Raw genomic sequence first — 134,381 nt, 5'->3', positions numbered from 1 at the left:
GTCAAATTAGGATCCCCCAACTTTAAAATAACGGATGTACTCCATCACCATCATCTGTGATAGTCAGGGTACTGTGTCCTTTTAAAAACAGAATTCTCAGCAATGTTTTAAAAGAGAGGGAATGGAAATGTATGGTTCAAAAGGACCATGTAATGTGGACATTGTATTTTAGGTTATAGTTTTATACACATACATGCACACACTCATGCACATACATGTGCAAATGCATGCTCATGCAAGAATAGACTATCTCTCAGTGTCTTGCCTGTATGGTAGCTTTATAAACACACAGTTATTTCTACTTCAATAGCCCCTTTGTAGGCATGATACTCTGTGAATTCTGTCTGGTGCAATCCTGGCGTTTTCTATTAGAGGTTCTTGAACACGGTTTTTTATTTCCTTGACCATTGCGTTGTAGCACCCAGCTTGTTAAGCTGTTGGTTGCCACCCTGTGTGGGCTTCTGTACCTGAATGTCAGGGTTTATGCAGCAAATACAAATGGTTTCCATGCTCATGACAAATTCATTGTGTGACCTCAGTGGAGCTTTAGTTCTGAACATGCGACTGTGCACCGAGTATACAGACATGTTACGCAATGCTGATGGATGGATGGCGCATGAGCACTGGCTTAGAGAAGATTAATGAATTTCAGCATTTTTAATTCACATGGAAAATTTTCTGCTCTTGTTGGTTATGGAAAGCAAAGGTTATTGATATTTTCTTATCATCCTTCCTGAGTATGTAACATCAAATCAGTACATCTTTGGATTGTATTGTGTTAGAATGCTTCTTTCTTTTTTTTTTTTTATTTGAAGAATATTTCTTTATTGATGGCCGCATCAGTTTACAATGAGAGGAATCAGGTGACTTTAGAATTTGCTGCTTAGAAGTAGGTCAGTTCATCATCTTCGGTTTTGTTAGTCTGGTAACCAGTAAGTTCCAAATTGTTCTTTCCAGAAAGATCCTTGAAGACTTTTATGTGGGTGAAACAACCACCCCCTACATCCACCTTAATGAAGTAATTGACTCCAGCGACAACTTGAGTTTTATACACAACGGCTTCAAATTCTTCATATTTATCATTGGTCTCCTCTTTGAGCTGTGCTTTGACCTGGTCGGCAATCTCCTGGACTTCTGCTGTGGCAGGTCTGGCCTCCATCAAGCCTCCGGGTATCATTCTGATCACGAGTTGCTTCTTTGCTGGGCAGAATGCTGAGAAGAAATGATCTGGCAAGCAGGGAGACTTAGAATTTTAAAGGTATCCATAATCTCCTCCTATCAAATGTATAATCATCACAGTATCTGAGGGAATGGGGAAATGAGTGTGGCCTCGGGCAAGCCTTATTGCAACCCTTAGAGGAAATGCTGAGTGAAGAGAATGTTTCATTTTAAAATTGCTCTGTAGTACAGCTTGAGGTCAGAGATGGTGGTCCCCCCAGAAGTTCTTTTATTATTGAGGATTGTTTTTGCTATCCTGAGTTTTTTGTTTTTCCATGTGAAGTTGAGAATGGTTCTTTCCATGTCTGTGTTGGAATTTTTATGGGGATTGCATTGAATCTGTAGATTGCTTTTGGTAGGATAGTCATTTTTATGGTGCTAATCCATGAGCGTGGGAGATCTTTCCATTTTTTGAGGTCTTCTTCAACTTCTTTCTTCAGACAATTGAAGTTCTTGTTATACAGTTCTTTCACTTGTTTGGTTGGAGTTACACCAAGATACTTTATATTATTTGTGACTATTGTGAAGGTGTTGTTTCTCTATTTCCCTTTTCATCTCGCTTATCATTTGTATAAAGGAAGGCTACTGATTTGTCTGAGTTAATTCTATATCCAGCCACTTTCCTGAAGTTGTTTTTCAGCTGTAGATGTTCTCTGGAAGAATTTTTGTTGTTGCTTATGTACACTATCACATCATCTGCAAATAGTGATACCTTTACTTCTTCCTTTCCAAGTTGTATCCCCTGGATCTCCTTTTGTTGTCTAACTGCTCTGGCTGGGACTTCGAGTACTATATTGAATAAATAGGGAGAGAGTGGGCAGCCTTGTCTTGTCCCTGATCTTAGTGGGATTGCTTCAAAGTTTCTCTCCATTTAATTTGATATTGGTTGTTAGTTTGCTGTAAATTGCTTTTATTATGTTGAGGTATGTGCCTTAAATTTCTGATCTCTCCAAGACTTTTAGCATGAAGAGGTGTTGGATTTTGTCAAATGCTTTTTCAGCATCTAATAAGATGATCATGTGATTTTTTCTTTGACTTTGTTTATATAGTGGATTACGTTGATGGATTTTCATATATTGAACCATCCCTGCATCCCTAAGATGAATGATGGTTTTAGTGTATTCTTGGATTCAGTTTGTGAAAATTTTATTGAGTATTTTTGCATCAATATTCATGAGTGAAATTGGCCTTAAGTTCTCTTTCTTTGTTGAGTCTTTGTGTGGTTTAGGTATCAGAGTAACTGTGGCTTCATAGAATGAATTAGGTAGTGTTTCTTCTGTTTCTATTTTGTGGAAAAGTTTAAGAAGTATTGTTATTAGCTCTTCCTTGAAGGTCTGGTAGAATTCTGCACTAAAACCATCCAGCCCTGGCATTTTTTTGGTTGGGAGGCAATAGTGATAAAAACTGTATGGTACTGGTACAGAGACAGACAGGTTGATCAATGGAGTAGAATTAAGAACCAGAAATAAACCCATGCACCTATGAACACTTGATCTTTGATGACAAAGCCAAAACCATACAGTGGAAAAAAGAAAGCATCTTCGACAAATGGTCTTGGTTCACCTGGTGGTCAACATATAGAAGAGTGATCCATTCATATCTCCCTGTACAAAGTTCAAGTCCAAGTGGATCAAGGACCTTAACTTAAAACCAGATACACTGAATCTAGTACAAGGGAAAGTGGGGAAAATTCTTGAACACATTGGCACAGGAGAAAATTTCCTGAACAGAACACCAATGGCTCAGGTTCTAAGACCAACAATTGACAAATGGGACCTCATGAAACTACAAAGCTTCTGTAAGGCAAAGGACACTATTGATAGGTCAAAATGGCAACCTACAGATAGAGGAAAGATCTTCACTAACCCTACATCCAATAGAAGGCTAATATCCAAAATATACAAAGAACTCAGGAAGTTAGACTCCCAGAAACCAAATAACTCAATTAAAAGTAGGGTATAGAGCTAAACAGAATTCTCAACAGAGGAATCTTGAATGGCCAATAAGCCATCTATCTCACACAAATCAGAATGGCTAAGATCAAAAACTCAAGCAACAGTATATGCTGTCAAGGATGTGGAAAAGAGAAACACTCCTCCATTGTTGGTGGGATTGAAAACTGGTACAACCACTCTGGAAATCAATCTGGCAGTTCCTCAGAAAGTTGGAAATAGCTTTACCTGAGGACCCAGCTATATCACTCCTGGGAATATACCCAAAAGATATTACACCATACCACAATGACATGTGCTCCACTATGTTCATAGCAGCCTTACTAATAATAGCCAGAAGCTGGAAACAACTCATATGTCCCTCAACTGAAGAATGGATACAGAAATTGTGGTTCGTTTATACAATGGCATACTATTCAGCTATTAAAAAATGAGGACATCATGAATTTAGCAGGCAAATGGGTGGAACTAGAAAATATCACCCTGAGTGAGTAACCCAGACCCAAAAGGACATGCATGATATGTACTCACTGATAAGTGGATATTATAAAGTACAGAATATCAATGATACACCCCACAGACCATAGGCCTAACTGAGGATGCTTCAATCCCACTTAGAAGGGGGAATAAAATAATCATAGGATGCAGAGGGAATGAGGGACCTGGGTGGGTAGGGACCTGGGAGGGGAAAGAGGGAACAAGATCAGGTATGGAGTAGGGGACAATAGAGAAGCCCAGAGGGCCAGGAGGATGAATGGAAATATGCAGCCTGTGGGGGTGGGAGATGGGGGGGGACCCTCTAGAAAGTACCAGAGACCTGGGATATGAGAGACTCTCAGGACTAAGTGGGGGTTACCTTAACCAAAATGCCCAATACTGGGGAAAGGGAACTTGAAGAATCCACCTCCAGTAGATAGAAAGGTCAAGTGAAGGGACAGGGTTACCAACCCACAGTCAAAATTTCTGACCCAGAGCTGTTCTTGTCTAAAGGAAATGCAGGGACAAAAATGGAGCAGAGACTGAAAGAAAGGCCTCCCAGTGACCAGTCCAACTTGGGATCCATCACATGCACACACACCAAATCCTGACACTATTACTGAGGCCATATTGTGTGTGCAGACAGGAGCCTAAGCATGACTGTCCTCTGAGAGGCTCTACCAGCAGCTGCCTGAGACAAAAACAGATACCTACAGCTAACCATTGGATTAAGGTTGGGGACCCATATGGAAGAGGTCGAGGAAGGACTGAAGGATCTGAAGGGAACTGCAACCCCGTAGAAAGAACAACAGTGACAGCTAGCATAGACCCCTCAGAGTTCCCAGAGACTAAGCCCAAAGCCAAAGAGTATAGCAGAGGACTTTCTTGTCTGGCCTCAGTGGGAGAGGATGAGCTTAATTCTGTGGAAACTTAATGCCCCAGGGAAGAGGGATATTGGTGGGGGTGAGATGGGGGTAGGTGGGCTGGTGGGGGAGCACCTTCTCAGAGGTGAGGGGGATGGGGTGAAGAACTCAGGGAGGGGGGACCAGGAAGAGGGGCAACTTTTAGAATGTAAATAAATAAAATAATTTAATAAAAAAATAAAATCACTCTGTGGGTTGCTGATAGTTTCTTTTTCCCTTTCTTTCTTTCTTTCTTTCTTTCTTTCTTTCTTTCTTTCTTTCTTTCTTTCTTTCTTTCTTTCTTTCTTTCTTTTTTTTTTTTTTTCCCCGAGACAGGGTTTCTCTGTATAGCCCTGGCTGTCCTGGAACTCACTTTGTAGACCAGGCTGGCCTCGAACTCAGAAATCTGCCTCCCTCTGCTTCCCAAGTGCCGGGATTAAAGGCACGCGCCACGCCCGGTGGTGATAGTTTCATAAAAAATCATTAAATTAATTCTGGTTTGGGATTAGGACAGCATTTCTAATAGTTTATGAAGTGACACAAACTAGTATCTGTCTACTGGATTGACTAAAAGCTACTCTAAATAATTAGGTTCTTTGAATGACTAGAATATACCCAGTCATGAATAAAAGTTTTAACTATATATTTAAAAAAAAGAAATGTATTTTAAAAGTTAGTATACATATCATTTTACTCTTTACTAAAGGCTAAAGCAAATTTGCCTATTTATTTACCTATCTAACCTGGAGTTGCATAAAAATTTCTCAAGCAAAGACGTTTCAAGTGGAAAAGGTTTACAAAGCACTCTTCTAACAGACACTCTCTGAGTCAGAAGGGATCACAGGAAAAGATGGAGTGGTTAAGATGCTGGCTTCAAGGTAAGGAGTCATGGGTGGCGTGAAGCCTAGAGGACACTGTGTATGAATGGCAACCTCTCTGGATCAAATCTGCATTGCCCTCAGTCATGAGCTAGAGAGACAGGCAGACACAGGGCTGGAAAGCATAGGATGAGGGTTTTTCATTTGTTGGTGAGGTGTCAAGCATTGATAATAGCCAAGGCTGAGTATCCCTTTGACAATAGAGCTAGTAAAACAGGAGGGATGGGATGTGCAACCTACAGCCTCCTGTGACCTGCTTGCTTTCCTCCCTCCTGACTCACCATCCATTAGGGGCTAAAGACAGATGTCTTCCTGTCTTGGAGGCTGGACTCTTGTCTTCCAGTGCCATCCCCACTGTTCAGAGAATGTCCCATGGCCTACACACTTTCATGGGATTTCTTCTGTCTAGCAGGTCATTTGCTTCTTTCAGTAACCTCAATCTCCCTAGCTTTCCCAGAGCTGACTGCCAAGGCATCTGTGAAGGTGAAAAAAGATTGCAGAATCCATCAGGGCAGGGATGCAGCCTGGAAGAACCACAGCTCTTTAAAACGCAAGCACTCGGGGCAGGAAATGATGTTTTCTTCTTGCAGAAGAAAAGATAAGTCTGTCTGTGTTTTCACAAGGTTCTTAAGCTTGTGATTCCCCAGTACCTAGTGATACTGATGGACCTTTTGATCCCTGAACTATAAAGTTTCCATCTCCCCATTTGTGACTGATAAACATCTTGCGAGGAGAGGTTCCTTGCTTCTTCAAGCTGTCACCCAACTAGAGTTAACACCCATTGATGGTTCCTGTCTGAATCAACTATTACTGTAGTGGCTGCCAAGAAGCGATGTCTTAATTCCACCAGTTTCTCTGCACTTAGCACATGTATTTTATAGCAAAGCATTTTTTTTTCTTTATATCAGCAGAGATATAGAGATCCCATTTGATCCGTTGGATAAGCGTGTTGCCGTCCAAAGTGATGATTGTGTCTAATGTTGAGGACATAAAAGACAAATCCCAAATGAGAGACATCCTATAAAAGAAATGGTATTCTTCAAAATACCAAGACAGTCTTGAGCCGTAACAGATTGAAAGAGACGGTAGAACTATGACTGTTGTCCTCCATACGTGGATCTGGAAGGGATCCGAGACAAGGGTTCCGTAAAAAAAAAAAATTCTATAAAGAAAAATGGGACAATTGGAAAAGAAACCTAGTACGCCAACTGAATAAGATCTGCAGACTAGTTAATAGTAGCATGTGAGGCCCATGTCCTGATTTCCCCAGTTGAGTTGAGGTTGTGTGTGAGCATACCCTCGTCTCTGGGACATGAACCTCTGGAAATGTCCAACCACAACTCACCATTTGTTCCCCAACCTCCTCTGCAACAGTTCAAGGTGGGGGGAATCAAAATCAGCAGAGTAAAATGTTAATGTTTGGGGAACCTACTGGCAGGGTGCACGGAAATATTTTGTACATTTTTAGAAAACATTTATGTAAGCCTGAAATTATTTTGGAAATATGTTAAAATTCATGAGCTCCCAGAATTTCCCTGAGGCCTCAAGCGTTTCATCTTGAATACCAAACCCGACCTGCATTTTAGCCATCCTCCTGTAACCAACTGGGCTCTATTCAGCTCTTCCCTTGCTGCCCAGTCTTTTGAGACTTTTCCTTAGGAAAAAGTGCCCCCTTGCATCTCCCTGCCGTCTTCTTAGGCAGAGAGGGCAAGTGGCCTGAATGGGCACTGTTGCCGGGGCGTGCAACAAAGGAAAATAGGACAACTGAAAAACAAACCAAACCAAACCTGGTAGGGCAAATGAAGTCTAAACTCACCGTGCTGAAGGAGAACTGCAAAGACAGTCTGACAACTTCTAAGACTTGCCTTCTAATACACCCAGCCTTGGTTTGTCACGAGTTTCCATGAAAACCCAGCAAAGAAGGAAGTAAGTTGTTTTCCACGTCCCTGCCGACTTTTACCTAAGCTTGACTTCGAATCAGGGACTCCTGTTGATATAACGGGCTAGTTTGGATTAATTTTGGAAGACATAGCCAGGACAGATGTTGAAAGCCACGTTTGTGGACCATCTCTTACCACACTTAAATTTGGGATTCTTACCCAAATCCCTTCTCTCTAGAGAACTATAATCTGTGGCTCCAGAGACTGCAGGGACTAAGGTAGCCCAAGCTCCAAACGGCCATCTGGATCAAAGCCAAGCCACTTGGAGTTTTCACTGAGCATGCTCAATGGAGCCCTTACTCATCAGCAAACATCTCCACTCAGCACAATGGCGACCAGAGCACCAGACATGGCAGGTGGCTGCTTCATATTCAGCAGAAGAAGCAGGTGTGAAAATAAAGTCTGAGCGTCCCCAGCTGAATTGTGTACCACTGTCACTGAGTCGCACAGGAGTTGTCTTCACTAATTAACAGAGGCAGGTGTTACAGTTCTCTCTTCCCCTCCCCCCCACCTATCTCTTTTTCAAAGGCAGTTACATTCTCTATCCCTTTCCCTCTCTCTCTCTCCCCTTGCCTCCTCCTTCATTTTTGTTTTTTTTGTTTTTGTTTGTTTTGTTTTCGGGACAGAATTTCTCTGGGTAGCCCTGGCTGTCCTGCAGCTCTCTCTGTAGACCAGGCTGGCCTTGAACTCACAAAGATCTGCCTGCCTCTGACTCCTGAGTGCTGGGACTAAAGACATTGTGCCACCATGCCAGGCAAAGTTTAGCTCTTATAGAAGAATTAGGTCTGTCTCAGGTACATCCTGCCTCTAAGAAAGTTGGTCCCTGCACCCATGCTGGGCTTTTGACAGTGTAGGGCCAGCCTGCTCTCAAGCCAGAAAATGCCCACTGTAATCTGCACATCACTCCTGGTGTCATCTGAGGGAAGGATGTCCCTCTGAGAGGGAAGGCAAGGTAACTGGAGACCATTGTGTGTGCGTCCCACAAAAACCGTGTTGGTTTGTTTGCCTTTTAAACGACATTGATTGTGATGTAGTGCTTCTGAGAGTTAGTGCAGACCATAAGGAGGAACTGTCAAGGGAAGGCCACTGCCACATTAATCTGATATTGTAGGTTGTACCCAGTGATGTAGAAAGATTTCTGATGGTGAGAGCTATTGACATTTTAATAGGTACCCGAAAAGCCCATTAATATAGGTGATGTGCATGTTCCTAGGCTAGAATCAGGAAGGACTGCAAAGCTTGTTAGTGCTACAGGCCAGAGCTCTCAGCACTAGGCAGGTAGTAGTTCTTTTCTTCCTGGGTGCTCAGGAGCATCGAGATGAGGTGGTGAGCAGGTAGCAGCCACATACTGGATGCAGATTGCTTTTTATTCCCCCCTAAACTTCATCAGTCACCAGCCTGTGACCCTGTGGATATTAATCTCTGTTGGCCTAAGATTCACTATGGTAACATGGAGATTGTGATAGTACTTAGCTGTGGGGGAGAATTTTACAGAGTCAATACAGGCAAAGCACACAGAAGACTGGCCCAAAGCAGGGGTTCTAGAATTATTGGCTCAAAGATATTGTTATACATGTAAGCCTCCTTGAAGGCTATTCATCATGATCTTGCTTCTTGATTAAAGGATGTCAAATCTGATACATGAGATCAGACCACTATATGGTGGCTCCTTGTTATACATATAACCAGATACCCTTTCACCATTAAGAAGACCCCCCTCTCCGTGTTAGCTTCCTAGAGTTCTTAAAAATTGCATATTTTAGTTTATAAAGCAGAGACAATAACAGCTAGGTATCTCTCTCCCTCTCGTATACGTATATGTGTATATGTTTATATATCCTATATTATTAATCCCATTGCATTGATGAGAGAATTGTCAGAGAGGTAAAGTGACTGCTCGAAGTCACACAGCAAGTCATACTTTGTATACAATCCAGGGTTTCCAGCTCTACAGCCCAGACTTTTATGTGCAATGCCAGAGAACCTGGGTGAAGAGAGGAGGATGAGGATGAGGATGAGGAGGAGGAGGAGGAGGAGGAGGAGCAGGAGGAGGAGGAGGAGGAGGAGGAGCAGGAGGAGGAGGAGGAGGAGGAGGAGGAGGAGGAGCAGGAGGAGGAGGAGGAGGAGGAGGAGGAGGAGGAGGAGGAGGAGGAGGAGGAGGAGGAGGGAGAACAGAAGAAAGGGAGGGGAGAGACCCATCACTGGTATCTTCTAAGTGCACCGGTAGGTGTGGAATGTCAGCAATTCATCCTGTTGATGAAAGAGATGACACTTTAAGCCTGTCTGCCCAATTCTAAACCACCATCTCACAGCTTTTGAACCACAGAGTTGTGTAGCCATTTCCTTAAAGAGAGCCTGGAGAGTGGGTTCCTTTGGGAAATGAGCACCAAAGACCCTGAAGTTCTGGAATTCTGATGCCTGAGCCATGTCCTTTGTTTTTAGACATGGAGACTAGAGTCAGGTAGAGGTGAGGGCAAAGAAAAGGGAAACAACTTTAGTATTGCCATGGTAACTCAAGAGCATCTCTAGAGTTCATCTTTCCTGCAAAGGCCTCTTGGTCAGGAAAGAGAATCATCTCCTTTCCCACTGTTCTTTCAAGATATAATTACTGAGGTCAGGTGGTGGTGGTGCATGCCTTTAATCCTGGCCACTCAGCAGTGAGAGTCAGGCAGATCTCTGTGAGTTCAAGGCCAGCCTGGTCTGTACAGAGAGTTCTGGGACATCCTGGGCTACAGAGGGAGACCCTGTCTCAAAGAAAAGAAAAATAGAAATCACTATTGTATGCTCAAAGGTGCTTGCTGAATGGAGGATGGTTAATGGAGCTGGGGAGCCTCCTGGCACTGTAAGCTACTCTCGTTCTCTTTTCTATGTTCCATGTCTGGTTCTGTCCTAGCCTTCACATTTCAATTAAGATGTCACTTTCTTGGGGACGTCCCTGGCAATGCCACTTGCGCCTCTCAGCCATCCTCTGTCCCACCTCTCTGCTTCCTTCTTGACCTCTGTCCTGTTAACTCCCGTCCAGCTCCGATAGGCTTTGATGGTATTCCTGGCACAGTTAACTAACGAGCGCATGCGCTTTCTGAGCTATACAGTGTGCCAGAGACATTTGATTGCTGTTACTTGGCACCAAAGAGGAGGAGTTGCTATTAAAATCATCAGCCAGCTGGAAGCTTGTCCTGTCAGACCCATTTGCAAATCAGAATGGACATTTCATAAGCTTTGCCAACCCTGTAAAGCTGCAAGTCCCTAGGGCAGAAAACACCAGTGAAACTATTAGTCATAGATGCTACAGTATAGCTACATTCAGGGCTACAGGCAGCTGCCCTAAACATTAACGCTCCATCAGATGAGGTGGTGATGGGACAGAGATAACTGGGAAAGACTGGCGAGGGCGATGGTGTAAAACTCATCTCAGGATAACTGTCCTATTTATTACAGAGAGCCTCATGTATTCACCAGCTTATCTGAGAGGTAAAACAAGGTTGCCTGCTGCTTCCTAACTGTGACCTTAGATGAACGAATGGTTTATTCCCTTCAGTTGTTTGATCTGTGAAGAGGGAGTGTGGTACTTAACTCATGGGATGGTTCTGAGGATTAGATGAGAGAGTGCATGCGGATAATAATGACAGCATTACAGAGTGCTTTCTGTGCGCTGGGCACAGTGCTAATGACATTAGGCCCATTACCTTACTTAATCCCCACCAGGCCGTTCAAGGACAGCACTCTACACTTGCATTTTATAGCTGTCTCCTTAGGCTTCCTGTGGGTTTATTTGTGTGGGTCTCCCAAATGCCAACAAATAGCTTTGACAATCTCCTTGTGTGGCCTAGGAGTCTTTATTTTCATGGGAAGGCCCTTAGGATGCCTCTGGCATGCAGCACCTGAATGCTCCATGGCCATCAAACCCCGGTGTCACAGCGGCTCCTACTAAGTCCGTCCATCAAGCTAGCCTTGGTTCCAAGGTGTCCACACAAACTGCACACTGTGCAAAAAAGAAGCCTCTGCAAATGCCCCTTGCTTTCTTCCTGAGTCCTGGCTGACATCCTCTCTGTCCTTAGCACGCTGCAGTTCTTGTCCATCAGCAGTGACCCTGTTTGCATAATCAGCTTGCATCTGAGGGAGCTGCCTTTGAACTTTGTGTAAACACCGGCACGGAACACTGGAAGATGCCACCTCTGTGAACCATCTTATCTCCAGAGATCAAAATAGGATTACTTTGGAAATCATAGCTCCCGTGTTCTGGGAATCTGCTTTATGTCGTTTAGCGCAAGGACAGGCAAACCCAGAATAATATCATGGAGAGGAAGATTTGGGAAATGCAAAATGACCCTTGTGCTTTGATGTCCGGTCTGCTTCATGTGCTCCGCTGTGGTTGGTTGCTCTGGTGGAGGCGGAGCTTTGTTTCCAGGATTACTCTGCACAGAACCCTCTCAGTTAACTTTCTCTCAGCCTGGACTCCTTAGAGAAGGCAGCTAGTGCTCACTGGTATTCCACCACTGCCACATCTCATTCCTGCCTCGTGGACAACATCTTTGCTTTTTGTTTTTCCTTTCTAGGAAGGCTTGACTTGCTCAGCTGCACTGACCTTTGGTCTCTCCTTTCCAACCTCAATCACATTAGAAGTACGCTTATAGCTGCCATTGAAGAAAAGGGAGGCCATGATTAAGACAGAGGCTTGGGTTTAGAGTTACAGATTACGGTTCTTGTGGCCTTGAACAAGTCATTTGAGCTCTGAGCCTTAATTCCTCTCTCAACAATGGTATATCAAAGCGACACCTCTTATCAGGTAGGGTAGGTTTAAAGGGAATTCATGAAACACATAAAGCCCCTTGGTACGTCATAGGAGCTAAGCGAATGACATCATCAAATTCCCTCATTAGAAGCTATTTTTGTTTGTTTGGTTTTTTTGTTTTTTAATTTCTATTCCACATCCACTTGATTTTGTGACCTTGCACAAGGAACCACATCACTCTGAGCCTCAGTGTTCTGATCTGCAGTTTGGGACCAAAATAGTTGTTCTCTGCATACCTCACAGGGTTCTTATGGGAATCTGTCATTGTCACCGTCATCATGGAACTCAGCAGCCTCATCTTTGTCATCATTTGCCTCGTCTTAGCGGTACCACCACCAGGACCCTTTTCATTTCAGATTCCAACAAGCCATTTTGGTTTCCATAGTTGGCTACTGAGAGGTGCTAGGCAAAGGCTCAGGAAGGAAGTGCCAAAAAAAATCCCATCTTCAAACAGTCTGGGCATGGCCTCAACTTAGAAGCAACAAACAGCTGTTCTTGGAAGAGTCCTTGAAAAATCGCCATATCCAGGATCATGTCAAAACTAGACATGTCAGTTCATCTGTTCCCAGCAGCAAATCAAAACCCTGGGATCCCAGTGGCAGAAGCCAGGTGGGGTTGCAAGTCCTCAGAATGTTTACAGCACAGTGCTCCCGAGGTCACTTGACTGTTTACTGAGCATCGCTACTGGGAGAGCTGAGAGTTCCATAGAGCCCATGGATGGAAACATTACTAGGCAAAGAGAAGCGTGAGATTTCTGGACCGCGGTTGGGAGGGATCGAGTAGGGGAGAGGCACATAATGGGACCTCAGTAGTATTGGCAATTATTTAAAAAGCTGTGTGCTAGATATAGTTGTTTTATGATCTCATATAAGTATAACACTGTTTAAATATATTTCATATATATATATTTCATATATATATAACATTTAATAATTAAAAGGGGAAGTATCAAAAGAAGCCCCCAATCTAGAAACATCAAGAAATCTCACACCGTCAGGGACGTCTGTATTTTTGCCTCCTGTTAATTAGTGTGTCCCGATCACTTCTTCTAAAGCCTGCTCCAAAGTGACTGATGGACACCCTTGCTGTCTGCCATACTGTTTCCAGCTCCCACTTTCCTGGTGTTTGATTTGAAGGGATACCCTGAATCCCACCTCTGCTGTTTTCTATTTGTTGAAGTGTAGATCAGTGTACTGAGGGCCTCCTGGGAACATTTTGTTTCTGCTCTGGTCTAGGACATAACTCTGGCAGACAGCTTGATCATTTACGATTGCTCTATTTTAAGCAAAATGTCCTTGTGTGATTTATTCCCAATGACACCAACCTGCAGCAAGAATCTTCAGCTCGAACTGGTCCAGTGCGTCCTCCTAAACACATACCCTAAACAGCTGCCTTTCATAGACACTCTAGAAGCTGCTAGATCTGTGAATATTCTCTTCTCTCATCAAAAGGGAAGACCAGAATCTTTCCTTCCAAGGCATAAACAAGGGAAGCATCTATGTGGTCTTGGTGGGGGAACAGTGAGGGCATATTTGCTAACTTCTTGTCCCAGCTTCTCATTTCCCAGGGAAGGAGTCCAGAGGTGTGTGGCAGGCCTGTGACCGTCAGGGTTGAAGGGATACAGGTAGATTTCTGGTGAGCTCTTTGAGACAAATGATTTCTACTCCTGCCAATACCATGTGTGAACAGGAGCTGGAAAGCATCCAAGCATTGTTTATGCCCAAGGAGGGAAGTGTTAGCCAGAGGAGGCAGGGTCAGGGCAGAGGTTTTCTTCACTCAGTCAGCTCCTTCTCTGAGCCAGGATACGGTTAGGAAGAATCCAGGGCTTTCTGGCCATGTTCTCTGCTTTTGAGTGACCTCTTTGGCCCTGTTCTGCATCATAGGGCAACAGTCAGACTTTCAGTAACCAGGACATAGGCACTAGCCAATCAGAAGGAAGAAGGGCTTTTTGGTGGCAAGCCATGTATTTAGCAAGCTGCTGGGTGATGGAGTGGAGGAGAAGATTTGGGGTAAAATCTGGGTGTGGGATGTGACGAAGCTGCAGAAAGCTTTGAGTGTTTGTAACTCACTTATTAGTACAGAGTGATTTCAATAGCATAAGAACTAGTGTGGCCATGTTCCTGCTGAATGTCATTTCTGTTCTGCCCTTGACAGAGGGAGATGAAAGCCTCCTGCTTTATGTGCCTCTGAGATACTTGGAGGAGCTTGTTAAAAACTTAAGAGTGCTTGGTTTTCACCTAAAGATCACCAAATATGACTCCCAAGGTTCCAGATTAAGACCACTATACTAGACTTGAGAATCCCAGGGCAACTAATCTTCAGTAATTTAGCCTGAACTTTGGAGGGGTTTATGACTTGAGAGAAGGAGTCCAGGGGGGGGGGGGGGAGAAACTGTGCCTAAAGCAAGCATAGATCATGTGCATGGTTGGAGTGGCCCTGTGGGATTGACCAGCTGACAGATCCCTGGCTATTTTGTTGAAGCTGCCTCAATCCTGACCCAGCTATGTTAGGCAGCCAGAGCACCAGGTAGTAGACCTGGTGTAGATGGACATTCTGACGTTTCAAGAGCTGCTGAGACTCAGAGTCATTGGGTCTGTCTCATGACTCACCAAGGTCGACACTACTTCAAATTTTTCTTCTCCAGGAGATGCTCTTTGGAGATGGGTGACAGGTGAGGATGAGGGTGAGTAATGTAAGAGAGGACGATGAGCTCTGATGGGGGGTCTTGGTGCTTAGATCCTCTTCTCGGTGTGGTCCTCAGTTGGTTGTGTCTGTCATCTCTTAGCTGTCCTCCCTTTTCCTCTAAACAAATCCTGCCATTAACCCCTTCGGTGCTAGCCTGAAGCAACGGGGCACCTTCCAGGGCCTGTGAGTCTTAGCTGGGAGGTTTGTATGTAAGAGGAGAGCATTTTTTTTTTTTTTTTTTTAATTTCAGACTTGGAGTGTTGGGTTCCTGGAATATTCTACTAAGGAGTAGATTTGTCAATGGAACTTGGCTTGATTGCTACATTTATGGCTAATGAAAGCCAAAGCTTTCTGTCTACTTGGAAGCCTGTTTCTCGTTGCTCATTCTTTCTGACGGTTGCTTTTCCTTCAGGACTCAGACTGTGTTCTGACCTCAGAGACCAGGGTGTGTGGATTTCCTTTTAACTCCACAGTGCTGGACAGACCTCAAATTTAAAAATTCCTAGTCGAGATTTTAAAGTTCATTTTTTGTTTTGTTTTGAGATAGGGTGTCACTAGGTAGCCTTGGTTGGCCTGGAACTTGTTATACAGGCCAAGTTAGTCTTGAACTCATATAAAGATCCTCCTGCCTTTGCGTTCCCAAGTACTGGGATTAAAGGCCACCATGTCCAGCAAAACAAAACAAAACAAAACAAAACAAAACAAAACAAAACAAAACAACCAAGTCAGGCATTTTAGTTATTCATTAAGCATTGAGTTGTTTTATTATCTCGGGTAATCCTCACAATAGTCCACTGAGACTGGTTCTGTTACCCTATTTATGCAAAGTGATACCTTCCTGGTTGAGTAAGATAGCCTTCCTAGAAACTGAGAAATAAGGACCTGAACTATCCAGCAGAGCCTACTGGCCTTCTTTGCATTGGGAGCCAAAGCTGTGCTATGTTGCCTTCTGGCAACTGGGACTCATTCACTGTTCTGAAGTCCCGGGAGGTCTTTCTTCTGGGTTTGTACACTACAGTCTCCAGCTGGGCTACGTCACCAGGTAGCTTGGGTTCCCACGCTTGCCTCAGCCAGTTTGTGGCCAGTTTTAAGCTTCCGTTTCCTTGGCTCTCTAATGGGAACAGTCATAGTTGCCCTACACAGTTTTGCAGGAAGTGCATCAGAGGATGAGTGTGCTGTTCTCATTGCTGTGTCTGGCTAGCACGGAGGTAAACGCCGGACACATGTTGGTAGAATAAAGGAACAGAAGGTGCTTGTGAAATCAACTTTTACTTAGAAATAGCAGCTCATCCCGTTCAAGCACTCACAAAGCTCTACAAGATACAGGATGCTCTGGGAAGCATTCAGTTCTGGGAATGGATGGAAGGTTTGGTGCTATGGAGGTGGCCATCCTTGGAACTATGCTTATTTCTTTGGGAGGTTATCATTTCATAGGCATGCCCCTCTGTTGTCCTCTAAACAACCTGTTTGATAGCCACAAACATTAAAAAAAAAATAACTGGACCTCCTGCCGTGGAAGAATGGGCTAAACATTTAGTTGGCTCATTATGGTGTATGTCTGCCATACTGGGTATAGAGTGGGCTGCTATTCTTAATGAGAATGGTTTTCTGGGGTAAAGGTGAGGCATAGCTACTCATACTTGGACAAATCATAGTGTCCTGCTGTCCTTGTGAGTGTCTTACTTCTCCATCTTAATGGCTGTCCTGACTTCAAGAAGGCAGAGATGTGCATGCTGATTTCATGGCATACACATGAACCACTATCTCACACAAGCGCAGGAACAACATACTACTTGTAGACGCCACCACTTCAAAAACTCTGACACATGTATCGTATTCCTTGGCTGGATTATGGTTTCATTTTATTCTATTAATGTCTGGAAAAGCCTACAGATAATTCCGTTTGCCAAGTGTGTGGGTGGGTAAGAGATGTATGTTCACAATCCAGAGACCTGCAAGAACTGCCTGTAGGAAACGTCTAATTAGACCTGTCTTTTTTTTTTTTTTTAAGTGGCACCCAGCCTTAGTAGCAAACGGCATTTATGCATTAAAGTGTCCACATAGATGGACATGTGATGAATGTTAAGTCACAACAATTACATTTAATGAGAGCTAATGGGCTGTCTTAGATCGTGGCCCTGGTTTGCAGAGCTGTCTGGTTCGCAGAGCTGCCTCCCACCTCTCCCTCACCCTGTTCACAAGGCACCCTGGCTGGACCTGCTCCTTCCAGCCCATCTGGATGGAGTCATCTAGTTTTGACCCTTTCTCCACGGCAGAATCTGGTCCTTTTCCCACCTTCTGTCAGTGTAAACATTGCTTCAACCAGACCTGTTTATATTCTTTCCTGAGAACTCTACTCTTCCCGCCTTTCAGCTCCTTCTTGTCCATATTTGTTTCATGCACCATTCCTCCTCTGTTCCTCCTATCTCCCTTTTCTTCTCTGTCCACTTTCTTTGGTAACAGTTCTCTAAGAAGCACCCTCCTCTGCCCTCCCCTCCATTGTCCCATAAGGGAAACTAGTTCCCTTCCCCACATGACTAGGAACCAAGGAGAACAAAATATACTGGGTTACAGGCAGAATAGAGATCTAAACCCGCTGCCTGGTCAAGTGCCCTCCAAGCACACTTTGTTTTGAGAAGAAGGATGAAAAGTCTATAATACCATACACATCCTTTATCTGTCTCTCCGTGCTCCCTGCTTATCTACTGTGAAGAAATATATGGGAAGAATCGGGCCAAGAAGCTTAATGCATGATCATCTTTGAGCATTTGGTAGTCAGCATCAGGCTCTCTGGCTTTGGAGTCAGCAAACTCAGAAAGTCACTCTCTTCCGTTTCAGTGGGTTCTCAGAATGTTCAAAATGGACCATCTCATATCCTTCCCTCAAACTCTCCCTTTGCAGCTGTTGTTGTGACTCTGTGGAGTGAAGATGATATGGCCTTAGCAGATGGCAGAGATTGTTCTAGTGTGGTGAGAAGAAAGGGGGATGACGATGAGGTCAAAGAGGCCCTGAGAGCAATTTCACTACTGCCACACACTGGCTGTTTTTTAGGCTACAAAGATGTTCTATATTGAGCGCATAGGAAGAGAGGCAAAATCCTGAATCCTGGAGGCACAGGTATGGATGCTTTTCTTATTCTTTGGCTTAAGCAGTGGGGTTGGCCGTAGTAAACCACTAAGTTTAGAAACATGCTGGTTGGTTGTGCTGCATGCTTTTAATCCCAGTACTAGGGAGGCAAAGGCAGGCAGATCTCTAAGTTCAAGACCAGCCTCGTCTACAGAGTGAGTTCTAGGACAGTCAGGGCTAAAAAGAAAGAGAAGGCCAACCTGGAATTCCTGCCTTCCCATTCCTGTGGACTAAAAAGGGACATTAAGGAGACTCAACCTTCAAAGAACAGTAGTATGTCTGTAGTGGAGGCAGGCTGTATTTATATGCAATTCACCTCTTTTGTGTCTAAGAAAAGCCACCCGAAGAATCATTTGCTGGGAAACAAGGTCTGTGTGGCTGAAGCAGTGGACAATAAGGGCATGGTCTTGCCAAAGGCTGACTTTCTCCGAAGGTCTGTTTGTTGCCCGGAGTGGCAGCCACTTCGGTGGGCAAATAGAATGGTCATCTCTCCTCCCGAGGAGACTGCTTCATGCTGGGACCCCTTCAAGGTGGCTGGATGGTCGTGCTTTCCAGAGGTGGGACTGGAGGCAGAGTGTTTGGTGGGCGGAGGGCTGTAATTCTGAAATCTCACGGTTTTGACTTGCTGTAAAATAGAAAGAGCAAAGAACCATGGGTAAGATGTGTGCAACCCTTTGATGATAGGATTTGTGTGGTCTCTCTACAGTTGTCTCCATTCAAAACACCTCATTGATGCGGAATTTGTTCAGCAAATACTTGTGTCTACTCAGCATGATGTAATATCCCCTGTCAGGTGCTGTTGATCTGAGAGTGAACAAACCTAGACTGCCCAACTGGAAATACATGTTCACCATTTTCCTCTCCCCTCTGTTTTTCCTTAAACAAAAACGTTTCCTCTCCCTTCTGTTTTTCTATGTCATGTCATGGCTCTTCCTCATGAGCTCGACTACTGACCCTACTTGGAGGGCCTCCATAATTGCCTGAGAAATGCTCATCACACACCTTGGTTCTTAGACACCTGCTGATGCCAGGTAGCCTTTCGAATGTTGACTGAGTTCCCTACACATTAAACAACATAAGACAAACATGCAGACCAGCATTTCTTGTGTCTCTTTAAAAGATGGAAGATTCAGAGCTAGGTGTGGTAGGTAGCAGAGACATTTGGAGGCTGAAGCAGGGGACTTGCCAGTTTGAGGCCAGCTTGAACTATAGAGTGAAAAAAAAATCTATCTCAAAACCAAAATAAAACCTAAAAACAAACATCAGAAAGAATCTAAGAGCTGGAACTCTGGGCCTATACCAATTCTGGCAACACCGGGCTGGGCTGAGGAATTGCTCTTTTTTTATTAGACCGTGTCTCCAGCTTGTGTTAGGCTCCACCTCACTTTGCTTCCTCTGGTGCCTCCTAGGTGGTTCTATATCCTGCTTGGCAATTGCAGGTGTTTGTTTTAGCTGGTCACTGTTCCAGGGCTTTAATAAAGTGTCCTTTATGTGTTACTGCCTGCGAATTGCTTCTTTGTCCCATCACATTTTATCTTTTTTTTTTTTCTAATTTATTTTTTTTTGGTTTTGGTTTTGTCTCCATGTGTCCCCATACTTTCTGATTCTCACTGTTTCCTGTGGGATCTTGGGACTTGCTAAATGACTTCAGAGTTTGGGGGCTGTGTCTGATGATTGGGGTACTGGTACTGGACATCTGGGGCATGGAATCCTTTAGATCACATGAACACCAGAAGCTGGAAGAAGCCCTCCCAGTCCCTCTGTCAGACACCACGATCTTTTCCAAATGAATTTCCTTAGAAGCGTAGCGGGAAATCCTGGGCTTTCTTACAGGATGCAGATGTCAGCTGTGTGGCTTTGGGCAATGCTGCCTAACTCCCCAAGCCTCTGTTTCCTTATCTAAATGAGGATGAAAATACTATCTACCTCAGAGGGTTGTTATCAGGGTTTAATGAGATGGAACACATGGAGCACTGTGCATGGTGTCTGCTAGCATCGTTAGTATTTAGTAAAGGCTTAACAAATAGGAGGAAGGGCCATCCCGTCCATCTCGTAGGGAATGGGCAATGGTGGGTTGGTGGTGATGGTGGTGAAGGTGCTAGTGTGGGAGGTGATTGATGGATGTGGTGATGCTCAATAAGCTGAAGGCGTGTGGTGAATGTCACTTGATTCCTTTAACGTCACCTTCTCCTTTTCATCACCTCTCTTGCTTCGAGGACCTTATGAAGATCCATGCCTTCTAGTGGAAAAATGTCCAGACTAGATGTTAACAGATCTGATGATGGATGCCACAGAGGTCAAGTTAGCTGTTAAAATAATCATTCGATAGGACGTTGATGTCACCTAAATTCTCCTCTGCTTTAGTTGTTCCTGCCATCTGGTGAAGAAGTATGTGTCAAGCCCTGTGTCAGCACGATACACATCACACGTCTTACATCACTTAGTCTCATCTTCAAGTCTCTGTATGGCCATTATAATTATTTACTCAACATTGTTTTGATCTATTTTTATTTTATGTATATAGGTGTGCTTTGTTTGCACATCTGTATGTGCACCACGTGTGTGCCTGCAGAGGTCAGAAGAGGGCATCAAATCTCTTAGGACTGGAGTGGTGGTGATTATGAGTTACCATGAAGGTACTAGGGACCTAACCAGGTCCTCTATAAGGACGGGAAGTACTCTTAACTGCTGAGTCATCTCTCTATCCCTATATTATTATTTCTGTGGATTGGGCAAAGAAGTAAAAGATGGGTAAGTAAACAAAGCCTCAGAACAGCGAAGCATTTTGTCAAAGCCACCTAAGCAGAGTAGCAATTCAAATGGAGCCACGGTTTCTCTAGGCTGTCTCTGACTCTCAAAAGGAGTGTATATAAAGGGATGGGGGAACATGTCTAGCAAGGAGAAGGCATGCTTTGTGTTAGTGGGATGGGAGTGTGCTGTGTGTGAGGATTTTATTGGAGGCTGCCAGTGTGGTCGCCAATGTCCACCAACATGATAGTCTCGTGGCGTGCAGAGCTGGGAGGCTAAAGGGTCAGGCTCTCAATGTTACTCTGTACCCAGTGTCAGTCATTCCCAATGTCACTCATCCCCAGAGTCAGTGTCAGTCATCCCCAGTGTCAGTGTCAGCCATTCCCAGTGTCAGTCATTCCCAGTGTCAGCCATTCCCAGTGCCAGTCACTCCCAGTGTCACTCCATTCCTACCTTTTCAGTGCCATTCTTTGAATTTTCTGGTTTCACGAGGATGGAGGGTGGCGCAGATGCAGGCGGCTTGGGTGGCGGTTCACTCTTGATGGGCGTTTCTTTGCCTTCCATGATGATGGAATTGCCTGCTGAGTGGATCCTGGTCTTGCTACCTCTGTTGATGCAGGTCAGGGCAGGCTCCCCAGTGTAAATAGATTTAGACCCCATCTCCACCATTATCGGTGTCGGGGAAGGGGTCATCCCCTGTGGCGGATAAAACTGGAACCTCTGAGGCCGGATCACCATGGTAGGACTGCACCTGAGGGAGCCCACCATGAAAGTGGGGATCCCAGATTGAACTGGTCTCTGCAGGGATCCATCTGGGGGATGACAGAGCAGGTATCAGCAATAGGGTAGATGACATCATTTTGCATGTAGGTTGCAATGTGTCCTGATATTCCAGGATAGATAAACGCTTTCCTAGTGTGACTGTGCTCGCTCTCTCCTGGGGTCTCTCAAAGGTGACCTATTCTTTATCTGGTGTCATTTGGGGAATGCTGGCAAGGGGGGAACAGTCTAGCTGAATGCTGTGTGAGGTGTCTGGAAGTATATTGCTTCAATTTACATTCCCTTCTCTTCTCTTCTCTGGCCCCCTTCCCTCCCCACTCTTCTCATTTTCTCTTTTTCTAGTCTTTAAAGATGGCTAGAGAAACAGATACAAAGTTTCACAGTGAGAAGCAGACACAGTGGCAGACAGACCAGAGAGGAAAAAGAACAACAGAGAAGGAAAGCTAAGCAGAGTAGACTGTGGTCTGCTTGCTGCAGAAATTGCTAGTAGACACGCTAAGCAAGTGCCTTAAGACAGCAGCTGAGAACACCACCTGTGTTATTGTCCATGTTTATTTCCTGCTCAGTGAAGGTTCAGAACCACAGCAGAGTGCAGATTGCATCTTACAAGACACACAAACTTCCTGACAGCTCCCGAAGTCACCGATGTTTACCGGCTATCATTATTATGTGAAGGACAACACAGTGTGCCTGTCCTAGCAACGCAAAGTCTGACAGTGTGGGTCTGTGCCTCACTGAGACAGTCCTTCCTCCAAGTCCTCCCCAAGAGGCTCGAAGGAGAAAGTCCCATCCCTTAGACATCAGTCCTATAGGTGATCAAGGGTATGCGACCGTCCTTGTCTTTGGGGGAAAGATTGGGAGTTCCTCTTGAGAGGCATTGTGGGACATCTCTCAAAGGGCTCCAAGTATTTAGTGGACCACATATCATCCTTGATGGTCTTTCCTGACACCTCTTGGACACATGTGTGAATGAAAGTCATTTGTGTCTAGCACAGAGGGCCCCAGCCAAGTCTATACTCCCTATTGTGGCTGTAAACTTCCACTGAGCAGGAAGTCAGTGTGGACAATAAGCCCAGGTGTGTCTCAGCTGCTTGCTGCAAGCCTGTTGCCATGCACTGAGTGCTGCTTGCTGCAAGCCTGTTGCCATGCACTGAGTGCTGCTTGCTGTAAGCCTGTTGCCATGCGCTGAGTCTGGCCTTTGCATTGATACATTCCCTTTTTCAGTGACAGCCCCGTGAGTGACATGGGCCTTTGGGGAGACTGACAGCTTGACCTGTGTCACCTTGGAAAAAGGGAGAAAGGAAAGCTTTTGGAACTAGGGAAGACAAAACAACAGCAGGCCAATGTGTCCTTAGCTCCGGTGGATAGGTGGGAAATTCGGCTTCTTGCCTGTTTATCTGTTTAGTTTCCTATTTTCAAAAGATTTAATGCTCTCTTATTCCATAGGCATGTAACACAAGCAGTCAAAGGTCCAGGCCAATCAAGACTCACACAGCAATACAGAAGGAGTCTATTAAAAACTGTGAGCTGTCATTAGTGGAATGCAAGTCTCTGCATGGCCAAGGGATCTAGGCCGAGGGAACATCGCAACCCTAAACCAGCTAGTTCATGATGTACATGGGCCTGTTTTGTTGTAGTAGTAACAAAGTGATTTATTTACTAATAACTAGTGTTACTTTAACAATAAAACATATATATATATATATATATATATTTTTTTTTGTTGTTGTTGTTTTGTTTTTTTTCGAGACAAGGTTTCTCTGTGTAGCCCTGGCTGTCCTGGAACTCACTTTGTAGACCAGGCTGGCCTCAAACTCAGAAATCCACCTGCCTCTGCCTCAGGAGTGCTAGAATTAAAGGCGTGCACCACCACGCCTGGCTAAAACATATTTTTAAAAAAGCCATGTTCTTGAGAGCTCATTATGTGGTAGATGTGGTATTGTTATGTTAAATTTGTCCGTTGGTTAAATCTGATGGGATATTATGTTAATGCTATGTAACATAGGGATGGTGATAAGGTGAGTTTTATTATTTCCATTTTAGAAGTGGGGAAAATAAAGAGAGTGTTAACTTGCACAAGGCTGTTAGAGTGAATTCTAGGGGGTGGGGTGGGACAGCAGGAAAGAAAGGGCTGAAGACCGAGGCAGGAGAGTACATTTAAAAGGCTATGCAATTTGTGAGATGCAAAGACTGGGGTATGGGAAAGTGAAGACACTTGCTTTCTTTTGAATATGTATATGTATGTGTGTGTGTGTGTGTGTATATATATATATATATATATATATATATATATATATATATACACACATACATATATATGACATTATTCTCATGTGTCACACTGTCCCTTGTGCCACTCTTATGTCTGCAATGCTGCATCTCACATTCAGTCATTTGTTGAGTTTGTAGGAGAGACTGCAGGCAGGGTCAGTTTGATGGAGGGACATCCTACTTTTGGATTGTGACAGGAAGGAATCCTTGATATCTTGTACAATGAGGCTTCAAGATTTTTTTTTTTGAATCCCCACAGAGGAAATGTCATGCAGTTTAGTATACTAAGATACTAATAACAGCACGGTATTAATGGTAGCTCTATACAACTGCCGTGCAGTCAGTGTGGATGCTATACAGGGGAGAAAGGAAGTCACAGGGCAGTGCTGAGAGAAACCATCAGGTACCGCTACTAATCTTGAAAACTTTGGACATCGTGGGTCCAGGATGTGAGCCTTGCTTTTGTATAACCTTTGCAAGAAGAACCTCTCTGCATGCATTACACAAACAACATAGTAGAAAACGGGCTTTTAGTACTGTCCCTAGCATCCCATCTTTGACCTCCCAGTTCCTGCCTGTGTAGGGGTGTCCCTAGAACACCATTTGAGGAGCACTGAGCAGTAATATCAACCTTTGACTGATTTTGAATAAAAATCAGGATCCCCTTGGCTATCATCCAATTACAAACTGGCCCTCAGCTTGGTGTCACCCCATTCACCATATATGTTTAAGTGGTCCTGGACAGTGGCCTTCGGGTAGTCTGGGCTACACTCAATAAAAGCGCTTGTCCCTTGAGACTTATCCTTTGCAGAGGCTCAGCCCAGAGTGAACGCATTGTTCTAGTGACACACTTGCAGCGTGTCCCAGTTGGAAGCCCCATTGTCAGCCCTAGGCCCGTACATACCTCTCCGTCAGTACTTACTTTTTCTCATGCTGCTCCGCACTTTCCTAAGAGACCCTTGTCCAGAAGACCCTGGGCCAGGTGTGCTCCTCGAAGGGTTAACTACGGCAGTGGGCACAAAGACAGATTTGAAGGGTCCACTTTGCCGGGGATCACCTTCTGCAAAGCTACCCTGGGAGGACACAGAGGAGGTGGATAACGCCCATGTGGTGCAGACAGTGGGGCTCCGGGAATCAGGAAAACTAGATGTCTTTCTAGCTGTTGAACTATTTTTTAAAAAAGAGAAGAAATGGAGAAAGAAAATGTTCAGTCAAGAGTCCTCTTGTCTTTTTTTTTTTAAAGTCAGCTTCCTCAAATGAATGTAGCCTTCTCAACTATCTACCCCCACTCTTTTTTTTTTAATTAGGTATTTTCCTCGTTTACATTTCCAATGCTATCCCAAAAGTCCCCCATACCCACCCCCACAATCCCCTACCCACCCACTCCCCCTTTTTGGCCCTGGTGTTCCCCTGTACTGGGGCATATAAAGTTTGCAAGTCCAATGGGCCTCTCTTTGCAGTGATGGCCAACTAGGCCATCTTTTGATACATATGCAGCTAAAGACAAGAGCTCCCGGGTACTGGTTAGTTCATATTGTTGTTCCACCTATAGGGTTGCAGTTCCCTTTAGCTCCTTGGGTAATTTCTCTAGCTCCTCCATTGGGGGCCGTGTGACCCATCCAATAGCTGACTGTGATCATCCACTTCTGTGTTTGCTAGGCCCCGGCATAGTCTCACAAGAGACAGCTATATCTGGGTCCTTTCAGCAAAATCTTGCTAGTGTATGCAATTGTGTCAGCATTTGGAAGCTGATTATGGGATGGATCCCTGCATATGGCAATCACTAGATGGTCCATCCTTTCATCACAGCTCCAAACTTTGTCTCTGTAACTCCTTCTATGGGTGTTTTGTTCCCATTTCTAAGAAAGGGTAAAGTGTCCACACTTTGGTCTTCGTTCTTCTTGAATTTCATGCGTTTGGCAAGTTGTATCTTATATCTTCGGTATCCTAAGTTTCTGGGCTAATATCCACTTATCAGTGAGTACATATTGTGCGAGTTCCTTTGTCATTGGGTTACTTCACTCAGGATGATACCCTCCAGGTCCATCCATTTGCCTAGGAATTTCATAAATTCATTTTTTTAATAGCTGAGTAGTATTCCATTGTGTAAATGTACCACATTTTCTGTATCCATTCCTCTGTTGAGGGGCATCTGAGTTCTTTCCAGCTTCTGGCTATTATAAACAAGGCTGCTATGAACATAGTGGAGCATGTGTTCTTCTTACGGGTTGGAACATCTTCTGGATATATGCCCAGGAGAGGTATTGCGGGATCCTCCGGTAGTACTATGTCCAATTTTCTGAGGAACCACCAGACTGATTTCCAGAGTTCTACCCCCACTCTTTCACCCTCAGACCTGGCTAAATTGATCCCACCTCCCTGCATCTTAATAACAATTTGGGTCCGGACAACAAGGAAGGGCTCACGAGGTCTTGGTAGAACTTGCACACCCGGACTTCATTCTTTTATATGGCCCTAATATCCCTTCATTCCACACTCCTTCAGCCTGAGTTCACTGTTCTTGCTTATTTTATCGAGTCTTTGTTTATCTAGTAGCTTTCTCACTAGATGTTGAACACTCTGAAGATGAAGATTTCTAAGGCTTATTTTATAGCCTCTGTGTTCTGTATGGACTGCTGTTTAATGTGTTTGTCCACTGACTGCCACAATGCTTTCAGAACTCCCTTCTAGTCATTTTGGCTAACACATGCTGAGTACTTACACTGGCCAGGTACTTCACCTATATTAGTGTGAGTTTTTCATAACAGTTTTCTGGGGTAGTACCAATATGGCCATGGCTTTAGAAACATAGAGATTAAACAGACTATTTTGGACTGGAGAGAGAGCTCAGTAGGTAATGTGCTTTGTGTGAAACCAGGAGGGTCCATCATCCATGTACAAAAACGCCAGCAGTGCTGGTTATCATGTATCCCAGTTCAGGGAGGTAGAGACAGGCAGAGCTTCCTGGCTAGCCAGCCCAGCCTAATTGTTGAATTCTAAGTCCCAGTGAAAAACCCTGGCTTAAAAGACACGGTGGGTGATTCCAAAGGAATGACACTTGAAGTTGACCTCTGGCCTTCACATCTACTTACACATAAATGTCACACACACACACACACACACACACACACACACACACACCCAGAGAGAGAGAGAGAGACAGAGAGACAGAGACAGAGACAGAGACAGAGACAGAGACAGAGACAGAGACAGAGATGGTACTTGTCTAAGCAATTACCAGACTGGAGGTTTGAAACCAGGTCTAAGCCAGCCTCTGCCCTACTTCTGAACTATATTAGCTCCAGGGCTAGTTAGAGAAGCAGAGAAAACTTTTTTTTTCTGCCTGAAATAAACTAAGGTGGCTGGTTGGTAGCCCTGAAGTGACTTCGTAAGATGCTGTCACTTCAGTCTTGGGCTGTGATATCATGAACAAGATGAAGGTTTTATGAAGAGCAAGCTCGTGGACACTACTTCCAGTCTGAGACCCAGTGGAGTGCATGGCAGTAGCTGCTACTTAACATCCCTTTCTCTCCTCTTACTGGTCCAGACCTGGCATCCTGTCTCCTATGTGCAGCGTACCAACCACCCCATCACTCTGTTGATGAAATAGCCTCTGATAATACCACAGACAAAGAACTCCACCAAGGCCTTGGTGTACAGAACCCTCCGGGTGTCCTGCTGCCCAGTGTCCTCCACGGTTTATTTTTTACGCTGTTTCTCCTTGTTCTTCTGTCTTCTTTTCCACTAGTCAGCTCATTATAGACCACAGTGTATACTATACTAATGAGCCAGTGCTGTGCGAAGGTAGGCTAGCTATTGTTTAACTGTGGCCAATGCTATGCACAGGCTGCCACATGTTCTAAGAGCTGATGCCTGCTTCAAGGGACGTTCGATGCAGAGCTGTCAACCTGCTCTGGTGTCCATGGACTGGTCAATGAAGAATGAAGTAGTTCATCAAGACTATATTCTAGAGCTGTGGCCCTGGACACTGAGGAAGCTCTCTAGAAACTAGCTAACACCCTAGAGTGCAGCTGACTAACTTTTGAACAAGAGGCTACTAGGAGTTGCTTGCTTCAAAGCGCATAAGCAATAGGCAAGATTAGTTCCCAAATCATTTCCCAGCAGAAGCCACAGAAGCAAGGACAGAATGTAGCTAATTAGGCTCAAGTCAGTCTTATTCCACTGGTCCTTTCTCTGAGTGACAGTTTATGGCACTAGCTACAAGTTCATCACTGGGCTTGATTCCAGGAACTCCTGACTTGTGATTTTCCCACCCAGTGCTGACTCCCTCTATGTCTTTTGGCAAAAAGCTTACCACTTACCTAGCGTTTTCTTCCAACATCAAAGCACTTTGCTAACATGTATTAATTAATCCCCAGGAAACCCCAGACTTGAAGACATTATGATCCTTGCTTTCCAGAGGAGACTAGAAGACATTCTGGGTTTAAGTGGGAGGAGTGGATATTCTGGTTTGCTCTGCTAACAGGTCCCTGTGTCCTTTTCTCTCTGTAATATTAGCGCTTATCCTATTTTCAAAGAGAGCACTTCACACAGCAGTTCTACTGGGCTTGCCACAGAAGCAGCCTTCTCTGAAGGAGGAAGGTTGATCCTTGGCCAACTTTGTAGTGTCTGTGTGGAGAATGAAAGGCCAGGAAGTGATGGCCCCTTGTCCCTTTCCTCCACCCATAAGGCCCAAGACAGGCATATGTGTCTATGAAGGCTACAGTAAAGAACCATTCTGCATAATTACATAGAAGGGGATTTATTGGGAGGACAGGAGCCAGGTGGAAAGGACCTGAGAGCAGGATTTGAGTGGGCATTTAAAGATTCAGTTGGGGACCTGATGTCAGAGTATTGGTGTTATTTGCTGGTCTCACCATAATAATCTTCAGCTTTTCTGTATCCTTTTTCTCCCTGGCTCCAGTTTAGTCAGAAGTAGGTCTGCAAGATTGGTCAAGCTAAACTGCCACGGTGGCAAATACCTGTAATCCCAGAACTTGGAAGATGGAAGGAGGAGGAGAAGTGTCTTAGGGTTTCTACTGCTGTGAAGAGATGCCATGACCACAGCAACTCTTATAAAGAAAAACATTTGATTGGGGCTGGCTTACAGCTCCAGAGATTTAGTTCATTATCGTCGTGGCAGAAAGCATGGCAGTACAGAAGCAGACACTGTGCTGGAGAAGAAGCTGAGAGTTTTACATCTGGATCCTCAGGCAGCAGGAACAGAGAGAGATACTGGGCCTGGCTTTAGCATTTGAAACCTCAAAGCCCACCCTCAGTGACACACTTCCTCCAATAAGGTCACACCTATTCCAAAAAGGTAGACCTACTCCAACAAGGCCACACCCACTCCATTAAGGCCACACCCACTCCAACAAGGCTACACCTTCTAATAGTGCCATTCTCTATGAGCCTATAGGGGACCATTATCATTCCAATACCACAATACAACTCAAGGTGAGCTTCATCTATACAACAACAAGACCAGTATAGGCTACACGAGACCCTGTCTCATGCACCAACAACTCCCAAGAAAAGAGAACTAATTGTGGTTGGAATGGGAAAGTTGAAGATCACCACCTACTGAAACCACACTGGAAAAAGAGTCAAGTGGATGCTGGTGCTGTTAAGAAGGGGTTTGGATGCTGGACAGATGGATGCATGACAACTGCTTTGTAAACCTGAGGCTGCTTATGTCTTCAGGGTCTGGAAGGAGAAGAGACATCATGGAAGCAAAGGTTTAGCTGTGGTTAATAGGAGCTAGATATGTTGGTAGCTGGAGTATATATTTTGTCAGTACAAGTAGATAAAATATCCCACTTATTGAATCTTAAATAGAAACGTTGTGATTTTATTTATTTATTTTTTTGAGGCAGTCTTGCTATGTAGCCCTGACTGGCTTGATATTCACTATATAGCCTAGCCTTGTCCCAAACTCTTGCCAATCCTCTTATCATAGCTTTCCGGAGTGTTAGGATTACAGGCATATGTCACAATGCCCAGCTCTGGTCAGTTCTTATCTATAGTTAATCCCTAAAACTCTATCTCAGTTTGTAGGACACGATGCTATAAGAGCAAAGGTGTCAGAGCCTGGGGGGCATCTTCCATCTCTGAGCCATGGCTGTTAGCATTATACATCAAAGGAGTTAAAGGCACCACAGAGCCAGCATTGTAACTAGGAAACAGACAAGGGAGGCAGAAAGAGCAGAAAGGAGCCTCACATGAGTTGTCTAACCCACTAGTCTCTCATGTAGTAACCTGATAATAATAGTAGAGACAAGGCTGACAATGGACAGCATTTTCCAGTCCTGAGAAACGGGAGGACGAAACTTAAAATGATGGATGTGTGGATATGAGTAAGGGCCAGCCATATCCGGCTGGATAAGTTTGGCATGTATAATCCACCTCTAAGGTGAGTGGCAATGGGAGCTTTCTTTGTATGAGAAATAGCAAGGAAGCAACACTTGGATCCTCTCTAACCCAACAGCATTTTGGGACAGAGGGGCTTGTTCTTGACAATGCCACTTCCCCATGAGAAAACTATGCCCAGCTTTAGCACCTCAGAATCTGCTAATGTTCCAATTTCTGTGGACTTAGAGATGGGGATCAGCTCACTGTCGGTCTGTGGTGCTAGAACCCCACCACTGTCTGGCACACAGCCATTTCAGAGGGGTGAGCGCAGATAATGCATGGCCTGCTTGAGGACACTGGGTGCCTACCCAAGAAAAGACCAAGGAGAGACAATAGAAGAAGGAACATTGGGAAGCTAGAATCCCCCACACACAACACGACCACACATCCTGATTGTCCCAGGAAACGGAGAGCTCTCCTTAGTTTATACTTCCTCAAAGTAGTCATGTATGGATAGTAAATATATGACCACTTTCAGTCATATTAGTACTTTGATGAGCCATCCTGGACTTTGGGCTAACCCTGGTGTATAAGCAGAGATGGTGGCAGTCAGCATGGACCCTGGGCCACTTAGATCAGAGCCCATAGAAGAAAGTGTTCCCAGGTCCAGATCAGTGTAGGCATCTTTCCCTGTCCATCACTGACCCTTCATGGTTACTCTACATTCTTTTTAATACTTTCCAGCTTTGGTTCATCTTATCAAACTCTGCCATCCATGGCAACTGTTGCAATGACCTTACCCTCTAGATCTGTCTCTCCTCTTATTCTTTGGAGACTTTTGCTTCTGGCTCCCTATTTGTCTCCTGACCTCTCATCATACCAAAATGATGTCATCTAATCTCATGGCTTTAGAAAGCATCACACCACCAGGGTTCTCTCTTCAATGCTTGACACGTCTGCTCAGTGGCTCACCAGCACCTTTCCTTGTGTTACTAACAGGCACCTCACAATCTGCTGTGAAGAAAGCGTTTCCTTGCCCACAGCCCAAGCCCATCTGCCAATGTTTTCATCATTGGCATCCTAACAAAGCAGACACTCTATGGGTTTACCAGAGGAAAAACCTCACATTCACCTTAAATCTTCTATCCCTTCGCACCTAATAGTTAATGTCAGAAAACCCCTGATGCTTCTAGCTTTAAGGTAATTGTAGAATCTACGGCTTTCAATTACCACTCCATATGCTGTCAACATGATGACTTACCCTCACAGTAGGGCTGGTATGGTATTCTCTTAGCTAGATTTTCTAGCTCTGCCCTTTCTTCTCTAGAGTTTATTCTCAACCCAGCAAACAGTGAGATTATGGTTAAACATAGGTTAGATCATATTGCTCTTCTGCTCAAAAACCTCTGCTGTGGAGCTAAAACCAAACCTTTCATTATGACGTAAGAATTCTAGATGAGTTGGCCCCACTTACCATTCTGATCTCATCTTCTATTGGCCTACCCATCATCTGCTCTAACCCAGTCTAGTTGGTTTTCATGTCAGGTACATTCCTACCCCAGGCCCTTTGAACTTGCTGTTCTTGTGGCCTGGAATGTGCTTCTCTCCACAATCATCTTGGCTTACTCTAACATTTCCCCGATTCTCCCTTCTTCTTAGTAAGGCCAAATCTTTACACACAGATATAGGTGCATGTGTGTGTGTGTGTGTGTGTGTGTGTGTGTGTGTGTGTGTATGTGTGTGTATGTTATTTACTAACATTTTCCCAAGTGCAGGAAAGGTATGATATCTGACATATAGTGAACATTAAGAGACTGGAGAGATAACTGAGTAGTTGTTGCTCTTGCAGGGGCCCAGAGTTCGGTTCCTAGCACCCATATGGTGGTTCACAGCCATCTGTAACTCCAGCTCCAGGAGACCTAATGCTGTCTTCTGAGGGCATCAGACCTGCACACAGTGCACATACATACACATGCAGGCAAAACATACATAGAAACTAAATCTAGAAAAAAAAGTCAATAACTGTTTAAAGAGACCAAAGAGTCAGTTACACACAGTTTGTTACTCTTCCAACAAATTCTAGGGATCTTACATTGAAAGGAATGGTTATGATGTCATATTCCAACTTCTGTCATTCATATATATATGTATATGTATATATATATATATACATATATATATATACATATATATATATATATATACACACATATATACATCTTCCCTTTCTTTCTTGAGGCACTTGAGGACCTCATTTTTGCCTTCTTAAATAGGGACCTTTTACCTGGCCAGCCAGTTGTATAAAGGTAATTCTATGTTAGGAAATGTAGCCGTATTTGAACCCAAGTCATCTCTGCTGCCCGTCCTGGCCTCTGGCTCCTGGCACACACGTCACTCCCATCCTTTGTTTCCCACAGGTTAAAGCAGCCTATGCCATCAGTTTCTCCAGAGCTACAGTTCCTTCTTTTCTCACCATTTTTGTTGCCCTCCTCTGGACACAGGTCTGCCAAAGTGTCTCATAGAGTCTGCCACTCTTGGGGTTTTTGACCCTCTGACATGTCACAAAGACAGGGTTTGGCATGTGACAAGGGCCTCATTGCCTCATGGCTGGGCAGGTGGTGATGGAGGTAGGAGGAGTGGCAATAGATTTGAGCTCTGTGTGAATGTATGGGCACAGTATGAAGAGGCAGGGCAAACTGCCGGTCAGTGGCATTGATTAGGTATGTCACTGGGAGAGCTGAGAGGGAAGGGCTCCTTCAGGTAACTGGTATTTCACTTGGGCATGGCTGGACAAGCATGGGGTTGATTCTATGGAAATTCTGTCTCACACTCAAGTGTTCTGAGAACCTTTCTAAGGTTCCTCCGGGGAGGCATCTGGTCACATTTTCCAATTAGTCTCATCGATGGTATTGTTTTGGTGTCAGATGTGATGTGGGAAATGTGGGCCTTGGCAGTAGAAAGCCTCAAACACAGTCCTAAGCAAGTCATTTCACTGCGCATCAGTGACTTCCTGTGGAGAATAATACATGCCAGGCTCTTCAGCATGGCCAGGGTATTAAATGAGGCGAAGCTGGGCACTGTGGGTCACACCTGTGGTCCTAGCACCTGGGACTCTGAGGCAGAAGGTCCGTGGCTTTGAGGCCAACTTGGCTAAGTTCCAGCCCAGCTTATAAATACACGGTGAGACCTCTGGAAAAAGAAGTTATAAATATTTTGTGTGTAAGTTAATGGAATGTGAAGGCAAAAGTTATTACTTGGCTTGTACTCTGAAAAAGACACGGGGTCTGCCATTATCATTTCAACACACAGAAGGGCCCTGGAGACGTACCTGAAGACTGGGATGACATAGTCGCTTGGAAAGATGCCAGTTCGTCCAGTGAGTAAGGAGAGGCCCTTCAGCCAGCCATCCTGGTACTTGCCCAGAACCCTGATGCCTTCTCCCTTCTGCAGGTCCAGCTCTTCGGGTCTATGGGCTGAGTAAGTGTGTAGGGCTACAAACCTAGAAACACAAGGATCTGGTGAAGGAAGCAGAACATGCCTGAGGAGATCCCTGAGCAGATGAAGGACTAAGGGGAGGCCAGTCCCTGTAGCTCACCTGCCAGCACCTAGCAACACAGATCACTAAAAATGGAAACTTAACCATGGAAGGCGGACAGAAGTGGAATGGCCTGGCTGGAAGGCCAGGGGAGGAAACAGGCTTTGTCTCTCCACTCCATGTAGCTGGAAATCACAGATAGGCCAACTTGGGCACTGTGACAATGGGGAACTGGCCTCTATCAGAGAAATGGCTTGAAAGTCAGGATCAGTGGCAGAGGTATGTGACAGTCTACCTAGTGCTTTCCCAGTACTGTCTGTTGTGGGTCCAAAGACAGAAAGGCTCAGGACACCAGGGTCTGCACAGAAACTGAAACACTCTTTGGGCTGAGAGTAGGGTTTGTTTGACTTCGGGGAACAGCCTGGGAGACAGCTAGCTGCTGTAAAGTGCACATTAGGAAGTAGGAGGAAGGGTGATCATCATTAGTATTTTTTAACATAAAGGTAGGTGGAGGGGAATTGGTTTGTGTCATGCAAAAATGAGTGAGAAGAAAGATGCTATTCTAAAGTTCACCCAGGAATCAGGTGGGTGGCATTCAGGTGTGAGTCACCGTGGTAGTGCGGACAACAGGGAACAGTGAGGCTCAGCTGTGAGAACAGCTGCCTCGTGAAAGGCATTGAAGGAAGAACTTAATTGCTGTGCTGGATTTGGGGTCACCTCAGCCCAGCATGTCCAAGCTTTTGACTCTTGTGACATGAGGTCGTCATCTTCAAAATTTATGCCCCAGAACTGGATAATTGAGCTTATGAAAAAATAACAAAAGCAAAATAGATCTGGTAATGTTTTAAGTTAGCTTATGATTTTGTGTTGGGTTGAATTCTTAGCTATGTTTGGTCTCTCGTGGCATGTAGGCTGCAGGTTGGACATGCCTAGTAGTCCTCTGAGATTTTAAGGACTGTGAGATACTCCTAAACTCTTTATCAAATGGTTCTTATTTGCAAGTGTTTTTCTTACCCCAACGTTGAATCTATTTTTAAACTGACTATAGCAAGTCAATATTCACTTATGACTCAATATTTTAAACCTGAAGTGAGACAATAGAGATCACTCCATACCCAATCTCCTAGCAATGTTGGGAATTCTATCTGTGTTTTTCTCATTCATGCTCTCAACCATTGGTGGAAAGAAGGAAGGGGTGGTGTTGGCTGTTCGGATGCTATGGGCTGGGCATGGAGACTAGGTGGCAGAGAAGAGACGGGTTGGCTCTGAGCTTTTTACTCACATGTTATTTGAAAGGTGTTGCTGGGAGCTGGGCACACTGACCATGGCTGTGGAATGTCCCGGGGAGGCAGGTGCAGGCTGAGAACTGCTGACCTGTACAGGCAGAGGAGACAGCCAAGCAGAACCAGTGAGCACCACAAGCTAGGTGCATGAACAAGACACAGAGAAGCTTGACACAGTTGAAAACCAACACCGTGTCCAGCCCCACCCCACCCCACCATTTCTCTGGTATGTGGTTTTGGGTAGAGTGAGGTGGAGCAGATATCGTATGGCCTGTCCAGGTAGTATACCAGGGCTGGGTTCCCAAAGGCATGTAGCAGCAGAGTATGGCAGGCTGTCAACGGGGAGCCAACAGCACTGTGAGCTTCTCCTCCTGTCCCACCCCATCTAGGTCTTATCTATGTGGGAAAACCTGTACAGGGAAAATAGTGAGACAACTAACAGGGACTCAGAACTTAGCTCCCTCACACACTTCATAAGTGCTTTGTAAGTTTTAACACATTCAGTTCTTATCAAAGGTAGCTTATTAATGAAAGGGGACACTTTGGGGGACAAGAGTTACTTAAGTAGAATAAACACAGTTTAAAATTAAGTCTAAGATATGAGTCCACCTGCTCATTAACTACTAGTATTAAAACACATACATCTATTGGACGGAACACAGGGCCCCCAATGGAGGAGCTAGAGAAAGTACCCAAGATGCTGAAGGGGTCTGCAACCCTATAGGAGGAACAACAATATGAACTAACCAGTACCCCAGAGCTCATGTCTCTAGCTGCATATGTTGCAGAAGATGGCCTAGTCGGCCATCATTGGGAAGAGAGACCCCTTGGTCTTGCAAACTTTATATGCCCCAGTACAGGGGAACGCCAGGGCCAAGAAGAGGGAGTGGGTGGGTAGGGGAGCAGGATGGGGGAAGGGTATAGGGAACTTTCGGGATAGCATTTGAAATGTAAATAAAGAAAATATCTAATAAAAAATAAAATACCTACCTACCTACCTACATACATACATACATACATACATACGCACACACACATACGTCTTAGCAGGGTATTCAGGGACAGCTGATAAGTACTGTTCCTTTTTGGCTCACTACACACCACACACCAGTCTCTGTTTGTCCACCCATCTGTCCGTCAGTCCCTCTATCCATCCCTTTCCTGTTAAAGGGTACACAGGTCTATTTGGATAGGTTAAGCCAGGCAAGAACAAAGCACATCCCCTGTGCTTCATGTCTCAGCTCCATTTGGAGCTATTTACTCTTCTTTTTAGATTGTGTGTGTGTGTGTGTGTGTGTGTACTAAAGGAGCATGTGGGAATCCTTGAGAGGGTGGTTGGGGATCCACCACAAGAACATCGAAGGTTCTTAACCGCTGAGCTAGCTACCTAGTGCAGTCATTGTCTTAATTGAGGTTCCTTCCTCTCAGATGACTTTAGCTTGTGTCAAGTTGACAAAACTATCCAGCACAACTGACCCCTTGTCAACTTGACATATAAGCACATCACTGACAAGCCACAACTTTTGCTTTTTAATCTTCACCCCCAAGATGAGACGTTAATATCACTATCACAACATAAAACATTTTATAAACCTAAAAATTCCCACAGTCTTTACAAATTCAAATACTAGATTCATTCTATTTAAAACATTCAAAGTCTTTTCTAAAGCCTAAAATCCCTTTCAAACTTTAGTCTCTCAGGTGCAGGATACTGTAAAATCAAAAATAAACACACTCTTACTTTGAGAGGGACATACCAAGATACAGGCACAATTGATCAAAGCAATGTCCAGTATGGACTCCTCCTAAAACCTTGAGTCACTTCTCTAGCTCCAGCCTCTGTATCACACACAGCCTCTGTATCACACACAGCCTCTGTATCACACACAGCCTCTGTATCACACACAGCCTCTGTATCACACACAGCGTCTGTATCACACACAGCGTCTGTATCACACACAGCCTCTGTATCACACACAGCCTCTGTATCACACACAGCCTCTGTATCACACACAGCCTCTGTATCACACACAGCGTCTGTATCACACACAGCGTCTGTATCACACACAGCCTCTGTATCACACACAGCTTGTCTTCTAAGCTTGGGCAGGATCTACTTCCTACTGCTGCTGTCCCAGCAGTGGTTGTCCCATGGCAGTGGCATCTCCAAAATGCTGGGGTCTTCTGCTGCAAAGCATGGTACCAAGCCTCAGCTTTTTTGTATGGCCCTTTCAATCCTGGGCTGACAACTGCTGCGGAGGCTGCATCTTCACCAATGGCTTCTCCTGGCTTCTCGCAGCACCAAGACTCAGCTGCTTTCCATGAACCTTTCATGCCTTCAAAATAGTACCACCTGAGTGACTCTCGCACTACCAAGTTTGGTTACCGGCTTTCGGTACAACCATGGACACTGCTGGAATATAGCTTCTATGTGTTCACTTTCAGGAAGCACCTCCCAGAAGAATCTCCCTCGTGATGCTGATGTTTTCTTAACCACCACCAATTTCCCAGCTTCAGCTGACCAGCATCAATTACCCCAGTAACACAAAGATGACTCAGTGTTTCTGCTCTCTTGTTAATTAGGGCCAATTCTTCAACCCCAGATAAGCAGAACCAACTACAGGTCATCACCAAAATGGCTCCGGTAGAATCTTTGCTTCCCTTTGGAACTTCACAAACCAGGCTTCCATCGTCTGCACTGCTCTCAACATTCTTGTCTTCTGATCTCTGACAAAGCAGCCCACTGAACTCTCCTACTAAACGAAACCACACCTTGAACTACTCTTCCCAATACGTTCAAGTATGAGTCTGTGGGGGCCATTCTCATTCAAACCACCTTTCTCTACTCCGGCTCTCATATTTGCAGTGTGATTTCTTTGGCCATGCTGTTTGTCATTTACTTCTCACGTCTTTCTTCTGTTTTCTATAAAAAAAATCTAAATCATAAATAATCATGTGCATAGCAAGTGTCTATATAACTTTATGCATCACTTACCTAATAGTATAAGTGATGTGTGTATTCATACCACTCAACTCAGAGTACAGACAGGAATAGGATATTGTGCAGCTCTCTGCATCTTCCTCAACAACCAACCACATGGCTTCCCCTTCCTCTAGAGCAACAAAATAGCAACAAAGTAATTTTATGGTTGGGGGTTGTGGTGGTTTAAATATGCTTAGCCCATGGAAAGTGGCACTCTTAGGAGGTATAGCCTTGTTGGAATAGGTGTGGCCTTCTTGGAGGAAGTGTGCCACTGTATAGGTGGACCCTGGAGGGCTCCAATGCTCAAGCTTCACCCAGTGTGGAAATGAGAGCCTCCTCCCGGCTGCCTTCTGATTAAAATGTAGAACTCTCTGCTCCTCCAGCACCAAGTCTGCCTGCACGATGCCATGCTTCTTGCTATGATGATAACGGACTGAACCGCTGAAACTGTAAGCCAGCTCCAATTAAATGTTGTCCTTATAAGAGTTGCCTTGGTCATGGCGTCTCTTCATAGCAATGAAACCCCACAACATAAGGAACTGTATTAAAGGGTCGTAGCATTAGGAATGTTGAGAACCAGTGCTCTAAAATCAGCGCTACTCATCCCAGGGTTTTTTGTGTAGTTTCTCCCACTCTAGCATACATCCTTACACAGGCTTCTCTGTTTTGTCTGCTATGAGCATCATTAGAAAGCACATGGGGCCAGAGAGATGACTCAATGGTTAAGAGCTCTGACTGCTCTTCCAGAGGTCCTGAGTTCAAATCCCACAACCACATGGAGGCACATAGCTATCTGTAATGGGATCTGATTGAAGAGAGTGACAGTGTACTCCCATATAGATTATAAATAAATAAATCTTGAAAAGAAAGCACATACAATAAGTGTATCCTGTGACATGGAGGTTTTCTGGGTATTTGTGGTTCCTGTCTCCGATTTCATGGCAGGAGTATAGGAGTATCGCTTATCTGTCATTTGGGTGGCTTTTAGTTTGGGGCTGTTATAAACAGTGTTGGTATGAACGTTCCTGTACATGTCCCCTGTGCCCATGTACAAGAGTTTCTCCAGGATATACACCCAGGAACAGAATTGATGGGCCATAGGGTAGGAGCCTGTTCAGTTTTATTAGGTAATAACGAATTGTTTCCCAGTGTGGCTGTAACAATTTACAAGTCTGCCAGCAACAAATGACAAGTCCTGTTATTTTAGAGTCTTGCCAGCATGAGGTAACACACTCTTTAATACCTGCTCATGTGGTGGTATGAAACGCAGACTCATTGTGGCTTTACATTCATGTCTGTGGATGCCAATGGCTTTATTCTTTTTCCCTGTTTTTAAACGTTTACTGACTATTCTTAATACATGAAATGCCGGTTTCAGATCCTTTGTCATCCCAAAGTTCTTGGGTTATTTATTATTATTTTTCATTAAGTTGTGGAATTCTATTATCTTTAGATATAAATTCCTTGTAGCTTATATATTTGTTTTATTCTGTGGGATCTTTTGATGGACAAAATTCATTATATAATATATTCGCACACAGCACTTTTGAAAACTCTTAGCTAAAATGTCTTTTAATCTCAAGGTCGTGAGGTGTGTGCTTCTATGTTGCCTTTTGAAAGTTTTATAGTTTCACCTTTCATATATACGTTCTTTAGTCCACGTGGAATTGATTTTTGACGAGGGAGGAATCCAATTTCATCCTTTCCCCACACAGATACCCAATTAGCCCAGCGTTGTAGCTCACTCTTCCCTTGTGACCTGCGGAGTTGTTTGCCATAAATCACATCTTCACACTGTCTGTTTCCAGGCTTTCTAGCGTGTTCCACTGGTTTAAAAGAGGCTGAAGCTGAGTCCGAGCGACTGCGCGGGTTTTATAACTTAAGATGAGTGCTCTCTCCGAGCAAACCCCGCCTCCTCACTTTAGAAGTCATTTGGCCCCTGGCTTTTTCATGTTGCGTTTGGGTTGTTACTTTTTGTGTTTCATGAAAACAGATTCTAGACATTGGGGATACATTCTGGGGAGAATAACAACGTTAAGATATTGAAATGTGGGTGTGGTAAGATCAGAGGAGTACGACTGAAGGCCCGTTCCTGCCTTTCAGCTCACCTCCTATCCCCTGTTCCCAGCTGCGTAGCTGTTCTTCCCTTCACCTATTTGCCGTAAATTACATCTCCACACTTCCTTGTTTGCAGGGTTTCTAGCATATTACATTGGCTTAAAAGAAACTGGAGCTTCTCTCCCTCCCTTCCTTCCTTATTTAATTTTCTGAGATGTCATACTTCCCTGTAGTTCTGGATGGTGGGGAACTTGCTACGTGAGCATGCCAATCACCTGTTTCAGCCGCCTTGGCGGTAACACCCGTGGGCCACCACACATGGACCAGACGCCATTTAAAGAGAGATACTGAGTTTTCCTGTCTAAAAGCCTGACACACATCACCGTCTATTTTGTCTTTTTTTGATCTTAAGAACTGCAAAAAACTTGATACAATAATGCCGGTCTGTAATCCCAGTTTTAGGAAAGCAGAATCAAGAGAATCTGAAGTTCAAGGTCACATTCTGCAACATACCACGTTCAAGGTCAAACTGGGCTACGGGAGAGCCAGTCTCAAATAAAAAGAAATTAATTCCACTATAAAGCCTGTAACTTTATACTTAGGAGGCTGAGGCAGGAGGGATGCCATCTGAGAGCAACCTGGATTACATGGTGAGTTCCAAGTTAGCCTGAGGTAAAGATTGAGACACTGAAAACAAAATAAAATAAAATGAAAAGCAAAAGGAAATTACTTTCTCTGTTTTCTTTTTGGTATGTAGATATGCAGCTGTGTTTACAAATACATTTAAGACTAGTAACCTTGATAAGAGCATACCTAGTCTCAGTGTATTATTCTGTGTTCTTTTGAGTTTTCCGTATAGAAAATAATATAATATTCATTTAATGATTATTTTCTTTAAATATCCAACCTTTACTTCTTGCTTAGTCTGTTGGCCAGGCCTCTTGGCAGGGCTAATCAGAAATATGGCAGGGTCTTGTTCTAACTTTCAAGGGCCCAACATTTCACCATTAAGTAAGATGTTTGCTGTAGATTTTACATAGATCCCTCTCACTGAATTAAGGATTTTATTCCTAGCTTGGTACATTTTCTAGTGTATAAATATAGAATTCTATCAAATATTTCCATATATATTATTTTTTCCATGCTATGTTTTTCTCTATATTCTTTATATAGGCTTTTTTTTTTCCCTTAAAGTAGTTAACATGATATATTAGTGGAATTACTTTTCTTTTTCACTTTGTTATTTTAATTTTATATGTACGGCAGTTTTGCCTGCGTGCCTGTGCACCATCCGCATACAGTTCCCTCCGGGGTCAGGAGAAAGCATCAGGTCTTCTGGAGCTGCAGTTACAGACAGATGTTAGTCACCATGTAGCTGCTGGGAATTGAACTCAGATCCTCTGTAAGAGCCATTACACCCTGTGTTTTTATTTTTTGTTTATACTATAACGAATATCCAAGGCTCCATGAAATACAGGGAGCATATTCTTTCTTTTCATGTTTGGAAGATTTAAACACGATCTCTTCAAAGTTATAGATGAACGTAAATATATACCTCCTTAGGTTGTTTGTTTTGTTTTGTTTTTGTGTGTGTGTGTTTTTTAAAAAAATTCAATTATCTTCCTTCCTGTCCATCTTTCTTTCTTTCCTCTTTGAAAGGATCTGGCTATGTAGTCCCGGCTGGCCTCAAACTCAGGATCACATTCTTGTTTTCCACAGTGTGGGTGCTGTAGGCATGTACCATTCCTTTTGTCTTCATTCACTGTCCTCAATGGTTATATTCTCCTAAAAGGTGTCCAGGATGCACACCTTACACAGGAATGCCCTCACATACATATACACACTCCTCCCAAAACACACACATACACACACATACTCACTCAAATACACAACCACATACACATTCACACAACTCACACACGCACTTACACACACACACACACACACACACACACACACATACACACACAAAGGAGAAGTGAGGGAAAGGAGGAGGCAGGCAAGAGGGCTTTCTCAGAAGGACTAAACTTGAAAAGATTTATCTATAAGGCCGAGGAGTCAATCACAGTACATCAAATTCCTTTAAGAAAGACCTGATTATTTCTAGGCAGCTGACCATCTGACTGGAAACATGTATGTAGGAATCTTTCCTTGATGCTAGGGTGGGCTATTCTCATTCACCTTGAACTTCTAAGGATGGTGGGGTCCAGTGCTTCTCTATAGCTGTGGTTTGAATTGGTATATTCAGAAAAAGCCCCTCCCCCCAAAAATCTACTTACAGTGTTATGATTTATAGTCTAACCACATTTCAGTAAGCAAAGTTCCTGCCGTGTCTGTTTTGAGCCCCCCCAGTAGTATTTTTTTTCGCCAAATATTATTGCTAAGGATCTGTGAGACCATGAGGATTTATGACAGGGTCATTATTCTCATGTATAGGGTAGACTATATGCTACTATGCCATCTGTCTGCAGCAGGATCTTGTCTTTACATTTTCCAGACAGACCAATCCCAAGGTGTGATATGTCAGAACATCTAGTGAGTCCCATGATTCACCCACCCCTGACCCAAACAAAAATACCCTCTGTTCTGAGAAAGTGCCTTTTGTGTTAGAAAGAATGGCGCTGAATTATGTTTCTCCAGCAGAGAGTTGGATGGGCCAAACTGGTCAAGCGACGACAACATTTTTGTTTTCTAAGAAAGTGGTTCTGCTAGTTGAGATTTCTACCAGCTAAGGATATGGAGACTGAAGTGGCCACCTCCCCTCCTATGGCCAGGATGGACCTCCAGTGGATGGAGGACGACATCAACCAACCCACAAAACCTTCAAGCCAAAATTTGTCCTGTCTACAAGATGAGCAGAGATAAAGATTGAGGAAACAGCCAACCAATGATTGCCCCAGTTGAGACCCATCCCATGTGAGAGAGCCAACCCCTGACACTATTAATGATTCTCTGCTATTCTTGCAGATAGGAGCCTAGCATAACTGTCTCCTGAGAGGCTCCATCCAACAAAAGATGGAAACAGATCCAGAGACACATAGCCAAACATCAGGCAGAGCTTGGGGAATCTTGTGGAAGAGTGAGAGATAGGATTGAGTGAGTCAGAGGGATCAAGGACACAAAAAGACTACAGACTCAAATAGCCTGGGCCCATGGGGGCTCACAGAGACTGAACCATCAACCAGAGAACATGCAAGGGCTGGGCTTATACCCTCTATACATTGGTAGCAGATATACTGCTTGATCTTCATATGGGTCCTTTAACGATTGGAGTGAGGACTATCCCTGACTCTGTTGCCTGCCACTGGATTGAAATGGTTGGGCTTCAATGGGCGTGTGCTTAGTCCTACTGGAACTCGATGTCTCAGGGCTGGGTGATCCCCAATGGAGGCTTCCCTTTCCCCTCAGAAAAGGGTATGGGGTAATGGGAGGAAGGATTTGTAAGGGTGGAACCTGAGGAGATGGGCGATGATGTTGAGATGTAAAATAAACAAACAAACAAATAATAAAAACAAAATGATCAGAAAAAAAAAAAAGAAAGTGGTTCTGAATTCAGATCCCTAGGGAATGGGACTTTTCTGTTCCTCTTTTACCATGTAATCCCAGGCAAGTGGACCTGTTTGTCCCTGAATTCTTCCATCTGACTTAGGTGTACTGTAATAGGTTTTTCTGTGATGACTTGTCAAGAGTTCATAAGTCTTAGAGCCTCACTTCAGGAGAGATAATTGGGGAGGCAAACCAAAGTTAGCTAAAAAGAAAAGTTAATTGAAAAAAATTGTTTTGGAAGAATTCAGAGAGCCTAGACATCCTTTGACAATACTGTGTCCATCTTTGTGATCTTTACAAAATTTACCATTTACATTTTATCTATTGACTCAGGAGAAAAACAGAACAAAACAACAACCCACTTCTCTAAAGTTATTAGAAGAACAAGGGAGATAATTTTTTTTTTTTAAGGAAGAAAAGAAATCAAGTCTGGTAGTGCATGCCTATAATCCAGGAGGTGAGGCAGGAGGATTGTGATTTTTGACACATCCCTGTACTACATAGCAAGACATCTTCCTTCACCCTGACCCCATCCCTAAAAAAGGCCAGAGTAGGAAAAACCGCCTACAACTTCCTACATTATCAAGTCCCTGCTCCCTTGGGGAGAATTGAGTTCCCTCAATAAAAATAAGCCTGAAGGTGTCTGATACCTTCTTGGTGGCAGGATAGCTTTCTTCTTTGAACTATTTTAAGGGAGACCATTAGAAAAACACCACATACTCAGGCTGAGGCCTTGGTTGGTCATGAAATCTTTCTCTTGAGATTAATAGCATGAATCCAAGGCCCATCAACAGCCTGGCACCCTCCCTAGAGGCAAGCCTGGGGTGCACATACAGAAGGACTTTTAGCATTTTCTCCAAAGCTGCCTCTTTCGGAGAGCACGAGGCTGGTTTTGTGCAACTATAAAGTTCAGGAAAAGCCCATTCTCCACGTTTCTAACTGGATTTAAGCAGCTGGAATTGGCTGTCCCACAAGCCCACAGTCTCTGCCTCAATGGCCCAGCCTGTGGCAACTCTGCAGGTAAATTTCTGCTGTCTTTTTCTGTCACTGAGATTACTATATAATCTCAGAGCCCAAGGCTCTTTGGACAATGGCTATCACTCACCTTCCAGAGTTCTTCTGTAACTGATGGGTATAAAGAGAGCCGGAAACATTTCAGACAATCTGTTTCCAAATGTGAAAGTTCTAACCTCAATGTGCTAAAAAGGCATGAGAATGTGGTTCTGCTTAAAGAGGAGGGAATCTAGAGAAGAGACATGTAGCTTTGCTGTCTGTACACCAGCTTTTAGAGCATCCCTGAGTAGCCCACAAATGTTCACTGAGTTCTTCCAAAAAGACTGCTGTCTAAACCATCTGGGTCTAGCTAGTTTCTCTTACACAGTTACTTTGTCTATCAGTGTTAAGGATTTGGCAACACCAGGTAATTGAGGTGCATTATGAGTTAGGTGACGTCACTTTTTTTTTCTTTTGTTTTCTTTTTTTTCTGGATATTCCCTGACTAGGTTTCTTTTTCCAGTGGATCATTTCCCACAAACACAGGTATGATCAATGGTGACCCTGGTCTGGCACTCAAGGATTCAGACAGACAGGCATTTGATAATATAGGGCATCACTTGGGCACGTCTGATCCCTTCTAGTCAGCAAGTCCTCTGAGTTTCTGAGTTCTAGGTGAGGTCATCTGTGAATGAAAAGGGTTTGAAAAGAAAGGACCAGTTCCCTTGTTTTGAGGGGTGTGTAATCTCGCTGAGATAAAATGGGAGGAACCAAAATAGATTTCTGAGACTGCATCTGCCACCAGAGTTCATGTTCATAGAGGCTACACATTCCTAATTTATTTTCTCATGTAATCTTTTTTTTTGTTTTGTTTTGTTTTGTTTTTCGAGACAGGGTTTCTCTGTATAGCCCTGGCTGCCCTGGAACTCACTTTGTAGACCAGGCTGGCCTTGAACTCAGAATCTGCCTGCCTCTGCCTCTTGAGTGCTGGGATCAAAGGCATGTGCCACCACGCCCGATTCATGTAATCTTTATAGTAAGTCAAAAGACCAAATGCTATTTATGTGTGTGTGTGTGTGTGTGTGCATATATTCATGTTTGTGTGGTTGCCCCTGGGTGTGCATACATGTTCATGGGGAAGCCTGAGGTTAAACTTGGATGTTATATGTCAGAAACCATCCCTGGCCTCCCTTTTAGATAGATTCTCTGTGATATGAATCTGATCCAATAGGCTAAGCTGGCTGGCTAGGGACCCATTTGTCTCTGCTCCTCTGGTATTCCAAACTAAACATTACTGTATCTTCCTCATTCCTATTTTGCTGACAGGATTGCTAAGCAGACACATATTACAATAATTTGCCTAGGGCCACAAGGCCAGGTAGTTGGCAGAGGTGGGATCTGGACTTGAACAGTCTGATACAGAGCCCATTCCTTCAGCCCCACTTGCGATGTCTAAGACGGCACTTGTATTTTGGAGGTAAGATCAGGTGCCAGTGACAGGACCAGAGGGTTCTGGGAGGACAGGCAACAGTGAGTAAGGGTTAGCACCACAAGCAACTCATCAGCTCTCTGTTCCTTATTTGTGAGGCTGAGCCAGGACAGGTTTGCCTAGTTTCTGAGGGACCAACAGAGTCATCTGAGAAACTTCCCAGCCATCTCTCACCTGTAAGTTTTATGAGTGGATTTCACAAGGCAGAGGGAACAGAGCAGAGCCCGAGGGAGAGTGGCGGCAACATTTGAGTTGGTTCATACTCAATGCTCACTGGTCAAAGTGGCCAGGTTAGATGGTCATCCCTGCCTAATAGTCAAACATTATCTTTAAGAGTTGTGGCTGAGGGCCTTTGGCTTTTATTAATTATATGAGTTTTGGAAAACCCAAAGCCCCTGACTTTATTATTTTTTAAAGGGTTTATTATTTATGTCTATTTATATTTGTATGTGGGTGCATGTGTGTGTGTGTGTGTGTGTGTGTGTGTGTGTGTGTGCAGGTCCCCATGAAGGCCAAAAGAGGATGTTCGATGCCCTGGAGCTGGAGTTACAGATGCTCGTGAGCCATACAATGTGGATACTGGGACTAAGCTCAGGTCCTCTGCAGAAAATAGTCTTAACCTCAGAGCTGTATCTCTAGCCCCAACCTCTGATTTTAGAGACTCAGTATGTGAGGGCTGGAATAGACAGTAAGGTCAATTTGATCCCCAAGCCTCAAAGAGTGCAAGTGTCATGCTGATGGTCCCTGGCAGAGTTTAACATCAGTCAGGCAAGGCAGGGGGAGGGACCATGTCCCAGGAGCTGGTTGCAGTAGGTGCTAAACTTGCTTTCCAGGCTCTTTCACTTATATTCCTAACATACCCTTGGGGGCTTTCCCTGTGCTCGCCTCTGCTCTCCTGGTGCCCAAACTCTACAGAGCACGGGCAGCACAACAAATGAGTAAACGGGACCAAGGCTAGCTGCTTTCTCTAAAGGAACTGGAGATGGAGAGTGAATGAGAACTGTTTCTGATGGTCGTTTCCCTTTTGACTGTTTTATTCTCTGGCTAGAATGAACTTGGCTATGAAGTTCATCTACGTGTAACGCATTGCTCCCCCACTCCCCTTGTACCTAGAATGTTTATTCTTGTGGTGTTCCTTACCTTTTGGAGTCCATTCCATTCACTTATGCCCATGGTGTTAGGAGCAATTCTTTCTATATATGGGAGGCTAGACTCTAGGAAGCATGGCGGCCTGGCCTGAGGCCCAGGGTTACAGATGACTTTGCCTGTCTGGGGACAGAGCCCAAATAGAAAGCATCAAAGTACGGGCACACCATGCTCAAGGGAGGGGCTAGATTAAGCTCAAAACTGCTGGCAAGGCATGAGCCAGGAAGGCAAAAATGATGAGATGGGCAGAATGCAGCACCAACACCCTTTATCTCCTGTGTGTGGCCCACAAAGCCTATATTCACTTGGCTTTCATCCACCCTAGCTAGAGACTACTCTCCTTCATTGCCTTCTTTTTTAAAAAATTTATTTATTTATTTATTTATTAGCTATTTTCTTCATTTACATTTCCAGTGCTATCCCAAAAGTCCCCCATACCCTCCCCTGCCACTCCCCTACCCACCCACTCCCACTTCTTGGCCCTGGCATTCTGCTGACATTGCCCTCTTTCTTAATCAAGTCCTCGTCCATGCAAGGATTTCCTCATTCGCCTGCATCTTCTCTTGTCCAATCTCTCCATCACTTAGGTGTCCATTCATCCTGCCTCTTCCTTGTGTTCAGTGGCTCTCATACACACATGGCCAATGGATACATTCAAGAGGCTCCACTCCTTTGTCTCTTTGTCTATTCAACTCACATTACTAAATGTCTTGCCCTGCCAGGCTTGACTGGACTTACCCTTGGAATGGTGGAAGGTACAAGTTGCCCTGGCCTTGTAGAGTTCAAAGCAGTAAGAGAGCACTTAGGCAGGCTCTCAAACAAAGTGGGTAGTAAGAGAGATCTCTGGCATGTGGAGTCAGCCTGTGCGTGTTGGGGTATTGACTGTTTCTTCCTCCCTATGGGGTTCAAAGTGACCAGACACGCATGTTCCCAAAGCCTTACAAAAGGAGAGAGATCAAGGGCTGGGCCCATGTTCCCAAAGCCTTACAAAAGGAGAGAGATCAAGGGCTGGGGCCAATCAACTTTTTTTCTGTAAAGGATCAGAGGGCAGATATTTTAGGCTTTTCATTTAGTTTCAGTCAAAATCACCCAACTCTGTCATTGTGGTGTGAAATTGGCCACGGATAATAAACCACAGAGTAAGCCTACCTGTGTGACAATAAACTTTACTTTTTGAGCATTGAAAATGAGATTATGCTTGCCTGTTATGGAGTAGTATTCTTTTGATCTCCTCTGCACCCTAGTTCCAAACCAGAGAGCAGGCAGTACTTGTCTCGTAAGCTGCAGGTTGTCAGTATTATTTTAGGTCAAAGAAATAAATGAACGGAAGATGATTTCCAGGTGCAACAGTGATGTGGTCAGTCTTTCCCTGGGGACCCTGTCTTTCATGTTGGTAGCTGGAAAGTATCTAATACCAGGCTCAGGAATGAAAGGCAGGAAGCCTCCAGTTATATTCTGTCGCTTGAGCCAAGGCAGGTGAGTGATTAAACTCTAGACTGTGCTCTGGTGTACACCTGCTCACATCTGTCCAGGGACTGCTTCTTGACTATACATCCAAGCGTGGCATGTCACCAGGCCTCAGTCACTTGTACCCAGATAAAGAAATGACTGACACATGGCAGACCACCATGTTTGTGAATAGAAGCTTAGTGACAGCAAGAATTCTTAGTTAGTCTGGCGTAGAGAGAGCCAAAGGCTGTGAGAAAAGAAGCAGAAACATAGGGAAGCACTTGAGCTGAGCAAGTGGCTCCTTTCTGTCCCTGGCTTCTCTGGTGTCGGTGCCCTACCTAGGAGTCAGGATGAGAAAGATGTCTTGGAAACAGATACACTGGCGTTTGCAACATTATTTGCTATGTCAGCAGATTTTATTGTGCACCAAGCTGTCCATTTTCCCACTAGTTGCTTGATTGTTCAGGGTGGGGTATGAGAAAAGAGGAAGAAGGGTGGATTATTTTCTCTCATATACATGGACTTGGAAATACAATAAGCATTTTTTTTAAATGAAAGAAAAATGCCCCATTTTTTTCTGGGAAAATTCTCTATTGTTTTCTTTTCTTAGAATATTCTTACTCACTGAAAGTAAAACTGCTAAGTTGTTAACAAGGGGCTGTGATGGAGAACAAGTTTATTGTTTTCTATGGAAACAATAGAAAGTCACACCCATCTTTTCCCTCCATGGAAATGCCACCCTTGAAGAAGGCCCTTTCAGAGTACCTTGTTTGCTAACCAAACTTGGATGTACCCCTAACTCAGTACAGCCTCCCCAAAATGACAAAGAAAATGATTGTAGCCTTACAGAATCTTAGATTACAGACTTGTCACATGGCACATGTGATTCATTTCCTATGTCTGGGCATGACAGACATTACTAAGCAATCCCATAATTTTTATCACTATGCCTGTTTACTTCCCAAGAATTGTTTTTAAACCATTTCTGTGGACAGCTGAGATTCCCACTTCTGCTGCTGGTGTAGGGAAAGACTTGGAAGATAGCCAGCCCTGGGTTGAATAACCCTGAGCTAATTATGGGTTATCCAATGAAGGGTCTCTCAGTTCCTTCATTTAAAATGGAAGCGGTGCTGTTGATTAGCAATACCCTGGGGCTGGGGTGGTATTTGGGAACATGGTGCTGAATCTGTTGTAAATGGCCTTTCCTTTCCTTTGGGTTGAGCTGAAGTGGAATGTGAACCCATCTTAGTGACTCAATCTTTCAATTCTTTCAGCTTCTTTCAGGCCTGGGGTAGCCTACTTGCCCACTTCCAGGGATAGGACAGTGACAAACCTACTTGTCCCACCTTTGAAAAATGTCTCATTTCTCCAAAGTCTCCTATGGTCTCTCAGTGTGACTTTGGGATGCACGGCTTGCTGGGGTATTCAGATGAAGGACACTATCTCCACACAGGCCTTGCCTATTGTTTATATCACATTCGTTACACATCTGGTTTATACTCTACACATCAGTGGCTCTCAGCTAGGGAGACTTTGTCCAGGAGATGTCTAACAATATCTAAAGAGAGTTTTTTTTTTTATTTGCCATAGGAGAGTGACCAGGTTCGCAGAGAGGTGTGTGCATCTCAGGTCCCTGTGGATGAGCCCTGAGTTCAGCCTCAGAGTTCAAGAAGCTGTTAAAATGCTGAGGTGCAGGCGGGGCCACTCCCTCTTTCACGCAGACAGGGTTGGGTCTCCTTAGTGGTTCACCAGCCAGGATTAATTGGGCAAAGGTGATGATGCAAAGTTTAACCACTCGTTGGAGAAATGCTAAATCAAGGAAGCAAGAGAGGCTAATTACCAAACCTGCGTTAGTCACCAGAAACCAGGCTTTCTCTAGAGTACCTTGGGGGAGCTGGGGCAGGGCCGGGGATGGTAGCATACAGAAGCAACCATGTACCAGGAGCCCTGCCCCAGCTCCCTGTCAGAGACTAGGCTGCCGAGCAGAGATGGCTGCAGCTCCTGGCTTGCCTTCTTCGTTTACCTGTTTGACTGTTATTGGCCTCCAGGTCTCTGTCTGCACCCTGTTTCTCCTAGGCAACCTTCTTGCCTCCCAGACCACGTGGACCCTTCTCAGATTTTCTTCATGCCTTACCTTAAGCCTTATAGCACTTTGCATGCTTTTAACTAGGAAATCAATATTCAGGACTTTAGTTTGTGTCTACCTTGCAACCTGGGAGCTTCCCTAAGTGCAGTGACCAACTGCCTTGTTTGCTGAGTGTCTGGCTCAAGTGTTTTGGGCATAGTGGATACCTAACAAGTCTTTATTGACTGCTCCACTGACAATGTTAAAATAAAAAACAAAACCAAAAAGCAAAACAGGGCTCATTCTTGGCTTAGGACACTTATCATGTGAGGACAGGACTCCTAGAAAGAGCTAAAAGCTCTCTCTCTCTCTCTCTCTCTCTCTCTCTCTCTGTGTGTGTGTGTGTATATGTGTGTAGAGAATAGTGGACAGGGAACCGGCCGTACCTCAGCCTACATCTCCCTTTTGCAAAGTCTTTTCTCCTATGTGTATATATATATATATATATATATATTTTTTTTTTTTTTTACTTTCTTTGCATGGATTTACTTGGGATTATTGCTGAGAGTCTGACTAGCGAGCGGAATTGTCCCAGGGGACACACGGATAGAATACCAACTTAGACTCCTGCACTTTTAGAATTATCACTGCCTGTCAAGGAAGCACAGGGGCTTTTGGAAGCCCTCACACTCCAACTCCAGCCAGTCATTCCTCTGAATGACTCACTCCCAGCAAGGCTGGTCTGTACAGGTCGGCGCTGGGGCAGGAGTAGAGAGGATGCTTATAGCTTCCTGGTTTGAGCTAATATAAACGACAGAGGGGACATCCACTGGATCAGTTTCCCCTGCTACATCCAGGCCATTATCTCCTGCACTGAGGCTCTGAGAGAGAAAATATCTTTCTGTACAGGAAGAGGTAGCGAATCCCTGCTTAGATTCTAACGATCCCAAAGCCTGCAGCTTTGCACAGCTCTTTGCTAAGTTCTTCATCTCAGGGAAGAAACCTTTCTGACCCTTACCTCTCTGAGGCTGAGAACACTGCAGTCCCTGGAACAGAAGCAGGTGTGACTGCCTATGAAGCTGCGTGGGAGCAGAAGAGAGGAGGCTCCCAGCAATGGCTGTCCTAAACGAGATAACAGTGGCAGCTCCTCCCTCGGGTCTGTCTTCGGAATGTGTGGTCAAGTAGTTCAGCCATTATTCTCTGTCAGGAAAATGTCACCAGTCTCCTTAGCAGATGAGGAAACAGACCAGGACGGGCTGGACACCTGGAGGGCCACACACTGAACGGGATCTCATGTGACTGGTGTTGCATTCATCATGTTTCTTGTGCAGACAATCACCACTGCCACCTGGGACCATGCCAGGCACCAGATTTTACACATGAAGACTCTTATTTCTCTTTTAAATTGCAACTCAGTGTCTATTTGGTGAGTTGGGGAGGCCTGAGTCTGACAAGGACCACTTCCTGCCAGTTTTCTTACATGTAAAACAAGATTAAGCCCCACCCATGCCCAAGTAAGCGCCTTCCACCCACCCCGATTCGGTTTTGCTAGCAGTTGTCAGGGATCTCTTGAGTCTTACAAATGACAATAGTTACAGCTTGTCCAGCCACTGAAGATGTTTGCAAGAGACTCTTCATGGAAAGACTTAGCCCATTTTTGCAAATGAGAACACTGATGCCCTTTAGTTAGTAGATGGGAAAGCCATGATAAGAAGCTCTGAGTCAAATACCTCTACTTTTAATTCCTTATCTGACTTTCTGCAAAAGAGAAATTGAAAACCAAACCAGAATACAATGGGAACGAGTGCCCAGGTTCCTCTAGGGCTTTCTGTATGCAGTGTCCAATAGTCCATGGGATATGGGAGCTTTCTCACTGTTTGTTCCTGCATCCTGTATCCTTTGATTTATGTCCTTTTTTGCTTCTGAGCACAGTAACACAATTCTAGTATGCAAACCCACATTTGGGAACGAGAAGGTCATCACTCATCCCCACATCAACCTTGAAGCCATTTCGTCTCCAGATTGCACAAGCTCAGGCCTCCTTCTCCTGGTCTTGGCCCAAACATGGAAACTAGACCTTGGGGAGGGCTCAGGAGTGAACACAGGGCCAAGAAACCTGGGACACTTGGGCCGGCCTGAGGGCAATGATAAGGATGTAAACAAGGAGATTGGCATAGACAGGCAGGGCAATGATAGTCCAGCTGGCAACAGCCAGTGGAAAAAAAGGGTTAGCAGTTCAGTTATGGCAAACATGCCAGGCTGGACATCGGTGAGAAATGAGTCCTGTTTTTGAGCTAGAGAACGCTCAGAAACAAACTGGGGAGAGGGATAGAGACCAAGGAGTCCCTGATTCATGAGCTTCTGACACGCAGGTGTGGGATCTGGTGTGTAGCCCAGAGAAAGGTCTCTGTGTGGTATCTGACATACAAGGTGCTCTCGAAAGCAGAAGTCAATACTACAGAAATGCTGCAGTTTAAAAAGAAATCCAGCATAATGGATCTGGAATGTCACCAAGAATGAAATGATGTTTAAATCATGAGGAAGAAAGACTGATGGGGAGTTTGGGAACCGATGGAGCAGGCTGGTGGCATCTCCACTTGAAGTCATTCTAATGCAAAAGGAGATGCAGTCAAATATTTTGAACCTCTTGATGTATTGTGATGAGTATTTAAGTTTTGACAAGAGTGTCAAGTTAACAAAATGGGGATGTGATGCCCTTTTCAAGAGATGCTGCTGGGACAACTAGCTATCAACATGCATAAGAATGAATTGGAACCCCAATCTCAGAACATATACAGAACCCAAGTGCAGTTGGGTCCTAGACACAAAAGTAAAAGATAACATTGTAAACACCATGAGGTTAAATATTAAATTTTGGTTAGGAAATAATTTCCTAGCATAGACAAATTAGACATCATTGTAATGAAAACATTTTGTATTTTTAATGATATTATGGAGAAAGTGGAAAAACAACCTACAGATTGGGAAAATTTTGCAAATCATATATCTGTTTTTTTGTAGAATATGTAAAGAACTCTTTTATAACTCAATTAAAAGAAGACAAATAACCCAATTAAAATATGAACAACACACAAACAAATATTCCAAAGAATACTCATTCAGTAAACTTATGAACAGATTCCCAATGTCATTAATTATAAGAAATGCAGATTAAAACTACACTCAGACACAATGGTATGTACCTATAATTTCAGGACTTGGGAGGTTGAGGCAGGAGGGTAACAGGTTCAAGGCCAACCTGGGTCACACCTTGAGATCCTGCCTCCAAACCAAAAACAAAAACCTGGAAACCCAAACATACACAATGCAGTGCTGTATTTCACATATGCCAGAATGGCAATTGTCCATGAGACACACAGTAAACACATGTTGGTAAAACCTGGAAAACTTGTAATCGTTCTACTGTAGTGGTGTAAATGTAAAATGTCCATTCAGTTTGGAAAGTAGTTGTGAACTTTGCAAACAGAGTTCGGTGAAAGAGAACCACTACACGAACGATCATAAGTATGGAAAAATGTACCTAGACAAAATCTTGCATGTAAATGCTCCTAGCAATATTATTCATAATAGACAAATAGAAACTACCCAAATGCCTACCAGCTGATAAATGGGTAAACTAAATCTGATGGCATTTCCATACACTGGAATATTATTTGGCTATAAAAAGGAATAAAGCACTAATACAGGCTGCTTATGTGGAGAAACTTGGAAGCACAGACAGTATGAAACATTGTCATAAAACAAACAAAAACCAAAGACCACTGTGAAAAGGCAACTGTCACTATCCAGAATTTTTTGAATTTAAGAGGACAAAAGACTTGTACAGTGCAAGGGATGAGGAGGCCAGTGGGTGCATAGAGTAAGAGAAAATCAGGGAATGTAGTAAGCCAATGAATGCAAAGTGCTCGCTCTATCTGCATCTCATTTGAGGAGAATGTTTATAAGGCAAATGTAGAAACAAACATGGGGTCTTGAAAATAGAAAGGACAATTTTGTTTGCTGTTTGCTAATATTATGATAGTGCTAAAATGTTTTAAAAGACACAGTTACTATAATAGATAATTTGACCTGATGTTGGTCTTCCATTTATTCCATGGAGGAATGGGGTGGGGGAATAAACTTTCCCAAGAGTGTGTTCATTATAATATTCTTTTAATTTTTATATAGACTTGGAATATAGTGTTCATGATCTGGCTACAAGTCACATTCCAGCAGCCCTGGCTCGTTACATAGTTGTAAACATACAAGGACACTAATCCATGATCATCCAGAAGGTAGAGTTAATCTGGATGCAGTAGTACTCATAATCCCAGCACTTGGGAGACAGATGCAGGAGAATCAGGATTTCAGTGTCATCTTAGGTTACATAATAAATTTGAAACTAGCTTGGGGTTTTGTCTGAACACATACCACCTGCACGCATGCTACATTTGAAATTCAAAAATCATGGGAAAGATTGGACAATAATATAGCAACTAATTACTGAGAAAATTTGACTTCAAAAATTAAAATAAACAATAAAACTGAGAATGAAATCCTTATTTTCATATTTACCAGCTTTTGAGTGTGGATTGGTTGAGTGAGAATCGTGAAATGAATGAAACTTATATTGGGTAGATATCAACTTAGGAATATTAGTGTTATTCATCTCTGTACATTGTCTTAGATAGTGAGTTTAGCTAAGAATCTCAAACATAAATTTGCAGAGAGAGAGAGAGAGAGAGGAGAGGAGAGGAGAGGAGAGGAGAGGAGAGGAGAGGAGAGGAGAGGAGAGGAGAGGAGAGGAGAGGAGAGGAGAGGAGAGAAGAGAAGAGAAGAGAAGAGAAGAGAAGAGAAGAGAAGAGAAGAGAAGAGAAGAGAAGAGAAGAGAAGAGAAGAAACAGATAGACAGGCAGAGTCAGACCAAGGGGGGAAATTCTCTTAATACTCAGTAAAAAACCATCTTCCATGCAGACCTGAGCATCATGTTAGGCTAAGAGTCCCTAGTGAAAGATGGGACACCCATATAATGGATCCAGACTTACAATAGTTCTAGAAACTACATCACAATATTCTAGACACAGGGCTAAAAGGAGATGTGCCTTAGTAGATCTCAGAATTCTCCAAGATACATGCTAGCTCATTTTTTCTAGCAATGCAGGGAAGTTGCCTAGACTTGCTGCTGTCACTCAGACATAGTCGGGAAGGGAAATTACACTCCTCACACTAAGTTGCCTTTGCCCTCTCTGTTTTTTCTACATTGCCTAGGTAATAAAAACAAGAGGGCTTCAAATATTCTACAGTGACATACGTGAGCAAAACAATATCTCCAACCCTGAGAAACTCTCCACCTATTGAGCAATGTAATAAGATATATGCACACTGTCTTTATATATTGATGTTCTAACATGTTGCTTATAACAACATGTTATACAAGTGTATAAACAGTGTGTAGTTAATACAGAAGAGACACTAATCTTTGCAAAGGACGACTGGCAAGAACTTCCTTGAAGAAACATTATCTATTTAGGGCTTAAGGGATGGGTACTGCTGAAACAGGTGAGTAAGGCAGAAATACATTCCACGGGGAATTGCATTATTTAGCCAACAGAAAATTTGTTCATCGTCCAGAATAACTCAGATCTTTCAAGGGATATAAGACTAAAAAGGGGGTGAAGTGGCTGAATGTGTGTTGCCCTGTAGGTGTGGAGCAGGTCACTGTAGCACGCACACAGTTTGAGATGCTTTCAGACAACACCACATACGGCCAGTTTCAGGCTAGCTGCGAACTTAGTATGTAGCCAAGGATGCCACTGAATATCTCCTTCTCCTGCATCCATCTTCCAGGTGCTGGGATTATGAGTGCTGTCACATCTAGATTAATTCTACCGTCTATATTATCATGGACTAGTGTACATGTATGCTTATATGACTGTGTAATGAATTGAGGCTGCTGGGAAGTGAATTGTAGCCAGAGTGGACCACTTGGCACCACACTTAAGAACTCTTTAGGGGGAGAGAGAGTGAGTTACACTCAAACCCTGGCTCAGTTTCTAGCCTTGAGTCAGGATACGTTATCTCCTCCCCGCAGAGATCTGCTGTTTGTCAAAGGCGCACATCAGTGTCTCTTCAGAATAGTTGTACATGATGATGTCTGTAAGTCCTCTCATGGGTTTTTGGCTTTTAGTAGCTACTTAATAAACTGCAGATTTATTATTACCATCCCTTAGGACCTCTGGGAACCACTGGTAATTTGGGAAACAGAAATGGCTAAAAGAATTTAAATTTTAAACAGTCGCTACAAAACCATATTTGTGAAACTGAGAGATTGCGGGAGGGGTTGCACCAGGATGATACTATGTGATTGAGCATGGTTCTAGGAGGCCGGGAAAGAGACTGGAACTATAGTCTAGACAAGAGACAAGAAAGTGGCAAGAGCTGGACACAGCATTGACTATTTTGGAGGCAAAATGGGCTTGCCAAATAGCTGCAGGTAAGAGGTTGGGAAAGAGTCTATGGGAAGAAAAGATTACATAACCTACTACCTGGGTCTGACATATAGAAACGGGGGGGGGGGGGGGCTTTGAAAGGGACTTACAGAGCTGAAGTGATATGGAGACAGGAAGGGAGGAAGTGGAGATGCCAAGGGAACAGGTCCTCTACCTGCAGAAAGGAGACTGCCTCGTTGCTCTGTGAGTGTGGCATACCCAGTTGACAGAGGCTCTACATCCACTGGGCCAGAGAGGACCTTGAGCTTCTGACACCCTATAGGGGTACTGTATCGCCAAAGGACGATTCTTTTGTATCCTGTATGTCACACGCTTGGCTTTTTTTTCCTTCTGAATTCCCCCTAGAGGGAATTCCCAGGCTCTCCTTAAGGTCAAGTGTGTTGGTGCCAAGACACCCACTTGATCTTCTGCACCGAAGGTTCAGCAGAACCCGCTCTAAGCGCTCAGGTCTGACTCAGTCATTCAAGTGCATGTTTCTAGCCTACACCATCTCTGAGGTTATTACTGCATGCTCTACCCAGGACTGGCAAGTGTTTCCCTACAGGTAGGAAGACACAAAGACAATGAGAAAAAACAATGCCTTTTTCTGGTTCCTTGGTGTGAAGGCAACAATTACACAAGGATGACTTGGGCAATTCCAGCCTGGTTTCTTCACAGAGGGAGCCAGAACATGTAACATGGCTTCTAAGCTGACTGTGTAAAATAACTTCTTGTTATCCAGCCGTCTTCTTCTTCTTCTTCTTCTTCTTCTTCTTCTTCTTCTTCTTCTTCTTCTTCTTCTTCTTCTTCTTCTCCTTCTCCTTCTCCTTCTCCTTCTCCTTCTCCTTCTCCTTCTCCTTCTCCTTCTCCTTCTCCTTCTCCTTCTCCTTCTCCTTCTCCTTCTCCTCCTCCTCCTTCTTTCTCCTCCTCCTTCTTTCTCCTCCTCCTCCTCCTCCTCCTCCTCCTCCTCCTCCTCCTCCTCCTCCTCCTCCTCCTTCTTTTTCCTTTTTTGTCTTCTTGTTGGCACCTACATGCGTTTTGCAACCTCCCTAAAAGAAATGTCCTGGACTTTTCACTACATAATCATACAGCAAAATAATACTCAATTATCCCTGGAAGGTCATAGTGGTGCATGCCTTTAACCAACACTTGGCAGGCAGAGGCAGGCACCTCTCCATGAGTTCAAAGCCAGTTTGATTTACATGGTAAGTTCAGGGACTATATGGTAAAAAATTCTCTCAAAAAAACCCTCTTCACATATCTTTCTGCCAGGGAGGTTAAACACAACGATTATCTTTTTATCTGTGTCTGGAGTCATGTGTGCATGTTCTGGCTACACATATGTTTACTTGGATCAGCATGATCTAATCTGTATTGAATCATGCCTTCATAGCTATGTACCTTATTAACTTACTGTTCTTTAAATATGGAAAATTTAAATTTAAATCAAGTATCTAAACATTTGTATGCCTTTGCTTCTGTGAACATAAAATTAATATCACTTGTAAGTTTAGAGTGTTGCTACCACACAACATAATAGAAACCTGGTATTTTTCAACCTGGAAGTGAGGCAGTAACCTCTTATAGGATCTGAAGTTCTTTTCTCTTTTCCTTGTTTAGGGAGAGTAACCAATGTTCAAAAGGTGTTACAGATAGACTGAAACAGGGCTGAGACCTTGTTACCCCCAAAACACCCCATGGAGCACCCTATGGAATACGGAGATGTGTTTTTTAGCTTGTTCTTTTGTATTCATAATTTCTGGGTCCTTATATCACCTAAGGCAGCATAGGGGCTGTCAGGGACTTCATCTTACTTTAGGGAGCCCAGGCTCCAGTGCAGTTAGCCATTGAGTTTTGAATCTCTGCTAGATTGTGGACTCCTTGATAACAATTTATTCTTTTTTTTTTAATGTATTTTCCTCAATTACATTTCCAATGCTATCCCAAAAGTCTCCCACACCCCCCCCCACTCCCCTACCCACCCATTCCCATTTTTTGGCCCTGGCATTCCCCTGTACTGGGGTATATAAAGCTTGCCTGTCCAGTGGGCCTCTCTTTCCAGTGATGGCCGACTAGGCCATCTTTTGATACATATGCAGCTAGAGTCAAGAGCTCCGGGGCACTGGTTAGTTCATAATGTTGCACCTACAGGGTTGCAGATCTCTTTAGCTCCTTGTATACTTTCTCTAGCTCCTCCATTGGGGGCCCTGTGATCCATCCAATAGTTGACTGTGAGCATCCACTTCTGTGTTTGCTAGGCCCCGGCCTAGTCTCACAAGGGACAGCTATATCACGGTCCTTGCAACAAACGCTTGCTAGTGTATGCAATGGTGTCATCGTTTGGAGGCTAACTATGGGATGGATCCCTGGATATGGCAGTCTCTTGATGGTCCATCCTTTTGTCTAACAATTTATTCTTGATGGCCTTAACAATAAAATACATCATGAATGCTTAGATACCTCTGGTGGCTTGTAAGGAACAAAGTGGCAGTAAATGAAAGCCTTTAGGTGGAGAAGAGACAGGGCATTTGTTTTTGTTCTGTCCCCTCCCTCCCCCCACTGGAATGTATAAGGAAAGAGTGGTGGAAAGTCTTATAATCAAAAAGACCAATGAAGACACTGAGAAGAGAGGATGTGAACTGAAGACAAACTACACTGGCTTAATAATGATGCTCAGGTGGTAAAAACCACTAATGGCACAGTGAAATGCCAATCTTATGTTTTAGCACTAGAAAGCACCAAGATCAAGGCCAAACCATCTTTCTTCTGAGCCCTTAATTACCTTAATGTAAGGAGGTTTATAACTCTCCCACAAAGGTTCTACCATATCTGGAGGATGGAGAGGCAGGGCTTTGGAGATTGGATCTGTCCTATCAGAGTCTATCATGTATCTGTCAGTCTATATCTATCACTGTCTGTTTGCCCATATATGTGTCTATTCATCTAATATGACTATCTATCTATCTATCTATCTATCTATCTATCTATCTATCCCTCCATGCCTCTATCATTTATGCATCCATCTGTCTCATATTGGTTTTGAAAGAAAGATGAAATTTCAAGACCTGTAAGTCATATAAAGTACTCAGAAATTGCTGGTTGTTTGTGAGCCTAGAAGCTGCCTGGGGCTGAGAATAAAGAAAAACAAACCCGGGCATGCCCCGTAGTTAAAGCATTCCTGGGAACAGCTTGACCATAAAGATAAAGAGGAATGTGAGGACATAGCAGGGCTATCTGAACTGAGTCAAACTGACCAGATACTCTACTAGCATTGATAAACATCCAACTCACAGAACTCCTGCACGTATTATTTCTGCTGATGTTTGAATAAGCCAATACTGTGTCCCTATGCTGAATTCCCCACCCCTAAGCCCTTTACCCCATAAAAACCCCTAGCTTTTGAGCCTCGTGGTCAAATCCACTGTCTCCTGAGTGAGATACGTTTCAACCTGGAGCTCCACCATTAAACTGCCTCATGTGCTTACAGCAAGAAGGATTCTCGTGCTTCTTTGGGTGCGCTTTCTCTCTCCCGAGACTAGAGTGGGGGTCCCTGGAAGGGGGTCTTACAGTTTCAAAATATTTTAGATTATTACTGCCTTGGTTTTGGAGCATGACTTCACTCAATATGGTTACTAGTACACACTATTCACTCTCGACATTTGTTAGTTGAGTTACAGTCATCTGTGAGGCCTACAAAGATCCCTTTCAGGTTTCCCTATGTGCTACCACCTGTCCAGATACTTAAGTAAAAAAACATCATTTGATTTGAGTTTTTGAACACCTACTTGGGTATAAGCATTGTGTGAGGGTATGGGGGCGGGGTAGGGGAAAATTAGTGGGCTAGACCTAACCCAGACTCTCAATAAGACTCAATGAAGAAGCAGGAGAGAAAGAGAGAGAGAGAGAGAGAGAGAGAGAGAGAGAGAGAGAGAGAGAGAGAGAAAGAAAGAGAGAGAGAGATTGTTCAATGCCCTGCTTATGTATAGGTAGAGATTGTACATGGGGTTTCTGGGTATGTTTTAACAATACCTGTGCCATCTATACAGAAATAGTCGCTGTTTACAGCCATTGCATTGACGGAAGGCTATCACTACTGCCCAGTGATTGCCTGTGAAGGCTGTGGTTTGAATTATCATTCTTTGTGCACACATGGAAGGAATACGATTCATTTTGAGTGCTACTGGTGTTCTCCCTCTCTGGCTCATCCTCTCACCAGATGAGGTAAGCGTCCAGGAATAAGGATTTCAACGGCACAGAGAACATGTTTCTTGGATACATCTTTTGAGAAGCCAACTCATGGCTGAGCTCGCTTGCTTATTTTTACAGAGTGTGGGCTGCACTTTATATACCCATACCTCTATAGAAAGAATCCTTTAGAATCTTCTGACTTTTCTGCTTCATGTGAGTCATCAGGTTTCTGTTTTAGAGTGCTCATGTGTTTGTGTATGTGTGTGGTAGAGCCACTTGATATAAAGTATGTATATGTTCATAAAATTGTATTTACATGCATGTCAGATTTTTTAAAATGTCAGAAGACTATGTATGGAAAAAGTATATATATATGAGAGAGAGAGAGAGAGAGGAGACAGAGACAGAGAGGTAGTGTAGTGTAGGTAGGGGGTGCAGTTACATGAGAGACTGCCCTCTTAGCAATCCAGACAGTAGTATAAGATAGAGTGTTAGTGGAGGTGGTTATTTTCCATGCAGACCAGCACACAGGTCTTTGAGGAGCCCTTGACTTTCTCCTTCTTCTGCGTCTTGTTATAAAGGGATTAAAGTCCAATTAAGCCATTTAATCCCAAGGTAGAAATTCATGTTTAAAAACAAGATTTACAGCTTCTTAAAAGAAAAGAAAGACACCAGTGCAAGTTGAAGTTTGTCCTTTCAAGTTGCCACCTGCATGGTTCCAGAGAGCGTTTTTTAGCTGAGCACCCAACACGGCATTCTCCTTAATTACCTTGCCTCATATGTCTCCTCCTTTATCTTTTAAAGTGCCCTTCAGCCTAAATAGCCACATGCTGTCAGAAATACTTCAGCTTCTGGATTGCTACAACTCCCCTTGGCTTATCTCTCCTCAGCATCTCGCTGAGCAGGGCTAATAATAAAACCTAGGACGGAGAGCCAGTGCTGACTTGGAGCGTAGCATGTGCAGACACCCTTACAGCAAGTGCTTTACACCCATTACCTCATTAGGTGCCCACTGTGAAAGCATCCAGGATGGTTCCATGGGTGTGTGTGAGTTGTGTAGTCACGAAGGGCCACCACTTGATTTAATGCGCTGCTGTTACTGTCTTGAAATTCTTAATCATTTTTTTTTGAATAAGGGACTTGCATGAAATAACATGACAAATGAGACTTAGCTATTGTACTATGTCAGAGAGAGAGAGAGAGAGAGAGAGAGAGAGAGAGAGAGAGAGAGAGAGAGAGAGAAACTCTCATCTGTCCTCTTATCTTTGGATGCAAAAATGTAGAAATAAGCATCAGATCCACAAATTATATCATCATCCCAAGAAACACCTGCTAACCCACAGGTCTTATTTATTTTCTTCCCATGTGAAGCCCAGGCTATTGCAGAAGACATGGCATATAATGCCAAAACCCTATCTGGAAAATGGCTGCTATTATCTCCTTAGAGGAAAGTTCTGATGAACAGGCAATCATGCTTACCACAGGACAAAGAAAGGGACAAGTATCTGGGCATTTGGGCAAGTTATTTAACCCTTTGAACCCTCTCTTTTCTTACCTGTAAAGTAGGGCTTAATAATACTCATATGAACTTGCAAGATGCTTAAGGATAAAATGAGATCACAAACATTTGATAATCAGTGCACAGGGCTCCAGGTAATATTCATGCATTCTGAGTGCCTGCCAGGCAGTCAGCATCCAATAGTGCTTAGGACGTGGTGACGCATTCTTGCCTAGTGCCCCAGTGCCCGTGGATTTGCTCCCTACCTGTCCTGTAGAGCTGGTAGGGAAGTCTGCCTTGTCCCCATGTTGGGTGAGCACAGAGGGGCTGTTAGAGCTGATGAGCATCGGGGTGCTGATTTCCACCATCTGGTGGCCTTCAGGAGAATGGACTGTACGGTTGAGTGTGTTCAAAGCTGTAGTCATGGAGAACTGCCCAGATCCCTTCCTCCTGGACCCTGGGCTCTTTCGGAGCGAGGATGTGTTGGTCGCTTTGCCTCTGGATGGGGAGGACATCAGGGACAGGTGTCTTGTGCGTGATAACTGATGTCCTTTGTTCTCTAGGAGGTGTCTTGCCGAGACGTTTGGCTGCAAGGATAAGAGGAGAGATGAGAGTTACTCTCTGACATAGTACAATAGCTAAGTCTTATGCATGTTGGCAGCTGACATTATCTCCCCAGTCTGTGGCTTGGTAGGCCACCCTTTGGTCAGTAAAAGCTGTATCTTTTATCCATTTGAAGTTCATAATTTGGTGTTTGAGACAGAGTGGACATGCATTTAGGGTTTTGACTACACCCTTCTGTTAATCTGCTTCTCCTATTTTGAATACTGCCATCTCTTCACACCCCTTTCCTGTTCTTTGTCTGTAAAATCACTTGTTCTGGTAAATTACCTGGGGGTGGGGGGACAAGAAAGGATAGAAAAACCCTGGCGGGTAGTGTTATTGATAAGCCAATGGTTTAACAGCTGGCAAGCACGATTTCTGGAAAGGTAACAAATGGCATGTCTAATCTGGTGCCAGCCAGCCCAGTGTTGTATTGCTGTGTCACTGTGGCCTTCCCCGCCATCCCGTTCATTCCATTAAGGGCCCCCAGGCACTCATAGCCTTTGGAAATGTGAAGTCGGTGGAAAACAGTGAGGGTTCCTATGACTCAATGCTTCTGTCTCAGGATGGTTAGTTAAATTCCTATTATTATAACAGTCACCAATGGCTCTCCAAAGCTGCATGTCTCATTCTAATTTAGAAATTTAACTAGAGGTTGAAAAAAAAAGAAAGAAAAAAGAAAAGAGTTTTCCCATTTAAGAACTTTTAAAATGACAACGTGCAGAGGTTTAAAATAGCTAAGACAGAAAACTTTGAAGAAGAGGTGATTCTTGTCTGAAAACACTCTTCACAATGTGAAAAACTTATCAAGTGTGTGTGTATGTGGGGGGGGGGTAGTGTTATTGTGTTTGTATTTGTGTTTGACTTTCCACATATCTGCATGTGTGTGTGTGCGTGCACACGCACATATGTGCACACATGTATATAGGGCAGAGGTCAAATCCTGCTGTCATTCCTCAGGGACAATCCCCCCTGTATCTTCAGGTAGGATCTTTCACTAGCCTGGAGCTCACCAAGTGCACTTAAAAAAGAGTCCATTTCAAAGATAAGAAAGCTGAGGTCCAGCAGAAGAGGCACAAGTGACAGAGCCCATTTGTAAGCTAATAAACAAGAAGCTATCAGATGATAATAATCTTTCTGTCTAAGAGGGAGAGTGCCCAGGGAGAGTGGCTATTTTAAATTGGTTGGGGGAAGATCAAGGAAAAGCCTTCCAGAAGGTGACATTTAAGCTGAGACAAGTGATAGGGAAAGAACTGGTTGTGTGGAAGTGAGGATGTGAACAGAGCAGGCCGAAAGAGGTAGAGAAGGATGGAAGGGAGCAGGTGAGGAGACAGGGAGAGGCGGCCGCAGGCCTGGTAGGAGCCTGATTGCACAAGGACTCAGGCAGCTTTGACTTATTTTCAGTGTAACAGGAAGCTCCTGGCAGGATCTGAGAAGAGGAGTGACACGGTCTGATTTATGCTTTTTTCAAGCTCATGTTACGGTTTGGCAGTTTCTCATAGCTAAACACATACTTAGCATCGGATCCAGCCATCCCACTTCTGGGTAATTACTCGAAGAGAGAAAAATGTATGCTCAAACCACAGTGTGTATTCGGAGTTGCCAATAGTCGGAGACAACCTCGATTCGTCTACTGCCGGTTGATGATTGGCGTATGTGTACGTGCGTGTGGAGGCCAGAGGTCACCCTTGGAGGCTGTTCCTTAGGAGCTGCCCATCTTGGCTTTTAGGCAGGGTTTCTCAGTGGCCTGGAGTTTGCCAATGAGGCGGGCTAGCTGGCTACTGAGCTCCAGATATCTACCTGTCTCCACCTTCCCACCTCCCGCCTTTTTAAAAACAAAACAACAAAACAAAACAAAAACCAAACAGGTTCTGGAATGGATCTCAGGTCCTCACAATTGCCTGGTACGACTTTACAGACTGAGCTGTCTTCCCAGGTGCCGATGTCTTTTAAATGTTGAAAATACCATCTCTAGAACAACTGTGCTTCGGGACACTGCTCACTAATAAAAAAAAAAAAAAGCAAGCTACAGTCACAGATGAATCTCAAACGTGCTAAAGCAACACAAAAGAAGCCAAGCTCACAGAGCTGTGTTCTCTGGGGTTCCATTTATAGAACACTAGAAAAAGAAAGCCATAGGAGCAGAAAATAGATCACTGGTTACTAGGTATTGAGAGTCTGGGAAGGAACAGACAAAAGGGCGCAGAATGAGGGATTTGGGGGGGGGGGACACAGGTTGGAACTTTTCTATATATTGACTGTAGCGTGTTTACATAATTATATATTTGTCAAACAGAGATCTAGATATATAAGAAAGCAAAGAGATATTACTCCATATAGATGAAAATCTCATTATTAATGTTACCCAGAAGTGATGATGAGAAGTAGGGATACCAATTAGTAAGATATTGATCTTGTTCCTGCATTCTCTAATGGTAGCCTGGACTAAGGCCAAGCAAGGCCTTGCACCTGTCCACCCATGGTTTGCACAGGACAACTGATGCCTTTCAGATTGAATGAGTGATGGTCTTTACCGCCCTCTGCAGAGGAATGAGTCAAGTTCATTCTTTTTTTATTTGTCCTGCCTGTTCTGGCTTCAGGTGGGCCACACCATCACCTTCTTAATTTATTTATTTTTGTATCAGTAATGCCAAACAAAGGGCCTTGTGAGACTGCTTCTGCCCTGTCCTCCACTGGTGTGATTGATAGTTCTTCAGGGGAAGGACTTCGGGGACTCATTTGGAACAATCTCCATTGAATATCCCAATGTTCATTGGGCCGGATGAGGCTCACAGACTGACGCTGCCCTATGGAGAAGTCCAGACAAGAGTGGGCAGAAGCTCTGCTTCTGTTTCACCACCCTCTGTGCAGGTACACAATCAATCAAATGATGCATTAACAGGAAAAAAAAAGTCTTGTTTATGCACAAAAAATTCCATGTTATTCCTTATAAAAAAGCCTTCCTTTCAATTGCTCTGCGTGGCGCTGCCAACGAGCAAACTTAAAGAGGTCTTAGCACACACGGGTCTTAATGAAATTACTGGAGTCAAAACTTTAAGTACTGCTTTAAAGTCTCAATTTAGATTTGAAGTAACATTTGAAAAGTAGGTTCCCAATTAGACAAACCACTTGATTATTTTCTTCCTCCTAGCAATTAGCAGAACAAATGAAGCAATGGTTAGTTTCATGATAATTTTGAGAGTTCTCACCATTACTAAGTTTAGAGGTAAATTTGTAGAGAGATTATCCAAATGGATAATCATTAAATTCAGAAATTTTGAAAAAAAAAAAGTTCTCAGAAACGGGTGATAAAATTAACGCTTAACCCTTCAACCCCAGAGATAAAAAGAAACAGCTCAAGATACTGCAGGAGATCAGGCCAAAGTCTCCCCTTCCTGTGTTTGCTTAGGTACCAAGTGCAGGTCCTAGGAGAGTTAGCTTTGTCTCCTAACATCCTTATTGTTTCCACTTAGCAAATGGCCCCACCACTGACCTAGGCACACAAGTCATAGAGTAGTGATGCCCCAGGTTGCTTTCCCATGCCCTCCACCTATGCAATTCCCAAGCCAGTCCTCCTGAGAGGTAGAATTTGAACTTGTCAATTCATTTGCAGCCTAGCAGTCAGTGTTGCATCCTTTCCTAAGGGAGCCGCCATGCAGCCATGCAGCCATGTAGCCATGCAGCAGCCTACTCATCTGTCCTTCCATGTTTTTCTCCCCTCTTTTGAATTTTTTTTCCCCACTGTATCTCGGAAACCCAAGTCTGGGCCTGGTCATTCACATCTGTGATCAGAGCATTTTGGAAGCTGAAGAAGGTAAAGGCTAGCCTGTGCTCTACGTCCAGCCTGGACTAGACAATGAGACCTGGTCTGAAAACAGAATAAAGTTAACTCCTACCCACCAACCCACTGAAAAATGGCAATCAAACAAAACAAAACAAGCCTGGTCAGGTCACTGCTTTCCTAAGAACTTTCTATGGCTTCTATGGATCTCTGTGTTAGATCTTAGTTTATTACAGTAGATGGCATCTCCTCGAGTATCCACGTGGTCCCCTTTCCTCTGCTGACTTGGGGTGATGTGACTGGTTCAGGCCAATGGGCAGTGGGGGGCAGTGTTACTTCAGAAACCCTCCACCCTGAATCTACAACCCACTCTCCCTTCCTGTAGAAACTAGGAAGGAGGCATGCTCCAGATGTTGCAGCTAAAAGATGGCCCAGCCTTAGTGTCGGCTCCCAGGTGGCTGTGAAGTCACTCGGCATCCTGTGCTGAACATACATTTTAGGTAGGAAACACCATCTTCTCTGTTAAGCCACTGAGACTCTGGGGCTGCTTAGTATGACAACATTACCTGACCTGTTCTGATGGTTCACAAAATGGTTTGTAGTTTACTACAATTTACTTCTTTGGCTTGGTGACCTGGCTTCGGATCTAGTGGTCTCTGGGTCCTTCTGGTGCTACTGCTATGTCCCCAGCTGCTTTTCCCTCCATTCATACACACCTAACCTTAATTGCTTCGCAGTCAGCTCAGGTGGGGCTTGCTGACCTCCCTGAGTTAGCTGCGCTTCACAACCCCCTAACAGTTCTCTTCTCCCACCGTTGGCATCATCCATCATCCTTGTAATTCATTACCCGAGTGCCGGACTCTGTGACCTCTGGGACTAGGGACCCATATCCGTCCTGTATCTTTAGAACTTATTGAAGAACCTGATGGAGCCAATGAATGATTAAGTAAGTGAGAGAACCAGACAGGGTCAAGGCGAATGGTTTATTTCTTTCTTTCTAACCATCTTCAGATAGGTTTTCATTTATTCATTTTAATGCTTTAAAAATCACTGTATTGTTATTGGATCCCAAGGCCTTGTATAAACTGGGCAAACTTATTTATTTATTTATTTATTTTATGGAGAGCCTGTTCTGTGTTAGCTGGCCTGTAAAGTCTGACCAACTCGTCGTGTTCAGAGAAGACAGATATCAATCAATGCTCACCTGGCTGCTGACATTTTCTGGACTTTTTTTCTCCCAGCAGAGTCTCATAAAATGAGTGAAATTTGAACAGACAAGGAAGCAATGGGCAGGTGTGCCAGGAAGAAAAAGGCTGGTGGAATGAGACCTTTGAATGCACAGCGCTCTGTACGGCTCTCCCTCCACCCTTCCCTCCACTGTTGCTTTGACTGGCTGAGTGAAGGATACACATCTCCTTGAAAGCTGGACCATGCTTAGGAGACACCCTTCATTGCAGAACTTGCTTTGGCTTTCAGGCATGGAAGAACTGGCTTCTTCTCAACTCTGCCTCAGTTCTGTTCCCCCGCCCTCCTGAAGGGTGGGGCCACCACCTTCTCCTCCTTTTATAGCTTCCCGATACTCACTTTCAATACTTTTATGCACGGTAAGCACCCAGTAAATGCACTTAAACAATGAAAACTCTCTTTTGAATCTGCAAACGACTTGCTTCGAGCTAGGGCGAGGCTTGTGGCTAGTGAGGTTAGAGACTAGAAGTTAGATAATTACACTAGAGAAATAGATAGCCTAGCTTGTTTTTTAAGTTAAGCTTTTTTTTATTATCATTATTATTATGCCCACAGACGTAAGGGGAATTAGCTCAGTATGTAAACTGCTTGTTATGCAAAGGTGAGGACCCCAGACCTGTGCTTGGAGCCCAGAACCTGCATAAAGGCTGTGGTAGCACATGCCTGAAACCCCAGTGCTGGTGGTGACAGCATGGAGGCAGGAAGATCCTGTTGGCAAGTATCAACAAACAGCAAGTTCCAGGTTCAATGAATGACTCTCAAAAAACCCCATGGAGAACTGTAGAGGAAGACACCGGATGTCAACCTCTGGGTTCCACTTGCAATTTTAACCTCTAGTGGTCACTACTCCCAATATGTTGGTATATGTTGGTACATGTTCTTGTACCCCTTGTACATTTTATGCACACATTTATAGAGCTGCTTTCAACCTAGTTCAACTTTATTTTACTGTGGTAGAAAACACATAGGGCACAGTTTCATTGATTTAAGTGCCTGATTCAGCAGTATTAAGTACATTCACATTGTTATGGACAGACAGATCTCTGGTATTTTCTCATCTTGAGGATTTGGAAATCTATACCCATTTAATTTGTTTTCAGTTCAGCAGTAAATCATATATTTTCTCATTATATCAAGTGCTCTACAATATTATTCTTTAACATTTGAAATGTTATATAACATTTTTTTTCCTAGGTGGTGGTGGCGCACACCTTTGATCCCAGCACTTGGAAAGCAGAGGCAGGCAGATTTCTGAGTTTGAGGCCAGCCTGGTCTACAAAGTGAGTTCCAGGACATCCAGGGCTACACAGTGAAACCCTGTCTCGAAAAACAAAATAAAACAAAACCAACCAAATAAACAAAAAGAGTAGGCCAGGCATGGTGGCACACATCTTTAACCCTAGCACTCAGGAGTCAGAGGCAGATAAGTCTGTGAGTTTGAGTATAGCCTTGTCTACACAGTGAGACCCTGTCCCTCCCTCACAGTGAGTGCTTACTGTTGGTTATTTCGATCATTTCCACGTTTTCACAGTTACCAATGCTATGGTGAGCATTTTGTATGTTTTGTATAAACAGCTTTATATGTTTGTTTAAGTATTTCCTTACAATCAGTCTTCAAATATTAACATAAAGTTTTAACATGCAATTGTTAACATAAAGTGGTGCACACTTTAAGGTTTTTTGTTTATAGGTGAATTTTCATTTTGATGCAAGAACCTTACCACTTTACATTCTAAAAAACAGAATAGAAAAGACCCATTTCTCTAGATTCACCAACATTGTGTGTTACTGGGTAGAATGAGTCTCTTTAGAGGCTCTAGTGAGTTTTAAGTCTCATGTTAAATAAGAAATTCTTTTAGCCATCACTGGGGCATACAGACCCTTTTGAGCAACTTCAGATGGGAAAATCACGTACGTACCTCTACAAACAAGATGGGGAAGATGCCCACTTTATCTCCGAGCTTTCCCTCTGCCCAGTTCTCATCTACACGGCTGATCACTGTGATGACATCATCCTGAAAGAGAAGGCCTCACGTCAGCTCTACCCTCCACTTTCAGGTGATAAAACCTTCCCCTGAGATCAGTTTGAAACAAGGAGCAAGGGGGTGGACTCTTGAGTAGGTTGTGTGGGAAATATTCCTGGCATCACAGAGGATAGTCCTTGGGTCACCAAGATTTTCAAAAGGAACGGAAGTGATTTGAGGATCAATGGAACTTGCTAGGAAAAAAATCGGAATACTCCAGTCACCAGCAGAGTCTGTGGAATGTTGTTCATTCGAATTTTGAAGACTTTCCAGAACACACTCAGTTTTAATATATCAAAAATAAAGCAGCTTTCACTTAAAAGTTTCTAACTACAAAAAAATTACATATAAAGTTGCAGAAACATTTTAAATGTTGATAAGCAAAACAAGTGGGTTCTATCCACATAATCTGCCAATAGCGTGGTTGACTTTTTCTTGATGTTTTTGTAGTAAGATAAAAGATATATACATATAAATATTGATTTAAATTATTTTCAAGACATACATAAATGCATTTAGTAAAGTTCATACATTTTGGGTTTTTTTGTTTGTTTGTTTGTTTGTTTGTTTTCAAGACAGGGTTCTCTGTGTAGCCCTGGCTGTCCTGGAACTCACTTTGTAGACCAGGCTGTCCTGAAACTCAGAAATCCGCCTGCCTCTGCCTCCCAAGTGCTGGAATTAAAGGCGTGCGCCACCACTGCCCGGCTTATACATTTTGAAATAAGCTGGAAACTTATACCTCGATAGGAACACTTTTTTTCCCTTCCCACCCATGTGTGTGACATGTACCACTGTGGGTTTGGAGGTCAGAGGGCAACTTGTGAGAGTTGTTTCTCTCCTTGGACCTTGTGGTTTGGGGATTGAACTGGAGCCAGCAGGTTTGGCAGCAAGTCCTTTTTATCTTCTGAGCTATCTCCCTAGCCATCACACTGTCTTTTTGCTTTTCTCTGGAGCCCAGGCTGGCTTCAGTGACCCTCCTCCCTCAGTATCCCAAACGCTGAGATTGTAGGTACAGATATGAGCCACTACATTTACCAGAGGGAAGATCTGTGGTTGACTTTGGACATACTGTGTTTAGGACTGAGTTTAGATTTTTCTAGTGAAGCTTCAGTGTTCCACAGTGACAAAATTCTCTGATCTGGTATCATATCTTCCCATTGATGTACATGTGTCTTCCATTAGACTCCCAGTCCCATGGAAGGAGGGATATCGCTCCATCACTGTTCCAAGTGACTGAATTGTCAGTTGGTGGGGGAGGGTGATGACTTAGTGGTTAAGAGCACTTGCTCTTACAGGGGACCCAGAGTTGGTTCCTGGCACCCACATGGTGGTTCCTAATCATCTGTAATGTGAGTTCTAGAGAGCCAATGCCTTCTTATGGTTTCCACAGGTACCAGGCACACACATGGTACACATACATGCACATGGGCAAAATACTCATCTATATAAAATGAAGATAGATTAAGTATGTTTAAAAGAAATTGTCAAATAATTGGTTTAGGGAATGAAGGAGAGTGTGGTACAACTGTCCCTGTTTGCAAATCCCTAGAGAAGTTGGGGAAGCAGATGTTGTTTTCTGCTATGTCTTCCTAGGAACTCAGTGTCTAACGTGTACTATACGGTTGATACTCAGCAAATACTTGTGACATTAGACTTTCTCTACCTATTGTCTAAGTGTGAAGTTTGTAGTTCAGGTTACAGAATGACCTTGCTGTGAATGCACTGAGGAACCAAGAAAATAAAGATGGTCATCATTTCGGAACACACAGGGCAGTGAGGTGATTTAGTCAGAACGAATCCGAGGTGAAATCTCATTCCTCATACTAGTAAAACGCAAACACTTTACAGAAGACGTTTACTGAGGAATTATAATAGCACCACTTCATGTGCTCCCGTGTTAACCTGTCATAGAAGAAAAGAATAAAGTAACCCCAACTTAGATTTCTGTGAGAGGATTTCAACAGCCTTTGAAAACACAGTTGATGACCCAATTAAGTGTTTTCTTTTGTAAGTGTTGCCATGGTCTTAGTGTCTCTTCACAGCAATAGAACATTGACTGAGATAGTAACCATGTAGTTGAAATTATACACATAAACACACATTGCTTACATATTTGTGGTTGCTCACACACACAAACATACACACACATGTGCATTCATGTGTAAAATGCGTATTCTTCTTAAAAACCAGCAAGTATTAAACAATGGACTCTGGGTTCTGCCATAGTCTGTATGTAGTGTGGGACTCTTACCTTGAGGAAGGTCAGGCAGTCCTGGTTCTCACTCTTATCCTTGTCTCGAAGGTCAAAGTTGTAGAGGGCTCTGCAGAGTGGGGGTGGTTGGGGCAGCTGTTTGATGACTTCCACAGAGCTGGCCGGGAAGATCCCGCTGACGCCATTAATCTCCCCCTGGTACCAGTTCTCATCAAGCTGTCTCCGAAGGAGGATGACATCGCCTTTATTAAACTTCAGGTCGCCAGGATTCTTCCCTCTGTAGTTGCACAAGGCCTTGGCTCGAGGCACCTGTAAGTGACACAGGGCAGAAAATAGGAACTGAGATTAGGGGTGGAAGAATGGAATGTCTCATACCAACTACTAATGATAATCGTGTGTGGATCATTTGTCTCATTTAATGTAAATAGCGGTCTTAGTTTCTCCCACTTTGCTCCCTTCAAATACTCTCACATTCCTTTCTCCACTCTCCTTCAAATTCAAGGCTTCTACCTTTACCAATTGCTATTGCATGCATATATGTCCACACATGCACACATATAGTCCCAAATACAACCTCCTCGGTTTGTATAATAATGTTCCTTGCCTGTTTTCAGGGTTGACTGGCACTGGATAACCAACTGTTGTGCTCTGATCTGGGGAGCACTGCCTCTCCTGGGGAGCACTGCCTCTCCTGGTCCCAGCTTTTCTTGGTTGTCTGTAGTGCTTTGTGTAAGATGAGATCTCATGGGCTTTCCTCATCCACCTTAGCAGTACCTTGATTTTATATTTTGATTTGGATGGTGGTTTGTGGCTATAGTTGATTGTTCCCATTTATTTACAGCACTTTATTGACTATACAATAAATACATATGAAAGAATTTTAAATCAGTGTTTATATGCAGGTATCTTTTATCACTACAAAGGTATCTGGAAAAACTAGTGGTATTGTCCTTAATCAGCTTATACTGGGATTGCATGTTGGTGAAACCTCATGGAAATAGTTTCTGATATTACTAGGAGACACAAACTCCCCAATCGCTTGGCTCTCACAATCTTTCTGCCCCTCTTCTGAAATGTTATGCAAACCTCAGGTGCGGGACATCACTGCTCTGCTCACAATATCTAGGAAACAGAAACAACACAGTAACCTTTTGAGACAGAAGTTCACCATTCAATTTACTGATGAAGCAGAGTAACGGTGGTTTGGTAACTTGCATAAGATGACAGACACAGTTGGGGAACGGTATCAGCAAACATTAGCTCTGAACCGAGGAGTTCTGAGTCTAGAGCTTTTGTTGTTAATCCTGATACTGGGAGTATGTGTTAGGATTGACTCACTGCTATGTGACTTTGAGTGAATGTCTTAGTCAGGGTTACCATTGCTGTGATGAAACATCTTGACCAAATGCAACTTAGAGATTAAAGAGTATAAACCCTTTGGCTTATCCTTCCACATCACTGTTTATTATTGAAGAAGTCAGGACAGGAACTGAAGCAGGGCAGGAATTGGGAGGCAGGAGCTGATGCAGAGGCCACAGAGGGGCGCTGCTTACTGACTTGCTCTTTGTGCTTGTTCAGCCTGCTTTCTTATAGAACCCAGGACCACCAACCCAGGGTGGCACCACCCACAATGAGCTGAGCCTTCTCACACCAGTCATTAATTAAGAAAATGTCCTACAGGTTTACCTACAGCCCTGGTGCTATGGAGGCATTTTCTCAATTGAGGTTCTCTTCTCTCAGATGACTTTAGCTTATATCAAGTTGACATAAAACCAGCCAGCACTGTGAGTCAATGATTCTTTCTGGCTCCATACTGATTTTGCATTCTGATTCTGTCTCTTTCTACTTATGTGATTAGGGTTGTTTAACATTTTTTTTGAACTATGTTCATGTATAAAATAAGATGTTAGTAGAATGTCTACCTCATTATGGCTTTTGCGAGCAATAAATAGTATCCATAATGCATCAAACATCTTGCCTAGAATATAATATGTGCCCGGTGAATGTCTTCCTTTATTTAGCATCATGTATAATGGGGAACTAATGACAGCACTTTTACCTACTCCTCAGCATTGATGGGAAGAAAATGGGAGTGGAAACCACCTGCAGATAGGAAGTGGATTGTGAGGGTACTGCAGCATAATTTGGCTACAGCCTTCTGCAGAACTGTGGACCTCATGAGCAGCTGGATCATTAGGAAACGCAACTGAGACAAGGAAACAATTAGTCAGGAATCAATCACAGCTTTTGAATAAAAATCGGCTCGTGAATCGTCATTTGTCAGATTAGTTGTCTGTCTAAATAATTAATGCAGTCAAATGTTTCCCTCCACTCACCCATTGAGCCTGGTTTCTCCACACAGGAATGATCTCAATATGGTTTTATTTGAGGTTGGCTTGGCACATTGAAAGTTCTAACAACTCAGGTTTCAACAAAGACCTTTCTCTCACCAGAGACACTTGTGTATGTTTTTCTAAGCAGTGGGATGAAACAATTCCCTTGCTGTCCCTAGGGGAGATGGAAGAATTTAATTCAGGTCTTCCAGCATTTTCTAGTTCTACAATGCTCATTTGAAAATACAATTCCAAGCTAATTGTAGAGAGCTCTCACATCCCCTTGGCAATGGATAACGGGGCTGTGGATATTGGAAGGAAGGCCTGGGGCTTAGGGAAATACAAGAACACAGCTCACCCTGGAGAAACTGGAGGGTAAGTGAGCAAGGCACGTGGAAGTGGTTCAATAAAGTATGACACACATTCTCGTGGTGAGAGCTCTGTAGTCATTAAAGCTGATGTTGATCCTTTAGCATGAAGCATCACTCTAAATATGCTGTTCAGTGTAATAGAAGTCAGAGACAGGCCTGTGGACTAGATTATCATCACATATTAGCTTAACTGCTTTGGAAAATGTTAGATGTCTGAACCTCACAACACAGATTATTTTTAAGGAACAGTGTTTTCCCCTAAGTGTTTAGTTCTGGTTTTTAAACTTTTATAACAAAATGATCATGTTGCCTATTAAAATCAGACAAACCTGGGAGAAAAAAGAATGGGGCAAAGCTTATAGATGACGGGAGGGCCTATGGAAGGAATCTGGGAAGGACATGAAACTTAGTGGTATAAGGACTGTGACCTGTGTTGCGGGAGATGCTATGTGAGAAACTAGCCTGCAGAGGATGAGATCAGAGGATGCCCAGGAAAAACCCAAGTCTGTGAGGCATCCTGGCTTGGAATTTGGAAGGACAGACATTGACCAAGGCTCACATGTGTCACATTTTTCTGGGCACATGACTTCCTGGCTGAGTACACTTTAAGTCTTCCTAACTGCTGAGTTCTGGTCCCTGGAGTGGAAACCTTTCAGAAAAATCTTTCTGAAGGAGACTGTCTTCTCTTCCCTGGCTCCATCCATCCCACAGATGCACCTGGAGCTCTGACTGCCATCTTGAGTAATGAGGATGAAGGCTACTTCTAAACAGGGGAAAGATCCTGCCACACGGCCTTGGACTACTTCCTTACATAAACTTTTATTTTGATGTATTGTTCTTTTTTTGTTTTGTTTTGTTTTGTTTTTTTCGAGACAGGGTTTCTCTGTGTAGCCCTGGCTGTCCTGGAACTCACTATGTAGACCAGGCTGGCCTCGAACTCAGAAATCCGCCTGTCTCTGCCTCCCGAGTGCTGGGATTAAAGGTGTGCGCCACCACGCCCGGCTTATTCTTTTTGATTTATAAAAAGAAAAGGATGAAATGATAAGGAAAAGGGAATCCAAGTCCTTTACACAATGATGCTAATATATATATCTATATACATATATATCTATACCTATATCTATATCTATATATATATATATAATAGTTAATACTATTTTTCATATATACCAGATACCATTATTTCATAATGTATCTTATTTAATTCTCACAGCAATCTTCAAAGTATATACAAATTCAAATTTCAAAACTTAGAAAATTCGAAATCAGAACATTCAAAGTTGCCCAAATTTACAAAGTGAGACGGTGGTAGATTCAGGATCTGAACATGGGACTTTTTTTTTAAGTACAGGGTCTTAACCATTAAGTTCATGTTTCTCAAAATAAACTATGTGGTTTACCTGTCTCAGAGGGTGTTAAGAACACATAGCCCAGACCCCAGGCCTGAACTATTTGCTCAGTCTTACTTGTAGTAGGCTTTCTCTTTTTCTGTAGCTGCATTTTAATTTTTACGTAGCTATTCTTCCATCCAGTTTGATGATATGCATTTAAGCAACGCCTTTTTCAAAATCAAATGGGGGCAAGGGAGATTTGATACAAGCTTGTAAATTACTAACCTACTTTCTTCTTTTCCTTCCGGGAAGATATTTCTAGTGCAAGTGGCATACGTATGTAGTTTAATGAGTACCGAGGGAGGGTATTAAAGCAAAGTGGTAGAAAATGCTTAAAGTCCTTTGAAGCTGCCTCAACTTTGAATCTCTATGATGGTCCTAATTGTCCGCCTTCCTCACTTCTCCATTCCTCCTCAGCACGGGGAAGTTCGTGAACACGAATTACAGATTCTATATTCGGCGCAAGGCTCTCCCTCTTCGTTCCTCCTTCTGGATAATATGTCCCTGGTATTCTTGGTACTCCCATTATAGTGAGAGAAAACACTGTCCTCCATTATAGGAAGGGTGGAGGGAGGTAGGAGGGGACAGAAGGGGAAAGAGAGAGAGAGGCAGAGAAGGAGAAGGACTCTGAAGGGTGTGTGTGTGTGGAATGAACATGTCTCAGGGTTCTTTCAGGCCACTGAAGTTTCTCTTATGTTATCATACTACTGAAATTTTCATCTGTGAATCTCACAACCCTACAGAGCAAGTGGTGTCACCCTGTTGTATTGATTGTGAAATAGAAATTCTGAGATGGTTAATGTCACCAGATGAAGTCTACACTCAGCCAGTATACACCAGGCCGGAGAAAGACTCGGGCTCATCTAACCCCAAGGTCCTGGTATTTCTGCTACACTCCTTCTATGCCAACTGAACTCACCAGAGTGTCTTCCCATCATAAAAGTCGCTGGGGCTGTTTAGCAATCAAAATCTGAATGGAGCATGAATGCAATTGGCTTGATGTTGGCTGCATTAGCATGAATTATTGAACTCCAGAGCCCTTGAATAAAAGCTAAGCACCTGAAAAGTCTCAGATGGTTGATTCTATCCATTCCTCAATTGTTTCCTCCGGGGAAATGACTCCAAGTTCTGCATCTGCTGTTACCCTATGTGCAGTTGGCACCAGCTTACTTTTATGGCTCATAATTATGTGTGTGTGTGTTTTGTCTCTGCAGGTGCAGGGGTGAAGGGGTGGGGCATAGAATGGAGGACCCAAAGGCCATTATCCAACTTTGTCATGGTATTTTACAGAAGAGCCCTTCTTGGATTCTGTCTCATGTGTTCCTTTCTACTGCTTACTTTAATCTGTATTCTTTAGCTGGAATAGACCAGATTTACTGATTTCCAGTGATTTGTTGAGTGTGAAGGCATCTGGGGCCCTTGGACACACTTCCTCGTGGCTGTGTTGAGAGGACTAATGAGACACATTATGTAGACTACCTAGTAGAATGTGTGGCAGTACTAAATACTACACAAACCAGGATGCTTAGAAATTCATGCCCAAAGAAAGAGGAAGAATCAGCCTGCTGTTAACATCTGGCTTGACTTTCTCTGCTCTACATGTCAACCATTTATTTGGTTTTCTTTCAACAAATATAATTTGAGAATCCATCATGCCAGGCATTATACAATGTGTTTGATTGATCTAATAGTCCACTTGGTCAAATGAAAATCAAACTTATACAAATAAATATAGAATTACAGGCTAGAGTACATTTAATAGAGGAAAAGAATAGGGGACAGGAACCCTTAAGGCAGGAAGGAGGCAATGTACAGGGAAGATTAGCATTGTCCTCACGTCTATATCTAAACCTCCACTCTATTCTTTTCTGTGTGTTTCCATTTTCTGTCTGTGACCCTTTGTTGTCGTCTGCACTCTAGCACCAGGGCATCCCAGGGCTCCTTTATGGACCCATGTCATGCCACATAGAGGCATGGCATCCTTCCTTCCAGTTCCAAGGTGATACCAGTCAAGGGCTCAGGACATGCCAGCCCTCTTGCCCTGAGTCCTGCCACTTCCTGATTCTGGTAGCAAGAAGAAGGGGAAGGGACGCAGATGTTTGTATCAGGTGGACAGAGAGTGGGCCGTCCAGATCGGTCACTGCCTTTTAAGGTTTGCCATTCATGTACTTTCCTGTTTCCTTCTGAAACATTTCCCCAGTGTTTGCTCTGGAGTGATCTCATTTATCTAACACTGAAGGTAATACCAGAGATGTCCACTTCCATATCTCAGGCTCTAAATGCAAGCTGATTCTTAGCCAATAACTAAGGATTGTTTTGGAAGTGGGCTATGTGCCAATTCCTACAGATGTTCAAACAGAGAGCATTGAAATCCTCAAAACCCAAGATTTCTCTCACCATCTCTTTCTCCAGGAGGGCACAAGGCATGTGTAGGAAGGTAAGAGGTGAACTGAAAGATGGGAAAGCACCATGATACCGGCCTCCCCCCACCCCAACCTGGCAAACAGCTCTACTCTCTCCCATTTCTTGTTTCTAGAGTAGGCTTTCCCAATAGGTGTGGCAAATGGCAGATGTATCTTGTCCCACATGGCTGGAGAATTGAGCCAAATCCATCATGCTGAGTGAAAAAACTAAGCCAAATGTTATTCTAGCTACCACCTTCCTACTAGCTTAAGATAAAAGGGTATGCTGGCAGCTCTCCTCTGCCTTTATCCCCTAACTTAATTGGTCCCCTTCATCTCAATGTGGAGGGCTCTGGAGATGAAAGAGGAACAATGAGAGATAACATAATCTAGGCAAACAGCCGGGCATCTCTGAGAACGGGGCCGTCCAGGATGAGGTTCTAGACATGGTCCCTAGATGGAATCTACAGCTCTCGTACCATGCCCTTGGATGAAGCAGTAAATTCTCTGCACCTCAGTTTCTTCTGATCCAAAGAAGGTGGTCATTCATTTATTTTTTTACTATTTCTTCCAACTCTAAAGATGACAGTTTTTTTTTTAAGGTGAAAGATTCTAGAAATATCTTTAAAATATACTTAACACAAAGGTAATGGATGAGATAAAAGCAAGTTGTCCAAATGATAACTGTTGGACTGGAGTCATGGGTAGAAGGCAGTTCAGTATGTTTTTCAGGTTTTCTGTGTCCAGTTCTTCTAGGAATTGCTGGTGAGGGTGTCACCATTGGGACAGGCTGTTATGACAAGGAAAGAAATGGCTACAGCTCCCCTTCCCCCCGCAGACCATTGGGGAAAGTGACTTCGAAGAGAGCTAGCGCTAATGCAGCTGGCAGCATCTATTGTTAAAAAGTGACATGTCTTCAAGAGTTGCAAGTGTGTGCACAAGTGCATGCATGTGATTATGAGGTGTGATCTCCTTCCTGGGGTGTTTCCTAGGTGACTTCGAAATCCAAGCATGTAGACATTGTAGATTAACCAGAACAGGACTTATCAAGGCATATTCTTTGTACCTTCTTTGTCTTCTTGAGACCCCTTAGCTGGATTGCACCCCCTGTCTTGTGAGGGGTTCTATACATCTTTGAGTATAGCATTCATCAGCCCTCACTGTAATTGCTGGCTCACATGCCTGCATATCAGATCGAGTTCTGTAACACTAACGTAATCACCTCCTACCCTCTGTACCTAGTGACATGTACACTCACGTAGTCATCAGAAATTTTCTGAGGACCCACAATAAATAAGATGGACCCAACTTTTGCCTTTATGGAACTCACATTCTTCCAGGGCCTAGTCAACGCTTATTAATTTGCTGAACAAGTAACCGAGTGAGTGAACATTATTTAATCAAGCCATCTCACTTAAGCACCACTCAAATTTTGGCATTTTGTTTACAGCGTTCTTCCAATAAGACTACATCATATACAACTAATTATTTCCCCAAAAGTGGAGACAAAACAGACATAACCACAGATAAATACTGCATTTTTGTAAACTGCCCATTGGAAAGGTGCCATCATTTAAAATGTGGTTTGAATTGTATCTGTGTCCAGGGTTTCCAAAGGCATTTGCCTTGGGGATTCTTGCTTGTGGTAGACATTTTCCTTCCCAGCATGCCTCTCTGCATTAAGTCTCTAATCTCTGGTGCAGGTAACCATGCTGAGTGACAAAAATTGACAGATGGCAGCCCCAGTGAAGGGAGCAGGCGAGAGCAAGGAGCTATCTTTTTCCGTCTATTCAGAACATTGAAATCCAGTTTATTGCTAGCCACATGCGCCAAAGAAAGCAGTTCTCAGCAGCTGTTGACCTGAGAGGCTCCAGGCTCATCTCTGCAGGCTGGGTGTCACTGACACGCCTCTGGCATGTCAGGAAATAGGTTGGCATGAGGAAGTGGCTCTTCATCCTGGTCTTCTCTGAGAGGGCTGGCTTTGGGTGCTCCTATCTCATATGACAGAGAGTTGTAGCACTGCTTTTTCAGAAGTCACAACAGATCTGTGTTGCTCTTTGTTATAGGAAAGCTTTCTTGTGTCCAGGGGCTCTATTCTTATCATTCCTTTTGCATGCACACATGCAATGCTTTATGTCCATTAACTTTTGCGGAAAGACTCATGCCAAACTTCCCAGTATGAGCCATCCTACCTTGTTTACCTACGTGATATCACTGAGCATGGTGTTTGGAAGAGATGGGCACTTGACAGTGGGCAGGAGCTGTTCTGACATACCCGTGCAGGGTTCCTTGCATTCACACTCAGACATGAAACACTTCTGTAGTCCAGCATCATTGCCTTTCCGCAGGTGGGACTTTAGGATACAGTTTGTATCAAACTTTTGTATTTGTTGTCACTGGGCTCTAGATGCAACACTGCATGAAACCATTATGCCTGTTTGATAGCAGAAGAAACTGAGGCACGAGGACACATGGCTTGCCTCAGATGACACTGCTGAATTTCTTCTCTCCATATCTATCTCTGGGCATCTTCCTCTCACATTGACCACTGCAGGTCCTGGTCTGTATCCATCTCTGGGCATCTTCTTCATGCTGACTACTGCAGTCCCTTAGAGCTTCTTTTTGAAGCTACTTGTGCCTCATAATTTCTTATCTCTTAAATGTCTTCCAGAATAGTCTCCTCCTTCCCTTCCTCTACTGCTCAGCTGCTCCGTGTTGTTCAGGTCTCAGCTTAAACGTCACATCTTTAAATAGACAGCCTGAATTAAGGATCATCCCACTAGCTTTAATGACACTCTCCACTTTGCATTGTCAGTTGACACCTGACCCTTCTACTGCACACTTAGCAGGAACTGAAAGCTTTATGTCTCTAGGGCCCTAATGCCTAACGCAGTATCTAGCCCAATAAATGTTTTTCCCCAAAGGACAAATGAATCCATTGACAATGGTATCTGAACCTCAAAATGTCCACATTCTTTCCTACCACAAACACCAAAATTGATCACAAATCTCCATAAGCTGATTGAGGTGTTTTCATTTTAAAAACATTTGTTTGTATGTATGTATGTATGTATGTATATATGTATGTATTTATTTGTGTGTGTGTGTCTATGTGTGTGAGTGTAGCTGCCAGAAGAGGGAGTCAGATCTCTTGGAGCTGGAGTTACAGGAGGTTGTGAGTTGAGTATGTGGTGCTGAGAATTGAATGTGGGTCCTCTGGAAGAGCAGCAGGAAGTGGTTGTAACTGCTGAGCTGTCATCTCTCTACTCTCATTTGTTGAGGTTTCTTTAGGGGCTGGTTAGGTTTCTGCTAGAATTCACCATGGGTGTGGCTCACGTACTCTGCCTTGACATGGCCCCCTTGGGCTTCGCAAAGTGTCTTGGGAGGAAGCTGAAACCTACTCAGTGTGCTATAAAGTGTGCTTGTTGTATCCATGCCAAGACAGAAATACACCAAGGGAGAAACCTCCAGAGACACCTGCAAGGAAAGGCTGTTCTGGAAGCAGCAAGCCTTTTAATAACCGAGTCTTACAGATCACACGAATTCTCTCAGTTTCCATCTGAGGAGGCAGGAAAGGGCCAGGCTGCTTGCCTGCTGGGGAGCTGCTGGCCTTTTATTACATAGGGAAAGCTCTCCTCATAGCATCTAATCACCTTCTGTAAACACAGATGCTGCCACTCATAACAGGCAGGAATAGAATCTGGCACATACCGCTTGCTTCCCTTATATGACCTGAGCATGCATGTAAGTTCAGGGTGTTCATCTTTTCTCTTTAGTGTACGTAGGGAAAAAGAGGTGACAGGCATCATATGATCTATTGAAACTTCTAGAAGCACCGCTGTTCAATAAACTTCCTACTGTGAGAGAAACCTGCTATAGAGTAGTACTTGCCTCACGTAGCTTGTGTAGCATTGGAACTGAATTTCAAATTTCATTTACTTCAAATTAGTGCAAATGAAGACAGGCCAAATGTGCTGGTGGCTACTGCTCAGGGAGGGTAATGTGTGTATCAGTCAGCCACATGAAATTCAGGGACCGTAGAACAGATCCACGGATGTCCCAGGGATGCAATAGGAAACATTCAGGGGGTTGGAGCCTCTCAGGAAATCTGCTCTTTGCATGTGAAAGAAAAAAAAAAGAATAGGTTTGTTATGGGGATGAACCTACAGAGTAAAAAAATTAAGAGGTGTATTCATTAGCTACAATACACAGAACTTGGTGGGTCCTGATTCAAACAACATCTACCATTATTATTATTTTTTTTTGAGGGACCAGAAAGATGGTTCAGTGGGCAAAGGTGCTTACTGCCAAGATTGAATTTTTATGTGATTATGACATGGAAGTGGTGTTAAAAATAGATCTTTATCTTTGAAAGGCAGCTGCTCACATGCTTGCTAAAGATGGAAGAACATGATGTGTGGGTTCTGCCCTGATTCTATTCTAATTGGAGGAGAGAGTGGGGATGGTGGTCTAGGAAAGACCTCAGGTTGACAGCTGTGTAGGTGCCTTCTTGTTCGGACTTACAAATTACCATAACAAAAAGCTTTCCAAAGTCAGAGGAAGAGCTCTGCTGAGAGAGGTATGCACCAACACCCCTCTTCTGGAATGCTTAAAATTCCCTAGTGCTGATTTGTGTATGTCAGACAAAATCTAAACTGCATGTTGCTATGGACCCGATAGCCTCAGTTTTGTTTTGTTTTGTTTTGTTTTGTTTTGTTTTGTTTTGTTTTGTTTTGTTTTGTTTTGTTGTTTTTTCTGACAGACTCATGCTAGAATTACTGGAAACTATTGTGTAGAACAGGTTGTTTCATAGTGGACTGAAAGCCTAGACTGGTAAACAGGCTGAGAATGTCTTCGACCCCAGGGTTTTGAGGTCACACTCATTCTCCCACTTGCTACCCATTTCACTTTGGACTTGTAATTTGAGTCCAGGTTCCTCACACATGAAGCAAAAGGAATTATCAGTGCCCTTGTCACAGCTGTGAGGTCTCAACGGGACAGTGCATGCTAAGTACCCAGAAGGGGGAAACAAACACCTGGTATGTTTCTGATATATATATGTGTGTGTGTGTGTATAAAATATAATTTGCTGCTTTCCTGTGTTCTCATTTCAATCATCTGATGACCCCTGTGAGTCAGTACTGTGTCTATCCATCCACGGTGCAGATGAAGAAGTTAAGTCTTAGAGAGAGAGTGGTGGATGTTTTGGAATCCACTTCCTGGGGCTTATGAGAGCCAATTGCTGAATTTTCTTGAAAATTTCCAGTTGGCTGACAGCATATTGATTGCTTGAAGGCAGTCGAAGTGTTGATTGATGCTTTGGGAATGAACAGACATGGAGTTCCTCTGAATCCCTTGTTAAACTTTCCAACACTAAGATTGGCTAGGTTACATGTCTTATGCGCCACGGCTGTACAGTGGCTAAGCAAAAACAAATTGTGTGGCTATGTGCGAATATGTTTCATTCATGTCAGTTCCTCCTTCAGTCATGTCTTGGGACCCAGTTACTAAGCTAAACATCATGGACCTAAGAGAAATGATGCTCACATTCTAGAGTATACCAGAATCATCTTGAGGGGTTGTTCAAACAGGCTGCTTCTTCCCATCCACTTACTGACACAGTAGGTTTGAGGTGGGATCCAAAAATCCACACATCTGGCCAGTTTCCAGGGATGTGAATGTTGGCCCAGGGGTTACACTTCTGAAGATGTGTGCTGTGCATCTTGTCATAATTCTATTGAGGTCTCTATGGAGATCAACATACCAATGTGGTAGGATAAATCTGTGTCCCAGAAGTCTGAACACGGAAAGATAAGACCCAACTCTTTGTGCCTCTCTCTCTAGCTGGCCCTCATTTAACTCTGGCGGGTATCCCAGGAGCTGGAACCTCTTTCTACACATGACAGTAGGCAAGTGAAAAAAATAAACATTTCAAAGTCTATCTTTAAAGCCTGGCAGAAAGCTGCCCTATAATTACCCCGTGAACTAGTTACAACTTCTCTCCTACTGAGGTAAAATTATTATGTGATGGCTCATTCAGTCCTATGGAATTCAACAAATGAATTTAGAGCTGATTAAAACATACACGCAGACATACCCACAGAGACAGACACGGAAACACACACATGCGCGCGCCAGCACAAGCACACAGACAGACAGATAGACAGACAAACAGACACACTCCTGGATCACAAATATTTATTTATAGGAACACAACCAGGAAAGAAAATAAGATACTCCGAGTTGATGGTTCTAATCTGAGCATGTTTCCTGAAATGATAGCAGTGAAGAACACCGTTCTATTTTTCTAAGTATCTTTGCAAATGCATAGAGACTCTCTTTGAAAAGGCCATGGGTCTAGAAACACTTAGGAGGTGACCTGACACACCTTTTGTACAGTTAGCTTTCCCTGTAATAATGTCTTCTCACATAACTCCAGACAAAGTAGGAGGACATTAACCAGCCCGATGGACTTCACTGGGTATATTTATAATCTCCAGTTTGGGAGACAGAAAAGGCACCCCTAGCTTAAAATGAACCAGAGGGCTTTATCAGCCATACTGTGTAGATTCAGGGAGTCAGAGAAACAGGACCCCTAGAAACAAGACCCCTTAGAAACAGAGTTTGTTTGTTTGTTTGTTGTTGTTCTTAAGTTCTGGAGATCAAACCCAGGGCTTTCAAATGCAAGCAAGTACTCTACCACTGAGCTGTATCCATAATTCTGGAGTAGAATTCTTACAGATAATTGGAATCTCAAGTTCTCGAGAGTAGAAAGTAAAACTTAGTACTCATTATTATAACCACACATTCCTGAGCACATAATTGGTGTTTAATAACCTACACACACACACACACACACACACACACACACACACACACACACACACATGTAAAAACTAAAACAAAAAACCCTCAAAAAGTAAAATATACTCAATAAATAATTATAGATGACTTATTTGTTTGTATCTCTGGGTGGTTTGTTGGTTAGTTGGTTGGTTTTCGGAGACTCCATTTCTCTGTGTAGCCCTGGCTCTCCTGGAACTCACTCTATAGACCAGGCTGGCCTTGAATCCACAGAGATCTGCCTGCCTCTGCCTCCTGAGTATATAAATGACTTATAAATGACAAGATACTATTGTGTAAAGAGCAAGGGCTTTATAGCCAATGTGCTTTGCACTCAAATCCCACTTTGCACTCATTTATAATGTATAATTTTAAAACAAGTCTTGTAGCTTCTTCCATATTCTATTTCCCTCTTTGTAAAGTGAGAATCAGATAAAATTTACCAAGTGCCTGTGTTTGCTAACACTGTTCTAGAAGCCAGGGCTAGCCAGTGAGTAAGACAGTCAGAATTCCTATGCACAAGACGTGTGTAGATGTAACATTGCCTCTCAGGAAGACTAGCTGTAGGCTATGGATCAGTCCACTGACAGTCATTCCTGTCCATGCCTACAACAGTAACACTTACTGGCTGACTGCAGCTGTGCCCCAGTGTAATGAAGTACATTGTCTAAGGTTCATAATGATCCATGAGGGAGGGACCTTTGGTTCTCTCTCTCTGACAGATAAGGGACATGAAACACAGAGCAGGATAGGCTGGCAGCCCCACAACTAGAAAATGGCCGAGATAGACACTACCCCCAGCTATGGAAATACAAATATTTCCTGCTACCTTTTCTGTGTGCTAACATCTCAGCGCTCCTGCATAAAGTTGAAACTCAATCCAAGTTTATCAGTGGGCTTAGCTCTAGGAGGGTTGGCTTGGAAACACGGACATAGTTTTGCTGGGCTTTCCCTTTGGGTAGGTGAACTAGGTAGACATGGAGGAAGCCAGTAAAGGGTGTTGCCTAGAGAAAAGGCAGCTAGGGTGAAGATTAGCAGACCTGCCTGTTCTGGGCTGGTGTAAAAGGGATCTGGTTTTCAAATCTCTTCCTTTCCCCTACATGGCTGTGAGTCACTGTGTCTGCATGAGGCTTCCCATGGCATCTGCAACTATCCCTTTAAGACACAGGCTCAGCCAGCTAAGAGAAGAGTCGGAGCTATGCCACGCCTAGCCATCCTTCTCCTAGCAGGTGCTGGAAAGTGTTGGCTTCCCCAAACTGATGCTGAGCAGCACTGTCTGGAGCCATCTCATTAAAGTGGCTATTGGGAAATTGAGCTCTAATGTCAGTTGGGAAGGACAGAGTGTCCAGGAATAGAATGGGACATCGCAAATGAGCTGTGAAAAACAAACCCAGGCCTTGGCCCTGCTGCTGGAGCCCAGATGTGCTCCTGCAGACGTTTGGCAGAATGCAATGGAAGACGCTGCCCACCTGGGCTGAGTATCCAAGTGTCGGCACATGGCTTGGCTGCAGTGTTTGGCTCTAGGTTCTGATAAGCTAAGGTGGGCCAGGAAGGTTCGGAAGCATGAGATCCATCCAGGCTCCTACCAGTTCCAGTTCAAACCCATGTGCTTAGTTGGGTTTGTACAGAAACTGGACAATACATTGTATACCGATGTATTTTTTTCCTTCCTTCTTCCCTCTCCTCCTCTTTTCTCTATTACTTTGGATAATGTATAATGAAGTCCAGGCAGGCCTGCAATTCACAGTGTATTTGATGTTGACCTTGAACTTCTGATGTTCCTGTCTCCTCCTGTGAGTTCTGGGATTAAGCCTTGTGCCCTTGGCATATGGGGTGAGCACTCTAGCCACTGAGCATCCCCAGGTGACTGCCAGCTCTCTCAGAAATGAGTTTTCAAATGGCTTAGGAGCATTGTTCTCTCTTGTTCCGTCTTCCACGCCCTCTCTTATTCTCTTCTATTTACCTCACTTCTCAGACTAAAGTACATGGCGAAAGCTTGGTTTATGGTCTAATAGGAACCAGCGTGGGCCCTGCTTTTTCTTTTTACGTGTGCGAGCCTGGAAATTTTGCTTCTCTTTTCTGAATGCTGGGTTGATCTCTTGTAAAGTGATGATAATAGTAAAATGGCCACACAGGGTTTGGAGGGACATTAAGTGAGGGAATGCATGTGAATAATGAACAAGCAGCATGTCATTAATAAACATTATGAATATGTAGAGATATTCCCACTATCCTTGTTCTTTGCCTGCTTCCAATTCCTACTCATCTACGGCAGAAAGACTGGAAGGTGGCCCCATGGTCTCTGCTATGAGCAAATGTGTGCATCCTTTGTGTGATTCCCTTCCCCCAGGTGTAGGCAGGACCTGTGAATTGCTTCTTGCCATCAGAACAAAGTGAAGACCGTGGGATCTCACTACTGAGGTTAGCTCATGGTCACAGCATCATGTTGTTGGAGCTATGTTGCTAAAAAGCTCCAGTGCAGGCTCTGAAGACATACATGGCTGTGTTAGCAGGTCTGTATGGCAAGGAGCTAAGAATGGTCTTTGAGAGCTTAAAGTGGCCTCCAGTCAATAGCAGTACTGCCCTTGGTGTTATGGACATACATAAACAGATTCTGTGATATGAAGGTTTGGTGGTGAATCCTTCCTTGTGCTTTCAGATGAGAACCCACCTTGACTGGTCTCTTAGCTGCGGGAGATCCAGCTAGTTAGGCTGTACAGCACTCCTGGCTACAGAAACGGGGAGCAACATGTGTTTGCTCTTTTATTCCTCCATATTTGTGAAGGTTTGTGATATGCGACATAGAGAAAGAATGGGGCACCTCTGCATTCCTCAGACACTTTGGCCTTTGTACTTAGTCTCTCACAAGATGGGCAACCAGCATGACTGGGGAGTAGAAATGAAGTATAAATAAAGCCTTTCCTATCCTGATAGGATGCTAGAATGCTCCTTTTCCTCTCTCCCCACTTCTCTCCCTCCCCACTTCCTTCCCTCCCTCTCTCCTTCCCTCCCTCCCTCCCTCCCTCCCTCCCTCCCTCCCTTCCTTCCTTTCTTCCTTCCTTCCTTCCATGATCTACTCTCCTTTCAGATGAGTTGATGTTAAACTAAATAGTGTGTTCAAGGTTATTGGCTTGTGGGTTGTATAAGAAAAATCCCAACAAAACTGGCTGTCTCTGTCATCTGGGCATTTTTCTACCTCAAGATAGGTGACCTTGGCCTGTGTCCTCCCCTAAGATGAGAATGTTGGTAATAATATGAACTGTATGCTGCTCTCATGGGACTGGGAAAGAAGGTGCATGTATCCCAAGTAGAACTTGGATTATTAACGGTCTGTTAGCCCCTTCTATTACTACTTCTCTATCTACTAAAGCCACAGGTGCATCTTGGGTCCTAACTGCGGGCTTGTGTCGGTCTACCCATCGTACCCATGAAAGTTCTGTCAACCAACGCTCTGCAAGAATCAAGTGAGACCACAAAGTTGCTTCTTTAGTACCTAGCACATGGCAGGCTACGGCTGGCATTCTGTCAGTCCTTGTGGTGTAACTGATGGGGTGTTTGAACATCATTTTTATTTTAACCTGGAAGTTTATATCTCCGTTTAGCTTCTCTTGTCCTAGTGGTCAGCACAGTATTAAGCAATAATCACAAACTTTGTGGCCATTTGACCGCTGAAAGACAATGAAAAAAGGACCTGTCTACTTTAGATTTCAATTTCCATACCTGCCCTCTTGGTACAGTCATTCTGGTCCCTCATCTTTTCTCTCAACCAGCTCCGACAACCACAGCAGGTATCTTCTGATGTCTCCCCCCAGGAGGCACTCACAAAGGCAGATTGTTGTTTTTATGGCTTGTTGCTTGACTCTCTTACAAACCAACCGGTCTGTTTTTGGTGGTAGGAAAAAAAAATCAAGCCCAAGGGCTTAATTTTTAGACAGAACAAATATCGGTCTTTGTGGAGCTTTCAAGCTCTATGGCAGCCACGGAGGTGATATTCGCAGGATGCTTTAGGCTAGATTTATAATTTCTTGGCAGAGAAAGCAGAAGTCTGGTCAGAGAGGAACCAGTCCAATCTAAAAGGAACCCCAAAGGCTACAGAGTGTTTAGGCTTGACAGGCCTTGGAACACGGCACCCATTAATATTCCCGATGACTAGAAAATGACCCAAAGATTGCTTTTCTCCGTTTTCAACTGCTCTAGAATAATGTGAAGATCAAATTGCATTTATAACCATGTCAGTGAAAATTACACGCTCGTAAGTTATTGGAACTTTTCCTACTATACACCCAATCTATACTGTTCATTTCCTTCTTTGAAAACGTTCCTGTAGCACTGAGCTCATGAAGTAGCCTGGAAGCAGACAGATTGCCTGGTTTTTTTTTTTCTTTTTTTTCTTTAAAAACTGACTCTCAGTTTGCTGGGGGGGAACAGAGGGCACAGTTGATACCCCAGTGCCAGCCCTTACAGGCAGTGGGAATGAATGGGAGCAAAAGAGCCATTTACTGTTCGCAAGTCTCCATTTCCTGGTCTTTAAAGTGTCCTATAATGAAGAAAGCTAGACACTAGACCACTGATTCTCAACCTGGGGGAGGCGGTCGTGACCTCTTTGGGGGACCCAAATGACCCTTTTACAGAGGTTGCCTAAAACCATCAAACCCCACAGATATTTGCATCGCAACTCATAACAGTAGTAAAGTTACAGTTATGAAGTAGCAACAAAAATAATTTTATGGTTGGGGGTCACCACAACCTGAGGAGCTGTATTCAAGGGTTGAGAAGCACTGCACTACAAAGTGCATCAGGAAAATAGAAATTTCTGATGCTTTCTTCTTGGCCTCACTCCCTACGAGAGACAACCTGAACCCACAGTTAGATACATGGGTTTCTAGACTGTACTGTCCACCATGGAGGCTGTCAATCACACGTGACAGCAGCACCGTGAGTGAAAATTTCCCACTGGATTTGGAAGGCGTTTGTATATTAAGATTTTTTTTAAAAAGCAAGAGTAAATATAGTTTTTGTGTTGATTCAGTGTAGAAACAATGCCGTAGCAAGTCAGATGAAGTGAAATATATCTTTAAAATTAGTTTTACTTTTCTTATAGATTACACATATTTATTTAGCTTGACAGCAGATTTTGCATCTTAGGATAGCCTGTAACTTGCTACATAGCCTAGACTGTCTGTTCTTAACCTCTCAATCTTGCTGCCTCAGCCTCTCAAATGCTGAGATTATAGGCAACAGGGTACAATGACCTGAGGGTGTGTGTGTGTGTGTGTGTGTGTGTGTGTCACTACTTAATTAATTAGCAAGTAAAATACTTTAAACCTTGAGAAATTATTAGACTGAATCTTTAACATTTTGGGGACATGGACCCTCTTGAAACTGAAGAAGACTATGGCTGTCTTCAGGACAGTGCCACAGGGCAAACACATCCATGGGGTTTTGTTTGTTTGTTGCTTGTTTTGTTTTGTTTTTGTTTTTGGTATCAAGGCATCATGGGTAATCTTAAGGCAGTTATGGTCTTCTCCAGTGAAATATTTCATGGTAAAAGTAATATGATTATTGGCTAGAAAAGACAGAACAAGTCTCCTATAGTGGTGAGCATTCTGAGTCCACACATGAGCTCATAATCCTCACTTGTTATTTACAGTGTAATCATGTGGACGTAACTGAGGTTCATCTAGCACCAGTTTCCTCCTCCTTGAGGCAGAGGAATAAAGGCATCCCTCATGGGTCTGGCGCACACACCACAGATGCTGAGGAAATACTGCTCTCTTTTTGGCACTTTGGTCATTTGTTTTCCTTGAGGCACCTGTGGTTTGTTGGACCCCACTCCCAGGAGACAGGGTTTCTGGGTGTAGCCCTGACAGTCCTGGAACTCAGTCTGTAGAGCAGGCTGGCCTCGAACTCACAGAGATCCACTTCTCTCTGCCTCCTGAGTGCTGGGATTAAAGGCACGCACCACCATGCCCATTGCACTTTTGTTTCTCGACAGAGTCAATGGAACACTTTTAGCGCAAAGCTACTGGTCTGAGACGGACTTAAAGTGTACATGGGGCTATCGAGATGGCTCAGTGAGGGAAGGCACTCAGGGCTAAGCCTGACTCTGAATTTAATCCTGAGAATTCACTTGACCTCCACGTGTATGGCATGGCACACACGATACCCTTAGTCCCCAAAATAATAAATCAAATGTAATTTAAAAATTTAAAAACCACATAGGTAGGCAGGGAGGAGTCAAAGATGGATTTAGAGTTTTCACATTACTTATTGTTTTAAAGTAAAGGTTTTAAACAAAAGACTTAAATAGTATCGAGTTCATACTAGGATTTCTGTCACATTAGAGTATTCTCAACTAAGTTACAAAAGACTTCGTCAGCTCACTGGGTGTCTACCTATGAAATAATTGCTTCTAAAGAATAATCATTTCTTCCTTTGCAACCCTGGAGTTGTTCTGGGTGCCAGACCATAGCTCTCCTCTCTCATGTGGTCCCCCTCAGTGGGTGGAGCAGTGCTGGATAAGGAAAGCCTATTTTTGTTCTTGGGAACTAGAACAACTTTCTTGGGGTTTTCAAAAGAGACGAAAGTGAAATTTTATGCAAGTAATATGCACTGGCCTGAAAACACTGATGAACGTTCGTGGAGTGCTTACAGTATGCCAGGCATGAGCAGCATGCCAGTGTGTACCCTCCAACCCCGGGGTACCATTCTCACCACTGAGGGTGGTGAGTCTTCAGATTTCAGATATTAGTATCATGTCTCCCTGTGTCACCTCCTCTTTCCATGAAGGTGGCCAGAAAGATCTTCACAGGATGCAAATTGGATAATATCCTTCATGTTTATAACCATTTAGTGGCACCCTCATTTTAACTGTGTAGTTTCTTGTTTCCCGCCCCTTCCCCTATGGCCCCTCTTTCCTTCTTCACAAAGACATATCCACTCACAGCTCAGAACCTTCCTGGAGATTTTTTTTCCTCTCTGTCTTGGACACTTCTGCTCAGTTCTTTAGTTCTCATTTTGACCTATCCCCGATCTCTTGGGAAGTTCACCTTTTCAACCTGGATACTCATTTTAATTCTTTCTTACTTAATTCCTGACTGAATATTCCTTGTGAAATAGATCAGAGTGCTCAACCCTTTCCTTCTCCTTCTTCTCTTCCTCTTCCTCCTTATTATTATTATCATCATAATTATTACCATTATTATAACTATCATAGTATAATACATTTTGGTTTTTGAGACAGGGTTTGTCTGTGGAGGCTTGGCTGTCTTGGGATTCACTCTGTAGAGCAGGTTGGCCTTGACTCATGAAGATCTGTCTACTCCTAGTTCCTGAGCGCTAGGATTGAAGGCGTGTGCCACCTGGACTCGGCTCCCTTCTTATGTCTAACCACACTTTAAGATGATATAATTATGTGTGTGTGTGTGTGTTGCTACTGACCACATCTCTGGTGAGAACAGAGACCAGCCACATCTCTATTCTTCTCCATGTTTACCCATGGCTTCAGTCTGTCTGGCATGTGGTGGTTGGTAAGTAAATATTTGTTAAAAGGGTGAATGACATTTAGAACAATTAGTGTAAATAATAATTATCTTGGTTCTTTTCAACTTTGAAAGCCCACAATGGCACATCTTAAGGCACTTGACGTAATAGGCAATGTTTGTTTAAGTGAATACAATCGAATCTCCATTTTCATCTTCTCTTAGTTTAAGAGAAAACTGCCATAATCCTAGTCCAAAACAATGATGGCCTCAGCCAGTGACAATCTGGTGTCACAGAACAGTTCTGAGTTGTAACTCAACCTGTCAATTGCCCTTTTCTCTGGGGCTAACCTTGGCCCACATAGCATTCTTCCCTTGATGTCCGTCTACCGAGTTAGACTTAGCCTGAGGGTAAACGGCACCGACAAAACATGGCAATGCCTTTTCCAGGAGAAAAACTGGAAAAAACCAATAAGCTTAGTCATAGGAAGGTAATTCTTCTGTTTTTGTTTTTAACAGTCTTGTCAGAAATAACAAAATCACAAACTGTATCTGCCACTCTTTCCTTATTCTCCCAGCGTAGGAAAAAATGTCTTTTTACTGATGTGTGCTTTGGGAGAACCGAAAGGAGCCTTTCTGTGGACTCTGAAGGAAATGCAGGCATAGAAGGCCCAGAGCCTGACTCAACCTAAGGAAGACTGCAGTTCAGGGACTTCCTAGTGATAAGAGACACATACTAAAAACCCTGCAACTGAAGGAAATTCCAGGGAACCCTAGAGCTGGTGGGTAATAAGGTACGTCTTCATATTATTTGAGACACATCTTTGGGGGAATTGGGAACCAGTTACAGTCTGGAAGGATCTGGAATGATCTAATCATGCCTGTAGTAGAATGTGGAAATGGAGTCTCTCAGGCAATTGTTAAGATGAATCATGTTCTCTGAGTTTGAGGCCAGATGTTCTACACAGAGTTCCAGGTCAGCCAAGGCTACATGAAAAGTCTGTCTCAATAAAACAAAACAAAACAAAACAATCCAATTTTTATCTGTTTTCAGTAGGTATTAATACCTTCTAGTATGAAATGTTTATTATGAACTCAGTGAAGTTGACCTCTTTATTCTGTACCCGTCTTTCTCAGCAGAACCCAGGGAAAGCTTGTCAGAAACTACAAATAACTCTATATAGTTAGTAATTCATACATCTAGTATGGATTCTGTATTTATTTATTTATTTATTTATTTATTTATTTATTTATTTATAAATATAATTATCCGGGCTTTTAATCATACATTTGGAGACTATTTTCCCTCCCCAACTCCTCCCAGATCCTCTCTACTTCACAACCCATTCAGCTTCACATTCTTTCTCTCAGAAAAATCAAAACAAACAAAAGCAAAACAACAGTAAAACAAAACCAAAAGCACGCACAAAGAGCACGGTATCTATTTTGTTGACTGCCTACTGCTAGGCGTGGGCCTGTCCGGACCGTGGTTGATATACCCAGGGTCACTCCATTGACAAAAACTGATTTTCCCTCTCCTAGCAAGCATCAATTGCAAATGGCTTCTTGGTTAGGAATGGGGCTCTGTACCCAATTCTTGCTGATTTTTTTGGAGGGGTCTGGCCTTGAACTTGTACAGGTCTGTGTGGGGCTGTCACAGTCGTATTTACTTTAGTGCAGATGACTTTTAAAAGGGATTAGTTGAATATTGCAGAGTGAGGGCCAGTTAGAAGTCTAGGATGAGAAACCTGTAAGGCAAATGCCAGGGCCTGGGGAAAGGGCTCAGTGGGTAAGAACGCCTGTTGTGCAAGCCTGAGACCCTGTGTTTGCTCCCTGCACCTACACAGAGAGCTGGGCTTGATGCTGCTAGCTTAGTTGTAGATTAAATGAGATGTTTCAAGGGAATTAGGCAGAGAGTGATACAGCAGAACTAAAGCCACTGGCCTCAACACACATATATACATACACTCACACACATACACACAAACACATGTGTACACACACATATACATGTGTACACACACATACACATATAGACACACACATACACACAAGTGTGTATACACATACATCTGTGCACACATGTACACTGACATGCACACACATATACACCTATGCACACACATACCCACACACCTACATCCAGCTGTTCACACACACACATATACATAAATACATGCACACCCTCACGCACATACATATACATATGTACACGTGCACACATGTAGACATGCATATACACATGTGCACACATATACCCATCCATACACACTTATACCCATATACACATAATACATGTACATACATGTACATACATGTACATATATATATATATATATATATATATATATATATATATAAACACATACACACATATATCCACAAACCCACACACCCCACCACCACCACCCACACCCCCCCAAACATAATAAGAGGCAAATAAAAAGATTAATTGATTGTTGGAATAGATGAAATGCTATCCCAGATAGGCCTTTTTTCTTCCTTCTTCACTTTCTCCCTTACTTTCTTTTATAACACAGATGGTGGTGGTGAGGAACAGGAAAAAGAGCAAAGTACACCTAAGTGAGACAAGAAGGGTGGGGCAGTGAATGGGTGATGGGCCAGGTGCTTCTTGCTTTCGAGTGTGAGAGGTAGACATTCTTAGATAGGCCAAAGGAATTCCTTTCTAACTGGGTGGTGTTTGGACAGAAAGAACAGGACTTCAGTGGTCTGAGTTGTAGGGTGGTAAAGGGGTTGGATAGAAGCCAGAGAAGGCTTCACAGAACTCAGGTTTCCTTTTGAAGTATTACTAACTCTGTGAACATACTCAGGACTGAATTGTATTTTCCCAACAGAGTTTATCTGTGCAGAATTTCTTCCTTTTGTGAACCATTTTCTCTATTGTTCCTTAGCAATCCTGTTCAGTTCATGGAGTGTCAGTGAGCTAACTCACCACGTCCTGGCCTCTTGGCTTCAGGGAACCAGGTGATTTCATCCTGACCAAACAGTATTTCCTATTCTCCAGCATGGTTCCCAGAGGCATCGAGAGGCCAGCAAGGAAAGAGAATTGGAGTGTTTGTGGTAGAGCTGTCATGGAAGACACCACCACAGTTTCTCTATAGTTAAGCACTTGAACAGTGCTGTAGATGTTGGTTGTGGGCATCATGCCACCAGAAAGACTGCAAAGGACCAAAGCAACAGCAGAGGGGGCTGAGAGACAAAGAACCCCGTTATAGCACCCAGGGTCTGCTCATCAGCCATGCCAGGGAGCTGCCGATCAGAAAATTATTTCTGTCATCTTTTGTTTTCCTTAAGTCTACTTGAGAAGAAATTTTACAAATTACTATTTAAAAAAAATCCCTCCTAAACAGAGTTGATAAACTGTGTCAACACAGAGAAATTGTCTGTAGATAAGTTGTTCAAATAGGTATTAACATCTAGCCTGGACAACTTTTCTTCCTTGGTGAATTGTTAGCTTTAGAACTAACCAGTACCCCCAGAGCTTATATCTCTAGCTGCATATGTAGCAGAAGATGGCCTAGTCGGCCATCACTGGGAAGAGAGGCCCCTTGGTATTGCAAACTTTATATGCCCCAGTACAGGGGAATTCCAGGGCCAAGAAGCAGGAGTGGGTGGGTAGGGAAGCAGGGCGGGGTGGGGGGGTATAGGGAACTTTTGGGATAGCATTTGAAATGTATATAAAGAAAATATCTAATAAAAAAAGTGGTAAGACCCCTGTGGATACCATCTACTAGCTGTCAAGTGGCTGCTGAAACATCTCTAAATCAAAACTACAAAGATTCTTTTCGTCTCATTATGTTGATTGTGTCCTGTCTTTTAAGTATCCAAGACCTTTCATTCCAAAGACTCCTCAAATAGTTTCTGAGCTGCAGCTAGAACCTGAGAAGAGTTACCCCATCCACTTCTGAAACATTCTCTGTCAGCTCTCTGGTCTCCCCAGGGCCAGAAAGAGGTGATGGTTCTTAGAATGAAGTCTGTAAGAAACAAAACAACTCTTAACTAGTCATTCCATTCTTCTTTCTGTCGCCAAGGAAGGGAAACTGTCACAGTGATAGCTGGAGATGACCCCTGTGGGGTCCTCCCACTACAGTTCTGTTGAGATTGTCATGGGGATAAACAAATGAAGATGGATACGGGAAGACAGCGGCTCCTGAAAAAATCCTGCTGTCTTCAAGAATGTTAGCAATTTGCCCTCTTCATTTACTCTCCATGGGCGACTTGGCAAGAGTCAAAGTTGGGCAGCGTTCACGCGCGGTAGGAGTATGTGTTAGCAAAACTCATTTCAGCATTTGTATAAAATTTCCATCAGTTGCTTGCTGCTTCCAAATATGACACTACCTGGGAATGCTCTTTGAGGGGTTGTACTTTACATTCCTGCCCTGTTTTCCAGGGAAACAGAGCATTGCCAACTGCTTTGCCTGTTGGGTTCTTTTGATCCACACTTTGACCTGGCTAATGAATCTTTAAGTGTCAATAGCAATTTCACATCCTGTTACTATTCTTCAAAGGTAAGAATCTCATTTTCTATTTCATCAGAGTTCCAATGGTAAAAATACCAGACCCCCTTTAAAACAACAATAACAACCACCACCACCACCACCATTCCTTTTGTTTTCTGCTCACAAAAAGAAAGTAGACAGAGAGGTTATACACAAGTGAGGTAGATACTGGAGACACGAAGGAAAGAAGAAAATGCATGTAAGGAGATAAGATTTAGTTTCTTCTTGGTTTTGTCAATAGATGCAAGAGTGTTTGGACTTAGATCCAAGCCTTATTTGTTAAGCTTTTGGGTCATATCAGATCAGCAGACCCTAATCAAGCATCACTAATCAGACCAGACAATATTGAAAGAGGCTTCCGTCTGGGGTAGTGGTGCTAAAATTACACAAGTCTCAGCTTGTTGATGTCATGTTTGCTGTTTTGTGTTGTTTTGTGTTTTGTTTTGTTTTGTTTTGTTTTGTTTTGTTTTGTTTTGTTTTGTTTTGAGACAGGGTTTCTCTGTGTAGCCCTGGCTGTCCTGGAACTCACTTTGTAGACCAGGCTGGCCTCGAACTCAGAAATCTGCCTGCCTCTGCCTCCTGAGTGCTGGGATTAAAGGTGTGTGCCACCACTCCCGGCTTTTGTTTTGTGTTTTGTTGTTGGCTTTTTGTTATTGTTGTTTTTGTTCCGTTGTTGTTGTTGTTGTTTTGTTTTTTGGGGGGTGGTGGTGGCACTTGCTTGTGAATATGTTGAATTTCTTGTACCAGAACCCCTCTTCTGCTTTGGTAACTCACCCACCCCCTTCTGTGTGTTGGTGACTGGCAGGATCTGCTTCAACACTGGGAAGCTGAGCACACAGCTGCATCTCTGTCACCAGTAGCTAGGGGTCTTGGCTGTGTCAGTAGGATGCACCTGACTTGACTTTTAAGTTGGGAATTAATGATGGGGAAAAAATGATCAGAGATGCCTCCTTCCCTACTCTAGGCCAGAGCACAATGACCTTCAGTACAGCAGCAGGTCTAGGATCAAGGGGAGCTCACAGTGTGAGCAAGGTCACACATGCAAGCCAGCAGTGCTCTTCTGGAACAATTGTTCCTTATAGGATAGCCTTCAAACAGGTTTTCTAAGCCCCTTAAAACTGTGACTGCCTACCATTTTTAGTTTGGTTGTTTTTTCTGCTTCCTCCTCCTCTAGTAGATTTGACTCTCTACTAAAAGTCCTGGCAGAGTCGCCCATCTTCAAATGAAATCATGGAGAACACGATTTGCAGTTGGGGAGAATAGTGCTCACACGTGGAAGAAGCAGAAGCCTGGCAGAGGAGAAGAGTCTTCTAGAACTCTGTGGGTCCTCAGAAGCACTGAGTCCTGCAGAACTGAACTTTCTAGTCTACCAGCTAACAAACTCCTATGTTTGTTTAAACTCATTTGAGGTGGTTTCTGCCACTTGCAACTAAATGTTTTGGCCAACAGAGATGAAAGCAAATGAATATGCCCAGAGCGCTTACCCCTTTTGCACTCCCCACACCCCATTCTTTGGAGATCATTTAAAACGGGAAATGATTTAAAACGATAAAAAAAAAAACCAAAGTAATTAGTTATAGTGGATAAATGGGTGCGGTGCCTAAGACACGTTTTTAGACAATAGTACCAATGAAGAAAAGAGACATTTCCTAAGAGCTCATGCTTATCTTCTTTACAACATCCATATTACATTTAAAAGATAATCTGATTGCTGCTTTTCTGGACAGTTTATCCCTTATACTTTTATGGGAGTCTTAGAGAACTGCCCTTTGAGGTTCAAAATTGGCATGAACTTGCACAAGGCCATATACACACCTGGTTGCTGAGCTCTGGAGGTCTGAAAACACTCCACGGTGAAGCACCACCAGAATCTGCATATTTCAAACATATCCCTTAGGGTGCTACCTGCTTTAGAGGCAAACAAATCAAATGGCCTATGGAAGAGTCAAAGCAGGTTGGGAAAATAAATATAAGGAGTTCTGCCCTAGAACGAGCCAACCTGAAGTTTGTTCCTTGTGTAAGATGACTGGTGTACTGGCTAGTTTTGTGTCAACTTGACACAGCTGGGGTTATCACAGAGAAAGGAGCTTCAGTTGAGGAAATGCCTCCATGAGATACAACTGTAAGGCATTTTCTCAATTAGTGATCAAGGGGGAAAGGCCCCTTGTGGGTGGGACCATCTCTGGGCTGGTAGTCTTGGGTTCTATAAGAGAGCAGGCTGAGCAAGCCAGGGGAGGCAAGCCAGTAAAGAACATTCCTCCATGGCCTCTGCATCAGCTCCTGCTTTCTGACCTGCTTGAGTTCCAGTCCTGACTTCCTTGGTGATGAACAGCAGTATGGAAGTGTAAGCCGAATAAACCCTTTCCTCCCCAACTTGCTTCTTGGTCGTGATGTTTGTGCAGGAATAGAGACCCTGACTAAGACAAATGGCAAACTGTGTGACCTTGGAATCCCCATTTCTCTCATCAAACTGTATACTCCACAGTTGTATAGTAAGACATTGGAGCAGATGCCTTCTTTATTACTCACTCTTCTTTAAGGGTTCTTGACACCTGCATTTTATGACTCATTATCAGGTGCATTTTCAAGGAAAGTTATCAGAGAGCTTGGTTTAGATGACCCTTGCAATACCAGGTCAGACTGGGCCTCAGGTAGCCATGGGAAGAATTTGGTTAGATGAATTCTTTTAGGAAGACAACCCAGGTCTTTAGAGTGAAGTTTGCAGAGCGACTCAAGGATACGGGTGGGCTTCACTTCACTGTGACTCTGCTCTTGCCTGAAGGGGGCGGTGCTCTGCTTCTATTCCCTGCCCCTCCCAGAGCTGTCTGCCTCTCATTCCTCATGCATCAGCATGAACGTGGCCTCCAGAGAGGCTTTGTTTGACCACCCTTGGCAAAGGTCGTCTTGACTTCTACTTTGTGATGCTTGATGTCGACAGGTACAAGCACTAGGTGTAATAATTTCTATCATGGTGGCGGTGGTGTGTGTGTGTGTGTGTGTGTGTGTGTGCTTTCCTTCTGTCTGTCTGTCTGTCTCTGCCTGCCTGCCTGCCTGCCTGCCTTCCTTCCTTCCTCTCTCTCTTTCTGTCTGTCTCTCTCTCCCTTCCTTCCTTTCCTCCTCCTTCTTCTTTAATTTAATAACTTTAATGAAAGTAAAATTCAGTTTTAAGCATGAGACATTTGGGATCTAAGATTTAAAAACAGCCACTTTTCAAAATTAAATAAATGTGCATAAACACATATTTATTAATAATTAGAAAATCCTTACGCATTATGCTAATTAAGCTAAGAGGGTTCTAGTAGCATGTTTGGTCAGAAATGGGTTGATAACATGAAGAGAAGTAGTAAAAGTGACTTTCACAGATGTGCTGTCTAGTTTTATGTCAAGTTGACATAAACTAGAGTCATCAGAGAGGAAGGGACCTCAACTGAGAAAAATGCCTTCATAAGATCCAGCTATAAGATATTTTCTTAATTAGTGATTTAATGGGTGAGGGCCCAGTCTATTGTGGGTGGTGCCATCCCTGGGCTGGTGGTTCTGGGTTCTATAAGAAACCAGGCTGAATAAACCTTTTGTAGCAAACCAGTAAGCAGCACCCCTCCACGGCCTCTGCATCAGCTTCTACCTCCAGGTTCCTGCTTGAATTCCTTTCCTTACTTTCTTCAGTGATGAGCAGTGGTGTGGAAGCACAAGCTAAATAAACCCTTTCTTTGTCAGGCTGCTTTTAGTTATGGTGTTTACTCACGGGTATAGTAACCCTAAGACAAGTATAAAAAAATAAAAAATTAATAATTTTGATCAAAATAATTTATTGCATTTCTAAAATGGAAATCTCAGGCCTAAAATAAAATATTGAGTAGAAGTACAAATTTCTTTTAAATGTGTGCATAACATAACTCAATTGTATTTACAAACAAATTATTTATAGGGATAAGTATATGAGTTACTTTAAAGTAGAATCAGAAGATGATAATTCTTAAGTAACCACCAAAGTAAAAAGATACAAAATATTTAAGATTGGTCAAGAAATATGGATAGAATGCAGGCGAAGTTAGTATGTAGGAATCATGTTTGAAGAATTTCCCAGGACTTTTGGAAAGCGCTGTGTGAACTCTCTGTAGCTGTCATAACAAGTTATTGGCTTAGAACAACAGAATTTTGTCTGCCATTCCTGAAATTCTACAGAATTCTACAGAAATTCTACAAGAGTATCACTGGGATGAATTTAAGATGGTGGCAGGGTGTACCACCTTCTGGGGACTTCATCTGGGAGTTCATTTCCTTGTAGCTTCTAGCTGTCAGGAGCTGTCTGCATTCTTGGGCCCCCTTTCTTCACCTCAGCTGAGTCCTTCAACATCAGATTCCTCTGACCACCTCTTCTGTCTGCTTCTTCTACTGTGTAAACATAGTTGATTACATCAGATTTACATGGGTAACCCAGGATGATCTTTTCACTTGGGGTCATCTGGTTAGTGACCTAAATTAATCTACAATGGTCTCATGGACTGTTCACTGGAGACAAAGAGATGAGCACTTTTGGAGAGCTATCTTCCCATCACAGATATAGACATCGATCTATAGATTTAAGAGGCTGTATAAACTTCAAGAAAAATAATAACACATACACATACACACACACTGCACGAGTATACTAGCTCAAGGACATTATAACCAAAGCTCAGACTAACAAATAGAGAGGAGTGATATTTGATACACCTAGATAAGAAGATATAGGTTATTTTAAAAGACTAATGAAAACAGACAACTGAGTATTCATTAAAACTACCAATGAAAATCAGAAGGTCTTAGAATAATGTTTTCTGTGTGCAGAAGAAATACTACTGTCAGTATGTAGTTGAAAACTGTCAACAATTACCAGCATGGTATTCTCTACTGTGTAAATAAGTGTTTTAATCCAAAACAGAAGTCTTGTGCTGGAGAGATGGCTCAGCAGTTAAGAGCACTGACTGCTTTTCCAGAGGTCCTGAATTCAATTCCCAGCAACCACATGGTGGCTCACAACCATCTGTAAGGGGATTCAATGCCCTCTTCTGGTGTATGTCTGAAGACAGCTACATTGAACTCATATAAATAAAAATAAGTAAATAATATTAAAACTAATAATAATAATAATAATAATAATAATAATAATAATAATAAAAGAACAGGACAGAAGTCTTGGCTGTCCTGGAACTAGCTCTGTAGTCCAGGCTAGCCTCAAACCTAGAGATTCATCTGCCTCTGACTCTTGGGATAAAAGGCATGAGTCACCACAACTGAGTATATTTTCCTGTTTATATCTTATTTATATTTTCTTACATTTTGAATATTCTATCCTGTTACTTTAAAAACCTGTTTAGATTCACAAAAAAAAAAAAAAAAAAAAACACCTAAGGAAATACAAAGATTTCTTATATAGCCTGAATATAACCACACCTATGGCTAATGTTTTACATCTAGATTGGTATATTTAATATTAATAAGCCAGCATTTATGAGTTGTTAACTAAAAGGCATACTTTATTCAGACTACATTTGTTGTTTTAAATATTTATGTGTTTGTGCCCCAAATATATTCACTTGTTTCTTGTGTGTGCTCATTTTCTACGGTCAGCTCATTTGGTATAGTCAATACCTGCAATTTTTGGAACTCTTTTCTTTCTAGAGCCTAGTTTGCTCCTAAGGATGACATCACAGATGTGTGTGTGTGTGTGGGGGGGTATAAACATAACAGATCTATCACCTGTTAGTAGAATTCAATCATCTCCCAGAATTTTATCCCAAGGATTAAACTTCAGAGCTAGATGGAAGCTGGCTTCACTGTATAGCCTTACTGCTCATCCTCTGTTCCCCTGGTGATGTCTCCACACCCTGACAGTGCTCTTATGTCTTCTAAATAATCAGTGAGGGGACTTAAGTAAGACCTTGGGTGTTTGTGTGGGCATGCATTAATAATGGGTGTATGCGTTGTTCTTTCTACATTTCCTAATAGAGCATATATTGATCTGTCTTGTTCATGGCTATCTCCTAGTGCCTAGTTTACTGTCCAGTTTGCAGAGAGTCAGTGTAGGTTTTTGTAAATGATGAGTGTCAGTTGTTACTATTATTGAAATGCATAATTTCTTCGTTCCAATGAGCTTAATTTGAAGCAGTCTTCTACACACACATAATGACAGGAGCTTTCCAAAATGGAAATCTGTGGGGCCAGGGAGCCAAGGGACTTGGGGGGAGCAGGCCCGGTTGAGGTATGTCCAAACCTGTGAAATCTGGTCCTGAGACTGGCAAGAGTAGGATCACTCTCCCACTGCCCTGGACCTGTGTCCCGATGCTCATAGCCCTTTGCCCCTATCTTTGCTTACCAGAGGAGATCACAAAGCAGGTAGCCATGTTAAACTTCCTTTCCCCTTATAAGGTCATGTCCAGCAATTGCTGAAATCCCTTTTTATGCAAATGAGGCCAGCCCAGTGCCCTGATCCTATCCAATAGTGTACACCCATCGTGAGATCCCTCTACCCAACACTCAAAAATTTAATTAGCCTTTGTTCCCCTATCAAAGAAGCTGTCTCATTGAAGCTGTCTCCCAAGATTCTGTTTTCAGTGCCTCCTGAATTCTCTTGCCCCTGAGGTTTCTTTAGCTCCCAGCCATTCTTGCGCCTGAGGTCTTGTTCCCAGCCGTACTGCCTTGCTACCCATCTCAGGATCCACATGTAGATGCTGCAGTGGGCAGGATTCAGAGCCTGAATAGCAGAAACTAAAAATATTTTCCCCTAAAAGGTTTTGAAGAATAGCATGCCTGTTAAGGTGTTTTAGCACAGTGTGATATGCCCAGAGGCTCTTTACAAGGAAAGGATGTCAAAAAGGATTCTTAGGAGTGTGTGTCACTTCTTGTTGGAGGCACTTGAGGTGTGTTCCTCCTGGTGTGGGGGTCACTTCAGAGATCTTTAGCAGTCGAAACTGCAGCATGGTTATTTGTGGGTGCTTTAAAATAGAGAGTAACTGGACCTTGGACCAGGTGCATACAGTGAAATGATATGGATACTTGTAAAGGAGTTATAGCAATAAAAACATCTAATAATAAAAATCAGGAACACAGGTTAGTCCTTGACTATATTGGTTATTCCTGAGAACTTAATGTGGTGTGTTGTACGTTACCCCCCCATCCTTAATAAACAAGAATAGTGGGAGTGTGAAAGCCAGTTATGACTACTTAAACACCCCCCCCCCACACACACACCTTCACACATACCTGCTACTCTCAACCATTGTTCTATACTGCCCCTTATGTCAATAATACTTAAAACTAGCTCACTGGGTGAACTCACTGAAATCTTCAGTTTGAAAAGATAAGATTGAGCTGAGCGTTGGTGGCACACGCCTTTAATCGCAGCACTCCGGAGGCAGAGGCAGGCAGATTTCTGAGTTCGAGGCCAGCCTGGTCTACAGAGTGAGTTCAGGACAGCCAGGGCTACACAGAGAAACCCTGTCTCAAAAAAACCAAACCAAAATAACAACAACAACAACCAAAAAATCAAAAAACAAAAACAAAAAAACAAAAAACATAAGATTGAGAATAAGTTATTATTGACAATAAAATGCACCTGCTCGGAGTTGCCTTTAAAAAGTTATAGGTTCCTATTTAAGACAGGACAAGGCTGGAGAGATGGCTCAGCAGTTAAGAGCACTGACTGCTCTTCCAGGGGTCCTGAGTTCAATTCCCAGCAAGCACATGGTGGTTCACAACCATCTGTAATGGAATCCAATGCCCTTTGTGTCTGAAGACAGCTACAGTGTAGTCATATAAATAACTATATCTAAAAAAAGAAAAGACAGGCAGATGTGTTTTGTGACTCAATGTCAGTGAGACACTTCCCATTGTTCCCCAGAGGTGGGTGGAGGGAGTGGGGTAGCTGAGGCTCTGGGGGTGGGCCTTTCTCCCGAAGCCAAAGAGAGGACTGAGGTATGGGAGAGGTAGCCAGCTGGCTTTAGAGAACCCCCAAGATCTCTTTTAGATGTCAAATTCCAGAATATAAGACTGGAATGGCTTACATAGACTGTGGATGTTTGTTTGGGAGTAGGGAGGTTTAAACTAGTAAGGAGACCTGAGAGAAACACAAAAATGCATGGTAAGTAACCTTGTGTTACGCATACTCTGCACAGCTAAGCAGAGCGTCACCAGGAACCCTGTAGTGTGGGGGTCTAGAGCAGTTCTTCTCAACCTTCCCAATGCTGTGACCCTTTATTTAGTACAGCTAGTTCTTCACGTTGAGGTGACCCCCCCAACACTGATGAAATTATTTTTGTTGCTACTTCATAACTGTAATTTTGCTACTGCTATGAATTGTAATATAAACATCTGTGCTTTCAGGTGGTCTTAGGCGACCCCTATGACCCCAGTGGGGGTGGAGACCATAGATTGAGAACCACTGGTCTAGCATGTGGCTTTGGAGTCAGTGCACATGAGTGACCTTAGACATACGTCTTACTTCTCCTGAACCTTAGTTTTCCTGTTGTGAGAAAAGGTATTGCTCTGTGGTTTAAATCATCCCAGGCCCTTGAAAGCTGGAAGGCTTCAAGATCGTAACTGTTTTTCTTTTTTACCTGAGAACCATTAGCGTTAAAAGCCTCCTTAAAATTATATGTATGTAGATATTTCTGTTTCCTCTGCATAATCTCTAAAATTGAAAAGGGAAAACTTTAAATTTAGGATGCTAGAATATTGAGAATGAGAATGTAAAACTTTCCCCTGAAGCCATAGTTGTTGCCAAGTTTTGGTAGTGTCCTGATGCTCTGATGAATTTCGTGCCCATGGTAGCTGGGGTTTTTTTTTTTTTTTTTTTTTTTTTAGCTGAGACAGGGTTGGTAGCTGAGTTTCCTGATGTTCAGGCTTGGCTTCCTGCCACCTGCCCGGATGACAGGTTTCTGTAGGGAATGAACATAAATATTTTGCTCTAACTCTGTTTATATTTTGGGGAAGGCAGACTCGTTCTGGCCCAGAGCTTGTCATAACTCCCAGTAAAATATCTGTCCCCAATTTCCCATCCTTGCACATCTGATTTCCTATTGGCTTCCCTCTTGCCCTCCTTGTGCCCAACTCCCCCCCTCCCCCACCTCCTCTAGACCTCCCATCCATCCTTCTCGCCTCTCTCCTCTATCTTCCTTTTTTTCCCTCCTTTTCCTCTACTTACCTAGACTTGCTTCTTTTATGATTGAGTTTTTAAATCTCTGATCAGGCAGTCCTAGTGAAGACCAAACACACCATTGCCATGGAGCTGAGACAGCTAAGGATTAAGTCACTCTCTGGAAGCTTCTGAAAAGCTTTAGCATGGAGATGTGGGTGCCAGCAGGAAGCGACCAGCAGTGGCAAATCATGTATGTGCCACAGGGTTCCAGGAAACCGTCCTGTGGGCCTGGTCCCTGTGGTTTCCCGGCTAAGTGCTCAGTGCCTGGGCTTCAGGCAGATCAGGTTCAAGTCCTGGCTCTGCTACTAATTTGCTGTTTTGGGTTTTTAATGTAAAAAAAGATGAGAAATGCCGCAGTAGCCCTCCAGGGAGTAGTGGAGGGGGTAAAGAGAAACATGCTTATTTGGCACATTGCCTGGACTATGGTACCTGCTTTAGGTCCCCGTCATTGGTAAGGCAAGGCTTAGCTTAACCACAGTGTTCATCCCCGGTCCTGATTCTTTTCCTAGCCCTCCTGTCGTTTCCGAAGCAGTCAGACACTAGTCAACACTCGTCAACACTCGTCAACACTCATCTTGACTAGTTTTGTTCACTCTTCAGGGCTTGAGATAGGAATAGAAGGTAGGAAGGCACCAACCACATCCCGCCTCCAACCTAACTTGTGGACGAACCTGGACCTCAGAAAACAAAAATAAAGCTGGGTGGCGGTGGCACACGGCACTCAGGAGGTAGAGGCCGGAGGATCTCTGAGTTTGAGGCCAGCCTGGTCTATAAAGCAAGTTCCAAGATAGCCTGGGCTACACAGAGAAATCTTGCCTTAAGAAAACCGAAATGAGGTAATAAAAAGGAATGTTAAACACATGCAAAAAATATTTCTCTTTCCAATATAAAGGGAACTCAAAGAAGGGATGGGAAAATTCTGTTCGGTGAATACGCTGGGGGGAGGCAGTGCTGGGGGGAGGCAGCGCTAGGGGGAGGCAGCGCTGGCGTCTCCTTCCACCCTCTCACTGGGTTCCACCTTCCTTTAAGCACAGAGACAAATGCCTTGGATTTTCTTGATCCACTGGAATTCACTCCAAGGAGACACTTGAGCTTTGCAAGATCACTGCTGTGCTTCTCGAGAGAGAAGGGAGGGGTCTTTTCTCCCTCCCTACTCCCTTTCCCTTGTTTATCAAAAGTCCCAAATAAGATTTAACATCACCCCGGCTTTCTCATATCCAGGCAGCTTGTTAATATTTCAGATAAACACCGTTCCTGAACACAGCCCTGCACAGTTCTATTCCTGTTCTGTGCCCAGTGATTCTGTCACATTGCCTTGGTAACCAATTAAAATACTCAGATGTGTACGGCGATATCATTCCTAGTTCTGCAAAAAACCAGGGCGACCTACTCAGAAGACATGCCAGTTACCTGGCATTCTTCTTGTAATCTGCTCCATTCTGGTTTGAGTTCTCTCTCTCTCTCTCTCTCTCTCTCTCTCTCTCTCTCTCTCTCTCTCTCTCTCTCTCTCTCTCTCTCTCTCTCTCTCTCTCTCTCTCTCTCTCTCCTCTCTTTCTCTCTCTCTCTGAAATCCAACTACCCTTGAATCCCCTGCAAGCACTTACATGCCATTCCTAGCACACCTGATCCTAAGTCAAAAAACACCTTTGTCAACCAGACAGCAGGTGGTTCTGATTCTGGGAGCAAAATGGCTGGCTTTCTGGTAGCCTTGGGGGTGGGCAGAGGGGGGGGGCAGGGAGAGGAGGAGCCAACAGTCTCCAGGGGAGCTCTCCAGCCTTGAGGCTGATGAGTCTGAGTGTGGTTTCTTACAAGAGTGGCAAACATTAGGCATTCAAATAACTATTTAGTGAGTGTTGGCTGCTGCGGAGAGGCTGCGCTAGATACAGGGAGATAGGACACTTTCTTAACCATAGAGTTTAAGGTCATTGGGAAAGAGTAGAGCGCAAGCTGGCAGAGTTGGTAGCAACAGGGAACCCTGGGAATCTTAGGAGGCCCGTAAGACTGACCTGGGGTCTAAGCGGAGGACTTGTTTCCCAGAGGAATGAAGGCTACACAGACCTAAGAGTGAGTCTCAGGCAGCTACGTGGGGGTGGGGGGTGGTGGTGGTGGTGGGGTGGTGTCAACTTCCTGATTAGGAAAAATGTCACATTTTTGCCCTCCTGTTCCTGGCCCTTTGATGGATGTCCTCAGCGTGGGTGGTCTGTTTTGAGCTCTCTGGCATTATCTTCGTTATTTCTCCTTTTCCAGGCTAGTATCCTCTTATTAGCTTTTTGGGGAAAGGGCTATACCGAATGCTCTAAGTTGTTTGGACTCTCTTGACTGTGAATGATACCCAAAGGCATGTTTTCTAAAGCTAGAAGCCTTGGGACCATGGGTCCAGGACTCAATCCTTAGCATAGATGCCTCAGTGTATTTTGAAGTTTGTAGGCTTAGTGTCACCTATCAGTTCTTAGATGATTAGTGACCCAGACCATGTACATTAAAAAAAAAAATTCTCCCACAGCTACCGCAGAGATGCTAAAATTTGACCTGTAATCATATTCTCCTGTAAAAATAATATCCAGAGCCGGGCGTGGTGGCACACGCCTTTAATCCTAGCACTCGGGAGGCAGAGGCAGGCAGATTTCTGAGTTCGAGGCCAGCCTGGTCTACAGAGTGAGTTCCAGGACAGCCAGGGCTACACAGAGAAACCCTGTCTCGAAAAACCAAAAAAAAAAAAAAAAAAAAAAATATATATATATATATATATATATATATATATATATATATATATATATATATATATCTCCATACCAGCTGAGCCTGGGGCTACTATATACAATATAGAGATTCCAACAGCACACATGTCTGTGGCTGCATGTAGATTGAGAGTCTTTGGACTGGAGAGATGGTTTAATGACTGAGAGCACCGGCTGCTCTTCTAGAGGGCCTGGATTCAATTTCTAGAACCTACACAGTGGCTCACAACTGTCTGTAACTCCAGTTCCAGGGATCTGATTCCCTTTCTGGACCTGTGCAGGCATATGTGTGTGCATATGGTGCACAGACATACATTGCAGGCAAAATATTCAAACACATAACAATAAATTAGTTTCTTAAAATTAAAAACACATTAGAGGAGAATCCATGGGTTCAAGTGTTTTGCCCCAGGAATGACACTCAAGCAGTACACTCTACATGGACTGTGTTGTCAGAGCGGACCAGTCCCTCACCTATTAGATGTATTAACTCATCACTGTGGCTAGAGTATAAGGCTCTTTGAGGACAAGGGTTACATCTCACTTGCTTTCGTCTTCACTGAAACCAGAGAGAAAGGTTACAAGTACAGCGCCTATAAGAGCTTACTATCCATCAGGCCCTGTGACAGGTAATTCCTAGAATTTTTCTTGATTTATGCACTGAGTGGCACCAGGATTGTTATTTTATTTAATGTGTGGATGCGTGGGTGAGTACCTGTGCATGGCGGGGAGGGGCAGAGGATACCTCAGGTGTAATCCTTAGCAAGGCCATCTACTTCCTTTAAGACAGGGTCTCTTGGGCTGGAGAGATGGCTTAGTGGTTGCTTTTCCAAAGGACCTAGATTCAATTCCCAGCACCCACATGGCGGCTTATAAGTGTCTGTAACTCCAGTTTCAGAGGATCTAACACCACACATTTATATACATGTAGGCAAAACACCAGTGCACAGAAAATAAAAAAATTAAAAATTATGTATGTATATATATACATACACACACACATATGTTTTATATGTATAGAGAGAGGGGGGAGAGAAAGAGAGGAGAGAGAGAGGGAGGGAGGGAGAGAGAGAGAGAGAGAGAGAGAGAGAGTGTCTCTCCTGGGCTAGAGCTCACCAATCAGATCAACGAGTCCCAGGGACTCTCTACCTCTGCTTTTCTGGTGTAGCACCATGCCCAGCATTTTGACATAGGTTCTGGGGATTGAACTCTAGTACTCATGCTTGCTTTACTAAATGAAACATCCGCACAGCCCCCAGGATGCTCCCTACCTCCATGTTCACAGCACAGAAATGTGGTGTACCATTTAAGTAGATACACGTGGCTACCTGGATGAGTATACCTTAAGCTAACCTTAGTAGGAGCTAGACTATTGGCTGGATACTTTATAAATACTGTCTCACTGAATTCTCCATATTGTCCTGTGAGATATGCCCCTCTATTTCTGTTTGATACCAACAATGCTCAGAGTTGCTAAGTAACTTACCTAGAAGCACACAGCCACTACCTATCAAACCAGGGCCTCTCTTCAGAGTCATAATGCTATCTTTTCTGTTTGCTCATCGTATGGTAACTCTAATCAGAAGTAGCAGAAAATTTGAAATGTGTATTTTAAAATGCTACTAAGACATCTGTTTCCTTATTCAGGTATACAGACACACACAAACAAATACATAGATACACACACAGACATACACACACACATACAGACACACACATGCATACACAGACACACATACCCACACACTCATACACACACGTAACACAGACACATAGATACACATACAAACACATATGCACACACAAACACACACCCAGACACCCAGACACACATATACACCCACACCCACACAGACACACACGCACATATAGACACACACAGAGAGACACACAGACACACACAGACACACACAAGAGGTGGGGAGACTTATGCACACATCAGGTGTTGGGGGAAAGGAGAGACTGAGAAGCTATAGTGGGTCCTCAATTTCATGTTGAGATGATGAAAAAGTTCTGGAGATAAGAGAGAGTGACTATGGTTGCAAAAGATGAAGGCTGTCAGTGCTGCCCAGTGATGAGCACAGAAGGGCCTAACATGGCAGATTTGACATATATATGGTAAAGTTAGGATTTTGGCAACAACCAAGTCCCCTGGCCATGTGCTTATCCACAGTGATAGTGGAAGTCAGATCAGTTCAGCTTGTAACTCACAGGCAAATTCTTTTGGAGCCTATTCCTTTCTGTGACTAACACCAATGAACTCTGATGAAATGTGCCTACCAAGAACCAAGAAGTGTGTGTGTGGACTTGTGGTGTGCGCCAGAGGAGGTTAACCTGGTGCAGAGTGGCAGCTCCAGTCTTCAGGTTAGCAATTCATGACCCAAGTGATTGTGAACCTGACCCACCATGTTTTTAACAGAGCGATGCTCATCCGTCAAAAAGGTATTTAAGGAGGTGACTCATGTCAAGAGCATCTCAGGCACCACGTGCTTTGCACCTAATAGATTGTGCAGCTCATTCCTCACATAGCTCTGTAATAGCTTAATTCATGAAGGACTCATTTCTGCACTGAGAGGAGTTAGCACATGGTTCCATAAAGTCTACTAGAGACATGAACTCATCTACTTATTTACTCTACCTTTCAATAAACACTTTGGAGTTCCTACTGTGGGTTAGGCTGTAAATGAGGGGCTCTGAGCACAGTATTGAAGGATGAGGTTTGTGTTCTCTTGGTAGCTTGAAGAAAGGCTGAAGAACTGACAGAGATCTGAATTCAGTGAGAGTTCCTGGTGTGACCTGTCAGGACAGGGCCTGTGTGTGGCAGGCACTGAGTACTCTGGCCTCTGAGATGGAGCTTGGGGTTGTGTGTCAGCACTGCTGCTGACAAACGCCAAGTTGCTGGACACTGCACACAAAGGGCCATGTCCTGTGCTGTTCTGTCACTACTGTTTTGGGTGCTGTGGCTGGCGTTCCTATGCGCTGGGTTTACCAGGTGACCTGACCATGCGAAGAAAGATTGGCTCTGCTTTCAGCTGCTTCTCCATTTCCCAATGTGCTTAGCCACCACCTTGGAGCACCACCTATCTCACTTAGCTGTATCAAATCCATCAAGTATCTACTGATGTGATGGCAAGGCCACATTGCTGACATGCAGCCGGTTTGGCATGGCTGTTGGAGTGACTTTATTACTGGGAGCAACTGACACACGCCTTCCAAGTGGTATCTAGTCACCCTGATAAGAAGGCAGGACACCCTGCCTCTTCTCCATCTGTTCCCTCCCTTCCAGCTGCTGTTCTAATCCAGCACATCTCTGTCTGCCTTTCCTTGTAGTCTATGTGCAGGTCAGACCCTGCCTCAACCCCGTTGTCCTTCAGTCTTTAAAAACATCTATTTTGCACAAAGTTTCTTTTAATTGACCAAGCTTCATTCCCCTCAAAAATGATCTACCTCATTACCTGACATCCTCATAGTATGTTTGAGTCTGTGTCTTGTCTTTTCTTAATCAACTTTATTGAATTATAACATACATATAGATTCATCCACTTAAGCACAAGAGGATGAATGTTGATAGATTTCCACACAATTACACTAAACATCTTTATTAGCCTCCAAATTAGTATAGTTCACAATTCTGTATCTTCTAGAGCTTGATATACATAGAGTGAGGCAATACTGTGTTTAGCGCCCCCAGCATTCCTAAAACTGGACGTGTCTTACAATGAATAGCTAATATGACCATGTTTCTTTTTGCCCCTGTACTGCATAAGAATACAGACAATGTATCTTATGGATGTCATCTTACAACCAATATCTAATTTATACACAGACACACATGTTATACCTGGGTTTGTATTCTTGTGTGCTGATAGCTGGGTTTCCACCCACTTAGGGTTGGAGGCTTAGTCCTGGAAAGGTGATAGCCTGACTGTGTTATGTCGGTTACTATAGCTCCTGTGGCTAGAAACCAGTAGGAAGGAAATACTGCAAAGGATGGAGATAGTGGGTTTCAGAGTTGCTTAAAACTAATGTCTGTGTGATGACTGAGCATGTGAACTCCGAGGCATCTCAAAGTTTCTATTCCTAAAGTCCTGACAAGAATGCTGGTATAGTATCACCTCGTCCCACAAGCCTGCAGTGCTGGCTGCTCAGGAGGCTGAGGCAATGGGACTGGAGGTTTAAGGCCCATCTGGACATTGGGGTAAACTCAAAATGAGCTGGGCAATTTATCAAGACCTCTCTCTCAAATAAATAAAATAAACAAGAAGGCATGGGGGAAGGAGCTCAGTAACTGAACCCTCGCTAGGTGTGGGCAAGGCCCTGGGTTCAATCCCCACCACCCCCACCACCAAACAGGAAGTGGAAGAGGAGTTTGGGAAATTTTTTTTTTTTATTACAACCTCTTACTTGGAGATTCCCAGTTCATTAGAGGTTAAAGTCTTTTGAAATCTCAACAGCATTCTGAAAAGAAGTTTATAGTTTTGTGGTTTGACTCTGGAGCTCTGTGGGATACCCATTAAGGGTTTATAGTGCACACATGTGAAAGAAAGGCTGGTCTCTGGATTAAGCAAAAATGAAAAGAATGCAAAAGGTAGCAGAATCCTGGAATGGGTCAGACGAGGCCATAAGTTACACAAGTACTTTCTCTCGCAACCCTCTTTGTAGTATGATGAGATGTATGTAGCAATGTTTCATAAGCAGAAAGGAAAACAACACAAAAATATGCATATGCTAATCTCCAAGGTGGTGTTTCCCTTGTGGTAGATAATGGATGTCAACTAGGGAGAACTTCATGCCCCACCCACCTGCCTCAGAGCTGAAGCCTCTCATGGGGGAATGAGCCAGACACCTTTAACCAACCGAAGCAGGTCATGTAACACTGGGCTCACTGAAACAGTGAGGAGCCCCCTGCAACAGGCATCTAGGAGACAAGAACTTAACAAAATAAAAAGTAATTCGGTAAATGAAAACTACCATAGCAAAGGCCACCCAGAGACTGCCCCACCTGGGAACCCATTCCATACATAGACACCAAACCCAGACACTATTGTGGATGCCAAGAAGTACTTGCTGATATAACTGTCTCCTGAGAGGCTCTGCCAGAGCCTGACAAATACAAAGGCAGATGCTCACAGCCAACCACTGGACTGAGCATGGGGCCCCCAATGGAGGAGTTAGAGAAAGTACTGAAGGAGCTGAAGAGGTTTGCAGCCCATAGGAAGAACAACAATATCAACCAACCAGAGCTCCCAAAGCTCTCAGGAACTAAAACACTATCCAAAGAGTACACAAGGAGGAACCCATGGCTCTAGCCTCATAAGAAGCAGAGGATGGCCTTGTTGGACATCAATGGGAGGAGAGGCCCTTGGTCCTGGGAAGGCTCGATGCCCCAGTGTAGGGGAATGCCAGGGTGGGGAGGTAGGAATGGGTGGGTAGGTGGGTGAGCACCCTCATAGAATCAGTGGGAAAGAGGATGGACTAGGGAGTTTCTGGAGAGGAAACTTGGAAAGAGGATAACATTTAAAATGTAAATAAATAAAATATCCAATAAATAAAAAAGAAAACCACTATATCGAAGTTGTACAATCCAAGCCAACAGAAGAATAAAAGAGTCCCAAGAGAAGGCACAGACTCACTTGTTTATACTTTCAGGAGTCTCATAACAGTAGTAAAGGGCAAAACATAGCATTATACAGAGAGCTTGGCGCAGATTTGTAGACCCTGTGCATGCTCCAGTCTCTGAGTTCATATGAGCATTGTTCAGTTGTTTTAGAGGGCCTTGCTCCCAGCAGACTTTTCTATGGCTGATGCTTTGTCATTTACTGTTGCTAATGTGTCTTAGCACCTGTTGGGTACCAAGCACTTATGCTAAGCTCTCAATATGCATCATCACGTTTTAACTCCATAATGACCTTATGTTGTATGCAGGCCACTATTATCTGCATTTTACAATACAGAAACTGAGGATTATAAGTGGTAAGTGACTTGCCCAAAGCTTCACAGCTAACAAATGCTAAATCCCAGCACAAAGGCAGCTCCGTTTGACCAGAAACCCGTGAACACAGTTAGCAATGGAAAGGAGAGTAAGATATAATTAGCAATTGGCGCATTGAGGGCAGGTGGCAGCAATGATCTCAGGACCCTGTGCTTTTCCAAAGTTGTTGACAAATAAATATGAGTAAAGCCAGAGAGTTACCCGCGTCTCCAGGTTTCTCACCCTCAGCCTCTATGTACTTGAATCCTTCCACCTGCTAAATATGGTCGTCCCAGGTGTCACCTGACTACTGTTTTCAGGGACTGGAATGATTTTAGTCTCTGCACACTTAGCAAAACCCACCATCTGTATTATGGCTTAGAACACATCTGAGACCCAAGAAAGGGGCACAACCACCTTGTGGTTTCTGCCCAACATCAGCTCCCTCAAGTGCTTTCTGACCTCGGTTTTTCTTTTCTTTTCTTTTCTTTTCTTTTCTTTTTTTTTTTTTTCTCCTCAGTTGCTTGCAACAGCAGCTGAGGAAGTTTCTACGACAATGCCACCTGGTCTGTGCATGGTGACAGCAGGTGTGTTCTTGCTGATTTGGGGTGTGATTGTCACAGTGCTTAACAATGCAGGTAGAAAGTCCAACCCTGAGAGACCCAGGTTGGTCACTGTTATGCTGAGGAAGAGGAGGGGGCAGGGAAACGAGAAAATGCAGTTAATGAAGAGTCAGCGTTACTTGGGAGGTGAGACAGATTCTTGCTCTCTGTATATGGTTTCAAAATTTTAATTAACTTTTTGAACTATTGCGAAGTGAAGCTTGTGAGCTCTCTCTGAACACCAACCCCACAGCTACCTAAGGAGTCTGAAAGGGCCCCAAAGCCAGCCTGCGCTGAAACGTCATATACCTGAATTATGGCCCAAAGAGCATTCAGAAGAAAACCACAAATGGCAGATAATCAGGGTACCAAGAAATCTTTTGGGTTAGTACTTAATTCACAAAGGAGTGAGAAAGGGTGGGTAGTTTTGAGTAGAAAGTGCTGAGTCACTTCAGTAATGGTCACAGCTAATATTTATTGAGGCAGTCAATGCACTAAGAGTTAATGGGTGTGAATCAGCTACTTATATCTCGCAACCATACTCTGAGGTAGGTACTACTATTATCTTCAATTTGCTGATGGAGAAATGAAGGCCCCGAGGTTTAAGTGACTCAGTTAAAGTACACAACTACTGAAGGAGCAGACTTTATTTCATGCTCTGAATTTCCTGAGTAGTAATTCAGAAATATTATTAGACTGAACGAGGAGGAAAAGAGAGAAGCTCTTTGGCAACTAAAAATCTTTCGGAAGGTTCGTGCAGTTCCTTTGGCTTGTCTGCAAAGTGAGGAAGACCCAGGAGCTGAGGGATTTGTGCCAGAAGGAGCCCACCAGAGCTCCCAATCCGGGTGGAATAATTGTATGCTATAAAAGCCCATAGCTATGTCTCAAGTTTTCTTTTTACACAATCAGCTTGGGAGGGAGTTAGATGTGTAGGCACAATAGGCTAATTTTTCTCTCTTGGGCTGGCAGTATGAGGTGTGACCATTGGCTCCACCCTAGCATGCTGGCTGGCACAACAGGCATGGGGCCTCTTTGAGCCAACAAGAAGGATCCTGATGAGCTTGTTTGGTGGATGAGCCTGGGCGAGCAGAACAGACTTTGGGCTTGTGGGTAGGAAGTTAAATGAACTCCTTCAGAGTGCCAGGCTATCAAGGAGGCCGATGAAAGAGGTGTTTTTACAAAATGGTACCCTATGACAACAGATTATTTTCCCTGCTCAGGGGAGTACTTTGACTTGGTGTCACCCCAGCTTCACCACAGACTCACGCTTAATAACAATGCCTGTTCTGCTTTGCTGCAAGGGCTCTAACTCCTGTGTTTTTGCAGAATGCCTCACAAATGGCAGGGCACAATAAACAGTCAATAGTGATGTTTACTATGATAACGATCTCCCAATGCCTTTCATCTGAGGCTCTCAGACTGCTTTGCAAGCACTAATTAGTTAGGTGTCAAGGTGGCTCTCTTGTTTTTACAATACATTTTCCCATTTTACAGAATTTTAAATTGAGACCCAGCCAACTTAAGTGGCTTGGCCAAAGTCATACCGAGAGTTGAAATTAACGATAATGATGGTGCTTTGCGTTTCCCTGGCAGATGTTGTCCATGGTGATACAGCATGTGGCAAAGATAATTTCACAGTGCCTTAGAGAAGGAGTGGGGGTAGCGATATTGGCTTGGTTGGATAAACTGAGGCAGAGAGGGCAAATGACTCTGGGGGAGGCATTGAGTGAATGTTGTTGCAAGTCCAGTCTCAGAGTGACTGAGCTGGAAAGCACGATGGTTTCATGCTTTCATACAGATAGTTACATTTTTCAAACAGAAACAAGTTGTGGAATGACACCATATTAACGTCTGGGAATGGGCTTGTTCATATCCCAGCAAGAGGCAAAGGGCATGAGGTGAATATTTCACAGAAAGAAATAAGTGAACTGGGGATGCTAGTGGTGGGCTGCCAGCTCCTCTCTTTGAAAAGCGTGTTTATTCAGAGTCTGTTGGAAAGCATAAGCCCTCAAGGACTCAAATCTGTGTTCCAGCCTAATGACAGCCCTAGGTCCAGGACAGCTTGGTGATTAGGCAAAGACACATCACTGTCTCCCTTGTCTCATGTTCTAAGTCCCCAAGAAGAGGTCCAAGGACACACAGTATCTTAATATCTTACATATTATCTGTTCTCCATCTCCCTCGTGGAGGAGCATGCTCTATGACTTGTGGATGGTTCAACTCCCTGGTAACCATGGCATCACTTTTCTTAGCAACATGTAAGAAAGACAAAAAACTAAACAGAAGTATGTAAAATGTACAGGGGCCTGCCTCCTTCCAGGCAACATCCCCACAGTGATGATGAGCAGCTCTTGGAAGGCAAGTCAGGCTTTCCTAGGGATCAGAAGAGAAGAGGCTTCGAGGTGTTAGGCATTCAAGGGAGATTTGCCAATCCAGAGACAGATAGCATTTCTCTGTTAACAAGTCATGTTTGAATAAAGTTTGTTCTCCACCCTACTCTACCTTTGCAAGCCTGTGGATTCTGATGGATTGAGGAGACTGCCAGAGAAGCTGAGCGCCCATCCCTCCTCTGGAATGTGTTCACACACACAAGCACAACAGCAATAAAAAAAAAAAATCTTCAGCGAAGAAACCACAGCAACTTCCCGCTCTCATTTTTGAATCTTTACACACACACAACCCTACCACATGGCTGTCTTAAAGGCACTGTGAACTCCAAGAGACTGAAGTCTCAGAAGGAAAGCCTTTGGAAACAGTTGTTAATGCACACCCCAGGCCTCTTCTGTGTGAGGAGAGAGTTGAGGGCTGAACACTAACTTGTTTCCACTGCAACTCGCCAGCACAGTCTTGGGACCCTGCTAGCATTAAAGCTTGCTGTAGGCAGGACTTCAGAGAATGCATCTTTGATGGCTTAAGTATGCTAATAGTCTAAGCCATAGTGTTGTGTCCCTTTTGGTTCAGAGAGTCTGGGGATGACAATGTAAATAATCTAGATGGACTCAAGGCACTGTGTTCTCCTCCAGATTTGTGCTGTTGCACAGCAGCCCAGATAATGTCCTTGGGATATGCTATTAGGAGTAGACAGAGGAGTAGACGTGGCTTCACTTGATAATCTTTATGGTTTGGGGTCTGTATTCTAGCCCTTACCTGGGACACATTTTGCATGTTTCCTCTCTTTGTAGACATACATTTCGAGTGTTCATATACACACGGGTTTCATTATACATCCTAGCCTTTGCCGTCAATCAGTTCACTCACATAGACACATCCCTCCCGTGTGATTTCAGGCATCAAATATCTTGATAGATATACTTTGAACACACCATAAATGAGCACCATTGTAACAGCACTTCAAGACAAGGGATGGGAAGACAGATTTAGACAAATTTCAAGCAACACCTGACATATGAAAACATCTCAGAAACCTCAAAAGCAACTTTCAGTTTTAATTTGTTCCTCACCACCAGTACATTTCCCATACATTGGCCCTGGTCCTTGAGCAGCACACGAGAAAGACCAAGAACGATCATCAACAAGTATTTTTCTCATTCAATTCCCTCTAGAAAAGAACTAAAGACAATCTAGCAAGCGTTAAAAGTTCTGAGACCGATTGTCAGATGGACCAGGCTCAGAGCTCTCGTTGTGTCTCTGTAAAGTGATCACAGCTCACTCAACTGATTTCTAGGCAATCACCTCCAGCACTCTGGTGGAATTCTGTCTACATGCGGCTGAAGGAAATCTGTCTCCTAGCTCTTGGCATACACATAGCCAGCCTCTAAAGTGCACATGATATGAGCAAGCAAGAATTCTCTTACCCCATCCATGTGGATCCTGACACTGGGCACCAGCCGGAAAGGGCTAGCCTGTAGACTTCTGGGGCTGCTCTTGGCTTTCCTGTTGTCCTGCAAGGTCAGTATCCGAGGCCTTCGGAAGGAGCCTCCTTTCCACGAGCTCTGTCCGGAACGCACACCATCCAGCAAACGCACGAGCAACAGGTTGGCTGGCAGAGCCTCGATGCTGCAGAACACCAGAGTCCTGCATTCCGGGCACCTCAGCTCCTTGTGGGCCTTGAAAATCCTCTGTAGACATGGTTTGCAGAAGGTGTGCTGGCAGGGGAGAACTTTGGCTGTGACATCGAGCTTTTCAAAGCACACAGGGCACTCCAGGAGATCAAGTAACGTCAAATCATCCATTTTATTTTAAAACTCCAGTCCCAACCTGGAGAAGCAGGATCCACATTGTAGGGGCAGCGAGCCGAGGGGGTAGAGCTGGTCTTTTGGGAGCATCAGAACTCCCTGCCTGTTTGAAAGGAGGAAAAAAAAATGTGACTGCCCTGAGAGGTGTGTCCCACCTACATGGAGGCAGTGTCTTGAGAGGCAGCTGCAAGTACTTTGTTCCGGGAGCGTCAAATGACTCATTCCGTGCTGCAGGTTAGAAGACTCAGCTTGCTGCAAGGGATCAGAGGGAATTCTGCACAGTGACTGACTGCTCATTGCCTCTGAGTGGAGGGCCCTAGCAAGGAGAGAAAACTGTCCTGCTGAGGCAGGGAGTTACTTGTCTACTAGAAGGGCTGGAGGGATGCTTTCTCCTGCCTAGAACATAGCCAGTCTTAACTCAGACTAAGGCTCTGGCGATTTCTGTGAGGATATCTACCTACCTTTCCTTCCCTCCCTCTCCCCCAACCCCCCCCCCCCCCCCAGATCAGTTTGTTTTATAAACTCCAGCAGCACAAGCAGACAAGCTTTGGGAAGTGTTTATCGGGGGCCCCATGCAGATTAGATGTTCTTTTCTCCACAGTGAGGCTTGTGGCTTGTTCCACTATTTTGTTCTAGCAATGTACAAGACAAATTTCTATTCACCAATACTGTTTGGTTTTAACTCTGTTCCCTGTCCTTCTCCCTGTCCCCCTCCTCGCCTCCCTGCGATCCTCCATTCCAGATTAGTTTAGTCAGAGACATTCTTCCTCCTACCAGGTGAGGTCCTGGGGCCTGTTTAGTAGCTTTGACAATTGTCCTGGGTTTCGGCTGAACCAGAAAGGAATTCAGGCTTGTGGTTACAGCCTACAGAAACCCCAGAGGAAGCAGCGTGAGGAACGGGCAGGCCTGTGTGTGTGTGTGTGTGTGTGTGTGTGTGTGTGTGTGTGTGTGGTCCCAAAACAATCCTGGCTTTAGAAACAGTTTCATTTCGGATGCCTGAAGCCTGAAACCAAGTGTCCAGTTTTGAGAGATTCTTTCCCCTTCACCACAAGTTAATCACACCCAGGCTCTGAGACATCACTGGGCTTGGCAGGAGGGCCAGGGCCCCCCAGCAGTTAGGAAAGCTGAAATGTTTTGTGCTGAACAAAGAAGGCTCCTCAAGGTGGCAGAATGGGGGTGGAGGTGTGGGAGTTGTCTTCTCCAGAGCTGTCAGCACGCTGAGGAGTTGTGTGAGGCCACTAACCTTGTGCCTATAACTGCAGTTACACTCTGCTTGCCGGGTACTGGGCTGGGCTGGGGCTTGCTCCTTCTAACTGGCCAGCCTTCTTTCCTCTGAAGGGCTGGGCAGCTGACTGCCAAGCTTTGAAAACTTCCACAAAGTCCTTCCAGTTTCAAGGGATCACCTTACCCAGCCCTGTTAACACTGTCACTGCCAGCGGCTGCCTGCCAGCCTCACTGTGGCTGACCTATCCTTGATGTCACAGCATTTAGCGCCAAGCAGCAAAGAGTTTGTACACCCACTTTACTCATTTTTTTCTCTCCTACTCAGCAGCTTGAGCTTGCTTAGTAAGAAACATGCCAAAGTGTTCTTACTTATTTTTAAACTTTTATAAGAAGTTTCCTGAGAAGGTCAAACATATTAATGATAGCTGTGGTGCAAAGATAAGCCAGTCTCTCATAAAATACTGGTCTTAAAAGTAATAATCACTCCTTGAATTCTGAGATGACAGGGACTTCAGTAATCTTTGGCTCAGTTTCTTCCAGTTAAAAGAGTGGGGTGTACATGCATATGCTTTGAAAAATCGAGGCACAGGAAGGTCTTTTCAAAAGACAAGAGTAATGGTGGCAGATCTCCTATCTGTTATTTCCCCTAGTCATTCCACACCCCTAAATGATGCTAAAGGTCCATATTTTGGTTTACTGTGAAGTTGCAAAGCATTCCGCCTGTAAGTAGGTGATGACGTTACCTAACAGCAGGGTGCCCCCCCCCCCTCCGTCAGCTACTACTACTACTCTAAGTACTTTCCCTGCATTCACCTGCTTAACCCTTCCTTACCTTAACCACCCAGATGGGGACGCTAAGACAGACAGGAAAGCAGGTCATCCGACAAGTGGCATCAGATGGAAGGCAGGGTGGTCTGTGCTCCTAACTACTGTGCCACAGAGTAAGCAGTCTTTGAGAGAAGAGAGGTTTGAGGGCATCCAAGCTCATCTAGGATGGCACGAAGTCAAGAGAAAATGACCTGGACTGACCAATCAGCATGCCTTGCAGATGAGGCAACTGTGCCCAGAGAGATCAAGAGATTCTCTCAAGTTGCCTAGTGACTGAGGATAAAGCTGCAACTAGAAACTGGATTTTCCTCTTCCTCCTCCTCCTCTTCTCTTCTAATCATCCTCCTCCTGTTTCTGCTTCTTCTTCCTCTCCTTCTTTCTCTTCCTTCTCTTTCCCTTCTTTATCTTTCTTTCCTCTTCTTCTACTTTTTCCTTCTCCTTTTCTTCCTTTTTCTTCTTTCTCTCTCTCTCTTTATTTCTCTTTCTTTCTCCCTAATTTCTTTTTCTTCTCCCTTCCTCTTCTTCCTCTTCCCCTCCCCTCCTCCTCCTCTCCCTCCTCCTCTCCTCCTTCCCCTCCTCCTCCTCTCCCTCCTCCTCCTCTCCCTCCTCCTCCTCTCCCTCCTCCTCTCCCTCCTCCTCTTTCTCCTCCTCTTCCTCCTCCTCTTCCTCCTTGTATCTTTTGGCTGTTTGTTTGGTCCACACCTGTAATCTTAGTACTGGGAAACCAGAGACATGACCTTGAGGCTATCCTGGACTACATTGTGAGACTCTGTTCCCTACCCCCAAATACACATCAATTTTCCTTTTCTCTTTTCCCCCCATACTCTCTGTCTACCTAACTAATTAATCTTATGTTTAAACAGAGGGGTAACAATCTTTGGGGGGAGGGGAGCGGAACAGGGCGTTGAACTTAGGACTTCATACTTGCTCTAATGACGTTATCACTGGTCTGAATGCCCTGCCTGATAATAATTCTTTATCACATGGAAGTCACTTAGACATGGCTTCTTTGAAGGTCCTAAGAGGGAATCAGGGAGTCTGTATGATTTGTCTTTCAGTATTACTCCATGTTAGTTCAAAAAGAAAAAAAGAAAAAGAAAAAAGAAAAGGAAAGAAGCTGGGTAGTGGTGGCACCTGCCTTTAATCCCAGCACTTGGGAGGCAGAGGCAGGCAGATTTCTGAGTTCGAGGCCAGCCTGGTCTACAGAGTGAGTTCCAGGACAGCCAGGGCTACACAGAGAAACCCTGTTTTGAAAAACCAAAAAAAAGAAAAAGAAAGAAAAGAAAGAAAGAAAGAAAGAAAGAAAGAAAGAAAGAAAGGAAGGAAGGAAGGAGAGAAAGAGAGAAAGAAAGGAAGAAGCAAGCTCAGAATGAAGGAGATGTCAGAAAAGAGCAGGGATAGTCTCTTCTGGTCTCGGGCCTTAACTTCTGCCATGTTCAGTTGAAAGAATACTCATAACTCTTTTCAAATTTCCCCTTTGAGCTTCAGGAGCATCCATTCCATTCAGCTTTGCTGTGTCTTACCACAAGGGCAGTTTGAAGCTCTCTGCCGGGTCTTCATTCTCATTTCCTCTCAGGAAAGCTCAGCTCCTCTGAGAACTTCCCTGCAGTCCCCTTGCCTTCTAGTAAGTACTGCTTCAACACTGGCACTTCTGTAGTAGGATCTGGGAGTGTCCCCTACTTCCCTCTCTGATTCTTTTTTTTTTTTTTTTGGTTTTTTGAGACAGGGTTTCTCTGTGTAGCCCTGGCTGTCCTGGAACTCACTTTGTAGACCAGGCTGGCCTCGAACTCAGAAATCCACCTGCCTCTGCCTCCCGAGTGCTGGGATTAAAGGTGTGTGCCACCATGCTCGGCTATTCCCTCTCTGATTCTTAAATACAATCTATCTCCCTGACAACCTCCCCTCCATCTGCACATACATATACACATGTACACACAAGCTTGAACCAGAAATGTATTGTAAGGGTCTATGATTTGCCAAAGAATGATACACTGGACTCAAATAGTATGTAAATACAGGGTGCTTTATACTGCAGATGTCCAGTGTGCTGGGGTCTCCCATTACCAAGATAAAGAGAAAACCAAGTGAGCTAACAGGCCTGGTTTAAAGCACATTAGGGGAATTCCTGGGCAGGTGACCTTTATTTTGCTCCATTTCTGCAGACATTCTACCGGAACCATTACAGGGTGTGGGGACTGGAAACATTTGCTGGGGAAGTCTGGAAACTGCTGCTGACCCATTGTCCTTGACTCAGGCCAGGTGGTGGTGGGAGCGAGGGAGGGGTGGTTCGTGGGAGGGGGTGGGCAGCTTCTGAGACCTGGATTTGCCTGGACTTGCCAGGTTCTTGGAATTAGAGATTTAGGACTTGTCTCCTGAACTGCCTATTTGAAGCCTGTCATGAAGTCAGCCTAGTCTTCTCGGTATACACCATTTGTAAATGGGTAATAAATGCATAACAATAATAGAAATGTTATAGATAATATATACCAGATACCAGTGAGAAAACTTTAAGCAAATTACCTCAATGAATCTTCCACCAACTCTAAGTGGTAGGTGCTGTAACTTTTCCAGTCACAACTTTTGACTTGAACCTGAGTCTTTTTCTTTTTATGTTGTAAACTCCTGTACACACAATGAGTCTATTCAAGCATTTTTACTATGTAAGTCCACATGTATCTACATATGAAGTCCACTGTGTATCCAACAGCAGACTGTGGATGCGACCCAAGAAAATAAGAATAAAGGAAATTAGGGTTCTTTGGCGTTCCTCTCCTTCTGTGTCACCATCTCACACACAGCCCCTCTCTGTTTCTGTACAGTCGGTGGGTCACAGAATTCTTTGAGGAAATTCAATCACATCTGCTCCCCTGAGAAGGCAGGCAGGAAAGACCAATGAGTTACCCTTCCTAGTGCATTTGGCAGCTGGATATTTAAAACCAGAGTGAGGAAGGAAGATTTGGGGGTCCTGGACCAGGACAGAGAAAGTTTACACTAATTGGGGGTTGGGGGTGGGCTCTCAATTCATGCCTGTAGGTGGTCCCTAACCACCCACAGAGAGGTTAGTCTCTAGAGGAGCCTTTCTTTTGAAGTATTGGAGGACTGGGTGGGGATGGGGTAGATTTAGATGGAGATTAATTTTGGCTTTCCCAAGCACTACCTTGGCATCAAATCAGACAAATCAGCTTAGTTCCTAAAAAACAAACGAAACGGTGAACTCTGCATCCTTCCCAGACTCCAGCCCCCCCTGCACCACAATCGATTCATCAACTCTTTACAAGGCAATCCCAGGCTACATGCTTGTTTAATGTCTGTGCGGCTCTTAGGAGTTTACACTGCTTGTACTCACATGTCGGTTCATGCTAAAAGTAGGCTAATCTGATCATTTGGCTCCCCATTCAACATCCTTCCTACTGGCCTTGGGCTGAAATCCAAGTCTTTCTTCTGGCCTGTAAGACTGCATATGATCTGGCTTATCTGCCTGAGCTTGTGTGAACATATCCCCTCTGTATTTCAGAGGCACTGCCATTTTTTTTCCTCCAACCTTCTTTCTCCCTCGCTCTCCTCTTTGCCTGTTTCACATCCCCTGTGACTTTGAGCTTTAATTTATGCCCCTTCTTCTGGGAAATGGTCTTGATTTCTGTGAGTAGCAAGTTTGTCACCCTATCCTCTTTCATAAAGGTTTTTCACAACTGCCACTCAGCCCTGTAATCATCCATTAATGCCTAACGCTCCCAAATAGAACAGAGGGGAGAGAAGTGCTTACTTGTCCAACTATGTGACTGGTATGTAGCTCATCACATATGTACCAATAAACTTATGGGCAGAAGAGTGAATGTGTGAATGGATGAATACTGTTTTAAAATTGTTGTGTTTGGAAGTCAGGCATCGTGGCCTATGTTGAAGCACTAGATTGTGAGTTTGAGGACAACTTGAAAGACTATCAAAAAATCATATTTAGGATATTATACATCTGACCTATATTATAGCAGACACATCTTTGGAGTCAAATTGAATACCCTGAGCTCTACCTTTTACTTGAATTAAGAATTTTCACCAGGTTTAGGTAGATGTCACTTAGCAGTGTCTTGTCTCAAGATCTTGCCTCCAAACCCAGATGTTTGATGGTCATACGGGTCACCTTTGAGAACCTGATGACACTCACAGGGCCCTGATCCAGACTCAGAGTCTTCTTAGGTGGTGGCAGCTGATGGAGAACATTCCCATCTCTCTTCTCCTTGCTTGATACTCCTGAGATTTCGGTAAGTCCTGTGAGCAGAGGTAGGTTCATCTACAGGGGACACCACACAGAATGACTGCCTTTAGCTTCTGCTGCTGAATAAGTTACTTTCAAGGAACCAGCCTTTCTCTCAGATGAAGAGAGTCTCTTTCAATGCGAAAATAATAAAATAAGTGCACCTGGTTTGGATGTAATTTTGGAATTATTATTTTAGTGGTATGTCATCTAAAACATACTATTTGGTAGTATGTGTGTGTGTGTGTGTGTGTGTGTGTGTGTGTGTGTGTGTGCCTGTGTGTGCCTGTGTGTCTCTGTGTGTGTCTGTGTGTGTCTGTTTCTGTGTATGTGTGTGTCTATGTGTCTCTGTGCAGATACAAGTGTGCATGTGATAGCAAGGTGTGGGGATCAGAAGACAACTCCTGGGAGTCAGTTCCCTCCTTCTACCAAGTGGGCCAGGGGTTAGACTCAGATGTTCAGGCTGTGGAGCAAGTGCTTTTGCTGCTAATGAAGCTATCTCACTGACCCACGTAAATAATTTTTCTTTTCTGCTCTTAGGTTTTGTAACCTCAAGATCTCTCCCGTAAAGCTAATCATTTGCAATCCATCTGTAGAGTTCCCATGACCTCTTGTTCTCTGGAGCAAGAGCTGTGACATCAAGATGGCCTCTCTTGGATCTCACTGCATCCTGGTGGAGGCTTGCCCTTCTCACTCCCTCCCTTTAGTGAGTAGCATAAATTTGCATATGTATGTGTAATTTTTAAATAGAGATATGCTATTTCCTGATGTTAAATTAACCCCTGTGATTTGATTTTCCAGTGAGTGCTTGGGAACTTTTGGAGTTCTTCAGGAAGTAGAAGGCATATAGAAAATGGGCACCTTTCTATCAGTAGACTGGCTATGGGGCATCATGTCTTTCTTAGAGTTGAAGTTACCTGAGGGATTTATTTTCTCATCAGGGGATGTTTGCAGGTGAGGAGTGTATTTCAGCGTATTCCTATGCAACCATTAGGCCTGCAGTAAAGCCATTTAAGTCTGAGACGAGGATAAAGAGTTATTATTAATGTTCTCAAGAGGACCTGGGGTCCTTAAGTTAATGAGAAGCCATTTGAATCCATGTCAAGAGCATGGCTGTGGACTCCTGCAGACCTGCTCTGAGTCCCAGCTCTGCCAGTTGCTACATAGCCCACTTTATTCCTCTCTTCCTTGGATTCCTCATGGATCAAATGAGGTTACTGATAGAATACACCTCATGATTCTTTCCAAGGAGTCTGTTGACAATCAACAAGTGCTTACTAGATGTAGAATTCTTCTCTTTCTCCTCCTTTTCTTCATTTTTGGTAAGCAGGTCTTAAAAAAGAAGTGCAAAAGACTTTTCACCAAATTAACTCTAAGGAAGAAAATAGCACTATGTTTGACCAACCAGTTCCCTATCGAATGGAATGCTCTGACCAATAGAGACTCCGTGGCTCACAGCTGCATCCCACCCTCATGACTCTTGTCGTAGGAATTTAGTTAAAACAACGACAACAACAACAACAACAACTAAATTGTTTTTCTGATAAAAAATATCTTAAAATGAAACCTCAAAAATAATTCTGCAATGAACCAATAGATTCACTTGGTATATTTGCAGGTGAGAGTAAATGCATGTGCAGTTATGACTTAAAAGGGAGAATTTACAAGCTCTGGAGACTACCCTCAGACTGAAGTGTCCTTGGTATAGTCAGGAATGGAAAAGAGAGGCAGGACTCTTCACCCTGAGACTAAGGGAGAAGGACCCTGTGTTAGGGTACCTGGCTTTGGGACACTGGACTGGCATCTTATAAAGAAATGAGTAGCTGGAGGGACGTGGGAATCTGTCCATTCTGTATCACAGAGTGGTTTGCCCATCTATGCCTCTAGTTAGAATCTTCCTCCTGATTTTCAGTAGACTGGCCTGATAAGTACACCCGTGTTTTCTCTCCAGACTAGAAGGTGACTTTAAAGGCATCATGGGAGAACAGAAAATAGAAAACTAGGTAAGAATGCATCTTGCCATTCTATCAATAGTGGAAAGTGACTCTGCTTCTAAGTTCCAGTCAACTGTATGCCCATGTTAGTTGCTTCCTGTCTATCATGCCCTCTAAGATGCCATTAGTGAGGACTATGGAAAGCATACAAGGGGTCCTCTGTACCATTTCTACAAACTCTTGTGAAAAAAAATTCCTTGTCTGACCTGATCTCCCAGTTCTCCTAGAGTCTAGACTATCAACTACGGAGTGTATCTGGAGGGATCTGTGGCTCCAGATACATATGTAGCAGAGGATGGTCTTTTCTGGTGGCAATGGGAGGGGAGACCCTTGGTTCCCAGGAGGTTTGATCCCCCAGTGTAGGGGGATGCTGGAGCGGTGGGATATCTGAGTGTGGGTGGGTGGGGAAGCACCCTCATACAGGCAAAGAGGAGGTGGGAGGGGGTTGGTAGAGTGGGTAACTGGGAAGTGGGATATCATTTGAGATATAAAAGAATGAAATAATAATAATAATAAATAATAATAAATTCCTTGTATAGTTGCAGCCCTCTAAGTATATCCTGTTCACCCACTGCCATGGCACATCCAGAAGTTTATTCCAATGTAACAGACACACACCCAAGTGCATTTTTCATGGCATTACTTACACTAGTGAGCAGTTAAAAATAGCCTTAATATGAAACAATGGAAACCAGTTAAATACATGTGATATGAGAATGCTTTATAACTTTTAGTACTGATAGAGGGAAGTGTATTTTATGTCCTGAAGACCATTCACAAGTAACTGAATAGAAACTTGAAAAATCACACATGATTCCAGAATGCCTCCTTTTGTTTATTTATTTTTGTTCTTTTTGGAAGGGGTTCTTTGTTTATCGAGACAGAGTTTCACATTGTAGCTCAGGGTGGCAATCCACTTGTCTTCATGTCTCAAGTGCTGTGGTAACATGTGTGTACCACCAGGCCTAACACAATTAAGGTTATATTAAAAGAGTGCAGAGATATACAGCATTTTGATTAGAATATATGCCAAAGTTTATAAGTCAGCTAATTAGTTGGGTTTTGTTGTTTTCAGTTTGCTTATGCATCTTTGTAACGTCTTAAAAATGAACATGTAGTTCTTCCATGATACACACACACACACACACACACACACACACACACACACACAGCATTGTGACACACGCTGTAATCCTAGTTCTTGGGAGGTGGAAGTGGGAGGATCAGAAGTTCAAGGTCAAGCTATGATGCATAGTAAGTTTGTGGTCAGTCTGAGCTGCATGTTTTTTCTAAAAACAACAGAAACAAACAAAACAAAAACCAAACCAACCCATAAACCAAACAAACAAAAAACCCAAACAAAACAGGGGCTGGACTGATAGTAAAGTGCTTAGCACACAAACATGAGGACCTGAGTTTGAGCTTATTATTGCCCATCTGAGAAGCCACACACTTATGGTCCCAGATCTGGGGAGGTGGAGGTAGACTACCAGGGCTCACTGGCCAGCCAGTGTTGATACTCGGCAAGTTCCAGATCCTTGGCAGACTCTGACTCAAAAAACAAGGTTGATAGCTCTTGACAATGGTATATAAGATTGATTTCTGCCTCTACATATATGTGCACACATGTACATACATGAACACACACACACAAACTGTAACCCCCAAAGAGCTTAAATCATCGAAGATTAACTACAGTGTTTGCAAGGAAGAGAGGCAAATCTAAACAGCCTGCCCATATAACTGAAATAATCATTAAGGCAGGGAATTCCACAGGCTCTGAAAGTGCAGTTGGCCACCAGCAATCCAGAACAGGTACATGCCTGGTGAAAGGAAAGGCTGTGGCTGGCATGCAGTGGACTCCCTGTCCTCCTCCTCCTCCTCCTCCTCCTCCTCCTCCTCTTCCTCCTCCTCCTCCTCCTCCTCCTCCTCCTCCTCCTCTTCCTCCTCCCCTCCTTCTTTTTTACTGTTTCCTTTCTGAGGAACTCAGTAAATGCTTTGATTGAAACCAAGAACAAAATATGGCCTATTACACTAAACAGATTCGTGCAAAAGCTGGCAGTTTGCCGAGGCTATTGGGCAACCACAGTCTTGCAGTTTTGATTACACATGTAGGGAAACTGCAGAGCTGAGTCACACTGAGTGCTATGATTAGTCTTAGACATCCATCCATTCTGAGTCTGGTCTTCAAGGACAAGTCCAGAGTACATGAGAAATAAGCACTCTCTTTTTAATATTGAAATGAAATTACTTTTCTGTTCCTGAATGTAAGTAACATTTGTCAAATCAATTAGACCCTTCTGAGGGGCTCCTGAGTGGTGCCCATTATACATTAATTATATGCTACTATGTCCTATTGACTTGCTTTCCCCTTCGTTTTTCTCCTACATTGTCTCCACCTCCTGGAGCAGGAGCAACATCTGTGCTGATTGCTCTGAACCTGATACCAATTGATGTAAAGATCTGCTGAGCCCTAAGGATGGCTCAATTTAATTGAACTATTACTACATTCCTAAGAAGGCTTGAGACTGGACTTCTGGAGACTCTGGAATACTCAGCTCTACCATCATCAGCTCTGTGTGTTCAGCATTTCCAAGCCCCACCCATAAAAGTTGCAATCAACAGCATCTACTTCTCAGGCTGGTCGTGAGCAACACATTTCTTAATAAGTATTGGTATCGCTTGGAACAATAGCTACCATATAGAAAGTGCTCAAACGATATTGGCGAAAACGTCTGCACTTTCTATTTGTCTAAGCCATGCACCTCTGGAGTCAAGTGACACTAGCCATCTTATTTAATAAGAGTAAGACCTTTTAGGTCTTACTGGGGGTGGTGGCACACTCCTACAATTTTGGCACTTTGGAGGTAGAAGCAGGAGGATTAGGAGCCCAGGTTCATCCTTGGCTACCTAGGGAATTCAGTGTCACCCTGGACTACATGAGACCCTGTCTAAACAATCATGTGTGATATATGGGATGGGAATAATAACACCCTATGGAGCTGTTGTGTACCTACATACAAAAGATGCTCATAAAACGCTTCAAAGAGTGTGACACAGGGTGAATGCTCCATCGAGGTTATCCATTATCCCCACACCTGGCCTCTTATTATTTATCAGGCTGCATCTAAAATACAGTTTAAAACTGAGCCTAACTCCTGACTTTTACCAAAGCTGTTATTCGTATGGCCTTTCAATGACTGTCAGTCCACAAAGTGGCTGCCTCGAGGCTTACATGGTCTTGGGCACTGCGGCACTCACTCTGTAGAAGTTTAATTGGGGTGTGGTGTGGTTGGCTGTGTGCTAGAATAAACAATAGCAGTTATCATTATTTTGCTAGGTTCTGAGCTAAGATCATAAACCTCATTTTACAGATGAGGAAATAAAGTCCTAGAGAGGTTATTTGTGCTCCAACGTCTACGAAGGGAACCCAGGATTCAGACCGACTGGCCTTCTTGTATCCCGTGTAATGTAGCTGTAATACGAAAAGGGCATGGTATTGCAACCAGTAACATCTATAGTAGCTTTGATCCCAGAGTTTTATTTTGGTTCAGACAGTAGAGTTCAGTCCTTGGAACTGTAACAGTAACTTCGGGTTAATTTATAGCAAGAAGAAAGGGAAATACGCCTGGGACAGAAAAGGAGAGAATGAAGAAGAAGCGGCTGGCTATGGCCTGCACATCTATCATCTCAGCACTTAGCAGGCTGGGCCAGAAGGGCTGAGAGGCGGCCAACCTGGGCTACCTCAGGAAACCTTGTCCAAGAAAACAGAGCAACATGCCAGAACAGTAAATCATGGCTAGTTGATACACTACATTTGGATTAAAAAAATCATTTATTTTTACATTAAAAATAGAGACTCCCACAGAAGTAAACAGAATTGTCTTGTTTTGTTTTTATGCCCAATTTTTGTCTGTAAATTACTTTTCAGCTTCAAGTCTGAAAAATATTTGTTCCGTTAGGTCTGACTCTTCTATCTGTGGTTTTATCTTTGGGTTGGACTAACAGTGTGAATGACAAAAAAAAAGAAATAAAATGGAAAGGAAAGGACATGACTGCTCTTAGGTATGGTGGAGGAGATAGTTTTTTATATATATGTGGGGATATATATATATATATATATATATATGAATATAAATGCAATTTAAATGTAGTCATCATTTAATGGGGGAGACAGTATCTCAATATGATGATATCATTTGCTACCAAATAAAATCCTTGGTAACAAGAATGGGTTACATCTTTTTGAGTCATTGGCCAAACGGGTCCCATAGATGTCCCCAAATGCTGCAAGCTATTGCTAATGCTATTGGTTGCACTTCACAACTGATGCAAAGACACCACATACTTGTCCTAAACATGAAGAAACTGAGCTGGTGCTCAGCTAGAAGCATCTTACTGACTAGCATTGGTAGTGCTGGAAGGTACTATACATGCTACAAGAGGGGAAATGTGACCATTAATATCATCCAGTTACAACAACAGTGACCTGGACCTGCCCAAAAGACATATTCACTGGTGCAATAGTGGCATCAATGCTATGGAAGTAACCAGCCACTTTTTGGATAGGCTTGATGGAAACCATACCCGACACTGCTAAAGCAATTAATTGCATTAACTTTTATTAATTTCAATTAATGCAATTAATGAGGCCAAAAATCTGAGGGTAGATAGATAGGCTATAGGCTTTAGATGGACTCTATTGCTATTATTCTGGTAAATGAGCATAGTTATAAAACTACTCCTAATGACATATTGCTACGCCTATGCATAGTGCATTATTGAACCCTCGGAGACGCTGCTTCTTACAGTAGATGGTAATTAGCACAGAGACCCTAAACAGGACAACACGAAGAGTGAGAGACTTTGGAGCACTCATTCCTAAATAGGATGTCTGTATCACATCCTTCCCCTCATGTTCAGAGATCTATGTGGAAGAAGGCGAAGATGGATTGTAAGAGCTAGAAGAGGTGGCCAGATCCAAGGAAACAGTGTTTTCTAGACCATGAATCAAGAATTAGCAACTTTCTGATCCACACATGGGATCTGCCAGTGCCTTGATCTTGTACCTCCAGCCTCCAGAACAGCAGGCAAAATACATTTGGCTGATTATAAGACACCAGTTTGGGAGTTCTGTAATAGTAGGCCCAAAAGACTTTAAAATTACTACACATAGATACATTCCTCCATTTAATGCTTGTCATAGGCTGGGCCAGGTAAGCATTCTGAAGTCAGATTAGGTAGAATACGCAGTTCTCATTACTCAGGAAGTTACAGCGAAGAAACTGAATCCCGCTTAGTCTTTCCCTAAACCCTCACAGCTTCCCTGGGGCGCATTCAGCAAATCCATG

At 43.6% G+C, this 134,381-nt stretch overlaps 1 protein-coding gene and 1 pseudogene across 3 annotated transcripts; both read right to left on the bottom strand.

Annotated features, from left to right (window-relative positions):
• Cstdc7 (cystatin domain containing 7) lies at positions 806 to 1,316 on the bottom strand (annotated as a pseudogene).
• Sh3rf2 (SH3 domain containing ring finger 2) lies at positions 15,852 to 122,045 on the bottom strand. Of its 3 annotated transcripts, XM_006525955.2 has the most exons (10): positions 121,976 to 122,045; positions 120,352 to 120,835; positions 72,746 to 73,015; positions 70,390 to 70,485; positions 63,108 to 63,428; positions 34,938 to 35,029; positions 33,449 to 33,619; positions 24,692 to 24,936; positions 21,172 to 21,530; positions 18,245 to 18,595 (listed from the first exon to the last, which is right to left on the bottom strand). In XM_006525955.2, the coding sequence occupies exons 2-10, from the start codon at positions 120,727 to 120,729 to the stop codon at positions 18,320 to 18,322; spliced, it is 2,208 nt and encodes a 735-aa protein (XP_006526018.1). In that variant the 5' UTR covers positions 120,730 to 120,835; positions 121,976 to 122,045; the 3' UTR covers positions 18,245 to 18,319. The 3 variants fall into 3 exon arrangements, with proteins under 3 accessions (NP_001139771.1, NP_766554.2, XP_006526018.1); NM_001146299.1 differs by lacking the exon at positions 121,976 to 122,045 and having other exon boundaries at positions 15,852 to 18,595; positions 120,352 to 120,837; NM_172966.3 differs by lacking the exons at positions 70,390 to 70,485; positions 121,976 to 122,045 and having other exon boundaries at positions 15,852 to 18,595; positions 120,352 to 120,837.
• Positions 122,046 to 134,381: the final 12,336 nt, after the last annotated feature.

Source organism: Mus musculus, chromosome 18, assembly GCF_000001635.26.
Source record: "Mus musculus strain C57BL/6J chromosome 18, GRCm38.p6 C57BL/6J".
Lineage (NCBI taxonomy): Eukaryota > Metazoa > Chordata > Mammalia > Rodentia > Muridae > Mus > Mus musculus.
The sequence above is the reverse complement of the archived record's forward strand: the minus strand, read 5'-3'. Positions and strand labels throughout refer to the sequence as shown.

Coding starts and splice junctions, on each gene's coding strand:
- Sh3rf2 (XM_006525955.2), bottom strand. CDS start 120,729: ATGGATGATTTGACGTTACTTGATCTCCTGGAGTGCCCTGTGTGCTTT. Junction 73,016..120,351: donor TCAGGATCCACATGGATGGG/GTAAGAGAATTC, acceptor TGTCACTTACAG/GTGCCTCGAGCCAAGGCCTT. Junction 21,531..24,691: donor GCGGAGCAGCATGAGAAAAA/GTAAGTACTGAC, acceptor GTCATCCCCCAG/ATGGATCCCTGCAGAGACCA.